Genomic DNA, 144179 nt, shown 5'->3' with positions numbered 1-144179 from the left:
GGAAATGGAGGTGGGGATGTGGTAGATATTTTTACTGCCAATTCTATTTCTTTAAAAGTTCAGATACGTGCTGTCCCAGCCTCCCTTGCAGTTAGGATATGGGCTTGTGCCTTGACTTTTAATTAGGAATGAGTGACAAAAAAGCTAAGATCTTGGAAAATCCATTCTTAGACTGGGTGATGAGGGTAATTGGAGTTGTAGCAGAGCAACTCTGAAATTCTGGGACAGAGCACACAAGCTATGGTGTTCAGTGTCCTGCAGAGGCTGGGATATTCTCACTGGGCTAGTTTGGGGCATGATTTTGGCTGTGGTTCTGACTACTGCTCAGCTTCTCCTGTACCTTCCCACTTTCCAAGCTGTTTCTTCAACCTTCGATTCTGTGAGCCAACAATATCCTTTTAATAGACTTTTCCCTGTAATTCACACAAGGTTAGTTTCTGTTACTTACCACTGAGAACTCTGATAGGTACAATTTTGTACTACTGAAAGAATAATTATGTCACAACCCAGAAGCCAGAAAATCTGACAGTTTAGGCAGAGACGGGTATTTTTGAGTGGCAGGTTGGCATGGCTTCAAATTAAAATTCACACAAAAGTAGGACTGTCTTGAAAGACTGTAGAGCACTCTGTTGGTAGCATTAAAACCTTATGATGTGATTGCATGTTTTCCTCCAAAGGCAAGGTGGGATGGTTATTGCCATGCTCTATGAGTGGCTTGAGTGGATCAGAGAATTCTTGCCCTGGAGATCAGCAATCTCTGCCTGATCCCCAGTTTTATGCTGTGCTAGTTGCTTTGATGTTTCTAACTCTCTAACCACTACTACTGGCTCCAGATGTTCCTGTAGTGGATCCCTCACATTGTTTTCAAAATGGTTGAAAAGACACTGCTTTTTCCATGATGAGGAACTGGCTTATAAGCATGTAAATTTTCAAATTGTTTCTAATGTGGCTAGATCTAGAAGGGGACAGCTAACCTCTCTTTGACAGTGACCTGATTCAGGGTACTGAAACATTTGCTTTCCAAAAAATGCCGTGCTATTCCTTGTTTCTTTATTATGAGTCAATACTATGACTTACATAGCTTATAGCAGCCATTTTGGGTCAAACTGTTCCCCAGAACCCAAAATAAGCATAGACCAAAGAAGCACAAATGACTTGTGTTGGTCAACGAGCACAACAGTGTAGAACTCAGGAGACCTCTCATTGGCTGAGAGTCTTGGCAGCATGGTATATTTCTCACCGGCTGAAACAAACAGTACAGCTGGCTTTCCAATTCTAATTGGCTGTGGCCATAGATGGCATGGAAAACATGGAGTCAGGAGGAGTGGATATGTATTTTAACTTGAGATATTAATGTCAATTTTATTTATACCTGGCTGGAGTTGATAATTTAAACAGTCCATTTACAAAGTGTCCAGTCTTTCTTAAATAGAAATGCTCAGTTTCTCCTGGAGTTCTCTTATTCCTTATTTTTCTCCTAAAATTGGTATCTTAGTGTTTTGAGGTGAGAGGGGTCTCCTGGCCTTGTGCTATATTCTGTCAATTCTGCTCATATTGGGAAGCAGACTTGGCCCAATGGATAGGGCATCCACCTACCACATGGGAGGTCCATGGTTCAAACCCCAGGCCTCCTTGACCCATGTGGAGCTGGCCCATGCACAGTGCTGATGTGCACAAGGAGGGCCCTGCCAAGCACGGGTATCCCCCACGTGGGGGAGCTCCAAGCACAAGGAGTGCCCTGTAAGGAGAGCCGCCCAGCACGAAAGAAAGTGCAGCCTGCCCAAGAATGGTGCCGCACACACGGAGAGCGGACACAACAAGATGACGCAACAAAAAGAAACACAGATTCCCAGTGCTGCTAATAAGGACAGAAGGAGTCACAGAAGAACACACAGTGAATGGACACAGAGAAGTGGGGGGGGGGGGGGAGAAATTTTTTTAAAATGAGAAGAAAAAAACCTGATATTTAAAAAAAAATTATCCTCATATCTACTGATCTCCAGGCTGGTTAATGGATACTCTGTTAGCCTCTGACACTCTAATATGGAGATAAAGCCCAATCTTCAACTGGTAGAAGATTGTTCTGAGAGCACCTTGGCTTTAGCCAAGGTTTGGGGCTCCCTGTGCATTTCTCATGCAAAAGAAAATATTTCTTTCTTAATTTCAAGTTAGGCATACACACACTCTCTCTCAAATTACTTATTCATTTACTTTGTTATTTTATGCAGCATTTCTCTGTGCTTAAAGGTAGTAGATATATTTCTCCTATATCGTTATTGACCAGAAAACAGACTCAAGTTTTCAAAATAAAATTTAATTTAAAAAAAAATACATAGAGAATTCCAGAGAAGATGGCAGAGTAGGGAACTCCAGCACTCAGTCCTTCTACCAAAACAACTATTAAATAGGCAGGAACTGTCTAAAACAACTATTTTGAAACTCCAGAAGCCAGAAGAACTTTGTACAGCATCCAGGGAAGAGCAGGAGGATGGGGCTGATAAATTAAAGAACTGTAATTACTTTCTCTGCACAGGGGCTACCAGCACCCAACCCCCACCCTCACAGCAGGTCACCATGGGGCCCCAGTCCCTGGCTACCTGCTGGTGACAGAAAGGGACATAAAAATCCTCTTCCCCAAGACAGAAGTGGGCACAGCCAATCATGGCTTTTGATTAGCAAATTTGGATTGTTGGGTCCTGGCTCTGAGGGCAGACCTTGTTTCAATTCTCCCTGCTCAAGGGAGGAGATGGTGGAGATTTAAAGATGCAGCACTTCCTCAGAGCTGCAGGCAACAGTTAGCTGAAGGGCTGCATTTGCTAGGTAGGCCAGGAAGGCTCAGCTGTGGGGAGCTGTCAGGGATGATCTCGGTGCCCTCCCTGACCTCCTCTATCGGGCACTTCAGAGCTGGTGTACACCCTCTTTGTGAGTTTCTGGCGCTGTTTTGGCTACGAAAGACCAGCTTGGGAATGTTGTCCTCAGGATGACCCTCCTCTCAGAATTTGCTCTACAGGCAAGAACAGCAGAGAAAATGAAAGGTATGTAAAAAAAAGAAAAGGAAAAAATACCACAGAGGAGGACAATGAAGGACAAAAGCCAGGGAGCTTCAAATGCCTGGGAAAGAGAGATCTGTCTCCTGAGAAACAGAGGGACTCCTGAAACAGGAGACCTCCAAAACAACTAAGAAGCATAAGCCCAGGACAAGGCAAGGGCCCAAAAATACACTACATTCACCTTGAACAGACCTTCCTACTAGCATGGCATAAGCTCAAAGAAATCTCTGTCTTATCCCAGCCAGTTACAAAAACAAAAAAATAAAACAAACAAACAAACAACAACAACAATAGACATCCAAAGGAGTAATTCCCAGAGTTAATATTTCAAAATATCCAAAGGTGCAGTGTGCGAAAAAAAAAAAAAAAAAAGAGTTTAAGGTAAAAACAAACAAACAGGAAATGCTGGCCTGTCCAAAGGAAGAGGATAAAAATACAGAAAACACCAACAAAGAAGATGAGAATGTGGACATATTGAAAAAAGCCTTTTAAAAAATGATCTTAATGCTCAAAGAAATGAAGGCAAGTATGGAGGAAGAACTAAAGAATATCAAGAAAACAATGAATGAACAATAGGAGAGTCTCAGGAAAGAGGTAGAAACTTTAAAAAGGAACCAAACAGAGCTACTAAAATTGGAGACCATAATAACTGAAATGAAAAATTCCCAGTAAGATTTCAAAAGCAAATTGGAGCTGACAGAAGAAACAATCAGTGAACTTGAAGACAAGACACTTGAAATGAGCCAGGCTGAGGAGTAGAAAGAAAAAAGAAATATTAAAAGTGAGAATAGCCAAAGAGAGCTATGGGACACCAGCAATGCATTAGGGGAATCCCAGAAGGAAAAGAGAGAAAGAGGCAGAAGGAATAGTCAAAGAAATTATGACAGAGAGCTTCCCAAACTTAGCACAAGATATGAATATGTATATCTAAGCTCAGAGAACACCAAATAGGATAAGCATGAAGAAAGAAATACCCCATGTGGCAGTTTGAAATTACTTTATGAATCCCAAAAAGAGAAAGATTATGTTTTAAAAATTAATCTAGTCCTGTGGGTGTGATACCTTTGATTGCATTAATTCAATAGAGGATCCTTTGATTAGATTATATGATAAGATCGATTTTGATTGGACTTTGTCAGAGGGGAGTGATTCCTATTGAGTCTCTGTGCTCTCGATGGGTCTGATAAAAACAGAGACACAGAGAGAGACACAGACAGGAAAAAGAAACCACTGTTTTTGATCCTGTCGTGTGAGAGAGGACTAGAGGACTGCTTAGGCACAAAGCTCCCCAGAGTCTGAGCCTATGGAGCAGCTCGAGAGGAGATGGTCAGCTCAGAGCGGAAGGCCAAGACCTCAGTTATGCCTGGACAACAGAATCAACAGCAGCTGACTTTGGTGAGAAAACACTTCTAACAGTAACTCAGTTTGGACTTTTCATGGCCCTGGAACTGTAAGCTTTTATCCCAAACAACTCCCCTTTATAAAAGCCAACCCATTTCTGGTATTTTGCATCAGCAGGCCATTTGGTAAATTAAAACATCCCATCATATATTGATTACATTATCAAATGCAAAGAACAACGAGAGAGTTCTGAGAGCTGCAAGGGAAAAGCTACATGTTACATACAAGAGTCCCAAATAGCTTGAGTACCAATTTCTCATCAGACATCATGGAGGCAAGAAGGCAGTGGGTTGAAATACTTAAAAGTGTTGAAGGAAAACAACTGCCGACCAAGAATTGTTTTAATCTCACCCTTTCCTATACAAGACTTTCTTTCAAAAATGAGGGTGAAATTAAAACAATCTCAAATAAACAAAAGCTGGGGAGTTCATCAACACTACACCTGCCCTACAAGCAATGTTAAAGGGAGTTCAGTCGACTGAAAGGAAAGGACAGTAGACAGTCGTTCAAAGCAGGATAAAGAAATAATGACCTATGGTAAAGGTAGCTATTTGGGTAATTACAAACGCCAGTGTTATTGTATTATTGTATGTATTGCTTGGTTTATAACTCCATTTCTTACTTCACATAGGTGGTAAAATGCAAATTCAGAAAAAGTATTGATAACTGTATTTTTGGATACATAATGTACAAAGACATAAGTGGTAACAAGTACAAAAACAATGGTGGGGGGTCAGAGGTGTATAGGAAAAGTATACATGCATACAATTTATGTTAATTTGGTATCAAACCAAATACACTTGATATATATAGGATGTCAAAATTTAACCCCAAGGTAACCACAAGGAAAACAGATGAAAAATATATCCAGATAGAAATACACTCAATATGGTACAACACAAGAAAGCAAAAAATATAAAAGTAGTCTTTGGGAAGCAGATGTAGTTCAGGTGGTTGAGGCCTGCTTCCCATATACAAGTTCCCAGGTTTGATCCCTGGAAAGTCCTAAAAACAAATAAAACAAATGAAAATACCAACTCTCATTGCGGAATGGAAGAAACTCAGCAGTTGAGTGCCTGCTTCCCATGTACGAAGTCCTGGGTTCAATCCCTAGTACTTCCAAAAAAAAGAAAAAGTAGTTTTTAATGGAAGTGAGGGACAAAAAATGTATAAGACTTGCAAAGGCTAAATAGCAAAATGGCAGATGAAAGTACTGTATTATCAGTAGTGACTTTTATTTTTAAAGATTTTATTTTATTTATTTCTCTCCCCTTCCCCTCTGTTGTCTGCTCTCTATGTCCATTCACTGTGTGTTCTTCTTGTCAGGCAGCACCGGGAATCTGTGTCTCTTTTTTTTAAAGATTTATTATTATTTTTATTTCTCTCCCCCTCTCCCCACTCCCCGTTGTCTGCTCTCTTGTGTCCATTTGCTGTGTGTTCTTCTGTGTCCGCTAGCAGTCTCAGCAGCACCAGGAATCTGTGTCTCTTTTTGTTGTGTCATCTTGCTACATCAGCTCTCCATGTGTGTGACTCCACTGTTAGGCAGGTTGTGCTTTTTCGCAGAGGATGGCTGTCCTTGTGGGGCTGTCCTTGTGTGTGGGGCACCCCTACATGGGGGGCATCCCTGCATGGCACAGTACTTCTTGTGCGTGGTAGCACTGCATGCGGGCAAGTTCACTACACAGGCCAGGAGGCCCTGGGTATCGAACCCTGGACCTTCCATATGGTAGGCGGGCACTCTATCAGTTGAGCCACATCTGCTTCCCAGTAGTGACTTTTAATGTAAATGTATTTCTCTCTCTCCAGTCAAAAGGCAGAGATTGGTAGAATACATTTAAACAAGCATGACCTAATTAATTATATGCTGTCTGTAAGAGACTCACCTTAAAGTCAAAGATACAAGTAGGTTGATGGTGAAAGGATGGTGTCTTAGTTTGCCAGAAGGCTGCTGATGCAAAGTGCCAGAAATGGGTTGGCTTTTATAATGGGAATTGTACTATGGGAGAATCTTGCAGTTCCAAGGTCATGAAATGTCCAAATCAAGGCACCATCAGAGATGCCTTCTCACCAAAGTCAGGGACTGGTAATCGTGGTGTCCTGACATGGTGATCAAGCATATGGCAGTAGTCATCTCCTCTTAAGGCTTCGTGCTTAAGCTTGGCTGCTAGTGATCCTCAAGTCCTCTCTCACATAGGGTCTAAACGGCAGCTTTCTTTCCCTCTGTCTTTCCCTATCTGTGTCTCTGTTTACATCAGACCTAGCAAGAAGGCAGAGACCCAAGCTGGCTCACACCTCCCTAACATATAGGCCTATAGCTTGAAGAAGAGCTAATCTTATTCGGGGTAGATTGTAAATGTCTCATTCCTTCAATAGAAATTTGCTGAGTGGCCTATTCACCATGTTGCTAAGCTCTGGGGAATACGATAAAAAAATTTTTTTAAAGCCATAGTTCTTATATTTAACCAGAGTGGAAGGTGGAGAGGGTTGTAATTGAAAGTGGTTGGAAGTTCACAGTGGGAAACCAAGCTGTTTGTGCTCAGAGGACGGGCAGTCGTCGAGTGTAAAAGTCCATGTCCTCCAGAGCCCCGTCCCGTCAGCTGAGGTTCAGGTGACAAGTGACAAGTAAAAGCACCAGGCCTTCCCAGGGGACTGGAGAACCACACAGATAAATGGACCAAGAGCTGCTGGCCATTTAGGTGCTTTCCAGTTTTTCCTATTATCGGTAATGCTGAGATAAAAATTCCCTGTACCAAAATCATGCTTACTTTCTTAGGTTAAACTCCTGCTAATGGAGTCTCTGGGTCAAAGGGCGACAGTGTTTTTGCAGCTTTTGCCAAAATGCATTCTGGACAGGCCATGCCAATTTACAGTCCCGTGACCAATGTAGGACAGTATTTGTTTTCCAGTACCCTTGGCTACATTAAATTTGGAAAGATATGAATTTATGTCTCTTTGAAAATTAAAACAAGATGTTGGCTTATTTTATATGTTAGAATTTCCATTTAATTTTTCATTTCATAACTATTTTAACCAGTTGCAAAGATCTTTCTGTTAAATTTATAGAAAAAGGAACTGACTGTATATTACATTGCAATGGTCACCTGGTGCTGTTGGTTGTTTTAATATTCCTGAGTCTAGGTAAAAGTGGTCACTGATGCTTTAACTGGTAGATTTAAGGTAGAGGTATGATGGAAGCAAAGAACAGTGATGGAAAAGGGTAGGAAAAAATAACATAATGTGGAAGGAAATGATGAAGAAAAGGAGAAGAGTGAGAAAGAAAATAATGTGGGACGGAGACAGCCCAGCCTCCCTGTCTGTGCTTGTCCGTTTTCTCATGTCGTCGTCCTGTCTGATGTTTTGGGTTCAAACATTTAGCATCAGCAGCTTCCTTTGCCATTAAAGGAGGGAATGAAAGCGCAAGCAAAATTATAGGCTGCGGAATTACTGGGACCAAAATGAGAAATCTTTTTTTTTTAAAGGGAAAACCCATGTGTTGCAACTTGCTAAGACACCAGGGCTTTAGAGCCCTGTCCTTCATAGGTTAGTCATTCCTTCCTTTTAAACAGTTACCTCCCTAGTTTTTCTAACTCATCATGCTGTTGTTAATAAACACAGCAGGGTCCTTCAAACCGTGTGAAAATTCTGAAAATGAATTCAAATTCTAATAAGCAGCATTTCAAAATGTTATAACATGAATTGCCAATGCATTTTATATCTTCTTCTCATGATCCTTCTTACTTAAGGGGATTCACTGAGTTAAAATTTAATGTTAAATACTTACAATAAAAGGTTTTGGTTTTGAGATCACCAAAGAGGAAGTTTCACTATAAATAGGCCTGGGTTTCAAAAACCAACGGTAGAAGTGGCTCCACCTAACGACCAGAAAATGACACAGTCAAGCTGTGGTTTTGTTGTCAAGCTTGGAGCTGACATCCAATTTGAAATTCTGGGTAGGTCTAAAGGTTTCATATCTCTCATCTCCTTACTTTACAAGGGTCCTTGTTGCCTTTAAGTTATTTGCAGGGATAAATCTAAATACAGCATATAACAATACAAACAAAAGTTAATAGAGTAATTTTTAAAAGTAGATTATATTCTATTTTTTGAAAGCAAACTGTAGTCCAAACCAGAGCTTTGCCCAGCACGGATGAAAACGGTCATTTAGTTCAGTGTGGAAAGATAAACAAGGGTGCCCAGTCATGTTGGGGAGGACACCACCAGTCAGCTTCCTGAATTACAACTACAAACCTCAAGGTCGGGTATTGAACTAGTTTAAGCAGGAAAATATTTAACAAATTCATTTATTGGCACAGTGCAATGTATATATAGTTGCTGCCTCTTTGGAACTTGCAGGCTGTTGAAGGAGAAAGAAAGAACACAAAGAAATCTGTAATTGCAAGTGGTGATAAGAAGCTAGAAGGAAAATACCTGGATTCTTAAAAGAGAGACTAACAGAATCAGGACACAGATCTCCATGCAGCCCCCTGAGGTCTGCATGAGGGGGCGTTGTCCAAGCAAAGGGAGAGGGGAAGCCCTTCTCAGGCTTTGGAAACTGACCGAAGCATCATGATTAGCGGGCACTCAATTCCTCAGGGAGCTGCGACATTCTGATACAGTTTGTGGTATGTTAATATTTCCTTGCCTGTACGTGTGCCATTGCATTGAAGAATTTTGTATATGGCTGTGTTCTTTGGCCTTTAGATTTGAGAGCTCTGGCATGAAAGGAACTGTCCTCTGTTTCTTTTCATTTTTCTGGGTGTAGTACAGAGTGGTACATTCAGGGGACTTGTAACTCATGCTACGGACTAAAGAAAGGACTGTTCACATCTATCGATTGGGAAAAACCCCTGGTGAGATTGCTTCACCCATGGACTTTGTATTCTTTTTTTTAAAGATTTATTTTTATTTATTTCTCTCCCCTTCTCCAGCCCCCGCTGCCCCAGTTGTCTGTTCTCTGTGTCCATTCACTGCGTGTTCTTCTCTTTTTTGTCTGCTTCTGTTGTTGTCAGCGGCACCAGGAATCTGTGTTTCTTTTTGTTGCATCATCTTGCTGTGTCAGCTCTCCATGTGTGCGGCGCCATTCTTGGGCAGGCTGCACTTTCTTTCACATTTTCTTTTGTGCTGGGCAGCTCTCCTTACGGGGCGCGCTCCTTGCGTGTGGGGCTCCCCTACGTGGCTCGGCACTCCTTGCGTGCATCAGCATGCTCCACATGGGTCAAGGAGGACCTGGGTTTGAACCTTGGACCTCCCATGTGGTAGACGGACAACCTATCCACTGGGCCAAGTCTGCTTCCCGACTTTGTATTCTTAAGATCTAATGGGGGGAACCGGATGTGGCTCAACAAATTGGGCTTCCGTCTACCATATAGAAGGTCCAGGGTTTGATGTCCAGGGCCTCCTGGTGAGGGCAAGCTGACCCACGTGGAGGGCCGGCCCACATGGGAATACGGCCCCATGCAGGAGAGTCACCCTGCTTAGGAATGCCACCTTGCACAGGAAAAGCTGCCCGGCACAGGAGTGCCAGCCAACAGGGGGCGCTGGCACAGCAAGATGATGCAATAAGAGACACAGAGGAGAGAAAATAAAAAGACATAGCAGAACAGGGGGGCTGAGGCTGCGCAAGAGAGTAATCACTTCTCTCCCACTCTGGAAGGTCCCTGGATTGGCTCACAGGCTGCCTAATAAGAATACAAGTAGACACAGAAGAACACACAGTGAATGGACACAGAGAGCGGATAATGGGGGGGACTGAAGGGAGGAAAAGTAAATAAAAATAAATCTGAAAAAAAAATAGATCTAATGGGAAGAAAATAGAAATAAAATAAAGTATAAAAAAGACCAAAAAAAAAACCAGCAAAAATAAATTTAAAAACATAAAAAAGAGAAAAGAAAAAAAGGAAAGAAAAGAAACAAAACAAAAGAAAAAAGAACAAAAAATTAAAATTAAAAAAGATCTAACAGAGTGACATGATCAATGCTCAAGAAATATTTGTGGAACAGTGAATAAAAGATCAAATGAATAAGTTTTTCTCTATACTCATATGTCTATTTTCTTGTATACAGTTTAACCACCTATTTAATCATCCAGTCATTCAACAAGTAATCACTGAACACAAGCTCGGAGTTCATTGTGCTAGATGCTGGGTGCTGGGGATACAAAAGTAAGGAGAAACAGGCAAGACCCTGCTCTCCCAGAGCTTACAGTCCAGTAAGTACTACAAAGTTAGAGGTAGAATATTGGTCAAGCGTATATCTTCTTTTTTTTTTTTTCCTTCAAAGATTTATTTATTTATTTATTTATTTATTTATTTATTTCTCTCCCTTCCCCGCCCCGCCCTGGTTGTCTGTTCTCTGTGTCTGCTTGTTGTGTCATCTTCTTTGTCCGCTTCCGTTGTTGTCAGCAGCATGGGAATCTGTGTTTCCTTTTGTTGTGTCACCTTGTGTGTCAGCTCTCCACGTGTGTGGCGCCATTCCTGGGCAGGCTGAACTTTCTTTCGTGCTGGGCGGCTCTCCTTACGGGGCACACTCCTTGCGCATGGGGCTCCCCTACGCAGGGGGCACCCCTGCATGGCACAGCACTCCTTGCGCACATCAGCACTGCACGTGGGCCAACTCCACACGGGTCAAGGAGGCCCGGGGTTTGAACCATGGACCTCCCATGTGGTAGATGGATGCCCTAACCACTGGGCCAAGTCCGCTTCCCTCTATCTTCTTTATTATCAAGAGTGATAGGAGGAGCGGGAAGCAGATTTGGCTCAATTGATAGAGCATCTGCCTACCACATGGGTAATCCAGGGCTCAAACCCAAGTCCTCCTGACCCATGTGGTGAGCTGGCCCACGCACAGTGCTGATGCGCAGAAGGAGTGTTGTGCCACGCAGGGGTGTCCCCCGTGTAAGGGAGCCTCACATGCAAAGAGTGCACCCTGTAAGGAGAGCCGCCCCGTGTGAAAAAAGTGCAGCCTACCCAGGAATGGTGCCACACACACGGAGAGCTGATGCAGCAAGATGATGCAACAAAAAGAGACACAGATTCCCAGTGCCTCTGACAAGGACATGAGCGGACACAGGAGAACACACAGCGAATGGACACAGAGAGCAGACAACTTGTGGGGGGTGGGGATGGGGAGAGAAATAAAATAATAATAATAAATAAATCTTAAAAAAAAAAAAGAGTGATAGGAGGGAGCAGATGTAGCTCAAGTGGATGAGCACCTGGCTTCCCATGTAGGAGGTCCTGGGTTCAATCTCTAGCACCTCCTAAACAACAACAAAAAAGTCAAAGGAATCGTATGTCCACATGTGTTGATTTAACCATATAATTTCCAGAAGCTCAGAGCAGGGCCCCTTGGTAAGGAGAAGCCAGTCTATTATGAAGGGTGTGGTACCTTCCTGGACTGGGTTTAGTCTCAGTTAAGGAACATGGTTCCTTGCAATGCAGATAACAGAATGCCTACAACACAGGAGTAAAACTGCCTTTATGTGACAGTGACTTTTTTTTAAATGAGGTTCCAGAGATTGAACCCAGGACCTTGTACATGGGAAGCAAGCGCTCAACCACTGAGCTACAGCCACTACTCATGAGAGGTGATTTTTTTCAATTTTGCTTGTTTGTTTTTAGGAGGTACCAGTGATTGAACTGGAACCTCATGCATGGGAAGTAGACGCTCAACCACTAGAGCTACATCTACTCCCAGATAGTGACTTTTTAAGCTAAATTAAACTGTTCATTCTGTGCTTGAGGATTAGGGCAAGGGAAGGGCTGAGAGGAAGCAAAGTGGAAAAGATTCCACAAAGATAAGATAGAAGAGATGCTACTTGCAGCATCTCAAGAATGTGACACAGTTGCTTTCTGCGTTGTTTGGTGGGAAGACTGCCTGACTCCTAGAGGCTCAGGTGAGGTTTGCTCATAAGAGGAGTTACAACCTTTGCTCCACGTAGGTTTGGCAGTAAGGCATTATGCATTTGAAATCTCGTTGGACCACCACAGAAGTTAGAAAAGTCATTCAATGACCAACGTATATGAAGGAACTGGTTAGAGTGGACTGTCCAGTTTCACAGCTCATTGCTCTTTTTCTGTATCTCATTTAGAAAAAGACAAAAAGTTTAAAAAAGTATCAGTCATCAGTTGAGAGAGAAACTTTTCAGAGGAATTATTCCAAGGAACTCCTGAGTTTATGGCCACTGTCTTTCCTTCATGTGATAGATTCCAATAAGGTGTCAGAGTGGCTTTGAGAGCTTTCACGTCTCCAGACCCAAAAGGAGAGAAAGATATATATATATCTCACACCAAAATGCTTTTATATGCACTAACAAGGACGTTTTTATCTACTGAGTGATTTTTTTTTTCCCTCAAAAAAAGGCTTTAGAGATTTTGAGTGTGGGTTCTGGGGCCAAACTGCCTTGGTGTTCTAGTTCCAATATCAGTTCACTTATTCTCCATGAGTCTTGGTTTCTCATCCTTAAATTGAAGATAATAATAAGATTGTTGCAAGGATAAAATGAACTTACACTTATTTGTTATTATCATTTTTCATGACAACATGGCCTCCCCCCTCACAGGGGTTTTAAGGGTCATAAAAAATACTTATGGGGAAGCGGACTTTGCCCAGTGGTTAGGGCGTCTGTCTACCACATGGGAGGTCCACGGTTCAAATCCTGGGCCTCCTTGACCCGTGTGGAACTGGCCCATGTGCAGTGCTGATGTGTGCAAGGAGTGCCGTGGCACACAGGGGTGTCCCCCGCGTAGGGGAGCCCCATGCGCAAGGAGTGCGCCCCATAAGGAGAGCCACCCAGCACGAAAGAAAGTGCAGCCTACCCAGGGATGGCGCCGCACACCCGGAGAGCTGACACAACAAGATGACGCAACAAAAAGAAACACAGATTCCTGTGCTGCTGACAACAACAGAAGCAGACAAAGAAGAACATGCAGCAAATGGACACAGAGAACAGACAACAGCTGGTTGGGGGTGGGGGGGGAGGGGAGAGAAAAAATAAATACTTATGTTATCCAGACCTGACTGACCTAGTTCTTGTCTCTTCCAAATGCCCATCTCTCTCCTGCCTCAGGGCTTTCCCCCTGTTGTGTCCTCTTCCTAGAAGCCTCTTCCCCAGCTTTATGCATGGGGAACTCCTTTTCATGAGTTCTTGGCTCAGATGCCACCTCTGCCAAGGGGCTTTCTCTAAAGCAGCCCCGCATCTCTAATTGCTATCATATGCCCCATGTTTATTCCCTGCCCCAGACTCATCATGCTCTGAAATCACCTCCTTTACGTCTCTACTTGGAGACTATCTCCCTTCACCAGAACTTAACCTTCCTGGGTCAGGGACCTTGTCTTGTTTGCTCTGACACTCTAAACGCCTAGGGCAGTGGTCCTCCAGGTGTCTCCACCGACACCCTGAAAAGGACTTGTGAGGTCAAAATTCTTTGTAATAATAATCAGACTCTATTCGCCTTTTTCACTGTGTTGCACTGATGGAACAAAAGGTGTGAAATTCACACCAGTCAAGGTTGTGGAACCACTGTCATTGTATCATTCTTTGCCACCATGCACTCAGTTTTTTTAAAAAGCCAATTTCACTTACTATTCACTTAAGAATGTCTTGACCCGTGTGGAGCTGGCCATGCGCAGCGCTGATGCGCGCAAGGAGTGCCGTGCCACGCAAGGGTGTCCCCCGCGTGCGGGAGCCCCACGCACAAGGAGTGTGCCCCGTAAGGAGAGCTGCCCAGTGCAAAAAGAAAGAGCAGCCTGCCCAGGAATGGCACCGCCCACACTTCCCGTGCCGCTGACGACAACAGAAGCGGACAAAGAAACAAGACGCAGCAAATAGACACCAAGAACAGACAACCAGGGGAGGGGGGGAAATTAAATAAATAAATAAATCTTTAAAAAAAAAATAACAACAACAACAAAAAAGAATGTCTTGAAGAAGCAGTAAAAATTGTTAATTGTATTCAATTTTGACCCTTGAGTGTGTGCCTTTTTAGTACTCTGTGAGGTAAAATGGGACGTGCTCACAAGCATCTCTGCTACATAGTGAAACACACTGGTTGTTTCAAGGAAAAGTATGCTTGTGAGTATGCAGTGAGCTGAAGTAACTGACACTTCCATAGGACACCGTTTTTACTCGAAAGGACAACGATAGGCTATTGTTATGCAGACTTGGGTATTTGGCAGGCATGCCAAGGGAACAGTCACCTTAAGGAATACAATAGATGGTATTTGTTGCCAATAATAAAATACAAGGTTTTAAGTAAAAATTAGAAGTTTGGAAACCTTATATTTGCCCCTATGAACTTGACACTTTTCCAATACTTAAAGACTTTTCTGATGAGATTAGTAGTGATATGTTTTTTTAATATATACTGTATAATGAAATGTGAGGAAATTTGGAAGATATGCATAATTCAGTGGACTAATAACTTCCAAATACCAAAGGCATGTCACAAAGTCATGCACAGGTAAAAGATCCATTCAAAGCATAAGATGGATTTTAATATACCAGAGTACCAAAAGTTAGTTGACAGGATTTCTGATTTCACACTACAACTAACCTTTAAGAAACTATCATTTATGGAATTTTGGTGTAGCATCAAATAAAAATATTCACACTTATCTGGAAAAGCTATTAAAATCTTCTTCCCTTCCCAACTACCTCTCTGTCTGAAACTGGATTTTCCTTATATACTTCAACCAAAACAACATATGGCAATGGAATGAATGCAGCGAGAATGATGAGAATCCAGTTGTTTATTACACCAAACATTAAAAACATTTGCGAAAATGCAAAGCAATGCTGTTTGTCTCACTAATTTCTTTTTTGGTTTTGGAATGTCATTTATCCTAACATGCAAAGGGCTAGTACCGTTCTTTTTAAATGAATTAATACAGCTTTCTAAATTTTCTGTTTTAAATTCTAATTTGGTAAATATCGGTATATGTAACCCATAAAACAAAAGCCTTCGGGGTCCTCAATAATTGTTAAGAGGGGTCCTGAGATCATTTGAAAACTGTTGCACTAGTGTAATATTTAGGGGTAGTGCAGAGCAAGACAGAGATTTAAAAGGTAAAACTAACAGACTGCTTTGACTAAGGACATCATGAATGGGGTGGCACTCAGAACAGTACTCAGCACTTATTAAATGTCTGTTTGTTGAAGTACATGCACCTGGAAGCTAAATCGAAGATGAGACTGAGGCATTAAATGTGGGCGATGGACAAATGACTACATCAACGAGACTTGAGAAATGGGAGGGAACACTGATAGATGTTCAATGTTGAACAGGCGTATTTAAGCCGGGATGACTGGATACAGATGAAAAGGAGAAATGGATAGCTAGAGATGCAGGACAGCAGCACAAAACTAAAAATGTGGTTTTGAGAGTCATCTTTGCGGTGATAGTTAAAGCCAATTAATTCATTTATTTAATGTCTAATAATGTGCCTGACCCTGTTTTAGCCACTGTGGACAGACAAGGTTATTTTTGTTCTCAAGGGGCTTCCAAGAGCTTAAGAACGGAGGACAGGATGGCGGTTTGCTGGATATTCAAAGCTGGGGCTAAGAGGAGAAAGAGAACTCAAAAGGAAACATATTAATTAAAGAAATGTTCTTGTAGTTTTGTCTATTATTAGCAAAGCAGCAAGGTTATGGGCTACAAGCCAAAGTGTAGAAACAATCCTGTTATAACTGCAACGATAACGGTTTTATTAAGTAAAATAAGAGTCTAATTACACTAATACTTTAAAGGATCTTGCTTTTCTCCTTCTGTAGAGAATCCTTGTTTACCCAATTTTCAACATGAGAACATTCAGAATTAATTGGTCAGTGGCAATATTACAGATATCCCTAATTATCAACAGTCAAATTTATGATGATTAATTTTTCATCCAAGTATCACATACATTGTAGTTACACCTAAAGTGATGTAAGTTTATATTACTATCACAAATCTTATATTTTCAAACACAGTGCCCTTAATAAGTTCAACCTGGAATTTTCTTCCCTAAAGACATTTGCTGTAACTATAGTTTAAACCAGCTCTCCTGCTTTGCCCTCTGTGTGGTGACTGCATTCCTTTCCTGCTGGCAGCTCTCAGCTTGCTCCTTCTGAATCAGTGCTCTCTCTAAACGGTGGATCCTGGAGAAGACAATCCTCCTTTTCATAGGATGTAGGGCAGCAAACCGCATTCCACTAACCCCAGGTTTGATGGAGAAAAATTCTTTAAATTAGTTTAATGAGAAAAAAAAATTAAGTCTCTCAGAAAAGCATACACTTTTAATAAAAAATGTGACTTTAGAAACTCTGTATTAGGATTTTAAAACCAATTTCAAAGCATATTTAAATAAAAAGAGCAACTAATAGAGAGTAGCCAGGTGTCCTGTGTTAGGAATTACTACTAGGAATTGCTAGGACTATTAGGAATTAGAAATCAGGGCCAGAGAAGTGGCCAAGATGCCCCTCTTTGTCCCTCCCTCTATGCTAGCAACCTGTATTTATTTAAGAATCACATTTATGTATCAACCGATATTTATTTGTTAAAGAATCACATTTATGTATGTATGTATGTTGTATGCATTTAACTTTTCTGGGAAATTTCAAACCATGCTTAAACCCTTTGTGATTCGAGCCACTTATCGGCTCAGATAGTCCAGTCCTAATACTTCTAATGTCACCTCTAGCAAATGCAGATAAACTCCCCCTTAAAGTCACAATAATACCTGGTTCAAAATTTGCACTTTGAAACCCAATCACTCAATATTCTAGTACATTTTCAGCATTAAGTATCTTAAAATAATCAAAGATGCAGAGTAGGTGTAGCTCAGCAGTTAAGCATCTACTTTACTTACTATGTACAAGGTCTCAGGTTCAATCCCCAGTAGCTTCTAAAAATAAATAAATTAATAATAAAATAATAATAAAAGATGGTTTAAATAAATTATTTTTATCATTTAGGTAAATGTACAGAAAAGAAACAAAAATTCACTAAGAACTAACAACTATTTCTAATGCAATCTTTGTTTTTCTTTACTATTATAAATGTTCCATGGGTGTCTGAAAAGAATGTGTTCTCCGCTTGTCCTTGTTTTCTTCTTTTTTTTTTTTTTAAAGATTTATTTTTATTTATTTAATTTCCCTCCCCAACCCCAGTTGTCTGTTTTCTGTGTCTTTTTGCTGCGTTTGTTTCTTTGTCCGCTTCTGTTGTCGTCAGCGGCACAGGAAGTGTGGGCGGCGCCATTCCTCGGCAGGCTGCTCCCTCCTTCGCGCTGGGGGGCTCTCCTTATGGGTGCACTCCTTGCGTGTGGGGCTCCCCTACGCCGGGGACACCCCTGTGTGGCACGGCACTCCTTGCACGCATCAGCACTGCGCATGGGCCAGCTCCACACGGGTCAAGGAGGCCCGGGGCTGGAACCGCGGGCCTCCCATGTGGTAGACGGACGCCCTAACCACTGGGCCAAAGTCCGTTTCCCCTGTCCTTGTTTTCTTTGCAGGGTCTTAGATAAACTTTCAAGCTGCTCATAAAAATTTCTATTTTTCTTTTAACTTTATTATTGTTCTGATATTATGGATGTTTGCTTATCTTCTTGGTGGGCTGTCCTTTTAATAAAATTCCTCTATGGTCCTAATACTTTTGCCTTAAATTCTAATTTGTCCAATATTGATATTATTACCCTAGATTTCTATTTTTCTATTTTACAAAAAAGTAAAGTTAGCTTTTTTGTTTATTTATTTAAAGTATTTGTCTCTAAATTGGTTAATTTAATATGAAATTAATAGAAATGCAGTTATGATTACTGATATATTTTATTGTAATTATGTCATCACATTGTGTTTTCTATTTGCTAAACCTTTTCATTGATTCTTTTTTTTTAAAGATTTGTTTTATTTCTCTCCCTGTCCCCTCGTTGTTTGCTCTCTGTGTCCATTTGCTGTGTGGTTTTCTGTGTCCACCTGCATTCTTGTCATGCAGCACCAGGAAACTGTGTCCCTTTTTTGTTGCATCATCTTGCTGCGCCAGCTTTCCGTGTGTGTGGCACCACTTCTCGGCGGGCTGCATTTTTTTCACTTGGGGCACTCCTTGCATGTGGGGCTCCCCTACACGGGGGACACCCTTGCATGGCACAGCACTCCTTGCACGTGGAAGCACTGTGTGTGGACCAACTCACCTCACAGGTCAGGAGGCCCTGGGTGTTAAACCCTGGACCCTCCATATGGTAGGGTGATGCTCTATCAGTTGAGCCACATCTGCTCCCCTCATTGATTTTTTTTAACTCCTTTTTCAACAGGGCAGAATATGGATGCTGCTTTTGTTTACGCAGCTACACAAAGCAACTCTCCTGACAGAAGAAAACCAGTAACTGCCTGCCCAAATGTGTATTTTCAAAGTGGAGAAATAGATCTGGCCACTCATGCACCCCTCCTACTTTGCCTACCTGAAATTGAGAAGCTTGTCAGTGGGTGAATTGTGATCTTACCTGTCACCAGTTGTATTTCTAGCCCATCCTAAAAGAATGAAAGAGGGGGAGACTGGGAGGGTGATGCCAGAGAAAAAGAAGTTCTTATAGTTTCTACAGGATAATCCAACCTTGAATCATTATGATGACTCTTTCATTTCTCCTTCTTTCCTCTGAAGTCACAATAAGGTTCAAGGGATTCTTCAAGGAAATTACTAAGACCAGTTGTGTGAAGAAGCATTCATTTGTCAAGTACTTTGTAAGTGCCTGGCTTTGGATATATCGATAAATTAAACAGATCTCTACCTTTGTGAGGCTTATATTCTGGTGGGGAGACAGAGTAAACAATACATATATGAGGAAATTAAAATGGTATGGTAGAAAGTTATTAGTTCTACAGTAAAAAGAAAAAGTAGAGCAGAGTAAGGCGACTCTGAAGTGTAGGGGAGTGGGGTAAAGCAAACCGTAGTCATAAAAAAGGATCAGGATTGGTCTCATTGGAAACACGAGGTTTTGAGGAAAGGCTGGAAGGAAGTGACAAGTGGCCAAAGGGACAATTGAGAGAAGACTAGAGCAGACACCCTATGTGGGAGAATGCCTGGAGTGTTCAGGGCACAGCATGAAGGCCAGTGTGGTGGGGACAGAGAGGAGGTAAGAGGAGATGGGGTGATGGGGTGAGAGGGTACACAGGCCATACACTATACGGCCCTAAGGCTGCAGTAAGGACTGTGCCTTTCTGAGTAAAATAGAGGCGCCATTGCAGAGTTTTGAGCAGAGGGGTGAAAGGACCACTCTGGCTGCTGCATTGAGAACAGACTATGGGAAGCAAGAAAAAGAACAAGGAGATCCTTTAGGAGGCTATTTCAGTAGCAGTTAAATGACAGGAAGAGGATGGAGTCTGATAGATTTTTGGAAGGAAGAGACCATCTGATTTCTTCACAGACTGGATATGAAATGTGAGAGAAAGAAAAACATCGAAACACAAGATACTGTTGTGGCAGAGGTGAGTGTGGGGTGGGGGGAAGATTCGTTCTGTCTTGGGCACATTGAGTTTGTAGTATCTGTTAGTCTTCCTAACGGAGATGCTGAGTAGGGTAGGTAAGTTATATATGAGCTGCCCCAATTGTGTTGCTCACTCTGTCCTCCTCGTCCTGCCATGAATCCCGAAGGCTCTAGCAGGCTGGAGAGGTCTGGGAATTCAGGACCTCAACATAAGATCTACCTTAAACCAAGCAACCAGAAGGGCCCAGATGAGTCAACCACAGAGATCTTCATCATCAGTTTACCTTGTGGCCACTTCCTTCCTTTCCTCCCCATGGGTGGAAGCCATTCTTCTCAAATGAGCTATGGAGGATGAGTTTTTTGTTTTTTACTTTTAATCCACTGCAGAAGTGATATTTTTGTTAAATAAAATCAAATGCTTAGCTGCCATAGTAATGTCAAACTGTTAGAAAATTTTCTCAACACTTACTCTCAAATTCTGTATTTGTTTGAACAGGAAACAAACCATTCACGGACCAGCTCTGAGTGGCACTGTTTAGAGGCCTTTTATCAAATGAAATGATCTGGGAGTGGTTCATAAACAATATGATAGCCATTCTTTGAATGAACTCCATTTCTAGCAGGTTCCAGATAAGCACCTAGACTTCCTCTGATTTCTGACTTCTTGGGGTGGAAAAATTCAGACTGTCCCACTTGAATGTGTATCTTCACACTGGGAAAGAGGGCAAGGCCAAGACTGGGTTAGAAAGGGAGATAAAGCACCAAAGGTACCATGTCACGGGACTTATCGTACTTCTCCAGAGCCACATATGCAGTGTGGGACACAGGTTGTAGTTCAGTTTCCTTGGCAAAATCCCTGAGTTTCCGAACAGCCTTGAGTTTTCAGAAGGTTTAAGGAATTCATAGGCTTGACATACCTAAGCAGTGCCATTAGAGTGCAAGCACTGGAAGTCCTCACGATGTTATTTCAGAAGCCTGCTCCTGTGTTCGGCTGCAGAGTCCTCCTCCTTCCAAACACTCCATGACAATAAGCAAATATTTCCTCCCCTACCCAGGTTCTCACCAACACCCACAATCCTGTGGCATGTGGGCCCTGGGAGGCCCCCTGGCAGCTCTATCTTCCTATGTTATTTTGTTTTGTTTTGTTTTGAGGAGGTACTAGGGATTGAACCCAGGACCTCATACATGGGAGGCAGGCACTCAACCACTGCACTACATCCACTCCCCCGATGGTTTTATGCAAGTCTGGAAAATTTGCCAGGGTGAGTTTTTTCTAGGTTTTCTAGTTAAATATCTGTAGAACTTTCACAATGATACCCAGTTCCAGAACTTAAGCATGACCCTGGTCATTGCATGACCAATGATAGAGCTTCCTTTGATCTACCAATATGACTTAGAGCAGAACAGGAAGAACTACTGGGATTGAGATGATGACTAAATATGTGTAGAGCTGTGGTTAGGACAAGGAGAATATTGAGTGATTGGTCTAGCATTGGGAGTTAGCCCAATAACCAAAGTCAGGGAGCACAAAGAGGCTGGTGGAGGGGCCGCTTGGTTGGAAAGTCCTTCCTGGTTGGAACTGGCTCACCCACCCTAACTCAGTGCCAAGTTTGGCCAGTGGACTCCACCCATCCATCCATCCATCCATCCATCCATCCATCCATCCATCCATCCAACCATCCATCCATCCATCTTTCTCTGTAATCACCAGCCTACTCCCTCTCCCCCATGCAGCCTCATCCATCCATCCATCCATCCATCCATCTTTCTCTGTAATCATCAGCCTACTCCCTCTCCCCCATGCAGCCTCAACCTCCCCAACTTCCCCAGCCCCTCAAAGGTTTGGTGGTTTATAGAATGGAAGGCTGGCTGGGGCCAGGCCAGCCACAAGTTCATTTCTGTTTTAAACCAGCTACATTTACTTGTTGCTTCCTGGGTTTTAAAGTCCAACAGATAGCATAAGGCCTCCATTCTTGTCCCTTTCCCCCCCCACCAAATGTTCACTGGCATGCTTGCAGCTGCAAGTAACAATTTAAAAAGGCTCACACAAATAGGGGTTTACTTTTCACCTATAACAAGAAGCCTGGAGGAAGGCAGCTGCTGGCACTATTTTAGTAGCTCAACAGGTTCAGGTTAAGTTCTCTTCACCTTCCCTTTATGTTCATAAGATAACTTGCACAGTTCTAGACATCACAGCCACATACAAGGCTGGTAGAAGGGAGGAATAGGTAGTACCTACTCTTTTTATTAGGAAAGCAAAAGATATCTATCCCTTTTATTAGGAAATCAAAAGCTTCCCAGAAATCCTTAGCAGACTTGCAACTATGTTTCACTGGTGAGATGTCACACTACCACCTTTAACTCTGAGACAGGCTGGCAAAGGGAGCATTTAGCATTTTTAGCCTCTAGAATGGAGATGAGCCAGAATAGGAATGGGTGTTTGACTCAGAGACCAACTGTGTCTTCCACAGGATCCTTGTCTTTTTTTTTTTTTCTGAATAACTTTTTGTTAAATTCTATAAAACATCCTAACAAATATGGCCAATAAGTCACTCCATAGTTCTCCAAGAACCAGAGTCCTAAAAGCTTAATCTTGCTTCCAAACTCTAGCCAGAGAAAGACCTGGAGAGTCTGATAATTTGGGAAACCCCAGTCTTAGAGGTCCCAGTAAATCTCTTCAATAGACTAATTGGCTTTGAGCCTTCTACCCGCCGGGTTAAGGTCCACTCACTACTCTCCTGTACCAAATTGTTGGCTCTGACTAAATCTAAATTGAAAAAAGGGGAATTGAGAAAACAGGAAACCAACTTTTTGGGGGAATGTAAGAAAAACAGGAAAAAGTGAAGACTTTTGGTTGATACAGACCATTTGATTTCAACAGAAAAAAATAATCCCTTATGGGATTATTTATGGGATTATCTAAATTCAAAATTTAGAAAGGCATAATTCTGGCTGATTAAATAAATAGGAATGCTTGTTATTGTGGCATAGATAGTATTTATAATATATTTTTAGTTAAATTTAAAAATCTGAATTTTTGTGGTTTGGGTGATGTGCTTTTTTCCAAATTAAAAAATTTAGCCAAAAAATCCTCAAATAGACATAAATAATTTGTTGAATCAGCTGCTTTACACACCTTGATACATAAAAATAAATCATATTTAACATATTGAACATTCTTTTCAAAAGCAGAATCTAAGAGCAAAGAAATGCACACGAACAAAAAAAAACAGTTCTTATTAGAGTCAAACAAAATCTTTCTGATTAATTTAATCAAATCTGCTCTTAAAATAAGTAAATGAGAAATTATAATGATTTTATTCTGGAGAAGGAGAATCAGTTGATTTTGGAGCTGAAAGGCCCCCTGAAAACCATCTGGATCAAAGACCTCATTTTATTGATGAAAAAAACTGAGTACTGAGTCAAGCAACTTGCTCAAGGTCAAAGGCTATACTAGGTATTAGTAGAATATGGACTGGAAGCTATGATTCTGATGTCCAGACTAAACTTGTTCCTCTGTGTCACACTAGTTCACAGATTGAGATTGACCACTTTATTTTCTTGACTTTAAAAAAAAACACTTTTTTTTAGCTTTAGCAGGAAAAAAACAAGTTTATGCATAACTGATCAACCCTTAGTACACTTGAAAAATTATTTTTTCAAAATATCCTGGCACTTGGCAAAAATAACTGTAGAGTTTATTAATAGGAACCCACATTTCAAGAATATATTTAAGAATGATCTTGTAATTTGTGCCAAAAATAAAACTCCTTTCAGAGCAAAAGATCATCCCTCTTACAAAAGTACCTACACTTCTTGAAGAGGTACATAGCATATTTGGTGCTTTACAATTTTAATTCTGTAATAATTAATTAAAACCATTACAATAACAATCTGACTCACACAAAAAAGGCGCGAGCTCTTACCAAGTAACATCTTATGCAAGAGAATTATCTATATTCTGGGATTCCATATCTTCATCTCTTATACACTGATTTCTCAGCACACTTCAATCTAATTTTTGCTTCCATTACTCCACTGTAGGAGCCCTTACTAAGGTCAACAATTAATCTGCCAAAAAATCCAATGGTTATTTTTCTGTCCTTGTATAACTTGACCTGTTAGCAATATTGGCACATTTGTCCACCCTCTCTCCCATTTTATCAGTGTCCTAATTTTCCTGTTTGTTCTTTCTCAGTTTTCTTTGCAGAATTATCTTCCTCTACTCAACTAGAACATACTAGAATTCCTCAGGGTTCAGTTGTAGACTGTCTTTTTGCTTTATACTATCTTCCTAGGCAAGTTCACCCTGGTCTATAATTTGATCCTTATCAGGCATACTACTCCACTCCAACTAAAAAATGTCATGAGTTCTAGACCTGTGTATTTATCATTTGATCAAAATCTCTAATTGAATGTTTCAGATTCCTCAAAACGAAGGTGGCTATATATGAACTCGCAGTCTTTCTCTTCTCCACCCCACTCCCAAACCCGTCCACTTCTTGTTTCCTGTCTTAGGGAAAAGGCACCGTTCTATCAAGCTGTGTAAATCAGACACCTAAGTGGTATTCATGACTTGACTCCCTCCCATGTCCTTCCACCTGCATCCACTTTAAGTCCAGGTGACTCTACCTACAAATATCTTCTAGCTCTATCCACTTCTGTCATCTTACCACCACCATCCCTCTAAGCTACCATCATCTCTCACTGCAATTGTCTCTCAGCTGGTCTCTGAGAATCTCTCTGGTTCTTCTTCGTTTGTTTCAGAACAAAGTTGACTGTGGCCATCCGTTGTTAGACCCTTAACAGATCTCTTTTCAACTTATTAAAATAAGGATGAAGGTTCTTAACACAGCTTATGAAGCCTACAATTGGAGACTTGCCTACCTTGCCCATTTCAGCTCACACCATATTCTGCAACCTAGCCTACCCCAAAAATCCGGCCTCTATGCTCTATCCCTTTTTGCAGTTCTTTAAATTCATCATGATCCTTCCAACCAACAAGTCTGTATGTGCTATTCCAGAATGCAATGCCCTCCGTTTGCCTAGTCAATTTCTATTTATCTTTCGGTTTTTGAGCCAGTCATCCTTTCCTCATGGACACCTTCCCCAAGTGTCAAGCCTGAGCCAGATTCCTTTGTTACATGCTTCCTCTCAGTGCTTACCTAAGTTTGTAAATATGAACTCACTTTATTTTTGTTTAATTAATGTCTATATTTCCTGCTAGCCAGAATTTTCTGATGATCATAAGGAACAAAACATAGGGATATGTCTTTGCATAAAATTGTATCTACAGTGCTTAGCTCAATATATCTTTGTTAAATGAATGAAATTATCGTTGTATTCTTGATGCTAGCAGGTATAATCCATTTGAAATTTGAACAGAAACAGAAAAATGTATTTAATAAATCTGGTCTCTATTCTTTTAATCAGAATTTCATCTTTAACTATTCCACATATTCATTCACCCAACGATTTACTAACGATGAGAATGTGAAATGCTTGATTAATGGTGTGCTTTTAAATAATAATAAGAAAATGACATCAGGCTTAAAATAGCAAGGTTTAAAATAATGGTTTTATTTGTAACAGATAAAAACTGAAGTTCAGTCATTTAATATAGACTAAAAAATAAGTCCAGTTATATCAATAACAAAAGGATGGCATGTTTTCTTCAGCAGCACTTCGTTTCTGGCTTGTCTCTGTTGTTGGTCCCGGTCATCTGTTGCATTTCCCGACCCCCGCAGGAATTTTCTTTTCAAAGGGATAATTACCTTCAGGACAACAAATGCTCACCAGACTCTAATTCCAGCAGTAGACATTTTGTTCATTTACAGGTATGTGGCTCCACCTTGTCCAGGCGCCAACCTTCCTACTGCATTCCTATTGACATTTATTTGACAGTCCTTTATTATGGACTCCCAAATGGCCCCGAGTTTTAAAATTCACAGTTAATAATTTGTACACGAGTACAGCTCCACTGTTCTCAGTCACATAATCCTCATTGTACTGAAGTACTTTTCTCCAGTTTTTGTAAGACAATTATGTTTATTTAAACATACACAGAGTATGTGCTTAGAAAAGCATAATACCCAAAGCTCACCAGGTAAAGCAAATTGCTTTTTACTTCTTATTAGCACAATAAAACCGTATCTTTGTAAACTGAGTAGAACCAAAGAGTATTTAAAACAAAAACAGAAAATCATACATACTCATACAACAGTTTGACCGATAAATTGAAATTCTGTCAAAATAGATTATCAGTGAGGTACTTCATTCAGGTAGGCCAGAAAAAAAATCCAAAAGGTATATTTTATACACATGGCTCTGTATCCTGTTAAAAATTGTCTTCTCACTTGAAGATTATAAAAAATATTTAGGAAAGACAGATTACAAGAAGGATGGTCTATCTTAGTCAATTTGTTGGGAGAGATTATCAACTCTTTTTAATGCTCAAATATCAAGACGCTGGAAAGGAGAAATGGATTTTGCAATTAAATATATGGCACTACACTTCCTTAAGTTGAAATCATGTTGTTTTAGTTTCCGTGGCTGCTGAAACAAATACCATGCAATGGGTTGGTTTAAACAATGGGAATTTATTAGCTCATGGTTTTGAGGCTAAGAGAAAGTCCAAATCAAGGGGTCATCAAGGTAATGCTTTCATCCCAAACTCTGGAGGACTGGGGTTGGCTGCCAGTGATCCTGGGTCCTGGCCTCTCTGTCGCATGCCAATGCACATGGCAGCCTGTTCTGTCTCTCCCTTCTCTTCTGGATTCAGTTGATCTTCAGCTCCATGTTCCCCCTGGCTTTCCCTGCGTGTGAATTTCATTCTGCTTATAATGGACTCCAGTAACAGGCTTAAGAACATCTTGATTGAAGTGGCACACTTCAACTGGAGTAGGCTTATCAAAAGGTCCACACCCACAGGAATGGATTAAGTTTAGGACATTCTTTTCTGGAGCACATACACTCCAGACCACCACACAATTTTTGAAAACTATCCCTATAAAAACTCATGGAACTAGTTAAATATTGGCCATCTACTTCTCTTTCAAATCTTGACTCATAATTTCACCAAGTTTCTGCTTAGTGTTTACATAGCACTTGCCCTGACTTGCTGCAAAAGATTTTTCCTCAGCCACCTTAGAAAGAAACTTCAAATCCCTAAATGCCAAAGAAAATTCTAAGGATGCGTCAAAGGAAAGAGGTGGGAAGTGATGGCAGGAGATGGTATGAAGAAATAACCAATGTGAAATGCTCAGGAATCTGGGAAAGCAGTGCCAGATAACAGGAAGCCCAATCAGTTTCATTTATAGGCTTGCCTTTGAGCCATTTAAACATGAGATTATTTTGGTTCTGAATTCCATACATAGGTTCTAGAGTTCATTGAAAGCTCAAAAACAAATATCTATAAAAACACTCTTTTTTGGTAACATATCACCTGTTACATCAATGTTCTACCAGAAAAAGAGAACTTTTAAGATGGATTTTATCTTATTTGTCATCTTCATTATACTTTACTTTCTATAAATGAAATAATTGGGAAGTTCAATGAAACCCACGAAAATAGAAATGCTAGATTTAAGTTCTGACTTGAACACTGTGGCCAAAATTATAACCATCTACTAGCAAGTAGAGGAGTTCAATGTGTCCTTCCTTAAAAGAATAGGAACATTTTAAAAACTGCAACTTTGGTAGCAGAGTAATACTAAACCCTCTGTCATTAGTACAGAATTTTAAATTTTCATGTTCTTAAATTTAGTATAACCAAACCATCCTACAGACTTCATAAAATAATCTTTGAAAAGATGTATGAAATACTTTTGTTTTGAGAATTTAAGTTTTTTTTAAAAAGGTACTCTAAAAAGGAAGGTTGTATTTATGCATAAAATTTTCTTTGTGTTACCTGCAAGTCATCGTTCAATCAGTTTTGTACTATATGCTTTTTTGCTTCTTTGAAAGTAAGTTGCACACTGAACAATATTTTTTTGTCTTCTTGGGGCAACTTCCTTTTCTCCACAAAAACCTGATTAAGGACATTGTACCAATTTACTTTTACTTCCTTCTTGTTCACTGAGTTTAAAATGGGTATAGGCAAGAATGCCAAACAAAGTACATACAATGCCAAGGCCCTGGTTAATTGATAGCGGGTCCTTTAGTAGAACATATCCTCCAAATAATGTGATGCAGAACTTCAAGTGTCCAAACATGTTGTAGCTGAGGTTTTTGGATAAGGACAGAAAGGAGTGACACGTGAAATGGTACATTCACACCCATGCGTGTACACACACACACAGAAAAATCAAAGGCTGAAAAGAACTGTGTAAAACTAGGCTGAACAGCAGCTACGTCATCTGTGAAGAACAGGAATCTCAGGGAAGTGCTGGATCCATCCCAGTTTCTTCAGGCAGGTTTTAGCAATTAAATAGTGACAGGAGACTGCCTCAACTGTTCCTTTTAAGACCACTCCGGAGAAGGGAAAGGGGGCTACGACAAAGGATGGGGAATAAATTCAGAACAAGGGTGCAAAGAAGATATTTTATACAACAATTTCTGATTTGTTTTACGCTGGCATTTCTAATACACTTATCTTGGCGAATGCGGTGCCATGTGTCAGGTATCAGAAAGCAAGCTCAATTTAAACACATCCCGTATGCTCAAGTTTAGAAGGAAAAGGGAGTGAGGAAGAGGAAGCAATACTGAGCACCGACTGCATGCCAGGCACTGTGCCAGGTACTTTCTAAAATATCATCTTATTTAAACACCACATTTACCTTTCCTGCAGTACCACTCTTCGTATTTAATAATTGTAGGGGCTCAGGGATTTTAAGGAACTTTTCCCAGATCACAACAGTTACTAAAAGGCAGACTGGGGTCCAAACAGATGGGTCTATCTAACTCCAAAGGCCATGCTCTATTCCAGTTTAGGGCCAGTAACTCCCTGCTGGGTTTCTCCAAATCACTGTTTTTTTAAAAAACTAACTAAACACACACACCCTTACACATGCACATACATGTGCATGCACATACAGGTTTCCTTTAGAAATTACTCTTTTGCCATATTTTAAATATATAATTTTTCCCATATAAATTAGTACTTTATTGTTTTTCAGGTATGTGTATCCCCATATACTCTTCCCAATAACAACTTTAGAAATAGCTACCACTCTGTGTCTCAGTTTCCTCATCTGTAAAATGGAGACAAAATAGTACCTGCCTCACAGGATAATTGTCAGGATTAATGAATTAATATCTGCAAAGTGCCCAGCATATAGTAAGCACCATATTTATTAGCTATAATAGCTATTCATAGCACTATTAAGCATAATAAACATCTATTAGGTGCTTGACACACATTGTATCAAGTCCTCACAACAACCCAACACAGTAGATATCATTTTCCCCATTTTACAAGTGATCCAAGTGAGGCCCTGAGAGCTCCCACAACTTGCTTAGGCCCACAGGTAGGGGCAGAGCTACAATTCTCACCTGAATCTGTCTGACCTCTAAGCTCAGGTTCTTTCCTCTGGTCTAAGCCAGTCAACTAAGCCATCTGGAAGCTTCTGCTGGGCATTAGTAGCACTTCAGGAGAACACTGGCTGTGTCACTGGGGAAACCTGTGCTTGTTTGACCCAACAGAGGGGATTTCCAGAAAGAAAGAGGATCTGTGGAAGGATGCTAAGTATAATCATAATAAAATATGCTTTATTTTCAGTTATCATTTATCTGCAAATATACTGGCTCCTACCACTTTAGCTTTAAATTTCTTACTCTTCAGCCTCTCTTTTTAACAAGTTAATGATCTGGGAAGTAGATGTGGCTCAAGTGATTGAGCTCCTGCCCACCACATGGGAGGTCCCAGGTTTGGTTCCTTGTGCCTCCTGGAGAAGAAGAACAAGACAGTGTGTTGGGCAGGCACAGCAACCTGATGCAACAAGGAGACACAAAGAGGAAAGACGATGAGAGGCACAACAAAGCAGGCAGGTGAGATGACTCAAGCAATTGGGCACCTCCCTCCCATATGGAAGGTCCCAGGTCAGTTCCTGGTGCCTCCCAAAGAAAAGACAAGCAGACACAGAAAGCACACAGCGAATGGACACAGAGAGCAGACAGCGAGCACAAACGACCAGGGGGGTGGGGGAGGGGGAATAAATGAAAAATAAATCTTTAAAAAAGAAGTTAATGATCATTAAAGACATGTATTTTAGAGAGAAGGTACATTAAAGAAACTGTTCAGTGAATCCTTTTTGAAATAATAATAACAAAGTGTCTTCACTTGATATTTCCAATTCCTCTCTTCCAGTTCTCCACTCCACACCAATTAGGATTTCATCCCCTACACTCAGACTGCACTTTTCAAAATCATCAACCTCCACCTTACCAAACTCCATAATTAACTACCCAGTCTTCTCATACTTGACCTGTCAGCGGCATTTGACAGTTGATTACTGTCTGCCTTGGAATACTTTCATCATTTGTTTCTACACCACTCTCCTGTTTCTGCCTCTCATTGTGCTTTCTCAGTCCTTTTGCCTACTCCCTCCTCATCTCTCTGAACTCTAAACATTGAGGGGAGCAGACGTGGCTCAAAGCAGTTGAGTGCCTGCTTCCCACAAGGGAGGTCCCGGGTTTGGTTCCCAGTGCCTCCTAAAAACAAACAAACAAAAAACAAACAGCAAACAGACCGAAAAAACAACAACTCGGGAGCCAATGCACTCTGTGGTTGAGCACTGGCTTCCCATATATGAGGTCTCGGGTTCAATCTCTAGCCCCAGTAACTAAAAAAAAAAAAAAAAAAAAAAAAAAAATTGAAATGACCCAGAACTCAGTATTTGGATGTCTTCTACTTGTTTGCTTAGTAATCTCAACCCATCTCACTGCTTTAAACCACATCTACATACCAGTGACACCCTCTGGAATGTCTTTAGCCCAGACTTCGTCCCTGAATTACCAGGCTTGTTTATCCAAATGCCTGCTCATACCTCCACCTCAATGTCAAGCAGGCCACTCATACTTAACATGTCCTACTTCAGCTGATGGAAATTCCATTCTACCAGATGCTCAGCCCAAAGACATTGTGAGTTGGGAAGAAGATGTGGCTCAAGCAGCTGGGCACCTGTCTACCACATGGGAAGTCATGGGTTCAGTTCCCACGGTCTCCTAAAGAAGACAAGCAAGTCAGCAAGCTGACATGATGGACTGGCTCAGCAAGTGTATGCAACAAGATGACACAATGAAGAGACACAACAAGGATTCACAATAAGAGGCACAACAAGCAGGAGCAGAAGTGGCTCAAGCCATTGGGCACCACCTTTCCACAAGGGAGGTCCCTGGTTCAGCTCCACATGTCTCCCAAAAAGAAGACAAGCACACAGTGAATGACATAGAGAGCAGACAGCAAATGCAAAAAAAAAAAAACAACAACGGGGGTGGGGGTGGGGCGTTAGAGAGATAAATAAATAAAATAAATCTTTAAAAAAAAAAAACCACTGTGAGTCAACCTTGTGGACTATCCTCTACATTCAACTTGTCAGCCAGTCCTGTTGGCTGCCCTTGAAAACAGATGCAGATCCCGAATCTTATCACTTCTCACTGTATCCACTGCTAGTGTCCTGATACAGACCATCCTTTATAATTTCTCATCTTAGATACAGTAGTAGCCTCCCAACTGGTCTCCTTGCTCCCTTGCCTCTTTTAGTCCCATGGGTCTCCAGCAGGGGAGATTTTGTCATAACTGGAGAAGGAGGACTGTTGGCATCTAGTGGGTAGAGGTCAGGGACACTATGAAACATCCTACGATGTACAGGACAGGCCTCCGCCACAAAGAATTACCTGGCCCAAAAGGTCAATAGTGCTGAAGTTTAGAAGCCCTGTTTTAGTCTATTCCCAGCACAGGAGCCAGAGTGATCCTATTAAGACATAAGATTATGTCCCTTCCAGACTCAAAACTGCAATGGCTTCCCATCTCACTTAGAGTATCATACTCACACAAAAGCTCTGCTCAGTCTCATTCCCTCTTACCTCTTAGGAGTCCCACTATACATGTTCTCCTCTCTGCTTATCCTGCTCCAACCACACAGCTTCCTTGTTCCCAGGGCCTCTCACCTGCTGTTCCCTCAGCCTGCAGAGCTCTTCCCCAGATCTCCGTGTAGTATCCTCACTTCCGTCAGGTCTTTCTTCAGAAGTCCATTTCCCAGTGAGGCCTTTCTGCCTACCAAACCTAAAATTTCAATCCTGCCCCAACATTTCATATCCTCCTCCCTGCTTTAATGTTTTCTCCTTGGCACTTATCACTATCTAATACTGTATGTGTCTGGGTGTACTTATTGGTTCATTTATTCATTTTTATTGGTTATAGTCTGTTATCCTCAAAAGAATTTTTTTAAGAAAGTCCAGAGGTTGAACCCAGGACTTCGTATATGGGAAGCAGGTGCTCTACCACTGAGCTACATCTGCTCCCCAATGAGAGTTGGTTGTTTCATTTGTCTAATTTATTTTGTCTTTTAGGAGGTATTGGGGATCAAATCTGGAACCTCATACACGGGAAGCAGGTGCTCAACCATTTGGGCTATATCTGCTCCCACCTCAAAAGAATTTGAGCGCCTCAAAAGATTTCTATTTGGTGCACTATTGTATCTCCAGCCCCTGACAAATAGGTGTTCAGTAAATAATCATTTATTAAATCAATGAATGGTTTACGGTGGGTAGTCAATAAATATCTGTGAATGAATGAATGTGTTCTTAAACGGAGCACATCCTTGGATGCTTTGATTTGGCAGAGTAGAGGACAAGTTCCAGGACTAGACTGCATGGGTTCAAGTCTGGATGCTAGAGTGCTGTGACCATAAGTGAGTTATTTAAACTCTCTGGGCCTATGTTTTCTCCACTGTAAAATAAAATGACAGCATTTACCTTACAAGGCTGTGAGAATTAAATGGCCTGATATATTAAAAAGTATTTAGAACAGTGCCTGGCATAAAATAAACATTAAGTTTAGGTTGCTTTTTAAAAGATACATTATCTTCATCATTGTTGTTTATTGGTAGATGGCAAATATGCCTCTTATTTACTTTGGCATTTCACCCTTCACTCAAACAACAATGGCTTGAAAATATCTTTTGTTATTTGGATTAACCACACCTTTGCTTTATTACTATAGACACTGCAACTTGATTAAAAACTCAAGCCTCCACCCCCACTATTCACCCAACAATATTTATTTAACCCATGCAAGGAATGGTGTTCCACATTAATTTTTTTTAAGGGAAAAGGTGATCTATTATGTCAGAAAATTAAAAAACACAAGCCAGAGAGCAAATGTGTGTCTCCTGTTAATATTTCTTTAAATTTCCATAGACTCTAATGTGGAAAGATAGAGTAAACAACTAAAAATAACCCACTCTACTCAATTTTGGCCATGTGGTAGTTAGTGTAGGACTCAAATAAGGTAGGAATGAGACAGAGCTTTGGAAAGTATAAAAGAGCAGAAGTTATTATGAAAAGGATACGTGACTGGTGAAGTGTTCCCAATGATCCAGTAAATTGATAAGTTCACCATGAAAGCTATCACTCCAGATAGCAGCACCATAAGCTACAAATAAACCAAAAGAATCATTAATACAAAGCAGCTGCCATCATTATAATCATCAAGCAAAAATACACTTCATTAATTATATTTAGAAACTCCTATCAATGATTAAGAACAAGATAAAAAAGGAAGAAAAATTTGGGAGGGATGACAAAAATTGAGGGTGAAAGAGCAAAATGACTAGTATTCAGAAATTAATTTTGTCTGCCAGGATCAACGGAAAACTCTGCAATATCTTGTCTCCTGATTAAAAATTTCAAGTTTCAGTCTTCTTACCCATCAGAGGCAAAAATATCATGTAAGAAATTCTTATTAGAAAAGCAATATAAATGCATTATAGAAAAATCATAAAATAAAACAAGCAAAAAAAAAAAAGGAATTCCCAACCACCACCTCTGTTAATAACCCCTCAGCATATATCCTTACAGATCTTTTTTCTATTGAATTGTTCACTATTATTCTTATTCAAATTAAACCAATACGCATTCCTTGGCTATCTACAAAACCGACCAGGCCTTGCAAGGAACACAATATGTACAAGGTTCTTACCCTCAGAGAGCTTATAAACCACTTGAGGCCACAATTAAAGTCATGATAATATTAGCTTACATTTCCATAGTGCTGGCTATGTGTCAAGAATTGCTCTAAGCACTTTCTTTACACAGACTCATTTAATCCCCACAACACCCATGAGGTAGTTAAATGTTACTATATCCCCTTTTCTCACAGATGAGAAAACAGAGCACAGAGAGGTAAAATAATCTGTCTGAGGTCACATGGCTAGTGAGCGGCAGGGCTGAGATTTAAACCCAGGCAGTCTGGTTCTGCAGACCACGTTCCTAACTGCTCTGCTCTGCTGCGTCTCGACCACATGAAAGGGAGTGCACAACGCAAACTGACAGCTCAGGCGGTGAAAGAACATGAGCTGAGTTTTACAATATTAACAGCCCAAACATATGGAACGGACCATAGGTTCTCTAGGAATCTCGAGGTAGGTCACTTTGTGCTGGAAGAGAAGGAAAAGTCTTTGGAGCTCAAAGTGCATATAGGTTAAAGACAGAGAGAGGGCAGGTTCCAAGCAGGGGAACGGCAGGGGCCAGAGCGTGGAGATATTCAAGCTCAAAGTGTGCTCATGGGAAAGCGAATAAACCACCTTGGCAGGTATGGGAGCAAAGTGGGCTGCACCACTGCGCACACACACAATGCTGTGTTCACACCTATGCCACTGTTGTAAAAGTTATGAAATTATTTTCTACTTCTGAAGAACCAGAATTTAGACAAAATAGTCATTGTGATTTGAATTATTAAGAAGTTACAGTTTCAAAGAAAATGCCTTATTTCAAAATGCTTTCCTAATCACATTGAGTCTTTATCAGTTTTAAAATCAGTGCTGCCAGCCTTAAAAGGATTAAAGGAGTTGGGTCAGTGTCCAATTTAGGTAACTACAGTAATACCTCACTTGCTTTGCAACTGTGAGGTCCATTAAATATTCAACCAAGAGAAACTTGCTCCTTAAAGTTGTTTTTGTTGTTTGTTTTTTTTAGGAGGTACCGGGGATTGAACCTAGGACCTCGTACATGGGAAGCAGGTGCTCAACCACTGAGCTACATACATCCATTCCCCAATGAAAGTTGTTTTTTTTGGTTGTTTGGTTGGTTGATTGGTTTTAGAAAGTACCCAAAGATTGAACCCAGGACCTTGTATATGGGAAACAGATGCTCAACCACTTGAGCTACATCTGCTCCCGAACTTCTTAAAGTTTTAAAGCTGTTTGCAGAAATACCAGTAAAACTTACTATTCTTAATTTTATTTTTTATTTATTTATTTAAAAAAATTTATTTCTCTCCCCTTCCCTGCCCCTCACCGCCCCCTCACCCAGTTGTCTGCTCTCTGTCCATTTGACGTGTGTTCTATGTCCGCTTGTATTCTTGTCAGCAGCCCTGGAAAGCTATGTTTTGTTGTGTCATCTTGCTGTGTCAGCTCTCCGTGTGTGCAGCACCATTCATTTCTGGGCAGGCTGCACTTTTTTTGCGCTGGGCGGCTCTCCTTACGGGGCGCACTCCTTGTGCATGGGGCTCCCCTATGCGGGGGACACCCCTGTGTGGCACAGCACTCCTTGCGCGCATCAGCACTGCACATGGGCCAGCTCCACACGGGTCAGGAGGCCCTGGGTTTGAACCTTTGACCTCCCATGTGGTAGGCAGATGTCCTATCCATTGGGCCAAGTCCGCTTCCCAACTATTCTTAATTTTATTACATAAAATATTTCCTGATGATTGGCCCATTATTTTTTTTTTAATGACATACTCTGTTTGGAAGCAGTGAAACCCTCTAGGGACACTAAGAAATGAGGGTGGCTTCCCTTACACTAAAAGTTCTCAGACTGCTATGCTCTTAGTTTCTTTGATGCTTTTAATGCCTTTCTGCTTTTTATTTAGAAATAATTTCAAACTTACAGGACAACTGAATAATACAAACCCATACAGAGATGCTTTTCTTTTTTCAAATATGCCAGAGGGCCTATTGTGAAAAGCCTCTCTCCTTCTAGTTTAAAGCATCTAAGTTGTAGTGGGTTCAAGACCAGGTAAGTAAGATGATTAGGACTTTGGTAAAATAAGAGGAAATATTTTATCTGCGTGATGGCTTAATGATTTCTACTCTGGAAAAGTCCATGGATTTGGCAACTATCAGTGTGCTCACAGGCAGCAGGGCAGGTGAGAATACAGACTTTGCAGCCAGAATGCATGGATTCAAATTCTGGCTCATCTTGGTCCAGTTACTTAACTTTCTCTCAGGTTCCCCATCAATAAAAATAGGGATAATGATAGTATCTACCTAATACGGTTGTTATGGGGATTAAATACATTAATATCTGTAAAGTGCTTAGAACAGTGCCTGAATCAGAGTAGGGGCTATATAGGTGTTGGATAAATTAATACCACCAACCTAACGGACATTCCTGTTGACTGTGTCCCAAGATTAAAGTTATGGAAAGCAGTAGGGGATTATACTTTCTAACTGAAAATGTCGCCAAAGTACACATATCATTGACCTGGCACTTCTGCTCCTGGGACCCTATTCCATTGAGAAAAAAGCCCCAGTACATGAGGACATATGTATAAGAATGTGTATTACAACACTGTTCATGAGTAGTCAAGAACCGGAAATAAAGCAAAGACACAAAGGAACTATTATTACACAGACTGAGAAGAATGATTTGGAGAGATTTTCATAATGTATTAAGTGAGGAAAGCAAGATACAGAATAGCATGTGTAATATGATCCCACTTTTTAAAAAGAAACAAATCCTTAATTTATGTACATGTACATGCATGTATGCTCATATGGGTATGTATAGCATGGAAAAAATTGGGAAGAACAAACACTAGAAAGTTAATATGACTTTATACTTCAGGAGACAGCAATTCGGTAATGGGATGTTAAAGCATGTATGGATCAGAGGGCTGGGGGAAAAGGAATCCAAGATAAAACTGGCACATATGATTCCATGTACCCAAAATCATATAAACACACACAAACATGCCCTGCGTGCACGTGTGCCAGTATGTGGGCGTGCATGTGTGCATTCAAAAGCGATCCGCAGAAAGATCATCACCAAAAGGGGAAAGGTGAGGCAGGATGCCAAGGGATCTCCTCTTTCTTTACATTTTTATGCATGTTCAAAATTCATACAATGAACATGTACCATTTATATAATTAAAACAAAACCAAGTTAGCTATATTTTCACTGTGAAAAAATAAAAACAATATCCCCAAATTATTAGTGGATGTGGTGTGGTGAGAACAGTAACCAGACATCAGAAGATCTGAATTTGAGTCCTGGTCTTGCCACTGACTAGCTGTCCCACCTTGGGCAAGTCTGTTAACCTTTCCGTGCCTCAGTTTCTTCATCTATAAAATAATCCTTACCAGGCCTTCCCCTTAAAGGGTGCATATGAAGATTAAACGTGAGAATGGATGTGAGATAATGCCTTGAAAAGTGAAAACTGGAGGCATTATTATTAAGCCATTTCTTAGACACCAAAATAATTAGAAACTTACCAAAGCAGAAACTGACCAGGGGCCAAATATTCCTCCTTCTCCAAACACTGGCTCGAAGAAGGGCACAATGACCAACAGCATGGCTGACGACATCGGTGCCTGGTAGTACAGCAGCTGCATTGAGTTTACTTGCAATTCATGCTGCTTGGCTCCTACCCACTGGAAATTAGGAGTTAAAACAAGTTAGGCAGAAAAGAATAGAAAAGAAATAGCATCACTTAAACAAAAGATGCAACTCTAAGCAAAAGATGGGAACATGGGGTAGGACTGGGAAAAGAGGAGACGGCTAATTACTCCACAAGATTTCAAAGATCTTAATAGATATTTATGCCCTTGGTTGACAGGAGCTCTATAAATTCAATTTCCGATCACCTATTTTCTTCCCAATTATAAAGAAAAGGGAAAAGTCCCCTCTTCCCTCCTGGTCCTAGTTCATGGGGAAAAGCAAATGCATATAGAGGCCCATAAACATCAGAGATTTTGGGGAAACGAGGTAGGGACAGAAATTTAGGTGTTATGTAGAATACAGATATGGCCCCAGACTTGATTTCTTTCTTTAAAAAAACGGCAAAAAAAGAAGATGATGACGATGATCACTGGGGGGTAGAGGGCAGGTTAATTAGAGACTGACAAGAACCTCAGGTATTCCAGGCTGGCAATGGGAGTGGCTAGAAAAGTATGTGAGGTGTTTTCTTCACTTCAGAAAACCCAACGAATGGTAGAAGGAATTTTTTTCTCTATGGATAACTTTTCTATGGGTAATGTCCTTACCCTACACTCAATATTCCTCTATAAATTAGGCAATCAAACCCTAAAATAGTGATATCACTCAGCAGAATCAATAGCTCAACACCTCAAATCCTGTCAGCCCTAAAAATGCTTCACAAATGGGACTGAGATGGAGGCTTTAAAGAAAGCTTAATGGATTGCATGAGTAATATCTGGCAAATACAATAAGGCTTTTGAATATCATCTCCTACATAGCTCTTTTTCCTGTAGGTCTGGGTATCCTGTTACATAGCCTCTGAGCCTGTAGAAATTCACCAAGACAAAAACAGAAAAGCAAGAAACTTAAAACACATCCCTAACGGCCTTCATGTAAGAGTTTCCTGTGGATCTAAAGGACAGAGAATCTATTCTCCGGTGCCTGCTCCTTGGGGAACAGCAGTGAGCATGAACAGAAGCGGAGAGCAGAGAGCATGTGCTCGGCTCTCCCTTTCCGCCAGCAGCCTCCCTGGACAGCTGCAGGCCCTGCCACAGATCCCGCCTGGGAGAGCTGCGAATCTCAGGGTCTCCACTGTCACTCACCGCAGTGTCGCCACCCTTCTAATCAAATTGCTCTTTCCAAGGGCACCATCACCTCCAACCGCCAGACCCAAAGGACTCTTCTCGGCCCCTTCCTGCTGGGCCTCTGCAGCACCTTGCAAATTTCTCTTGGAAGAACTTGACTTCTGGTTTGCACTCCCCACTCACTCACTCACCTCGTCCTTCACCTACTGTTTTGAAGGTAGATGTCTGGCCTTCCTCTTTTGTCTCCCTGACTAATTTCTTCTACTGTCTGCCGGCATCTCTGAAATCTCTATCACTTTCAGCTCCGGCCTGCTTCCTTAAGCATGCTTACACTCACATCTTCAACAGCCTGCTGATATCTTCACTTAGATTACCTGCAGGAACCTGTTTAAAATCAAGCTCGTTATTTCCATCACAAACAGCTCCACGTGTGACCTTCTACTAAGTAACGATGCCATCTCCCACAAGGTCACTCTCCACACTCTCACATTCAGTCAGGTCCTACAGTTTTCTCCAAAAGGTCTCGGAATCTGCTTTCACCTTCCTGTGTTCGCTATTACTCTCCTAGTTCAGGCTCTTCTTGCCTTCCCCTTGAGCCACAGAGAGCTTCCTAATGGCTCTGCTTGCTACCCTTTTCTTCCCTCTTCTATCCACCCTTCACTGCTACCAATTATTTTTCTGAAACACAGGAAATGACCAAGTTATGCTCCTACTAGACTCCCTTCCTGGTGCCTTCAAGCTAAAGAGCACACTTCCTTACCATGCGATATAACACTTCACCCTCCGTTCTCACCAACCCCTCACCCTTGTCTTTCCACAATGCTCGATACTCTTCCTCACCAAATACATCCAGTTCTCCAAAAACGCTCCATACTCTCTCACAAGAAAGACCTCAGCTCCTTCCTCTGCTAAGCAAAACCCTGTGTGTCCTCCAATTTAAATTGCCACCTTTTCCATAATGTCTTACCTCACCATCCCTCTTGTGGAACTGCCACTTCTTTCCCGGTGTTCCTCAGAACTTTCCTCACACCCTGAGGAATAATACTTGTGATTATCTGTGTACACTTGTACCTACAAGTGGATTATAGCTGCTCTTCGTCCTTCCAGCCTCAAAGGTGAGTATAAGACTTAGCACAAGAAATGTCTGCTGAATGAATGAATGAATGTGAACGCATCAACTGTGTCTCTATAACCACAGCTAATAGCTGATGACTCATCTTTTAACTCCTTTTAATGTTCTTAGCAGTATAAGAAATAACCTTAGAAATTATACCTAGAAAAAATGGGAAAATACAACTTTCTTTAAAAGGAATTTTTCAGGACCATACCCATTCTTTAACAGTATTTTACCATTTACTAATGAGAGAAAACTTTGCCCATTGAGTTAGTCACAATGATTCCTTGTGAACCTCACCTTTGATTCTAATCTACAGCAATTTTGAATCTCATGTGGACAGAAATGGTCATACTGACATGGACAGTGAGTACTCTGATTTAAGATTATATAAAGGAGTACAAGGAATTCTAATATTCAACAAATCAAATTTCTTGTTGTATTTGATAAATATTTAACCCATACTAGGCCCCAAAAAAATCATTTGGAAAAAAGGTAAGTAGGAATGTTTGCTAATATTTAGTGCGTCTGATAACAATCTGGTAAAACTGAAGCACATGCAAATAAAATGTTTGTAAAGCACAAAGCTGAATTTCCTCTGATGACTGTTGAAGCAAAAGACAGGATAGCATGGAATCAAGTGCCAAATCTGAGTGGGTACTCAAGCCTTTCATGCAGTGGTCTCTTTTAAATTTAAACTGCTTCTAAGCCACTTTATAACTACATTTATTTTTTGCAACAATGTTTCTCAAATGATCAATACCAGAAGGTTTAAGAAGCCAGGGTTGTAACTCCTAATCTTCACTACAAGAATGTCTTAATTTAAAATTATTGGATGCTTGTAAAGGGTAAAACTGGTTAAAATTTTACACATTTTGAGTCTGATTCCCCCATGCAGGCATAATCAGAATTTCCAGACCAAGGTTTTCAGTATAGAGAGAATACTGTTTCACTGTACCCTATATCAAGTTGTTTTCCCCCCCACTGTTTTAGAAAACAAAAAGCACACTTGTTGGTATTTTATGGTAATAAAGTAAGAAAATCCACAAATTTTTTATGAATGCCTGCTATAAGCAAGGCACTGTGCTTATACAAGAAGTGAAATACCCATTGTTATTTTTTAAATTCTATTAATATAGCCAAATTATTAGAAGCCAAATCACAAGTTGTAAGAGCAGCACATATTTTAAGGCAAAGATATATAAATCTGAAATTATCCTTCCCTGTTCAAATTTCTGGAAGTATACTCTTTCACAGTAATGTTATAATTAAAGAGTAAAATGATAAATATAACCAGCAAACTTAGTCTGCAAGTAAAAATCTTGCTATGCATTTTGTAAAGATTTCCCAGAAAAGTAATATAACTTTACTCCAAACTCAGACTCTTAAGCGTGGGCATTATACATTTACAAATGGGTAGGTATTTGGTGAGCATCATACACTCAAGTTTCTGTCTCTTTTCTTCCCTTCACCTTAGGTCAATTTATGCAGTTATGCTTTCTTCCCAACAGTCTATTGTCTCTATACTGTATTTTCTAAACCTTGGGATACAGCTTCAAAATTTATGATATCTGCTAAAAAGGCACATAAAGAAAAAAAAATTACCAACCACTTGATAAAGGGATGTAACTAAAACACCAAGGGCAGCAAACACCATTCCAAGGAAATTAAACTTCACATCGTAATAAGAATTTAGGATTACACCTAAAGTTATAGGAATCTGTAACGAAAAAGATGTAAATACTCAGATTAAATTCAAGAGATACAAATTTAGTATTCCTTTCACGGTGTTTCATAAGATTAAGCATAAACACATCATCGGTAAGCAACCAACCTTATTTTTTCATTTGAAAAACGGATTATTAATCCTATTGCCTTAAAGTGAAATATGATGATACTACATTGATGCCTATATTTAACTCCATTTTAAATTTAGAATAAAATAATAAATCAATGCATTGCAGTTTGCAAGAAGCAAATACCTAACGCTCACAGATGTGAGTAAATGGTTCCCAAAACCAGTGTTTCAAACAACATATAAATACAGATAAACATATAACCACAAAAGCATTAAGATGTTGAAAAATATTGTAAGTCACTAAATGCTAAATTTTAGTCCATCTTTTATTTAAAGACGCAGAAACCTCTGCAGACAGACATTCTGAGATTTATCTTTCGTGCTAAATCTTTTAACAGTTATATTATCATACATGGTTTGATTCCCTGAGGGGGGGAAGGGGCGTGTTTTTCAATTTAAGCTCAGACAGATCTTCTGACACATTGTAGTACCAACGCCCAATACAGCTCCCCCGACCACCCTCGCCGATCACAGCCTTTAAGGATTTTAATCAGTTACTAAAACTCGCCCAAGCACACCCTTCTGGGCTAATAGCCCAGCCAATCGCTAAGATCTATTTTTTCCACCTCCCCAAAATAAGAATGACGTTCACAAGCTAACGAATGACGATATGGATGTCAAGATGTTGGGAAAGAGCATGACGCAAGGTTAAAGAATGTGCATTCAAATTTCCCGGGGAGAAAGACCTTCCAGGAGATGGGCTTGGGCAACTGAAGCTACTCACCAGTGTGAGCTTTACTCTGGTGGAGAAGGTTTTCTTGTAGAAGAGAGTCTGAATAACTATGATCACCGGCGTGGTCATGGCCTTGGCTAACTGATAGGTGCCTATGGTGTTGTTCTGCAGGGAGAGGTTGGTGAAGACCACGAAGCCACAGAAGCTGAGGGCCAGCAGGAGGAGCTTGGAGGGTGGCAGACTTTTGGGAGCAAAGATGTCCAGCTTCTGGCAGATGTACAAGCCCAGCCAGGTGACCACGAAGTGCACCAGAGTAAGGCTCATGTTGGGAAAGCCATGGTGCACATAAATCCATTTGTTGAGGAACACGATGCTGATGGACACCAGCAAGTTGAGCAGGAGCCCGGCGGCGATGCGCCCGTTGCTCCGCACTCGGTCCGCGCACGATTCCATGATCCCAGCCGCCGGCCCAGGCGATCCCCGCGAGGCTGGGGTCCAGTTTGTGTCCCGCTGCCCTTCCCCTCGTCCGCCGCCTCCTCGCAGCCTCCGGCCTCACTGTCCTGCCGGGGAGAGGCTCGCACCCGTGGGCTCCGGGGCGGGCAGATGCACAGCCAGTACACACACGCCCCGCCTCCCGCAGCGCGGGTGGAGCCCCGGCGGCAAGTCCTCCGCGCTCCGCCTACCCTGCGCCCGCAGCCACGTGACTCGGGGCAGCCGCACTTCCGCCCTGTAGCAATGAGAGGCGGGTCCTCGCCCTTGCGCAGGCGCATTGGGCTCTGAGCGCAAAATCTTGTGTCCATGGTTACAAACTGGAACTGTCCGCTAACCCCTAAACCCTGGCTGGAGCCTCTGAGAAGCTCCCTTGGCTTTGACGTTCTTTCTTTGTCAGGTCTCCAGGCTTACTAGATAGACCGCTTCTCTCAAGCTTGTGGAGTGGGTTTTGCAGACATGTTTGGCTAATATTATCTGAGATAGATGATGAACAAACAGTCCTTGTCAAGAGAGGGGATAGCATTACAAAAAATATATATTTTTATTGTGGAAGCTGTGAACTTGTGTAGAATTCCCATACAACAACCCTTTACCAACACTCCACATCGTTGTGGAAGAGCTGTTACATATTATAATATCAGACTATTACCACTAACTATATGGTCCGTAGCATACATTTCACATTTTTTTTCATGACCCCTTATTAACAGCACAGTACATCTTTGGCATTGATACAAGAATATTACAGTAGCGCTGTTAACTATAGTACATAGGTTACATTAATTGTATTTTTCCCATGCTTGTCCACATTTCCACTACCCTGCAATAGTGACATACATCCGTTATAGTTCACAGAAGGACCTTCTTGCATTTGTACTATTAACCACAATTCTCGTTCACCTCTGGGTTCACTGTTATTCAGTCCCAAGATTATCTTCTAGCTTTCCTCAATTGATATTTACATCCCTAGACACCTTTTTATCCACAATCTTTTATAAAGCATCTGCTACTCACTATAATGAGTTACCATCAACTCTATACATTTCTACACATTTACAGTCAAGTTAATGAAAACTTCTACGTATATTAAGAATCAGTACTCCTTCACAGCCCTCCTCCTATGTCCTAATATCCTATGTTCTAGGTTTTAATTCCATGCGTTTATTCTGAGTATTTAGTTCATATTAGTGAGACCTTCAATATTTGTCCTTCTGTGTCTGGCTTGTTTCATTTAGTGTGATGTCTTCAGGATTCATCCATGTTATCTTTTGTGTCCCAATTTCATTTCATCTTATTGCAGCATAGTATTCCATTGTATGTACATGCCACATATTGTTTATCCATTCATTGGTTGATGGACAGAGGTTGTTTCCATCTTTTGGCAATTGGGAATAATACCACAGATGTCTGTTTGTGTCACAGTTTTCAGTTCTTCTGGATATATTTCTAGTAGAGGAATTGCTGGATCATATAGAAGTTCTATATTTAGCTTCCTAAGAAACCACCAAACTGTCTTCCACAGAGGCTGCACCATTTTACAATCCCACCAACAGTGAAGGAATATTCCTATTTTTCCACATCCTCTCCAGTACTTTCTGTTTTCTGTTTTTTAAATAATGGTCATTCTGTGTGGTGTGAGATGTCATTTTGATCTCATTGTCATTTTGATTTTCATTTCCTTCATAGCTAGTGATATTGAGCATTTTTTCTTGTGACTTTTGGTCATTTGTATTCCCTCTTTGGAGAAATGTCTATTTAATTCTTTTGCCCATCCCCCACCAAGATGGCTCCCTCGCTGTCTTCTCATTGTGTGCTCACGGTCTGCTCTTCTTCTTTAGGAGGCCCAAGGAACTGAACTTGGGACCTCCCATGTGGGAGGAGGGGGCCCAACTGCTTGAGCCACATCCACTACACTTTTGCCCATTTTTTATTGGGATTGATTGCTCTTTTATTGTTGAGTTGTATCATCTCTTTATATAGAATGGAAATCAAACCCTTATCAGATACATGGTTTCCAAATATTTTCTCCCATTCACTGGCCTGCCTTTCACCTTCTTGACAAAGTCCTTTGAATGATAAAAGTGCTCAAGGTTGAGGAGGTCCCATTTTTCCATGTTTTCTTTCATTGCTCCTGCTTTTGGTATAAGGTTTAAGAATGCACCACCTACAACCAGTCATGAAGTTGTTTTCCTACATTATCTTCTAGGAGCTTTATGGTTCTAACTTTTCCATTTAGATCTTTAATCCATTTAAGTTAATTTTTGTATAAGATGTGAGATAGGGGTCCTCTTTCTTTCCTTTGGCTATGGATATCCAGTTTCCCAGCACCGTTTGTTGAACAGATTGTTTTTACCCAGCTGGGTAGGTTGCACAGGCTTGTCAAATATCACTTGACCATAGATGTGAAAGTCTGTTTCTGAACCATTAGTTTGGTTCCATTGTTCTATATGTCTATCTTTACACTACTACCATGCTGTTTTTACCACTGTAACTAGGTAATATGATTTGAAGTCCAGAAGTAAGAGTCCTCCAATTTCACTTTTCCTTTTTTAGATGTTTCTGGCTATTCAGGGCCCCTTACCTTGCCAAATAAATTTGATAATTGTGTTTTCCATTTATTTAAAAAATGCTGGTGGAATTTTTATCAGAATTGCATTAAATATGTGTATCAATTTTGTAGAATTGACATCTAAATGATATTTAGTCATCCAATCCATGAGCATGCAATGCTCTTCAATTATTTAGGTCTTTTTTTCTTTTAGGAATGCATTGTTGTTTTCTGAATACAATTGCTTTGCATTCTTCGTTAAGGTTATTCCTAAATATTTGATTCTTTTAGTCACTATGGTAAATGGAATTTTTTTCCCTGACTTCCTCCTCAGATTGTGCATTGCTAGTGTATAGAAACACCACTAATTGTTATGTATTTATCTGATATCCTGACACTACTGAAATTGTTTATTAGCTCTAGCTGCTTCATTGTAGATTTTTTAGGACTTTCTAGGTATAGGATCATATCATCTATGACTAGTGAAAGTTTTACTTCTCCTTTTGTGATTTGGATGCCTTTTATTTCTTTTTCTTGTGTGATTGCTCTAACTAGAACCTCTAGCACTATATTGAAAAACAGTGGTGACAGTGGGCATCCATGCCTTGTCCCTGATCTTAATGGGAAAGTTTTCAGTCTTTCACCAATGAGTACAATGTTAGCTATGCGTTTTTCATATATGGTCTTTATCATGTTGTAAAAGTTTCCTTCAATTCCTATCTTTGGTAGTATTTTTTATCAGTAAAGATGTAGCAGTTTAATATAATTGATGAATTCCAAAAGAAATATTGGATTATGTTTGCAATCTGGTCTATTAATATGCATGATTGAGTTATGATTAGGGCTTTAATTGGGCCACGTCATTAGAGCATTGATTCCCTACCCCTTTGTGGTGGGGACTCACAGATAAAAGGTATGGCAAAGGACAGAGTTGGAGCTTTTGATGCAAGAGTTTCTGGTGCTGGAGTATTAATGTTAGAGTTTGATGCTGAAGACTTAAGCTGGAGCCCCAGGAAGTCAGCACACAGAGGAAGAGAAGCCAGCCCCAGGAAGAAAGGAACCTTGAACCCAGAGAAAAGCAAGAATGTAGGAACCCAGGAAGCCTGAACCCTTGCAGATGTCAGCAGCCATCTTGCTTCAAATAGACTTTGGTGAGGGAAGTAAGTTATGCTTTATGGCCTCTGTAAGCTCCTACCCCAAATAAATACCCTTTATAAAAACTAACCAATTTCTTATATTTTGCATCAGCACCCCTTTGGCTGACTAATACAAAACGATGCTGTATTTTGTCAAATGCCTTTTCTGCATCAATCAATAGGATCATGTGGTTTTTCTTCTTTGATTTATTAATGTGGTATATTATACAGATTGATTTTCTTGTGTCAAACCATCCTTGCATGCCTGGTGTAAAACCCACTTGGTGAATAATTCTTTTAATGTGTTGTTGGATTCAATTAGCAAGTATTCTATTGAGGATTTTGCATCATTAGGGAAATAGGTCTGTAATTTTCTTTTTTCATATACCTTTACCTGGCTTTGGTATTAGGGTGATATTGGCTTCATAGAATAAGTTTGGTAGTGTTTTTTCTTGTTCAATTTTTGGAAGAGCTTGAGTAAGATTGGTATTAAATCTTGATTTAATTCTTGGTAGAACTTACCTATGAAACCGTCTGGTCCTTTTCATTTTGGGGAGTTGTTTGATGACTGTTTCAATCTCTTTACTTGTGATTGGTTTGTTAAGATCTTCTATTTCTTCTAGGATCAGTGTAGCTCGTTTATATGTTCCTAGGAATTTTTCCATTTCATCTACGTTGTCTAGTTCGTTGGCAGACATTTGTACATAGTATCCTTTTATGATCTCTTCTATTTCTGTGGGATCAGTAGTAATGTCCTCATTTTCATTTTTCATTTTAAAATTAAATTTTTTTTATTAGGCCAGTAATTTATTAAGGTAGGAAGGGAATAGAAATGGGAGAAAATAACAGATCATGGGTCCCAGGTAGAAAGGAAGAGGCTGAAGAGCGATAAAAAGAGCTGATTTACAGGCAACAATTTCCCATTATCAATTATAAATGCCCAGGTTTTATGTGCATGGCCATCATGGCAGTGGAAAAATGGTGAGAGCAGGGCACAGAAGTCAGGAACAGGGCAGGAACAGTTCACTTTCCTGCTTGCCTTTTAAAATCTTAATTATTTCACCCCTTTGCTAATGGTATAGAATAAGTTCCAGCTGTTTTGATTGATTACCCCACCCATCAATCCCCCCTGGGTGTGTAGTGCCAAATGATAAGCTCCCTGGAGAATCTTCTCCTGGCTTCTGGAGGAAAGCTCATTCCAAATGGGAGTTCTCATGAGGGTCTCCCAACAGCCATCTTGAGGGTATCAGAGGACATGTGTTCAATGGTGGTGTTTTTTCTTCCAGGTTCCAGATCCATCTATTACTTCCTTATCTAGCCTCCTCCATTTCCCCCTCAGAGAGTTTACATCTTTATTCTTAAAGGGGTGCTGAAGGACGATGATCTTTCTTGTGTAATTACTTCCTGTTAGTTAAGGGCATTAGGCCTACCTGAGAAGCTGTAAAACCCTCTGGCTATTCTATCACAGTTGGAGGAAGATGGAATCTGGCATCCTGGGTGAAGCTGAATGAAGTCCCCATATGGCTAACAAGATGTTGATTCTGGAAGAATCATTTTTTTATTTTATTTGCACCTTCTCTCTTTTTTTCTTTGTCAGTCTAGGTGAGGGTTTGTCAATTTTGTTAATCTCAAATAACCAAATTTTGGTTTTTTTATTTCTCTCTACTGTTTTGTTGTTGTTGCTGCTCTCAACTTATTTCTGCTTTGATCTTTGCTATTTAATTCCTTCTACTTGCTTTGGAAATAATTTGCTGTTCTTTTTCTAGTTCCTCCAGCTGTGTAGTTAGGTCATTGATTTTAGCTTTTTCTTCTTTTTTAATGTAAGCACTGAGGGCCATAAATTTCCCTCTCAGGGAAGTGGATGTGGCTTAAGCAGTTGGGCTCCCATTTACTATATGGGAGGTCCAGGGTTTGAGTCCTGGGATCTCCTGGTGTGCTGGCCCATATGGAGTGCTGTTTTGAGTGGAGTGTTGGCCCATGCAGGTTGACTAACCCATGCAGCAAGCTGGCAGAAGCAGAGAGCTGGTGCAGCAAGATGATGCAACAAAAAGAAACAGAGAAGAGAGACAATAAGTAGTGTGGTAGACCAGGGAACTGAGGTGGCACAAGAGATTGAGCACATCTCTCCCACTCTGGAAGGTCCCAGGATTGGTTCCCAGTGCTGCCTAAAGAGAAGACAAGCAAACACAGAAGAACACACAATGAATGGACAGAGGGCAGACAATGAGAGGTTGGGGGAGAAATAAATAAATAAATCTTTTTTAAAAATTGTTTTTCCTTCTCAGCACTGCCTTCATTTCATCCCATAGATTCTGATATGTTGTGTTCACATATTTATTCATCTTGAGATATTTATTGATTTCTTTTGGAATTTCTTCTTTGGCCCACTGATTATTTAACAGTGTGTTGTTTAATCTCCCCATATTTGTGATTTTTCCCTTTTTCTGCATCTTGCTGATTTTCAACTTTATTCCATTATGATCAAAGAAAGTGCTTTGCATAATTTCAATCTTGTTGAATTTATTGAGATCTGCTTTGTGACCCAACATATGGACTATCTTGGAGAAAGATCCAAGAGCACTTGAGAAGAATGTATATCCTGCTGTTTTGGGGTGCAATGTTCTGTATATGTCTCTTAAGTTTAGTCCATTTATCATATTATTCAAGCTCTCTGTTTCTTTATTGATCCTCTGCCTTGTTGTTCTATCCATTGCTGAGAGTGGTGTATTGAGTTTTCCAACTATAATTGTAGAGATATCTATTTTTCCCTTCAGTTTGCCAGTGTTTGCCTCATGTATCTTGGGGCATCCTGGTCAGGTGCATATATATTTGTGATTGTTATTTCTTCCTGGTGAATTACCCCTTTTATTAATATATAACGTCCTTCCTTGTCTCTAATTACAGTTTTGCTTTTAAAGACTATTTCGGGGAAATGGATGTGGCTCAACCAATTGGGCTCCCATCTACTATATAGGAAGTCCAGGATTCGATGCCCAGGGCCACCTGGTAAGGGCAGGCTGGCTTGCATGGTGAGCTGGCCCATGCAGAATGCTGCCCTGTGTGGGAATGTTGCTCCATCCTGGAAAGCCACCCCATGCAGGAGTGCCAGCCAATGCAGAGAGCTGGTGCAGTAAGATGAGGCAACAAGAGACACAGAGGAGAGAAAATAAGAAGACGTAGGAGAACAGGGAATTGAGGTGGCACAAGAGAGTAGTCACCTCTCTCCCACTCTGGAAGTTTCCAGGATCAGTTTCTGGAGCCACCTATTGAGAACACAAACAGACACAGAAGAACACACAGCGAATGGACACAGAGTGCAGACAATGGGAAGAATGGCAGAGGGGAGAAATAAATAAATCTTTTTTTTTTAAAGTCTATTTCATCTGATATAATTATAGCTACTCCAACTTTTTTTTTTTTTTTTTTTTGTTACTGAATACATAGAATATCTTTTTCCAGTGTTTCACTTTCAATCTATTGGTATCTGTATTAGTCAGCTAAAGGGGTGCTGATGCAAAATACCAGAAATCTTTTGGCATTTTTTATTTTTTTTAAAAGATTTATTTTTATTTATTTAATTCCCCTCCCCTCCCCCGGTTGTCTTGTTTTATGTGTCTTTTTGCTGCGTCTTGTTTCTTTGTCCGCTTCTGTTGTCGTCAGCGGCACGGGAAGTGTGGGCGGCGCCATTCCTCGGCAGGCTGCTCCCTCCTTCGCGCTGGGCGGCTCTCCCTATGGGTGCACTCCTTGCGCGTGGGGCTCCCCTACGCGGGGGACACACCTGCGTGGCAGGGCACTCCTTGCGCGCATCAGCACTGCGCATGGGCCAACTCCACACCAATCAAGGAGGCCCGGGGCTTGAACCGCGGACCTCCCATGTGGTAGACCGACGCCCTAACCACTGGGCCAAAGTCGGTTTCCCATCTTTTGGCATTTATAAAGGGTATTTATTTGGGGGTAGAAGCTTGCAGTCACAAGGCCATAAAGGTTAAGTAACTTCCCTCACCAAAGTTTGTTGCCACCTATTGGAGCAAGATGGCTACTGATGTCTGCAAGGATTCAGGTTTCCTCTTCCTCTTAAGGCTCTCATGGTCCCAGCTTCTTCCAATATCAGCTGTAGGCTAGCATAAGTCTCGGTTTTCTCCCAGGGCTCATTTCTCTTCAGGCTCAGCTGCTCTGCTCTCTCCACAAGGTCAGCTATAAACTATCAGGTGAATGGCTTGTCTCTCTTCCCAAGGTCTCTGCTGTGTCTAATGGAGCCTTCATATATCTGCTTCTCTGTGTGTTTACTTCCTGGGGCTCCAATATCAAAACTCCAACTTAGTCCTGTGTCTTGTCATTTTCTCTGTGAGTCCCTGCCCACCAGTGGGTGGGGACTCAACATCCTACTGACATGGCCCAATGAAAGCCTAATCATAATTTAATCAAGTAAAAGTGAAATCCCCAACAGACCAGTTTACAAACATAATCCAATGTCTATTTTTGGAATTGATAAATAATACCAAACTGCTACATTATTCTTGGGTCTAAGGGGAGTGTCTTGTAGACAGCATATAGATGGCTTATACTTTCTTATCCATTCCATCAGTCTGTGTCTTTTGATTGGGAAGTTCAATCCATTAACATTCAATGTTATTACTGTAAAGGCAGTTCTTATTTCACCCATTTGACCTTTGGGCTTTATCTATCATATTTTATTTTCACCACTCTTTTTATGCTTTTAGTTACTTTTACTGATGTAATATTCATTTTTAGACTCTCTTCCAAGTCTCTCTCTCCTGTCTTTTCATTTCAGCCTGTAGTACTCCCTTTAATATTTCCTGCAAAGCTGGTCTCTTGGTTACAAACTCTCTCACTTTCTGTTTATCTGTAAATATTCTAAACTCACCATCATTTTTGAAAGACAATCTTGCCAGATATAAGATTCTAGACTGGCACCTTTTCTCTTGCATTATCTTAAGTATATCATACCACTGCCTTCTTGCTTCTATGGTTTCTGATGAGAAATTGGCACTTAATCTTATTGGTTAGCCCTTACATGTTATGCATCACTTTTCCCTTGCTGCTCTCAGAATTCTCTCTCTTTGTCATTGTCATTTTTTATTCATTTTTTAAAAGATTTATTTTTTATTTATTTCTCTCCCCTTGCCCGCCCCCCCACCACCCCGAGTTGTCTGCTCTCTGTGTCCATTGTTCTTCTGTGTCCACTGGTATTCTTGTCAGTGGCACCAGGAATCTATGTCTCTTTTTGTTGCATCATCTTGCTGCATCAGCTCTCCATGAGTGCAGCGCCACTCCTGGGCAGGCTGCACTTTTATCATGCTGGGCAGCTCTCCTTACAGGGTGCACTCCTTGTGCATGGGGCTCCCCTATACGGAGAACACCCCTGTGTGGCATGGAACTCCTTGTGCACTTCAGCACTGCTTGTGGGCCAGCTCATCATATGGGTCAGGAGGCTCTGGGTTTGAACCCTCAACCTCCCATGTGGTAGGCAGACACTCTATCCATTGAACCAAATCTGCTTCCCGGTATTTGTCATTTGACATTCTAATTAGTATGTGTTGTGGAGTTGGTCTATTCAGATTTACTCAGATGAGAGTACATTGTGCTTCCAGCACAAGGATAAACTGTCCTTTTTTAGGACATTTTCCACCATTATTTCTCCAAATTATTTCTCCAAATATTCCTTCTGCCCCTTTTCCCTTCCTTTCGCCTTCTGGGACACCTATGATGTGTATGTTTGTACATCCCTTGCCATCATTTAGATCCCTGAGATCCTGTTCAATTTTTTCCATTCTTTTTTTGATCCGTTCTTTTGTATGTTCACTTTCAGAGACCATGTTTTCAAACTCACTGATTCTTTCTTCTGCCTCCTCAAATCTGCAGTTACATGCCTCCAGTGTATTTTTTTAAACATTAGTTCTCTAATGTTTTTTTATTTTATTTTTATTTATTTCTCTCCCCTTCCCCCCCCGCCCCAGTTGTCTGCTATCTGTGTTCATTCGCTGTGTGTTCTTCTGTGACCTGTGACCACTTCTATCCTTATCAGCAGCACCAGGAATCTGTGTTTCTTTTTGTTGCATCAGCTCTTTGTGTGTGTGGTACTATTCTTGGGCAGGCTGCACTTTCTTTTGTGCTGTGCGGCTCTCCTTATGGGGTGCACTCCTTGCGTGTGGGGCTCTCCTACATGGGGACACCCCTGCATGGCACAGCACTCCTTGTGTGCATCAGCACTGTGCATGGGCCAGCTCCACATGTCAAGGAGGCCCGGGATTTGAACCGCAGACCTCCCATGTGGTAGGTGGGTGCCCTATCCATTGGGCCAAGTCTGCTTCCCACTAGTGTATTTTTTATTTCATTTATCATGCCTTTCATTTCCATAAGATCTGCTATTTTTTATAAATGCTTTAAAATTCTTCTTTGTGCTCACCCAGTGTCTTCTTAATATCTTTATCTCTTACCCTCTCATTGATTTTATTAAGGAGATTTGTTTGAACATTTATTATTAGTTGTCTCAACTCCTTTATGTCATCTGGAGGTTTATCTTGTTCCTTTGACTGGGCCATATCTTATTTCTTGGTATGGATTATAATTTTTTGTTGGTGTCTTGGCATCAGGCTTACTAGATATATTTATTCTGGGTGCAATTTCTCCCTTTAGTTTAGGGCTTTCTTGCTCTTTTCCCCTTGGGATTGTGTAGTAGGAGTCAAGAATGTAGTTGGAACTGTAAGCCATGGAGGTTGAAGCGGCCTATCTTGTCCCAGGGACCGATGAATTTTCTCCCAGTTTTTTCCTATGCCAGGAGTAAGGACAGAGATGCAGCCATGTGCAATAATCCAAGTTGTGCTATCCAATACTATCTGTGGATGCCAGGTGAGACTGATGAAATTTCATGTTCCTTATTCCCCTGCCTGGGGCAAAGATGGAATGCAGGTATGGGCAGCAATCTATGCCATGTGGGTCCAAAATGACTGCAGTTGGGTAGTCAGTAGGTAGGCTGACATAGCATTGAGCCCCCTCCACCCCTGGTAGGCAAGGGGCTGGACCTTCTGGATCGCCCAACAATCTAATCTGTATGAACTGTATGTACCTGCAGTTGCTCTGACAGACTGAGGAAGTACTGTCCATTCTGCCCTTTAGGGGGTGGGGATGGAACTACAGATGCCCAATAGTTTAGTCTGTATTGGCCAAAATGCCTGCCACTGCCTGGAGAGACTGAGGAAACACCAGTCCCTTCCTATCCTATTAGGAAATGTGGTTGGATCCACAGGCACCCAACAGTTCATTCTGTGCAGGCCAAAAGTGTGTGCTCTTGCCCAGAAAGGCTGAGGAACCAGGAGGTGAGCATGGATCCACAGGTGCCAAACAGTTCAGTCTGTGCAGGCTGAAAGTGCCTGCCATTGCCTGGAAAGGCTGAGAAAACACAGCTCCCTTCCTATCCAACTTGGGGGCTGGGATGGAGCTACTGGTGTCCAAATATTCAGTCGGTGTGGATCAAAATACCTGCAGCTACTCAGAGAGTCTGGGGAAATGCTGCTCCCCTCTTGTCCTATCATTGGTGGGGTGGAGCCACAGGTGCCCAACATTCAAGTTTGTGCAGGCCAAAAGCACTTGTAGTTGCCCTGACAGGCTGAGGAAACACAAGCCCCCTCCTATCCCTGGGGGGAGGAAGGATGGAGATGGAATCAGCAGTGCCCAACAAACCAGCATGACTGGACTGAAAGCACTTGCGGTTGTCCAGAGAGGCCGAGGAAACCCAGCTCTTCTCCTGTCCTACTGGGGTACAGGAACAGAGCCCCAAGTGTCCAACTATTCAATCTGTGTTGGTCAAAAGTGCCTGTACTTACCCCAAGAGGCTGCTGCAGGTCCTGCCAGCTTCCTCCCTATTGGAGGTGGGCCTGGAGCCTAGGCTAGAGCTGCAATATGATCTGGGTGTAAAGAAGCTGATCCCTACCAGAACTGTGATATTCAGTTTTCCCTGCTTCCCCTCATCCTGGGGATGGAGTTAAAATGGTGGCTCCAGTAGCTAAAGTCAGAGGCCAATCATCTCTTCCTCCCCTGTTCCTGGGAAATGGAACTTCCAACTCCAGTCATGGAATAGCTCCTAAGTTGGTCCACCAGGGGACGATGTGCACCAGCCTCCATGACACGGAGAGCTCTACTCATGCAACTTCACTGCAAATGGGCAGTCTCCTCCTTCCATTCTTTCAAGGATGTTTCAGTATGCTTTTCCGGTCTCCTGGTCCCCCAAACATGTGCTTTAGATAGCTCTGGGTGATTACTAACTGTCTTGTAGGACAAGCTGAGTCTTGGAGTGCCTTACTCAGTGTCCATCTTGTTCCTCCCCAATAGCATTACTTTTGAAAGCATACTTTTTAACACTTTAAAAAAGAAATCCAGAGGAGCAGATGTCATTCAAGCAGTTGAGCACCAGCTTCCCACATGGGAGGTGCCTCCTAAAAACAAAAAAGCAAACAAACAAACAAAAAATACAACTCAGGGGAGTTGATGAGGCTCAGTGGTTGAGCACTGGTTTCCCACATATGAGTCCACTCAATGCCGAGGAAGGAAGGAAGGGAGAGAGGGAAGGAGGGAGGAAGAAAGGAAGGAAGGAAAGAAGGAAGGCATCCAGTCCACTTCCAAGTCACAGTTGAGCACTGAATCTCAGCAGAGTTGCAATAGCTACCCTCCAGGACTCACCAGGAAAACTAACAAAAGGGATGATGATGGACAATGCCTATCTCAAAAAATAGAGTATCTACAACTGCAAGCAAGACAGTTCCACCCATCAGTCCCATGAGATCTAAGGCCCTTCTCAAACAGAAATAATGGGCATTGTCATTCCCAAATCCTCAAGATTGAGGAATGAGCAAACATAAGGGGAGACTGCAACTATGGACTAAAGTAGACTTATTGTTATTCTAGCAATGGAAGAACTTGTATCATTGATATAAAGGCAGTGGCCACCAGAGGTTCTGAGGGGAGGAAGAGGGAAGAATAATATGGGGCATTTTTGGGACATTGGAATTGTCCTGCATGACATTGCAATGACAGATACAAGACATAATACATTTTGTCAAAACTATAAAATTGTGCGCTGCAAAGTACAAACTATAGCATTAACTATAGTCCATGGTTAGTAGCAAAACTTCAATATGTGGTATTCAATTGCAATAAATGTATCACACTAGTGAAGGATGTTGTTAATGTGGGAAAGTGGGGCAGAGAGGGGACTAGGGTATACAGGAGTCCCCCATATGTATATTTTAAAGATTTATTTTATTTATCCCCTCCTCTTTGTTTGTGCTCACTGTCTGCTCTCTGTGTCTGTTTATTGTGTGCTTTCTGTGTCTGCTTGCCTTCTTTTTAGGAGGTACCAGAAACTGAACCCAGGACCTCCCATGTGGGAGGAAGGTGCCCAATTGCTTAAGCCACATCCACTCCCTGCTTCTGTCTGTCTCTTGTGTTTCCTTGTTGTGTCTCTTCATTGCATCATCTTGATGCTTCAGCTCACTGAACCAGTCCATCATGTCAGCTTGCTGTCTTACCTGTCTTCTTTAGGAGGCACCAGGAACTGAACCCAAGACCTTCCGTGTGGTAGGTGGGAGTTCAATTGCTTGAGCCACATATACTTCTCTTCACAGTAATACTCTAATATCATCAGATATTCAGTCCAAGTTCAAATTTTCAGAGGCGAAGTTGACTTTAGACAATAATATCAAGCTCCAGGCTTGAAGTGAGACTGCTTAGCTTCTTAGCATAGTATTCATGCTACTCAAATAATGCCTGAGGCCAAGAAACAGAGGAGTCAGATGGTTCAAGAAATGCCTTCCCTGGGCATGCTTTCCAATACCCCCTCTAGGCAGGCCTAGAGTTGATCTAAACTGTAACAATGGAAAGAGCACCCAGAGTTAGATGTAATGTCTCACTTTCATGGCAACACAAACAAATTAGTGATTTAGCCAACTATAAACAGGTTGGTGAGAATCTCCTCAACCAACTTCATATAGGAAGGAGGAAGCTTCAAAAGTCCATGAAAAAAAAAAAAGGATGATAATTTAAAATTTAAAGTACAATTAGAAATGTAAAAAGTTAGATGACGTTCTTTTTTTTTTTTTTTTAAGATTTATTTCTTTCTCTCCCCTTTCCCCCCCGCCCTGGTTTTCTGTTCTCTGTGTCTGTTTGCTGCGTGTTCTGCTTTTTGTCCACTTCTGTTGTTTTCAGCGGCACAGGAATCTGTGTGTCTTTTTGTTGCGTCATCTTGTGGCAGCTCTCCGTGTGTGCGGCGCCATTCCTGGGCAGGCTGCCCTTTCTTTCGGGCTGGGCGGCTCTCTTTACGGGGCACACTCCTTGCACGTGGGGCTCCCCTACACGGGGGACACCCCTGCGTGGCACGGCACTCCTTGCACGCGTCAGCACTGCGTGTGGGCCAGCTCTACACGGGTCAAGGAGGCCGGGGTTTGAACCGCAGACCTCCCATGTGGTAGACGGACGCCCTAACCACTGGGCTAAGTCCGCTTCCCTAGATGAAGTTCTGAGAAGCAGTTTAGTAATGGAAAATATTTGTTACATATAATTTTTAAATTAAACTTATTTGAGAGAATTATAGATTCACATGCAACTGTGAGATATAACAGATCCTTTGTGCCTTTTGCCCTGTTTCTTCCACTGCTAACATCTTGCAAAACTATGGTACAATGTCATAACCAGGATATTGTCATCGATACAGTCAAGATACAGAACATGTACATCATCACAAGGATCTCTCATGTTGCTCTTTTATAGTCACGCCCACTTCCCTCACACCCCTACTCCTCCTTAACCCTGGGCAACAACTAATACATTCTCCATTTCTATAGCATTTTTGGTGTTGTCACTGGTTTTCTTTTTTTTTTTTTTTTTTGACAGCCAGGAAGTCATTTATTGGAGGGCATGGGTCAGGCGAGGGCAGTGCTGACAAAGCCCTCACGAGGGCAGGGCCCGCCACTTGTCCAAGGGGCCATGGTTGAGGATGTATTTCACCCCACAGCCATCCGGGATAAGGTACTTCTCGGTCACCATGTCTTCGAATTTGTCAGCATTGAACTTGGTGAAGCCCTACTTCTTGGAGATGTGGATTTTCTGGTGGCCAGGGAATTTGAACTTGGCCCTGCTCAGTCCTTGATCACATGCTCCTTGTTCTGCAGCTTGGTGCGGATGGACATGATGACCTGGCCAATGTGGACCCGGGCCACTGTCCCCTGAGGTTTTCCAAAGGCACCTCACATACCTGCCTAAAGTGTAGATTGGGGATGGCATGAGGTCACAAACAGGACCAGCATCAGGCAAGGAAGGGCTGTCTCCAAGGTCCCTTAGGGCAACCTGTACAGGCAACAGGCCACATACACTACCAAGGAGGCTGCTGTCTGCAGCCACAGCACACCGGGCCCCCATGGGGAGAGGGAGCCAGTCGGCTTAATTGACTGTAGATGTCACTGGTTTTCTTGGGTGTGTAATGCTATCTCAGTGTGATTTCAATTTGCATTTCCCTAAAGACTACAGATTTGGGTATCTTTCCATGTGTTTGTTTGCCATCTGTTTATCTTCTTAAGTGAATGTTTCTTCATGTCCTTTGTCTATTACACAGTGAAAGATTTCTCTTGCCCCCAAAAAGCTTTGCCCCCTAGCTCCCGGGATGTAACCATTAAGCCCTAGGAATGTGCTGTCTGATAGGACTGTCTATGTTTACCTGGAGGCTTTTAACCACACCAGATATTCTATTCTAAAAATGTCATTTATGGTGGAGTTCTTGGGACAAGTAGTATCATCTCAGCCTCTGAATTTGTCTATTTCTCCTTCAATTCTATCAGTTTTTGCCTCAGGTACTTTGATGCTCTGTTGTTAGGTGCGTGCATATTAAGGATAATTCTTGAAGAATTAAACCCTTTACCATTATGCAATGCCCTCCTTACACCTGATAATTTTCCTTGTTCAGAAATTAATATATTTATTCAGAAAAGCATGTTTCAAAGTAATAGGTTTAATATAATGATGAGGTTTATTGTTTTTAATAACGGTGTACACTATGTTTTATAATGATTTGCATGATTGAAAGTGATTTCATCAAAATGTCTTGTAATAAAACACTTGTTTGAAGAATAAAAATTCTAGTTATCTGAAATAGGATTGAGAATACTGGGTTTATGTGACAACATATCAATTGATATCCATGTTCCACTGTAAAACATCCTGATGGGTGTTATGGCAGGTTGAGAATGTATGACTATGAATATATGACTACTAGGCTAATCTAACATCCTGAGTACTTATGTTCCCACCAATTATATTCTCTATAGTTTTCCAAAAATAATAAGAACCTAGAATGATAAAAAAAACACACACACACAACAAATTAATATACCTACTCCAGTTTTCCTTTTTTTTTTTTTTTAAGATTTATTTTATTTCTCTCCTCTTCCTCCTACCCCTGCCAGTTGTCTGCTCTCTGTGTCTATTTGTTCTGTGTTCTTCTGTGTCCACTTGTATTCTTATTAGTGGCACTGGGAAACTGTGTCTCTTTTTTGTTGCGACATCTTGCTGCATCAGTTCTCTATGTATGTGGAGCCACTCCTGGGCAGGCTGCACTTTTTTTCATGCAGTGTGGCTCTCCTTATGGGGCGCACTCCTTGTGCATGGGGCTGCCCAACATGGGGGACACTCCTGCATGGCACAGCACTCCTTGGATGCATCAGCACTGCACATGGGCCAGTTTCACACGGGTAAGGAGGCCCTGGGTTTGAACCCTGGACCTCCCATGTGGTAGATGGATGCTCTCTATCAGGTAAGCCAAATCCACTTCCCATCTGGTTTTCTTTTGATTAGTGTTAGCATGGTATATCTTTCTCCATTCCATTGCTTTTTAATTCTTGCCTTTACAAGAGATAGTTTTGTCATTAATTATTTACCCTAATAGTTTTAGAAAGAGAAACAGTTTAGCTCAGTTCAACATGATCAGCAATTGGCAAAATCTTGTGAAGTAAGTGTTCTGATTGCTAAGGATTTAATATGGGTGCTTTTAATTTTTAGCTACCTAACACTTCAAATATCATCATCCTCTCTTTGACTTTAATAACCCACCTACTTTACTTCAATATGGAAATATCTTGATTAAGTATTCCCAGAGGAATAAGTTCCCTGGCAAGAACAGCCATGAATACAATGCATAAAAACAAAACCTCAAAAGAAAACTCAGTACGATTATTTAGTCTACAAAACCTTCTATCATATTAAGAAATAAATCCAGTTACAAGTGCACTAATAGATCTAGGTGAAGAGGTTCTGTAACAGAAAATAGCTACTTACAAGATATTCCAACAGGAATGGAACACTTAACCCAGAGCTGGCCCTCAGATGCCGAAAGTGTTCTATCTGCTGTGGGCTATATAAAAGAACCCATCTTTATCCTTTTCCTTCTTGTACGGTTGCCCCATAGTTAGGCTGGGCTCTGGGACTGTCTTATCCACAAACAGGAAGATTGCCCTTCCAGACGGAAGCTGGAGCCTTGTTCTGATGACCCACATGAACTGAGCCGCAGTGAGGTCAGGTGGAACGAGGCACTTCTGTTTGTCAGTGTCAACAATTGGAGAACCTGAGAGTTTTCCCACCATCACCAGAAACTGGTTGGGATATTTTACTTGCACCTTCATGGATTCCACACATCTGTGTTCCGTGAGTGTTCCTCCTTGAATATTCACTTCAAGGTGGCAGAGAGGAAGGGATGGAACCGGCTTTTTGGGCATGGACCTCAGCTCACCAATCATGACGACAGCTGCAGTGATGGCAACTCCGCACCTAGTCTTTTACTTAAAAAAATTTTTTTTCTTAAAAATTACAGCTTTGAGGCATTTTCTTATAAAAAGTTGGTAATCATATATATAAATTTCTGTGAACTTAAAATTCATCATACATTTACTTCATTTCTTAGCTTGGTCTTCTAGTAAATCGTGAGCTTCATTGATTTTGGCTGCTAAATAAGGAGATCCTCCCGTCTGGGTGGTTTAAGAGCATACTTCGTCGATGAGCATCTCTTATTTTTCCTTTATTGGCAGGAGGGCTTACACCTACTATTAATGCTGCCTCCTGTTTGGTCATTTGGGGCTCCAACCCATCTGTAACAGCCACCACTGAAGGCAGATTTGGGGAGACGTCGAAAAACTTGTTTCATTTGAGGCTCCACGTGCTTCATGGCTTGCAAAACATAACGGCCTGCAGCATAATCCTGCAGCAGCAGCGGTCAGTCCAACAGCTACCACTGTACGAGCCATAGCTCGGGCTTCGCTCCCCTGCCTCCAGTAGGAGCTGGATCCATCCCAGCCCAGAGGCCCCAAACACTCATGCTTCTACCAAAAGCGATGCTCACTCCTTCAGCAGCTACAAACACCTAAGCATCAGTAACCCTTATTCCTTTACTTTTAATCTATCTGTCTTTAAATTTAAAGTGGGTTTCTTGTAGGCAACACATAGTTAAGGCTTTAAAAAAAAAAAATCTATCTTTTTTGTTTGTCTTTTAACTAGTGTACTTAGAACATTTACATTTAAAATGCTTATTGATATATTGGGTTAATATCTACCATATTTGTAACCATTTTCTATTTGTTGCATTTGTTCTGTTTCTTTTTATCTTCTCTTTTTCTGCCTTCTCTGGTTTTGTGAATTTTATATGATTCCATTTTCACTCTTAGCATATCAATTTTCCTTCCTTTTTAGGTTTTTGTTTTTTTTTTTTTAGTGGCTACCCTAGGGTTTTCCATATACATTTACAACTAAGTCAACTTTCAAATAACACTCTATGGCACTTTATGGTAGTGAGGTACCTTATAAGAGCATTCTCAATTCCTCCTTCCCATCTCTTTTAACATTACTGTCGTTCATTTTACTTATTTGTAAGCTATAATTACCCCAGCATTGTTGCTATTATTATTTTGAAGTCAGTCTTTGAGGTTTGTTTTTGATGTCCAGAGGACTCTTGTTAGCTGTTTCCCCTGCTAGTTCTCTCTGGTAAACTAGCTGGCCTATGGTTTAGCTTGCTGATATCATGGAGTTCTTAACTGCTTACAACCAAAAATTTCCATTGTTTTGTAGAGTGCCTTTAGGCTTGAATTTATTTTCTTCCTGTTCAGATTTACTTTTATTTTTTAATGGCCCTTTCATAAATTTGTTTTTCTCCTCCTATATGGCTGGATTAGATCTTACTCATTTTTTATTCCCCAATTTATCAAGTGCTTACCGTTGTGCCAGATACTATGTTAAATCTTTACGTGCCACAATTCATTTTATTTTTTATTTTTTTATTTATTTTTATTTATTTCCTCCCCACCACCACCTTTTCGTTTGCATTCACTATCTACTTTCTGTATCCATTTGCTGTGTGCTCTCTGTGTCTGCTTCGTCTTCTCTTTAGGAGGCACCAGGAACTGAACCTGGGGCCTCCCATATGGGAGAGAGGGGCTCAATCACTTGAGCCACCTCTGCTCCCTACTTCATTGTGTCTCTCATTGTCTTTCCTCTTTGTGACTCCTTGTTGTGTCAGCTCACTGAACCTGCCTGTTGTGCCTGCCCGTCACGCCAGCTCACTGTCTTCTCTAGGAGGGATTGGCAACTGAGCCCAGGACCTCCCTTGTGGTAAGCAGGAGCTCAATCGATTGAGCCACATCTGCTTCCCCAATTCATTTTAATAATACGTTAGATGAATGAGTTACTAGACTAGAACTATCTTCAAAATAATGGCTTAATATTATTTCAGAAAACATTCTTGCCATACTCATTTTCTTAATTGTAATTTAAGGACTTCCAGGAAGCTGATGGATTAGAAAGACACAGGACTCTCTTCTTTTCCAGAAAAATAGCTAGAGGTCAGGCAGAAATGGCCTGCAAAAAAATGTTCTAGGGTTTAGGACACCAAAGGAAGTCTGGACACCACCCAGAAGAGAGAGGGGCACAGGAAAAAAATCTCAATGAAAAGATAGGGAATGGAAGCTCAGCTGCAGCTGCTGATGTCCTTCCTCCAACCTAGGAACAAACAATTTTGAATTCTCTGGTCTTGGGCTGGTGGCTACAGTCAGAGGGAGGGATCCATCACCCAGGAAAAGGGCTGATTCAACTATTGGCCAAGAAATTTGGTCTGGTGTGTTCCATGAACCCTTCCAGACTAGGAGGTACCACACCATTGTTTGCCCTGGGAGCTAGCTCAAGACTAAAGAGAACCAACTCTCTCAATCACCTTCCCTACTGATAGGGACTGGTTGTTTAGGATGAAGAGGAGAGTGGAATTATTACCTACGTGGGAAAAGAGAGGGAGCTCTCAACAAAGGTTGGAGAATAGTCTCTATCACACTGTTGCTGTCAGTGTTGTAGTGAACACACTTTGACCAGGCTTTGAACTGAGAGGGCTGCCAGAGAGTGTCATCTGCTGATGGACCAAGGAAGTGCACATGAGGAAATTAAAAGTAAATAATAAGAGAGGCTTTTTCCAGTATTTATAGCCTCCCTTCTTAAGGCCCTTGGAAACAGGTCTGCAACCCATCACTGGGTCCATGGCCCATAGTTGAGCATAGTTGAGCAACTAAGAAAATGGAAGACATGGTCCAAGCAAAGAAATATATCAAAGCCCCAGATAAGACACAGGATTTGAGACAACTAATCAATGAATTCATACAAATTTCCAAAATCAAACTAATGAGTTGAAAGACAATATGGCTAAAGAGATAAAGGACATCAAGGAGGCACTGAGTGAGCACAAAGAAAAATTTAAATACCTGAATAGAAAAATAACAGAGCTTATGGGAATGAAAGACATTATAGGTGAGATCAAAAACACATTAGAGAGAAGAGGACATGACTCAACTGATAGAGCATCTATCTACCCTATGGAAGGTCCAGGGTTTGATCCCCAGGGCCTCCTGAACTGTGTGGTAAGCTGGCCCATGTGCAGTGCTGTTGTGCGCAAGGAGTGCCGTGCCACGCAGGGGTGCCCCCATGTAGGGGTGCCCCATGTTCAAGGTGTGTGCCCTGCAAGGAGAGCTGCCCCATGTGAAAAAAGCGCAACCCACCCAGGAATGGTACCACACACATGGAGAGCTGAAACTGCAAGACGACGCAACAAAAAAGAGACACAGTTTCCCAGTGCCACCTGATAATGCAAGGAGAAGCAGAAGAACACACAGTGAATGGACACAGAACAGATAATGGGGGGAAGGGGCCCACATGCAGGCACATGCAGGCACAAGGAGTGCCATGCCATGCAGGGGCGCCCTAGTGTAGGGTAGTCCCACGTGTAAGGAGTGCTCCCCGCAAGGAAAGCTGCCCCACGTGAAAAAAGTGCAGCTCACCCAGGAGTGGGGCTGCACACATGGAGAGCTGACTCAGGAAGATGACACAACAAAAAAGAGACAGTTTGCAGTACCGCCTGACAATGCAAGTGAACGCAGAAGAACACACAGCGAATGGACAGAGAGAGCAGACAATGGGAGGGGGGAAGGGGAGAGAAATAAATAAAAACCAAGCAGTCAACGAACAGAAACAATGAGCAAAAAGACAAGGGAGTCATCTCAGGGTGGGGGGAGTTATAAAATAAAAACCAGGGAAGTGGACTTGGCCCAGTGGATAGGGCATCCATCTACCACATGGGAGGTCTGCGGTTCAAATCCCAGGCCTCCTTGACCCATGTAGAGCTGACCCACGTGCAGTACTGATGCGTGCAAGGAGTGCCGTGCCCTGCAGGGGTGTCCCCCTGCATAGGGGAGCCCCACAAGCAAGGAGTGCGCTCCTTAAGGAGAGCTGCCCAGTGCAAAGGAAAGTGCAGCCTGCCCAGGAATGGTGCCGCACACACGGAGAGCTGACACAGAAGATGATGCAACAAAAAGAAACACAGATTCCCATGTCACTGACAACAAAAGAAGTGGACAAAAAGAAGAACACGCAGCAAATGGACACAGAGAACAGACAACTGGGGTGGGGGGGGGTGGGAATAAATGAAAAATAAATCTTTAAAAAAAACCCAATAAATCCAAACACACTGTAGCAGTTTGCTATTATTTATGAATTTCAAAAAAGATATTATGTTTGTATACTCATCTGTTTCTCTGCATGTGATAGCCTGTGATTGTATTAGATTCAGCTGAGATGTCTGGTTAAGTTAAGAGTAGGGCTTTGATTTGACTACCTCAGTAGAATGTAAGTCAGTTCGTGTCCCCGCCCTCTTCTTATGCTATGTAAATGGACACTCACTCAAAGAGAACACAGAAGTAGACACACAGAAGAAGATAACACATGGGAATTGAGAGACCTCTATAGATGCTGGAGGACAGAACTTTGTCAGCTTTGATCAGCTGCCCTGGGAAGAGAGATGAGATATTCACCTAATAGTTGCAGTTGAAGAGAACAGAGCAGCTGAGCCCTATGGCAGCCTACAGCTGAGAGACGCAGAAGAAGCTGAGCCCATAGAGCCTTAAGAGGAAGAAGGAAGGAGAGACCAGGCAGACATTTCCCACCATCTTGCTTCAACACATGGCAACTGACTTTTGGTGAGGAAGTAACCTTGAGTTGGACTCTTTAGGGCCTTGTAACTATAAGCGTTTACTCCAAATAAATACCCTTTATAAAAGCCAACAGATTCCTGGACCTTTGCATTAGCACCCCTTTTGGCTGACTAATACACAGACCTACTCTAAGACACACACTACTCAGAATGTCAAATGTCAAAAATAAAGAGAAAATCCTGAGAACAGCAAGGGAGATGCAAACCATCACACACAAGCCACGTTCAGTTAACTTTAGTGTGGATTTCTCATCAGAAAGCATGGAGGCAAGAAGACAGTGATATGATATAATTAGGATACTGAAAGAGAAAAATTGCCAGCCAAAATTCTTTATCTAGCAAAACTGCCCTTCAAATATGAAGGTGAGTTTAAAACATTCACAAATAAACAAACTAAAAGAGCTCATAAAAGAATCCACCTTTGCAGGACTTATTAAAAGGGAACCTTATAGCCCAAAAGAAAAAGACAGGAGAGAGAGACTTGTAGGAAAATGTAGAAGGTTAGAATAGAAGAAAGGATAACCAAAAAGATTAAAAAGGCAGTTGAAAATATGATGTGAAATATGAAAACCAAAGAAGAAAGTGGTGGAAGTAAACAATGAACAATGCATCTATAGTAATATCATGATTGTGAATGGATTAAACTCCCCAATCAAAATATATAGGGACATGAATGTGGCTCAAGCAGCTAGGTACCTGCCTACTACATGGGAGGTCCTGGGTTCGGTCTCAAGTGCCTCCTACAGAAGATGAGCAAGACAGCAAGACAGCAAGCTGATGTGATGGGCTGGTGTGGCAAGCTGATGCAACAAGATGGTGCAATAAAGAAACACAGCAAGGAAACACAGTAAAAGACACAACAAGCAGGGAGCAGCAGTAGCTCAAGTGATTGTGTGTCTCCCTCTCACATGGGAGGTCCCGGGTTCAGTTCCCAGTGCCTCCTAAAAAGAAGATGAACAGAGAGCAGAGAGCAAGCACAAACAACAAGGGCGGGGGGGGGGGGAATAAATAAATAATAAATCTGACAGAATGAAAAAAAAAAAGAGCCATCTATATGCTTTACAAGAGACTCACCTTAGACTGAGGGAAACAAACCGGCTGAAAGTGAAAGGCTGGAAAAAGGTATGACACATCAACAGTAACTGAAAAGAGCTGGGGTAGCTATACCAATATTGGGCAAAACAGATTGGGAATGCAAAAATGTTATAAGAGATACTGAAGGCCATTATATATTAATAAAAGGGACAATCTACCAGGAAGAAACAGTCATAAATATACCTATGCACCTAAGCAGGGTGCTCCAAAAGACATGAGGCAAATTCTGGCAAAACTGAAAGAAGAAATAGACATGTATAGAATAATAGTTGGAAACTTGAACACACCACTCACATCATTAGATAGAAAAACTAGACAGAATATCAGTAAGGAACAATATGATAAATGAGTTAGACCTAATAGATATATACAGAATATTGCATCCCAAATCAGTGGGTTATACAGCCTTCTCAAATGCTTATGGATCTTTCTCCAGGACAGAAGGCATATTAGGTCACAAGGCAGTTCTTAATAAATATGAAAAGACTGAACATGCAAAGCACCTTTTCAGATCATAATGGAATGAAACTGGAAATCAATTAAAACAGGAAAGGGGAATTTCACAAATGTATAGAGGCAAACAACACATTCCTGAGCAATCAGTAGTACAAAGAAGAAATTGTAAGTTACATTAGTAAATATATTGAGAAAAATGAAAATGAGAACACAACTTACTAAAACTTATGGGATACAGCAAATGCAGGTCAAGAGTGAAATTTATAGCCCAAAACTCCTATATTAAAAAAGAAGAGCTAAAACCAAAGATATAAACTGAAACTAGAAAAAGAACAGCAAACAATTCCCAAATGAAGCAGAAAGAAATAATAATGTTTAGAGTAGAAATAAATGAAATTCAAACAAAAAACAATAGAGAAAATAAACAAAACTAAAAGCTGGTTCTCTGAGATTAATGAAATTGACAAACCCTTAGCAAGACTAACAAAGAAAAAAAAGAGAGAAGATGCAAATAAATACAATCAGGAATGAAGAGGGGGGTGTTACAACTGACCCTGCAGATAAAAAAGGATCATAAAAGGATATTATGAGAAACTGTATGCCAACAGACTGGACAACCTAGATGAAATGGACAAATTCTTAGAAATGCACAAACCTACAATGGCTCTACAAGAAAAATAAGAACTTAACAAGCCAATCACGTTTAAAGAGATTGAAACTGTCATAAAAAAATCTTGCAACAAAAAAAAGTTCAGGGCCAAATGGTTTCACAGGTAAATTAACACCAATCCTGTTTAAACTCTTCCAAAAAATTGAAGAGAAGGGAAAATTACCCAACACATTTTATTTTATTTATTTTTTTAAAAGATTTATTTATTTATTTCTCTCCCATTCCCCCCCACCCCACCCCCACCCCCACCCCACCCCGGTTGTCTGTTCTCTGTGTCTATTTGCTGCATCTTCTTCTTTGTCTGCTTCTGTTGTCAGCGGCACGGGAATCTGTGTTTCTTTTTTTGTTGTTGTTGTTGCGTCATCTTGTTGTGTCAGCTCTCCGTGTGGGTGTGTGCGGCGCCATTCTTAGGCAGGCTGCACTTTCTTTCCTGCTGGGCGGCTCTCCTTATGGGACGCACTCCTTGCGCATGGGGCTCCCCTATGTGGGGACACCCCTGCATGGCAGCTCACTCCTTGCACGCATCAGCACTGCGCATGGGCCAGCTCCACACGGGTCAAGGAGGCCCAGGGTTTGAACCGTAGACCTCCCATGTGGTAGACAGACGCCCTAACCACTGGGCCAAGTCCGCCGCCCCCCCCAACACATTTTATGAAGCCAACTTCACCCTAATACCAAAGCCAGATAAAGATACTACAAGAAAACTATAGACCAATCTCCCTAATGAACATAGATGCAAAAATTCTCAGCAAAATAATTGCAAATTGAATACAACAGCATATCAAAAGAATTGTCCAACACGACAAAATGGGATTCATTCCTGGTATGCAAGTTTGGTTCAACATAAGAAAACCAATTAACGTAACACACCACATTAACAAATTGAAGGAAAAAAACCACATCATCATCTAAATAAACACAGAAAAAGCATTCAACAAAATCCAGGATCCTTTCTTGATAAAACACTTTGAAAGAAAGAAATAGAAGGAAAACTCCTCAATATGCTGAAGAGCATATATGAAAACCCCACAATCAACATCATACTCAATGGGCAGAGGTGGCAAACTTTCCCTCTATGATCAGGAACAAGAGAAGGATGCCCCTATCACCACTGTTATTAATCATTGTGCTAGACGTTCTAGCTAGAGCAACTAGACAAGAAAAATAAAGTCATCCAAAGAGGAAATAAAGCTCTATTCACAGATGATAGGATCTTATATTTAGAAAATTCTGAAATGTCTATGGCAATGATACTTGAGCTAATAAATGAGTTCAGCAAAGTGGTAGGATACAATATCAACCCACAAAAGTCAGATGTTTCCGTACACTGGTACTGAACAATCTAAGGAGGAAATCATAGAAAAAATTCCATTTAAAATAGCAACAGAAAGACTCAAATATACCTAGGAATCAATTTAACCAAAGAAATACAGGACCTATATTCAGAAAAGTACAAAACAATGCTAAAAGAAATCAAAGAAGATCTACACAAATGGGAAGACTTTCCATGTTCATGGACTGGAAGACTAAATTTGTGAAGATGTCAATCCTACCCAAACTGATTAATAGATTCAATGCAATACCAATAAAAAATTCCAACAGCCTATTTCACAGAAATAGAAAAGACAATTAATAAATTTATTTGAAAGGGAAAGTATACCTGAATAACTAGAAGCATTCTAAAAAAAAAAAAAAAAAGAAGAGCTATGTGGGAGGACTTTCACTGCCTGACTTTGAAACATACTACAAAATTACAGTGGTCAAAACAGCATAGTATTGGTATAAAGTAGATACATCATTCAGTGGAATAGAATTGAAAGCCCAAAAATAAACCCTCACCTATACAGTCAACTGGTTCTTGACAAACTTATCAAGTCAATGTTAACAGGACAAAACAGGCTCTTCAAAAAATGGTGTTAGAAGAACTAGATATCCATAACTAAAAGAATTAAAGAGGATCCTATCTCACTTCCTATATAGGAATCTACTCAAAATGGATCAAAGACCTAAATATAAAGCCAGGACCATAAAAGTACTTTACATTTCCCATTTTAACCGCATTCAGGGCTGTTAATTACGCTCACAGTGTTGTGCAGCCATTACCACCATTAATGCTTGCTTCTCCAAGAGAGGATTTTTAAATGCTTCTTCCAGTCCCCGAAAGTAAGAGCAGATCACATCCATTTAATCAAGGTTTCCACTTTCTCGTGGCTGGCATTTAGGGTTTGAAGATATGCATAGTTTTTGGTCCCTCTCTTATTTCTAGGTATTGCCCCCTAGGTTTTTCAATGCCTCATGACCTTTCTGAGCCCTGAACTCCAATTTTATTTTCGCAGAACTGAAGTCTTTGAGAAGTTCTGCTTAAATATTTAGCATATGAATAGCTGCTCCTTTCCTGGTTTCTCCACTGCTATGCAGCTTACAAATTGCCTAGTTGCTCCAATGGGAAAGGCAGGTGGACTGCCGGGATCACCTCTCTCCAATTCCTGCCCCCCCTCCCCGCTTTGTCTTCTTAGCCCTCATGTCTTGACTTCTTTGGCAGCTCTCTGGTGCTCCAGGTGTCCTTGCCCTTCATGGGATGACTGGTCTGCCACAACTAATGATTGAGCTATAAGCAGATGCTTGCATGTTGAATTTTATCAGACACCTTGAAATATTTCTTAAATACCATTTAGATGATACTTTGATTTTCTGCTTTTTTAAAAGATTTATTTATTTACTTTATTTTTCTTTATTCATCCCCTCCTCCCCCTCATGGTTCACTCATCTGTCTGCTCATTGTTTGCTCTCTTCCTCCAGGAGGCATCGGGAACCGAATCCAGGACCTCCCACATGAGAAGAGAGTGCCCAATGGCCTGAGCCACATCTGCTCCCTGTGGGCTGTGGCATCTACTGGCTTGTGGCATCTGCTTGTTGCAGAGGGTGTGGCATCTGGTTGTCTTCTTTTAGGAGGCACCAGAACCCGAACCTGGGACCTCCCAGGTGGAAGGGATTGCCCAACTGGAGGAGCCACATTTGCTTCCCTTTCTGCTTTATTAATGTGGACAAGAGTATTAATTTATTTTCTAATGATAAACCAACCTTGTATTCCCAAAGTAAACTTGGGCATGACAGGTCAGCATTTTGCACATTGCTGGATTTAGTTTGCTGAGAGTTTGTTCAGGATTTCCAACTATGTTCAAGAGCCAGATTGGTCTGCACTATTTCTTTCCATATTTCCCCTGCCAGGCTGGGTGCCAGGATTATGCTTATCTCTTCAAATAAATCATCAATTATTTCCTACTTTTTCAGGTTGCAATTATTAGTTTATTGAGTGCTTAATAGAACCACAGATAAAGTTGTCTGGGCCTGGGCCTGGTGTTTGTTTTGGGGGAAGATGTGAAATTATGAATTCAGTTTCTTTAATGATTATAGGATTATTTAGGTTTTCTATTTATTCCTGAGTCAGTTTTGGGAGGTTTTCTTCTAGGAGTTTTTCAATTTCATTTAAGCTTTTAAATATATTGGCTTAAAGCTTCTCTTTGCTGACATACTATTCTCTTGTGAACTGTTTGATTATGGTTGGATGTGCAATTATACTTTAATTCCTAATATTTTTATTTGTGCATTAACTTCTTTTCTCCTTGATCAGTATTTCCAAGGATTTCCAATTTTGTTATTATTATTTTCAAACCTGGCTTTGGTTTTGTTGATGCAGGAGAATGCTGATTTTCTATTTTGTCTCTTATTTAATGTCTGCTGCTTTCTTTGGTTTAGACTGTTGTTCTTTTTCTAATTTATTAGATGAATGCTTAGTTAATACATTTTTTGGCTTTTCTTCTTTTCTAAAATAAGTATTTAATGCCATAGAAAAATGGTAGGGAAACAACTTCAAGATCTTGTGGTAGGTGGTGGTTTCTTGGATCTTAGAACCAAAGCATGAGCAACAAAAGAAAAAATTAAATGGGACCTCCTCAAAATTACACACTTTTGCACCTCACAGGACTTTGTCAAAAGGGTGAAAAGACAGCACTGAATGGGAGAAAATATTTGGAAATCACATATCTGACAAGGGTTTAATATCCATGATATATAAAGATTTGCTACAACTCAACAACAAAAAGACAAAATGATCTGATTCAAAAAAGGGCAAAAATGCTGCAGAGGATAGTGATCATCCTACTCTGGCAGCACAAGCCACCTCAGGAGCTATTCTGTGGCTCGAGTTGGAAGCTCCATTTCCCAAAAACAGAAGGAGGAGATGGTTGGCCACCCACTTCAGCTATGGATTAGTAAATTTGTCTGGCTAAAGTATAACCCTAAGAACAGCTAAAATTTGAAACTGTTCAAGTCAGAAAGAGGCCAGAAGCTGCCATTTTGGCTTTGCCCCCAGCATGAGGGGAAGCCAGGCTGACTGAAAATTACACAGATGGTATGGACTGGCTTCTTTCACCTAGACTGGTCTGCAGCCCTAGTCTAGGTTTCAACCCCACCTCTAGCAGGGAGGATGTTGGTGGGACCTGCACAAGCCTCTCTGGGTAATTGCAGATGTATTCAGCTGGCACAGACTGAACAGTCAGAAGTCAACCTGGGCAACTGCGGTCATTTTGGATCCACATGGCATAGATTGCTCCCCACACCTGCAGCTCCATCCCTGCCCCAGTCAGGGGTGAAAAAGGCATGAAGCTTCATCAGTCTTTTTGGGCAACTAGAGTCTAGGCCTGCATGACTTAGCTTATTACACACAGATGTGGCTCTGTCCTTTCCCTGGGCAAAGGAGAAAGGTGGGAGAAGCTTCACTGGTCCCTTGGGCAATGAGGGCAGCTTGAGCCTCCACAGCTTACAGCACCAACTACATCTTGGCTTCTACTATACAACTAGCAAGGGAGAAAGGGTAAGAAAGCCCTAAACTAACAGAAACTGCACCCAGAATAAATATATCTAGTAATCCAGATACCAAGACACCAAAAAAAATTACAATCCACACCAAGAAACAGGAAGATATGGCCCAGTTAAAGGAACAAGATAAGCCTCCAGATGATTAAAAAAGTTGAGACAACTAATCATACATGTTTAGACAAATCTCCTTAATAAATTCAATGACATGGCTAAAGAGATTAAGGATATTAAGAAGACATTGGGGGAAGTGGACTTGGCCCAGTGATTAGGGCGTCTGTCTACCACATGGGAGGTTCGCGGTTCAAACCCCGGGCCTCCTTGACCTGTGTGGAGCTGGCTCATGCGCAGTGCTGTTGCGCACAAGGAGTGCCATGCCACGCATGGGTGTCCCCCGCGTAAGGGATCCCCACGCGCAAGGAGTGCTCCCCATAAGGAGAGCCACCCAGCATGAAAGAAAGTCCAGCCTGACCAAGAATGGCACCACACACAGGGAGAGCTGACACAACAAGATGACGCAACAAAAGAAACACAGATTCCCGTGCCCCTGACAACAACAGAAGCGGACAAAGAAGAAGATGCAGCAAATAGATACAGAGAACAGACAACCAGGGCGGGGGGAAAGGGGAGAGAAATAAATAAATAAATCTTAAAAAAAAAAAAGACATTGGATGAGCACAAAGAAGAATTCAAAAGCATACATAGAAAAATAGCAGATCTTACAGTAATGAAAGGCATAATAAATGAAACTAACAATACACTGGAATTATATAATAGCAGATTTGAGGAGGAAGAAGAAAGGATTGAAGAAATGGCCTTTGAAAGCAAATATACAAAAGACCAGATGAAAAAAAGAATGAAAAAATTGAACAGTTTCTCGGGAAAATAAATGACAGCAAAAGACATGCAAACATATGTGTCATGGGTGTCCTAGGAGGAGTAGAGAAGGGAAAAGGGGCAGAAGGAATATTTGAGAAAATAATGGTAGAAATTTCCAAACCCCATTGAAGGATATGGATATCCATGTCTAAGAAGCACAACATACTCCCACCCAAATAAATTAAAAGAAACCAACCCCAAGACACATACTAATCAGAATGTCAAATGCCAAAGACAAAGAGAATTCTCCGAGCAGCAAGAGAAAAGTAACGCATAACATAAAAGGGATACTTAATAAGAGTAAGTGCCAATTTCTTATCAGACACCAGGGAGACAAGAAGACAGTGTTATGCTATATATAAGATACTGGAAGAGAAAACCTTCCAGCCAAGAGTCTTATATCCGGCAAGACTGTCTTTCAAAAATGAGGGTGAGTTTAGAATATTAACAGAAAAACAGAAACTTAGAGAATCTGTAACCAAGAGACCTGCTTTTCAGGAAATACTACAGAGTGTGCTGAAATGAAAAGACAAGAGAGGGAGGCTTGGAACAGAGTCTAGAAATGCATATTATATCAATATAAGTAACTAAAAGTCTCAAAGGAGTGGTGCAAATAAAATATGATAAAACCCAAAGGTCAAAATGGGTGAATTATGAACTGCCTTTCCAGTAATAACACTGAATGTTAACAGATTAAACTCCACAATGGAAAGAGATAGACTGGCAGAATGGATAAGAAAATATGGGGAAACGGACTTGGCCCAGTGGTTAGGGTGTCCATCTACCACATGGGAGGTCCGCGGTTCAAAGCCCGGGCCTCCTTGACCCGTGTGGAGCTGGCCCATGCGCAGTGCTGATGTGCGCAAGGAGCGCCCTGCCACGCAAGGGTGTCCCCCGCGTAGGGGAGCCCCACACGCAAGGAGTACGCCCTGTAAGGAGAGCCGTCCAGCGCGAAATAAAGTGCAGCCTGCCCAGGAATGGCGCCGCCCACACTTCCCGTGCCGCTGACGACAACAGAAGTGGACAAAGAAACAAGATGCAGCAAATAGACACCAAGAACAGACAACCAGGGGAGGGGGGGGGGATTAAATAAATAAATAAATCTTTAAAAAAAAAAAAAAGAAAATATGAGCCACCAATACGCTGTCTGCAAGACATTCACCTTAGACCCAAGGATACCAATAGGTTGAAAGTTAAAAGCTGGAAAAAGATACTCCACACATGCAGTAAAAACAACAACAAAAAGCCAGAGTAGATATAATTATATTACATGAAATAGGCTTTATATACTTTAAAAGATACTAGTAATGCACAATCTAAGGAGGAAGTCAGGAAAAAAAATTCCATTTACAATAGTGACTAAAAGAATCAAATATTTAGGAATAAACTTAACCAATGATGTAAAGCACTTTTACTCAGAAAACTACAGCTCCTTGTTAAAAGAAATTTAAAAAGACCTAAATAATTGGAAGAACATTACATTCTCACAGATTGGAAGACTAAATGATGTCAATTCTACCCAAATTGATATTCAATGCAATCCTGATAAAAATTCCACCAGTTTTAAAAAAATAAATGGAAAACATGATTATCAAATTTATTTGAAAGGATAAGGGGTCTGAAATAGTCAGAAACATCTTGGAAAGGAAAAGTAAAGTTAAAGGACTCTCATTTCTGGACTTTAAATCCTATTACCTACAGTAGTAAAGACAGCATGGTACTGGCATAAAGACAGACACAAAGACAAATGGAACTAAACTGATGGTTTAGAAACAGACCCTCACATCTATGGTGAAATGATTTTTGATAAGCCTATCAAACACAACCAGGTTAGGCAGAACAGTCCATTCAACAAATGGTGCTGAGGGAACTTGATATCCACAGCCAAAAGAAAGAAGACCCCTATCTCACACCTTACACAAAAGTTAACTCAAAATGATTCAAAAGCCTAAATATAAAAGAACTATAATGCTTCTAGAAGAAAATATCTTCAAGATCTGGTGGTAGGTGGTATATTCTTGAAAGAGATGAGGAGGACTGAGATGGACTACTGATATTTAATGTTTGTAGAAGTTTTAAATAACACATTATAGTGAGTTAACAGTTGGTTTATAAATCAGAATGTGGCTGAAAAGGGTAGACTAGGGATGTAAATGCCAATTGAAAGAAAGCTAGAGAATAATCTAGGGACTGAATAACACAGTAAACCCAGAGGTGGATGAGAATTGTGGTTGATGGGACTGATGCAAAGTGTCCTTTGTGAGCTAGAGCAAATGAACATCACTATTGCAAGGTGATGGTAATGTGGAGAAGCATGGAAAAAATACAACTGGAGTGACCTATGGACTGTGGTTAACAGTAATAATGTAATATTCACGCATCTATTCCAAAGATGTACTGTGTTGATTATGGGGGAGTATGGAAAAAGTATGCCAAATGTATGCTATGGACCTGGTAATAATCCGAGGATATTTTCTCACAATCTGTAACAAATGTTCCACCATAGTGTGGTGTGTTGATAGAAGGGTGTTGTAAGGGAATTCTTCACATGGGCATGATTGTTTTGTAAATTTACAACTTCTGTCATAAAAATATTTTTAAAAAATAATAATAGGGTGGGTTGGAGGAAAAATACAACAAATGTAAGATAAGACTATAGTTAGTAGTAAGATTTGGATGATAATCTTTCATCACTTGTAACAAATGTCTCACAACAGTGCAAGGTATTGGTAATGGGTTGATGTTTGGGACCCCTGTATGATGTTAAGCACCTTTGCTTTTTAGTTCACAACTTTTACTATACCCAATGTTTATGTATGTTCATATGTAAATGATATAATAATAATAATAGGGTGGATTGGGGGTAAGATACACCAAATGTAAGGTTTTTAAAAACTACATTAAAAGGGGAAAAAAATTTTTTTTCAAGTGCAAAAGACCAGACAAGACATTTTTCTGAATACAGATGAAGAAACACATGAAAAAATGTTCAACATCACTAGCAATTAGGTAAATGCAAATCAAAGCTACAATGAGCTATTTCACACCTATTAATATGATTATTAAAAAGACAGTTGATTGAGACTTCCAGGAAGATGGTGGACTAGAAAGACATGAGATTCTCTTCTCCTCCAGAAAAACAGCTAGAGGACAGGCTGAAACAGCCTAGAAAAAGATCTTCTAGGGTTTAGAACACCAGGCAAAGGCTGGACACCACCCAGAGGAGAGAGCAACAAAGGAGGGAAATTGCAGTGATGGAACTCTGAGTTGAAACCAGCAGCTGCTTCTGCTGGCACCTTCCCCCACATTAAAGACACTTTAGAATTCGTGGGTCTGTGACTATAGACAAAGGGGACTCCTCCCAGCCCAGGAAAGGGGAGAGAGAGGGACACAGCCTAAGGCGGACTCAGCTTCTGACCCACAAGTTTGGTCTGCTGTGTCCCACAATCCCTTCCTGGCCGGGTGGGACCACATACTGGTTTGCCCTGGGAAGGACTGGAGAAATCTGACCCTTGCAACTTCCCTCTCTTCCAGCTAGGACTAATTGTTGAGGATGCCCTAGGAAAGGGGAGAGAGAGGGACACAGACTAAGGCTGACTCAGCTTTTGACTCAAAAATTTAGTCTGCTGCGTCCTGGGAACACTTCCAGGCCAGGTGGGGATGTGCCATTGCTTGCCTTTGAGTCTGTAAGGAGCTAAAGAGATACAACCCTCCCAATCTCCTCCTCTACTAACAGGGACTGATTGCTGAGGACTCAGAGGGGCGTGGAAATATTTCTGACCAGGGAAAAGGGAGGGGACTGCCAGAGAAGGCTGGAGAACTGTCTCAGAGAAAGCTTGAATTACAAGGCTCATACCCTCCAGACAGGAAGCTCTATCACACTGAACCCAACAAATACACTCTAACCAGGCATTGAATTGAGAGCTACCAAAGAGCACCATCTTCTGGCAGACCAAGGAATTACATGCAAGAAAATTAAAAAGTAGAAGTTTTTCAGGGCCTCTATAGCCTCCCTTCCCAAGGCCCTAGGAAGTGACTCTACAACCAATTACTGGGTCTAGTGCCGTTTTGAGCAACCAGCAGTACAATCTAACAATGCAGGTTGAGTCAATAATCAAAGAGCAGTAGTAACACAGAGACACCTGCCACTAAATCCCTACAAGAGAAAGAAATTGAGCATCTGAGTAAACTACATCCTAATCAGATGCCTAGATATCAGCAAAAAGTTACAAGCCATACTAAGAAAATAGAAGACATGGCCTAAGAAAGGAATATAGAGATGCTGAATTTGAGAGAACTAATCAGTGAGATGCACACAAATTTCCAAAATCAAATTAATGAGTTGAAAGACAATATGGTCAAAAAGATAAATGATATCAAGAAGAAATTGAGTGAGCATAAAGAAGAATTTGAAATCCTGAACAGAAAAGTAACAGAGTTCATGGGAATGAAAGACACAATAGGTGAAACCAAAAATATATTTGAGGCATACAACAGCAGACTTGAAATGATATAAGAACAAATAAGTGATACTGAAGGAGAACAGCTAAAATTGAACAGAGGAAAGAATGAAAAAAAATTGAGGAGGGGCTCAGAGAGTTGAATGACAACACAAAACACAACAACATATGTGTCATGGCAGCCTCAGGAGGAAAAGAAAATGGGGCAGAAAGAGTATCTGAGGAAATCATAGCTGAAAATTTCCCATCTCTCAATGAAGAAATGAACCTACATATCCAAGCACACCATGCCCCAATCAGAATAAATCTGAATGACCTACTCCAAAACACATAATACTCAGAATGTCAAATGTCACAGATAAAGAGAAAATTCACAGAGGGCAAGGGAGAAGCAAATAATCACGTACAAGGGATGTCTAATAAGACTAAGTCAGATTTCTCTTCAGAAACCATGGAGGTGAGAAGACAGTGGTGTGATACAATTAGGATACTGAAAGAGAAAAACTGCCACCCAGGAATTCTTCATCCAGCAAAATTGTTCCTTCAAATATGAAGGTGAGTATAAAATATTAACACACACACAAAAAAACAGAAATTAAAAGAATCCATGTTTGCAGGAAATATGAAAGGAAGCCTTAGAACCTGAAAGAATAAGACAGGAGAGAGAGGCTTGGAGGAGAGTAAAGAAGAAATAGCAGAAAGGAAAAATAAAAAAGTAAAAGACAGACAAAAATAAGATATGACATACGAAAACCAAAGAATAAAATGGAGGAAGTGAATAGTGTATTTACAGTAGTATCATTGAATGTGAATGGATTAAATTCCCCAATCAAAAGATACATGCCAACAGAATGGATTGAAAAAAAAAAAAACAAAAAACATGAGCCATCTATATTCTGCTTACAAGAGACTCACCATAGACCCAGGGATACTGTATTAGTCAGCCAAAGGGGTGCGGATGCAAAATACCAGAAGCTTGTTGGCTTTTATAAAGGGTATTTATTTGGGGTAGGAGCTTACAGATACCAGGCCATAAAGCATGGGTTACTTCTCTCACCAAAGTCTTATTTCAACATGTTGGAGCAAGATGGCTACTGATGTCTGCCAGGTTGCAGGCTTTCTGGGTTCCTCTCTTCCCAGGGCTTGCTTCTTTGCGGGCTCAGGGTTCCTCTCTTCCCAGGGTTTGCTTCTCTTTCCTCTGTGTGCTTACTTCCCAGGGCTCCAGTTTAATATTTCAGCATCAAACTCCAACATCAAAACCCCAACATTAAAAACCTCCAACTCTGTCCTTTGCCATGCCTTTTATCTGTGAGTCCCACAACCTACTGATGTGGCCCAATCAAAGCCCTAATCATAACTCAATCATGCCCAGGTACAGACCAATTTACAAACATAATCCAATATCTATTTTTGGAATTCATAACTATATCAAACTACTACAGATACAAACTGGCTGAAAGAGAAAAAGATCCTACACATGAATAGTAACCAGCAAAGAGCAGGTGTAGCTATACTAATATCAGACCAAACAGACTTTAAATGAAAAAAAAGTTATGAGATACAGAAGCCATTATATATTAATAAAAGGGACAATCTACTGGGAAGATTTAACAGTCTTTAATATCTATGTACCTGACCAGGGTGCCCCAAAATACATGAGACAAACTCTGGTAAAACTGAAGGGATAAATAGACATCTCTATAATAAACGTTGGAGACTTCAACACTCCACTCACATCATTAGATAGAACAACTAGACAGAAAGTCAACAAGAAAACAGAGAACTTGAACAATATGATAAATGAGTTAGATCTAAAAGACATATACAGAACACTGCATCCAAACTCAGCAGGTTATACATTCTTCTCAAGTGCCCATGGATCTTTCTCCAAGATAAACCACATTAGGGCAAAATGCAGCTCTCAATAAATATAAAAAGACTGAAATTATACAAAGCACCTTCTCAGATCATAATGGAATGAAACTGGAATCAATAATAGACAGGAAAAAAGTAAATGTGCAAATGTGTAGAGGCTGAACAACACATTCCTAAATAATCGTGGGTCAAAGAAGCAATTGCAAGTGAAATCAGCAAATATATTGAAACAAATGCAAATGAGAACACAACTTATCACAACTTATGGGATACAGTGAAGGCAATCTTGAGAGGGAAATTTATAGACCTAAATGCCTATATTAAAAAAGAAGAGCTAAACGCAAAGATTTAACTGAACATCTAGAAAAACTAGAAAAAGAATAGCAAACCAATCCCAAAGCAGGCAGAAGGAAAGAAATACTAAAGATTAAAGTAGAAATAAATGAAAGGGGGAAAAAAAAGAGAAAATCAACAAAACCAAAAGCTGGTTCTTTGAGATCAATAAAATTGACAAACACCTAGCTAGACTAACAAAGAAAAAAAGAGAGAAGATGCAAATAAATATAATCACAAATGAAAGGGGGGAAGTTACAACTGACCCCACAGAAATAAAAAGAATCATAAGAGGTTATTATGAGAAACTGTATGCCAACAAACTAGATAATCTCAATGAAATGGACAAATTCCTAGAAATGCACAACCAAATTACACTGATGCTACAAGAAAAACAAGCACTTAACAAATCAATCACATTTAAGGAGACTGAATCCATCATCAAAAATCTCCCAGCAAAGGAAAGTTCAGGACCAGATAGCTCCACAGGTGAATTCTACCAAGCATTTCAAAAAGAATGAACACCAATCCTGTTTAAACTCTTCCAAAAAACTGAAGAAGGGAAGTTACCCAACACATTTTATGAAGTCAACATTATTCTAATACCAAAGCCAGATAAACACACATCAAGAAAAGAAAATTACAGACCAATCTCTCTAATGAACATAGATGCAAAAATTCTCAACGAAATACTAGAAATCGAATCCAACAGCACAAAAGACTTATACACACCACGTATAAGGATTTATTCCTGGTATGCAAGGATGGTTCAACATAAGAAAACCAATCAACGTAATACACCACATTAACAAATTGAAGGAAAAGAACCATGATGCTCTCAATTGATGCAGAAAAGGCATTCAACAAAATCCAGCATCCTTTTTGATAAAAACACTTCAAAAGATAGGAATAGAAGGTAATGTCTTCAATCTGATAAAAGTCATATATGAAAAACCCACAGCCAAAACCATACTCAATGGGGAAAGGTTGAAAGCTTTCCTTCTAAGACTGGGAACAAGACAAGGATGCTGACTGTTACTACTGTTATTCAATATTGTACTAGAAGTTCTAGCTAGGGCAATTAGACAAGAAAAAAAAATTAAAGGCATCCAATTAGGAAAAGAGTAAGTAAAACTGTTTGTAGATGACATGATCCCGTACTCAGAAAATCCTGAAGTATCCACGACAAAACTACTTGAGCTAATAAATGAGTTCAGCAGAGTGGCAGGATACAAGATCAACATGCAAAAATCAGTAATGTTTTTGTACACTAGTACTGAAAAATCTGAGGAGGAAATCAGGGAAGATTCCATTTTCAATAGCAACAAAAAAACTCAAATACCTAGGAATTAATTTAACCAAAGCAGCGCAGTACCTATATGCTGAAAACTACAAAACAATGCTAAAAGAAAATTTAAAAGACCTAAACAAATGGAAAGACATTCCTTGTTCATGGATTGGAAGAATAAATATTGTAAAGATGTCAATCTTACCCAAACTGATTTATAGATTCAATGCAATACCAATCAAAATCCCAACAGCTTACTTTACAGAATTAGAAAAGGCAATTACCAAATTTGTTTGGAAGAGAAAGTACACCCGAATAACCAAAAGCATTCTAGAAAAGAAGAGTGACATGGGAGGAATTTCACTGCCTGACCTTGAAACATATTACAAAGCTACAGTGGTCAAAGCATGGTACTGGCATAAAGATGGACACATTGATCAGTGGAATAGAATTGAGAAGCCAGAAATAAATCCTCACCTATACAGTCAACTGGTTTTTGACAAACCTAACAAGTTAATGCTAATGGGTCAGTCTAGTCAACAACTGGTATTGGGACAACTGGATATCTGTAACCAAAAGAATGACAGAAGACCCCTATCTCACTTCCTATACAAGAACCAACTCAAAATGAATCAAAGACCTAAATATAAAAGCCAGGACCATAAAACTACTAAAAGAAAATGTAGGGAAACAACTTCAAGATCTTGTGGTAGGTGGTGGTTTCTTGGATCTTAGAACCAAAGCATGAGCAACAAAAGAAAAAACAGATAAATGGAATCTCAAAATTAAACACTTCTGCACTTCACGGACTTTTTCAAAAGGGTGAAAAGGTGGTCCACTCAATGGGAGAAAATATTTGGAAATCACATATCTGGTAAGGGTTTAATGTCCAGGATATATAAAGAGATACTACAGCTCAACAATAAAAGGACAAACGATTCGCTTAAAAAATGGGCAAAAGATTTGAATAGACATTTTTCAAAGAAGAAATACAAATGGCAAAAAAAAAAAACATGAAAAAATGCTCAACATCACTAATGATTAGGGGAATGCAAATCAAAACTGCGATATCATTTTACACCTATCAGAATGGTCACTATTAAAAAGACAGAGAACTACAACCAGAGAGGATGTGGAAAGATAAGAACGCTTATTCACTGTTGGTGAGAATGCAGAACGGTACAGCCACTGTGGAAGACTGTCTGACAGTTCCTAAGAAGCTGAATATAGAGTTGCCATATGACTCTGCAATACCATTACTGGGTATATATCCAGAACTGAGAGCAGTGACACAAACAGACATCTCCACATCAATGTTCATAGCGATATTCACAATTGCCAAAAGTTGGAAACAATCCAGGTGTCCATCAACAGATAAATGGATAAACAAACTGTGGTCTATTCACACAATAGAATATTATGCAGCTGTAAGAAGAAATGAAGTCATGACACATATGACAACATGGATGAACCTGGAGGACATCATGTTCAGAGAAGCAAGCCAGACACAAAAGGACAAATATTGTATGAGTGCAGTACTATGACCCAAATATATTGTGTAACATATTGTATGATTGAAAAGTTTTTTATAGGTATTCAGTACATTTGAGAAATGTTTTTATTAAAAAGAAAGCTAATATTACTATCCCAAAAACAAACAAACAAAAAAAGACAGTAAACTACAAGTATTGGAGAGGATGTGAAGAGATAGGAACACTTATTCACCGTTGGCGGGAATGTAGAATTGTATAGCCATTGGTGGAGGATGATTTGGTAGTTCCTAAGGAAGCTGAACAGAGATTTGCCTTGTGACCTGGCAATACCACGACTAGGTATATATACCCAGAAGAACTGAGAGCAGTGACATGAACACACATCAGCACGCTGATGTTCATAGCAGTGTTATTCACAATTGTCAAGAGATGGAAACAACCCAGTTGTCCATCAACGAATGAATGCATAAACAAATTGTGGTATATGCACATGATGTAATATTATGCAGCTGTTAAGACATGAAATTAAGTATATGACAACATGGATGAACTTGGAGGACATTATGTTGAGTGAAGCAAGCCAGACACAAAAGGAGAAACACTGTACGATTGAGTTATTAGGAACTAAATATACTTTCTAAACTTATGGAGTTTATAACTAGAATATAGGTTGTTTGTAAATCTTTGGAAATGAATGGAAATGGTGAGAGCACATCATAGTGTTTGTGAATAGCAGAGCTATTACATGGGTATGACAGTGAAGGGAAAAGTGTAAGGACACGTATATTGCTGAAAAGAAAGCTAAAAAATTTAACACGGGTCTGTATAACATGTGAAACTTCATGTGAACTATGAATATGGGTAATACTGCATATAAGACTTTTTCTTTGAAACTGAACAAATGTCTGTTAATGTTACAAGATGTCAATATCAAAGATAAAAAACAAAAATTATGTGAAGAAACCAGACAGAAAGTTCTAGATATTGTATGATTCCAGTGATATAAAATGTAAATATAAATGAATTTATAATAATGTAATTAGATTAGTGGTTAGGTGGAGCTGGGGGAAGATAGAGGAAAGGTGGCTCTTAAGGGAATGAAGTTTTTCTTTTTGGAGTGATAGAATTGATCTAAAATATTTTGTAATGATGAATGTATAAAATTTAAAGCCATTGATTGTATACTTTGGAAAGATTGTATGGTATGTCAATAAAACTGCTTTAAAAATTGTAATTTAAAAAAATACTAAATTTTATGAGTAATTATATGCCTGGGTGAAAAATGAATCTAGTTTCTATCCTCTTTATAATTTTAAGATACCAGAGTACTTATAATTACAGGAAAAACTTAGGATAACAGGAAATTTAATATACTTATTACATAATAGAAATCCAATCTTGGAATTTTTAAGAACAGAATTTTTTTATTCCTATAGAATTTTATTAATAAACACACTTAGGGAAATACTGATATAATACATTAAATTTTCCAAGCATCAACATAATATTCTGAAAAGTACAAAATTCAAATGTCTTAATTTTACAAACAGTTCCCCACCCCATGCTGATGTAAAAGAAAAAAAATCAATAATTACAAATATGTATATTTTACAAAGAACTCCACTCATCATGGAAATTTGTGGGATTATGAAGAATCTATGAATTATGACTGAATTTCATATCCTAATGGATCAAGTCCCTGGTCTAGTAGCATTAGAGAGGATTCTCTTAGCTTCTGTAGCAATTTTCTTAGTTCTTCCTTAGAAAATACCTGATTTTTAAAAAAGAAAAAAGAAAAAAGAATGAGAACAAAGCATGTCACCTAGTCAATCTGATGAGCTCAATACTAGAAGCAATTCCTCTTTAAGATTTATGTACCCATATGTGAATATATCTCAGCAAAACTGCTAAATAAATAAGTAATTGTGCAAGACAGCCAGAAACAGCAGCTATGTACAGTAGGGCAAACAGAGAGAGATGGCAAGGTGAAGAACTTTCTTGTTTGTCTGTTTTTTGTTTTTTATTATTATTGAAATAATGAAAATGCTCTAATAATGATTTAAGTAATGAATGCACAATCATGTGATTATACCAAATACCACTGATTGTACACTTTGGGTGAATCATATGCTTTATTAATTTTATATATCAATGCTTTATTAATATATATCAATAAAACTGATTTGCTAAAAAAAGTTATGTAGCCAAAAGCTAATAAAAGCTATTTCTCAAAGCCAGCCTATACACTTCTAACTGCATACACACACACACACACACACACACACACACATATATATACACACATTTTGAAAAAGAAGCATATTTAAACTAAGTCATTACTGAAAAAATGTGAAAAACAACTAAAAAATATAAACACATCTCATAAAATTAAATATTACTATGGTGCTTAATCAATCACTAAAATTTAAAACTACAAGTATTCCAGAACTTACCAGATACAGTTTGTGGCGCTCAGAGGATACCATATCTGCTAACTGCAGGCATTCCTGATACTGACCAGTACTATGCAAGATAGTATGAAGCAGAAAACACAACATTGGTAGACAAAGCTTCCTTAGTAAAACCATCTGATGTGCTCTTTCGTGGTCTTCTTCAGCATCCTACAAACAGACATCAAGTAGTTCATTCCAAAACCTCAAGCTAAGTACTCTCACAAACAGAAAAGTGAAGTACTGAATCAAAAACCAAAATGGAACAGGTAGAAGCTAAAGGGATTCTCTGAACGTTATTGTAGCCCATTAAAAAAACAAGGCAGGGTTTCAATCAAACTATCTGGTAGATCTTATGGCAAAAAATGCATGAAGATGAACAAAGTACACTACAGAGAGTAATGGGTATGATAAAAAATGATGAAAGAAAAAGCCTCTAAATTTGTTTTTCTAATAAACTTACTATGCCTTGGGGGAAAACATGCATAAAAGATACTGAAAACCATTAGAACATAGAACAGAAAATTAAAGAAACACTATTCCCCTGGATATACCTAGGAATAAATTTAGATATAGATATGAAGAAGTCTACAGGGACACACCAGTCTGACAGCAGTGACTGCTGCTGGGAAAGAGAAGGGTCAGGATGGGGGCAGGACACAAAGGGAGGGCCAAGTGCAACTTCACCGCATCTTTTTATGTTTAAACAAGGAGAATGAATTTGATTTTTTCTGTAAAATTAAAATTTTTCTAATTGAAAAATTGAAAAAATCTACAGATTAGAATCATAGAACTGAGAAAGAACTAACAGATACATGAGGAAAAACTTAATGTAATGAAAATGATTAGCATTTCCTTATATGTGGTGGTTTGAAGGTCTATGTACCCCAGGAAAACATGCTCTTAAATTTAATTCATTCCTGTGGGTGTGGACCCGTTTAAATAGAACCTTTTGATGAGGCTACTTCAGTTAAGGTGTGGCCCACCTCAATCAGAATGGGTCTTAATCCTATTATTGGAGTCCTGTATAAATGGAATGAAAAAAAAAATACAGAAAGAGTGAGAAAGTCAGGGATGCAAAAAGTTGAAAGCCAAGGAGACCCAGAAGAGAAGGGAGAGACCAGCAGATGCTGCCCATGTGACAAAGGAGCTAAGGATCACTGTAAGTTCGTCTTTGGAAAGAAAGCATCATCTTGATGATGCCTTGATTTGGACATTTTCCTGGCGTCAAACTGAAAGTTAATAAATTCCCATTGTTAAAGTCAACCTATTTCATGGTACTACTTGCTGGAGCAGCCTAGGAAACTAAAGCAGTATACATGGCTCTTTTAAAAAAAATTAACTTGTGGACAGTAAGAATGTTGAAAAAAATGAGATCTTTTATGCCCACTACTTTCTTTCTACAACAAATCTGGAAACTAAAATAATTGAGGAAAAAAAAGTACTCAAACCTCACTATAATTTATGAAACCATCTTAAAAATAGGAAGAAAATCCATAGAGCTCATAGTGCAAAACAAAACAAAAAACCAGAACAAGAAAAAAAACCACAGTTCCTTAAAAAGACTGTTAATAACCTCATCCCACAGGATGGATTTTGCCACCTGCTCCTCCTAAGTGTTCCTGCTGCAACATAAGGGGGGCTTGCAGGTGACCTCTTCTGCTAACTATAACGGCCTCCCATACCAGCAGACCAGCTGCCGCCAACCATCAAGAATCATGCCTTATTTGGAAACCACATATCCGATAAGGCTTAAGATCCTTGTTATATAAGTGATCATATAACTCAACAATAAAAAGATAAGTAATACAATTTTAAAAATGGGCAAAAGACTTGAATAGGCATTAAGAAAAAAAAATCATGCCTGATAAGCCCAGCTATTTGCCACAAGGTATAGGGAGTAAATGCTCTGCCACAACCTAAGATACGTTTCTCATTTCATCTCAAAAGCTTTGAAAAGTATTGTAAATATAAGCAAATTCTTTTCATCAGGGACATACAGTGCCTTATAAGTAAGAAAAAATAACATTTCTCATATTTAATACATCTTATGAGGGGACAATACTATATATAACTTAGTTGAAAATATCTTGACAGCAAGAGTTGACCTGTACGGATATTACAGGTGTCCCTAATCTGAAGATAGTGCATACACTCCAATAACATGGTACCACTCATTTACCAAATATTTACTGAAAGCCTCTAATGTGCTAAGCATTATTTTAAATGCCAGAGGCAGAGAAAGAAAACAAAGTTGCTCCTTTTGGGAAAGGTTATATTCTAGGGGTACACATAGAAAAAACCCTGATTTTTATTATATCAGATTAATTATTATGCGGAAAACTAAAGCAGGATAAGGAGGTAGAAAGTGACAGATGTGTAGTATAGATTGACAAACAGACAGACATATTTTAGATAGGGTAGTCTGGGAGCGGGGGGATAAAGAGAGATGACATTTCAGCAGACTTCCAAAGGAAGTGAGAGGGCCAACTATACTGATATGGTGGGTAAAAGAGCATTCTAGGCAGAGGGGAGGGCAAAGAGGCCCGGAAGACTGTAGTGAGCCAAGGAGAGAGCATTAAACATAAGGAAGGTTTTCAAGGTTTGATTTATGTATGGACTTGCAATTTAAGAAAAGAACTCTGGGTTTTATTCTCAGCATACTGACAAGCCATTGGAAAGTTCTGAGTAGGACACTAACATTTTATAAAGGATTCCAGGCTGCTATATGCAGAAGGGACTGTGAGGAAGAGTGGGAAGGCAGGATTAGGATGTAGTGGAAGTAGAGAGAAGTAGATAAAGATGGGCTGTCTACTACATCCTGCCACCACTCCTCTGGACCACCAGCCCCCAACAATAATGGAACTATTCTACAATTATTTAAAAACGTGAGTGTAGATTAAAGAGACAGTGAATGTATAACAACAGGGCAATTATGTATGGTATGTCTTGCACAAGGGTGGCTGGCCAAGCAGGTGAGTAAAGGCTCAAATCCAGCCTGTGCTCCATTCTACAGGTCATGCACATTGGCATGGAACATACCTGGGTAAGGCAAGGGACACCATTTTCTAAGTTGTATACAGATTACAGGTATATAATCTGTATACAAGTGATCAGCAGGCATCCTGAAAAATTCCTACTTTTTTGACTCTATGTAAGGGCTTTAAGCTAAACTCAGAGATGATTCAAAATATCATTATTTATTTGACTGCTCAAGAAATCTTTTCTCTTTTGGGTTAGTTTTGAAGAAGAAATTGAGATTATTGATTTAAAAGTGTTTGATGAAACAAGACAGTATCATTCATTGCCTTTCATCCGACTCCATTTTATTTTATAAGACTCCATACTTGCTTGCTATTTTGTGGCTTTCATTATCTAATCTACTAAGATTGATAATTAGAATAACAAAGATTTATAAATAAGGCATATTAGTCTTCAAAGTTTATGTGACATTTAATTAGTATTTGGCAACACTTCAATTTCACCATCATGAGCACCAACATTAATTATTAGAGAAAGGTTTAGCCTGAGGAACGAGCTTAAGGTTCAAGACTATTTATGAAGTTAGCAGGGTTCTCTTAGGAACTTTAGGTTGAGAAGTGGAGACTTTTTAAGATAATTACTATTGGAGGAATAACAGTAAAAAGGGACTTAAATGTAGTTTCTCTCTACTTGCTTATTGCTTCAGGTCAGAAAGGGGAATCCAGAGGAGCTAGAAAAATAAAGTAGAGGGAAAAAAAAAAAAGGGAAAATAACAAAAGAAAAGATACCAAGAATACTCCTGTGGGTTTCTCTGCTCAAAATAATGTATCAAATATCCAAGAATCCAGCATTTTTAGTTCTCCTTAGATCCTCAGATCTGCCATTCTGTTTCTGTCATGCCCCAGGATCAGGCCTCAATGGCTTTCCTCAGACATGATTATCTGTAATATCCTTCCTTTCCCCATCCAAATTCTACCCATTCATTCAAAATTCAGTCAAATCTGATACCTTTCAAACATGCTGTCCAAATCCTTCCAATCAGAAGCAATCTTTCATTTTCTGAAAGTTCTTTGAGCTTTTCTTATAGCTTTTAATACTTCTTTAAAAAGGTGGTTCTCAACCCAGGCTACACATTAAAGCTTTCCAGGTAATTAAAAAAGAAAAAGCCCAGCCCTATTTCTAACCAATTAAACCAGAACCTCTAGGGGTAGACCCCAGTACTTTCTAAAAGCTCCCTAGGTTATTTAAATGGACAGCTCAGAAGTGAGAGCCATTACTTTTCATATGACTTACAGACACTACTAGACTTACTATCTTTATATCCTTTAACTGAGATAAATACATGTATAATTAAATTTTTAAATTCAGATTTTTAACAAATTAGATTTTAGTATCCTGAGCGAACATATCCAATGTGAGGAAACAGCTTAACAAAGAATCAAATATTACTATTCTCTAGTTAGTATTTTCAGCTTAAGCTTAAAGTATGGGATGTTCAGTTATAATATAAACATATGTACAATCTGTAAGTGCTCCTATTCAGAGACAGAACTTTCTAAGCCAGTATTTTCTTGTTTTTAAAAATAGTTTTAGTGTAAATGGTTCACACAGCTTACCTCTCTAACATCTACCATCCACCCTCCATCAACAAACAATAAGACGTTATACATTTTCTCCTTCACATCAGCAGTTAGGGCATCCAAATGTCCTTTCCAAATACCATAATCCATCTGCAAAAAAAACATAAAACAGGGAGGTGGACTTGGCTCAAAGGATAGGGCTTCCGCCGACCACATGGGAGGTCCACAATTCAAACCGCGGGCTTCCTTGACCCGTGTGGAGCTGGCCCATGTGCAGTGCTGATGCACGCAAGGTGTGTCGTGCCATGCAGCAGTGTCATAGGGAGAGCCCCATGCGCAAGGAGTACGCCCCATAAGGAGAGCCGCCCAGCGCAAAAGAAAGTGCAGCCTGCCCAAGAATGGCGCTGCACACATGGAGAGCTGACACAACAAGATGATGCAACAAAAAGAAAAAACACAGATTCCCGGTGCCGCTGATAAGGATAGAAGCGGTCACAGAAGAATACACAGCGAATGGACACAGAGAGCAGACAACTGGGGGCAGGGGGAAGGAAGGGGAAATTTTTAAAAAATGGTCATAACAGTTTCCATAAAAAATAAAAACATAAAACAGACATACAATGGGACAAAAAAACAAAAAACACTGTAATTTGTAAAGTACAGACAAGAATGTATATGGAAAATCATTCTAAAGAGTTGACATTAGGGTCAAATACAAAAATAAATATCAACAGATTGCAGTTAAGTAAAATACTGAAATGTTAACTTTGTAAATGAATGGTAATATGCCCTGAAGATATTTTTCATGTTTGTTAATTATCTACAGAAAAGTAATCAGATGCTTTTTTTCAAAGTAGAACATTAACAGGAAGATAACCAGTTATAATAGGAATAGAGGTGCTGAAGAAATGATCTCTTTAAATACAAAACATGTATTTTTAAGAGGCAATAGACAGATCTCACATCCATATTTAACTTACTTCATATTTCTTCTCTTTGTGTTCATGAGCCACTTTCTCAGTAAATGTTGCCTGAGGTATCAAAGTAGGTTTTTGTGGAGCTGAATTCATATGCTTAAACCACTCGTTAAAGGTTTCATGGGCTTCCTAAAATGTAAAATCAAAAGACAAAACACACAAGAGAAAAGTTCTCAGATATGTTCAACAAAGCTTTTGAGATTTGGTTCTGAGAAAGTCTTTTAGTATCAAGACATGAAACTGTTCAATATTTATTTTTAGGGGGAAAAAAGTGAATAAATGTTTTGGCACGTGACAAGCACCCTCGAAGTATATATTGTGTTTTCTGGCATCTGCCCCTATCTCAGCCCCCTGAAAACTCAGCTATCACTCTGTGATGTATGACTTTTTACTTGTCTGTCTTCTTGACTAGCCTATTTGCTTCTGGAGAGCAAGGATAGATTCAGCCCTAGTATTTAGCCCAGGATAATCATTTAATTATTTGTTGAATGAATTTTGAATGTGTGTATGTTGTTTTAGTTATAAAAAATCTAGAATATCTTACTTTCCTCAGTTATTGCTAAAAGCAGAAATATTAAAGTTGAGACAAGCATTCAAAGAACCTTAAGAAAACGTAAGTTCCAGAAACCATACAATCTACCATGTAAAATGTTTCTGGTTGGTTGACATGGATTAGAAAGGATCATGCTAAAGAAGACACGGACATGATTTCAATCTCCCTGTGGGTCAGTCAGTAGTACTAAAGTCACAGGGAACATAAGATCATGAGTTAAATGCCACTTCTAGAGAAACAGTTTAAAGTCCGAGAGTGACTTTGAAAAATCTTCATGAAGATAGGCACATCTAGAGTTTTCTTTACATTCTCACCAAATAAGCTCTAATGCACAAATGTTCTCTGATAGCATTATCATCTTCAGCAGGAAGTGGACTGTCCATTCCTTGTTCTTCCCATTGATTATAGATTTCTGCTATTGAATCCTGAGGAATTTTCACAAATACTTCTTTTGCAGCTTCATGCTTTTTTGATGCTGTGATACAAAGATGTACAATTCTTAAAAACATATATACACTTTTGGGTCGGGTCATTGGTTTGACTTTGACAATGACCTATAACCATTTCAAGGCCCAAGGTACCACTGTTAAAGGTCCGGGTGATCTTTCTACCTAATGGCCTGGCCTTTTCTTTATCTTCATGTGATAAGTAACACAAAAGGATACTTTAAATGCAATTACGTTTATATACTTTTTTGTTTTAAAAAAAAAAAAAAGCAATTACATTTTTCAAAGTCTGGTAGCCAGACTATCAGAATGAAAATTCACTGCTAAAATTTTTTTGTTTCAACATACCAGGTTTGATATGTAAGAGTGGCTGTTTGTCCCCACCTTCTACAAGTAGAAGGATTAAAAAACACAAAAAACAAAACTCAAGAGTAGATCTGAACAAAAAAAAAAAAAAGATAGATAGATAGCACGTACCCAAGAATTTTCTCATTATTGCATTGCCTTGTTTTAGTGCTTCTGCCCTCTGTGCTGGATCAAATACCAACCAGTCAATTACATCAATCTTTAAGCGGTCCTCCTATTCATTTAAGGGGGAAAAAATAGAAAATAAATTTTGTTTTCTAAGATGTTCTGCAAATTAGAACAAACTGATGCCTGCATTTCTAGTGAACATCATTTTACCTCAAGTTATACAAAATTATGAAAGAGGGAGGGAGGAATGAAGGAAGGAATCAATGTATTTTAAGGTAGAAATAAATTCACCAGGAACAACTACATGAAAGATTACTAGGAGTTACATGACAACCTCCCCCCCCCCCCCAATTACCTCAGTAGTACCAGTATCTAGGGCTGGTGCCAGGTCATGATGACTAAATTCACCATCATCTTTCTTTCGAATATTTTCAACTACAGTTTTTGTTATTGTTGCAACATCCAAATCTAAAGAAGTTTTTGAAAAGACAAAAAACCCGACAAAAAACAAAGATTAATCTTTGACACTAATATTCTTTAAATAGTTACAATGTCTTGGTAAATTTGGAGTAACAATTCTTTTAAAATATATAGAATACAAAAGATTTTATAAAAGAAAATGTAAAAATTAGGAGATACTTTATGTGAGCTACAGTATAAGTTATGTTATTCCTAAAATAGAACTGCATTGAAATTTTTATTCTTTTTTTTCTCAAGAGAAAAATATTTAAAACTAGAAGGACAAATGTTACTAAAATAAAAATTATAATTTACCTAGAAAGCCCAATAGAGTACAATCATTTTTACCTGCTTCTTTAGCCAGTTCCAGACAATGGTGGCGCTGTTCAAATTCTGTAATACCTTCCAAAAACAAGGCATACTGGGCCACTGCTAGGTCTTGAGGCAAATGACAGGTATAAAAAGCTATGAGATTTGTATGTTTCTCACTTATTAAAAGCTGAAATATAGAAAAAGACCAAATAACATCAATAATAGAACAAGTTCTAGGATCAGCAGTGCTTTTTAAAATGTTTACTTCAAAAATTCAAACATATTTAGACATACAAAGTGGAGAGACTCATACAGACATGGACTTGTGCTGCTAAACAGAATTTCAAATTCCAAAAAAATGTACTTAAGATAACTGAACGATCTCTTATGGACTCTGGTGACTATCCTGCCACTGGATATTAAAATAGTCACTATGATTTCTGTTTGCATTAAAATATGAAAAGAAGAATCAAGTGTGGGTTTTCAAAGTTTACCTGTATGTATGTCTTTAAAACTTCAACAGAAACTTCTTCCTTCACAGGAAAAAAAAAGAAGTAATCCAATAATAAACACAACTTTTATATACCAATAATATGTCTAATAAAAATTCTGCTACTGAATGATTTTGTAATGACAATTACACAATAACTATATGCCAGGTTAAGTGCTTATCAAAGTTCATACATTGCCTGATTTAACTTTATTATAACTCACTGAAGGTAGTAACTATTATCATCCATGTTCTACAGATGAAGAACTAAGACTTATAGAGGCTTTATTTACCTGGAATTACACAGCTAGAAATTGCTGGAGTAATGTGAACCTAGGGTATCTTATACCAAATCCAAATTTAAAACTACTGTATCATTTGGTCTTCTATAGATACCCAGACAAAAAAGTTATCAAGCATTTAAGAAAAAAATAAACAAAAAGAAAATGAAGATTTTAAACTCACATAGAACTTAGTATGGTTCAGTTAGCTTAGCTGGTTTAGAGTTGCTTATTTATTATGAATTTATTGAAATAACCACCCCCATTCCCTAGCCAAAGACTGAAAAGAACCACACATAATAAATTATCATTCGCCATATGAGACTATATAGAAAACTTCTGCCCTCTTATCACCATTTCTAGAAAACAATAATGACAACAAAGTGTGTTTTCCTAGTGATAGATATACACATCAGTTTTGCAGAAAAGGGCAGATTTTTCATTTCTATTTACTTTGGTCTGTAGTCCCAGAGTGCGGAAAAACAAAATGAGATGAGTCATGAAGCGAAGAAGGTGTCCAGGTAGCCCATTTCTGCCTTTGGAAAGCCATTTGCTAAATTCATCCATCAAACCTATAAGCCATCAAAGCAAAGACTCAGCAACTGAGATAAAATCTAAAGGAGAGAAATAAACACTACCAAGAACATTTACTTCATTCCTATAGTGCTGTTAAGTCACTGTCCCGTTGTTAAAAGTCATCACATAACTCTCCATATCCTCTTAAACAGACTCTGGGACTGAATTGAAACAATTAATGAATAGTTGCTTTCAAAAGCAGCTGATATTTATAAAGATGAAAAGAAGTGGTTAGTAATGTTCACCATTTTGATAACTTTCCACAGAAATTACAATAAGAAAATGAAGAATTCATACAGAGTAAAATAAAATAATATCTTACCATCAATGTCTCCCAGGATAAGGAATTTTTGAACTACATGATAATGTTCTTGATTTTCTTCCAGAACTCTCTGAAAAAATGTTTACATTTTCCATGAATCTTCTAGTGGTCATTCAGTAGTATGTACTCATTATAAAACTACGTCAAACTTTTGATGGAAAATGTACAAAGAAACAGTAGGGAACGAAGGGCATTAGGAAGATGAAACAAAATAAAATATGGGAAAGATACTGCCTTTGGAATGTACTAAAGGCTTACAAATCCAGAGCTGGATGACATCTTTGAAAGTAGAAAACTAGGATGTAACAATTTAATCTCTATGAATGCTTATTAAACTTTGGTTCTTTACATTTGAGTACTATTTACCTCAGCACTCCAGGGTGGACCAGAAAAGAACACACGTAACCTAGGCATAATAAAACTACAAGAATTCTTTCAAAATGAGCAGTAGTGCTTGAAAGCACTCTTTGGTATCCTCTTCTGCATATGGCACCAAGAAGAGCAAAAATGATCAAAATAGTGACTAGACACATTTATAAGTAAACTGCAGCTTGATTTTTGAAGCAAATAGTTCATTTATTCTTCGTCAAATACATTTTAATTTTTTATTTGTTCAATTGTCTAAATTTTTTTATAGTATTTGTTCTTGTTTACTTTCAAACCTTTGTTCCATCAGGAATTCTTTTTATTACAGGACATGAGGTGTAGTGATCTAGCTTTGTTTTCTTCTAGTCAATTATGCTAGCACCATGTATCTCAATAAACCACTTTTTCCTCTGAAATTCGACATTTCAGACTGGTGAGAATGCAGGGAAATGGCCACTTTAATAAATTACTTGTGAGAATATGAATTAAATGCTATACCCTGTGATATACATACATAAATATATACAGTCTTTACCTCAGGAACCCTGCTTTCAGAAAATCCATCATTAAGAAACAGAAGGACTAGCAGATAAGCATATATGTATATAAGCATGCTTATTACAGCACTAAAAACTTAAATACCATCAAAAAGGGAATGATTTCAAAAATTGTACATCATTCTGTAAAACATTATGTATCTACTAAAAATAAGTTATGTTAAATTTACTCTGTAACCATTAATTTGCAGAGATTATAGTTACATGAAAAATATATCAAGTTGTAGAATAGCATAGAACAACAAAAACCAAAATCCTATACTGGAGTATTTACATTATTTATGCATACAACTATATGGAAGAATAAGTATCGGGATGTTTTATCACCTTAGAGAAATGAGACTAGCCGTAAAGAGGCTGGGGGGGATGTTATTTATCTATCTTTGGATTATTAAGTTACAAGTACCCAGAGTATTTAAAAATTTTTTTAAGATATTACATTTAAAAATATTACATTACTTTGGGATCTAGGGAAAGGAGTTCTTGTTCATTTTCCATTAAGTATTATATTTTAAATCTTCAAAAGGAAAGGAATAAATTAGCTGACATGTATACCACATATTTATATGAAACAAATTCTGAACCAAAGAAACACAGAAATGATAAATCATTTAAATATTTCTTTCAAAAGAATGTTTCTCATTTGGATAATGGTAAGGAAAAAAGCAGAGAAGAAGGGTTACACATACTGTCTTTCAGTATAGTACATAAAAGCATAACATTTATTATTTCCTATTCCAGACATCCTAAAAAGTTCCTACTAATATTTACCTTTTTATCTGTGGCTTGAAGCTCTTCAAAAACCTTTTCTAAGGTCCAACTTCAAAAGAAAGAACAGGAAAGGGACAGAAGAATATTAAAAACATGAGCATGGGCTATAATATAAATATAACTTCAAAGAGCAAACTACAAATCACCATGACTAAATAAAACCAACAAACTCACTTTGCTTCCAAATATTCTCTTGGGAGTTCTTCAGTTTCCTCCATTGTCATTACTGATGTCCGGATCTCCTGTTCTACCAGACTATCCACCATCACCCGGAAGTAGGCCCACACTGTGTCTTCCCAGGTGTCACAGACAGGAAGAAGCTATTTCCCCATTCCAAAACAGAAACATATACATATTCAACAAAACAAAAAGTTTAAAGTCACTTACATTGACATAAACATTTTGGATTTCTAAAAATCATACAAAACAACCATTTTCCCCCAAACCAAATCTTATAGTTAGAAATACTATGATTTTTTTCCATACTGAGTTCACAGTAGAATCAATTTCCCAAGCTGACATAAGATGGAGTTTCAACTGATTATTACAATATCCCTCGAAATAGCTGTAAAATATGTTTGAGGACCAGGGGAGAGGGTGTAGGGGACTATGAGAAATATACATATATATGTTAAGACAAATCAAGCAGTTACTGTGCTTTGGTACATTTTTGAGTATAGCTGTGGGAACTAAAAAGTCAGTAATAAATCTGTTGACAAATTCATAATTCTTAGAAATTCAAGTCTGATTTCTTACTATTAAAACATGAATGTATAGGATATATCGAATTAAGCAGCAGAACTCACTATTCTGTTTCATCATTACCTCTATCATTTACTCTTAAAAGTATTCTGTTTATAAGATTATTTATGATTATTAGAATATTTTGAGGATCTGATTTCAATCCACAGAAAAATATGAACTATTAAATAGCTTGCATACCTGCTTGAGATTCCCACTTAAAGCTGCATAAATTGCTCTCTCATATCTGTTAAAAAGTTCCTGAAATACAATGAATATAAACAAATATGAAATATAGTTTTTTTATTAGTATGCCAATTTTCATTATAATCATCTGGAATTTTGTAATCTCTTCTAAACTGAACTTATTCATTTGACAGTTCCTAAACTTTAGTGAAAGATCTAGTGGGATAATAAGAATTAAGGACTCCTTAGTTTGATGAAAGAATCAATGTTGAAATCTTTAGGAAAAAGCCAAACACCTAAATTTCGATTATAGGGTGAAAGCAAGTCCAGCTCTAATGGATGCTTTAATTATTTATAATGGTCAAATTTTATTTCAGAAAGAATCTGTAGTGTTTTCTCCTAGAAAATTTCTAAATACCTGATACCACCTGACACTGACCTAAGTACAATATCAAAACTAAGTACTTGCAATCTGTCATGTATCAGTGTGTACCAAATTCTTAAGCAGAATTAACTATATCCATCAAATTACTCTTTTAACTTCTGGATTTCTATTAATGGCATTTCCAGCTTTCTTGTCACCTAAATAAGAGACCTCAAAGACGAGTGATTCCTCCTCTGCCTTCTGTATCTAATCACTGGCCCTGACCATTCCTGCCCCCTTCTTTTCCTTCCCATTCATATTATCCAAGGACAGATCCTTGACACGTTGTGTCAGAACACTTCTGACAGGCTCCTAACTACCTTCTCAGTCCTTTCAATTTTAAGCCATGTCCATTGCCATGCTAACATTCTTAAAAGAATACTGTCATGAGCCCTTAAGGTTTTGATGGTTCATTATTACTAAATACTGGATAAAGTTTGAACTCCTCAGAGCAGCATCCGAGGACCATCATTGCCTGTCACCAATTTACCTTTTATAGTGATATTTTCAATTTTAGTCAGTTTGGCTATAATACTCATTTTGAAAATGTGAATTTGTTCCAACATGACTGATAAACAGGGAATAAGAGCATAATGCAATTTCCCAATAGCTTGTACATGATTTCATCCACAAGAATCACAGAATTGTACCCAGCTGAATCAAGCAAGCCCTTTAGAAATACAGGAACCTGGTAGACCTCAAATATCTATCAGCTACTTCAGCTCACCAGGTATGTGAAAAGTCATACCATCTACATCTGTTAAATTTCAAGTAACCTTCCTTCCAACACTTCACAATAACTCACAAGCTGCAACCCTTTGGAAAGCAAACTTCAGTCTTTTTCCAGGTAAAGTGCTATATTTACTGCAGTACTTATGTATTTCCTAGCCATTTAACATGGGTAAAACTGTGCTACCATTTTTTAGTAAGTTTTTATCTTTTTATGTATCACTCAAAGCTTTTGAGTATTGTACCTTTAATCTCATCTCCCCTGTAAGCCTTGTGGGATTTTTGGTGCAGTTTTGCAGTGTGATTTTTAGGAATGCTTATGTTGGGTTTTAACAGAATTGACTGTTAAGTGTTCTGTTCCACCCTGGTGGACCTACATTCTCTTGAGTTCACCATCTATGTATTGTTTTACCTTCACCCTACCTAAAATTCTTTCCTCTTTTTTCACACCTAACAATCTGAATTCTACTAATTTTTAAAAGTTCAACTCAGTTCTCTCTCCTGGGAAGCCAGCTTTAGCCCAGTGCTTTTTTTCTGAACTCATTTGGTACCTTCTTTGCATTTTTGCCTCTAAGTGTCTATTAATGAATGAATAATTCTGATTAGCAGGTAAGCATGTCTACCCCAATTCCTCAATTTGATTGGAAGTTCTTTAAAAACAGGAACTTTAGGATTACACTAATCTGAACATTTCACAGCACCTGAGCAGCTTTTCAATAAGAGTAAAAAGTCAGTATGAGAAAATATTCTATTATTATATCTTACATCTTCTGCCATTCTCCAACAACATATTTTCCAAATGCATCTATATGGATTTCCTTCCACAGGTTCTAATTCTGTTCCTACAAAACAGTAAAAGAAATAAAATCTATAATTATTAAAATGAGACCTTACCTCAACCATTTCTGAAAAGATAAGGTATACTTCAAAAAGAGTGGCATTGAGACCTAAAAATCTTTTATCCCCATCTCTTGGAATAAAACCTACTAACACACCTCCATTCACATTAGGGTCATGATACAGTTTCCAGCCTTCAAGTGTTGCAGCTCTCCATGCCTGACCACAACGTTTACACAGTCGCTGTGCCTTTTTAAACAAGAAAGAAGAGTTAGTCAATAAAGAATAACCATAAACAAATAACCATATTTAACAGGATTAAGTAAGTCATGGCACATAAATCACAAAGGATGACATAGGCAACTAGCAGTGGCATTCTACTTTACCAACATATGTATGTCTTTCTGTGGTCTCTGCATTCTTCTTTTCTTTTTTAAGTAATTCCTTTCCTCTTTGATTTTGGGCTTACCAACAGGATCCCACGGTGCCCACTGTCATTTAATTCTTCTAGAGACAAATAGGGCTATAAAGGTTGATAACCCCTGATTTTACGTAAAAGTATTACAAAGACATTGCTAGTCTTTATAATAACAATGGTGCTTTTGTCCATATCGTGCAGTAATATTTCTTTATGTTCGATATGACCAATAAGATGGGCTTGCTATACCAGGGAGAAAGATATATGTTTGTTTTCCCAGCATCTCTTTAGGGAACTACCTCTTCCCCATTCTTAGTTTATATGGCTTGGATGAACTCCAGGGAAATCTAGGGTTAGGCAATTCATACACCAAGAATCACCCCCAGAACTCCTGTTGGAGGACACACAATCCATTTGCTGGCACATCAGGAGTGGCTTTCTGAGAAGCCACAGGTCAGAGCCCAAGGTCTGGGAAAGAGACAGTATCTAAGTGACGTCTTTCGAGTCCCTATATCCTGCTGTGTCTAAAGTCATATATAGGGAAGCAGATTTGGCCCAATGGATAGGGTTTCCGCCTACCACATGGGAGGTCCGCGGTTCAAACCCCGGGCCTCCTGATCCATGTGATGAGCTGGCCCATGCGCAGTGCTGATGAACGCAAGGAGTGCCATGTCACACAGGGGTGTCCCCCGCGTAGGGGAGCCCCACACTCAAGGAGTGCGACCTGTAAGGAAAGCTGCCCAGTGCGAAAAAAGTGCAGCCTGCCCAGGAATGGTGCTGCACACATGGAGAGCTGACACAGCAAGGTGACACAACAAAATGAGACACAGATTCTGGATGCCGCTGACAACAATACAAGTGGACACAGAAGGACACACAGCAAATGGACACAGAGAGCAGACAACTGGGGGGGGGAGGGGAGAGAGAAATAAATAAAAAATAAATCTTTAATAAATAAATAAAGTCAGATATAACCCTTTGCTTTTTCCATTTCCACGAACCAATCAATTCTCCCCTTGTAAGCTTAAATATTTTGAGTTGGGTCATTTGAACCTAAGGAGAGCTATGTGGTAACAGGAAAATTATTTTGATACGTTGTCCAAGAGAGGCATGATAAAAACTGAATATATACTACGATTATAACTACATTTTTACAAAAAGCATGTACAAAAGAAAAACGGCCGTAAGTAAATACAACAATACACTATCTGTTGGAATGTAATTACAGTGGGACCTTTAGAGTTTCCATTTTCCAAGCCTCTAGTAATGTGAGCATATCTTTGTTTTCTCTTTTTAAAAACAATCCCTTTTTTCAACCATAGTGATTCCTAGTATCTTGCACATTACCTGGAAAAATAGCTGGGACTTAAAAAATTTTCTGAATAATGAATGGTGTTAAGTTTTCTTAATTAAAAAATAAGAATGATGATAGACTTCCTACTATTGGAAATTACTTAATATATGCTAATTATTTATAATAGAGAAACAATAACAAATAACACTTTAAACTAACATACATCAATCTAAAGAACATCACCAAGAGTACTGCAAAATAACTACAATATGATACCCAAAGCTTGAAGCTCCTACATATCAGTCTCATGTGAAGAGTCAAAAAAGCCATCCAGTAAACTAACTAGATACTTAATTTTCTACATACAAGGTCTTAACTATCTAAGGGAGATTACTTTTTAAAGAAGTAAGGTTAAAAGGGAGATGTCTGAAGGGTACCATAGCTTTCAAGTGCCTAAGAAGTGTCACCTGTAAGAGCAATTAGGATTAGGCTTATTCCCAATCTTGAATATCAGAACTAGAAATAACAAGGATATGCCTAGGGTATACAGTACAATATAGGGAGGAAAGCTTGACTTCCTATAAATAATTTTCTAATTAGAGTTGTGCCAAATTAAAGTGGACGGCTTTCTAAGAAAACATGTTTCTTATCACTGAAAATGTTCAAACACAGAAATACTGTGAAAAGGATTCTCGCATTGAGGCACATAAGTGGCCATAGAGATCCTTTCCAACTTAAAGAGTCTATGATTTTTAAAATTAGACAAGCAGGTATATATGATTCACCTCTTCAGTCATCCCAGCACGGATTAGAGTGAAAAGGTATTTGAGTAATCTGACTTCATCTTCTCTGTCCAGATCATCAAGGTGCATTTTCTGTCGTATAGGAGCATCAGGGTCCTATTTAAAAAAAAAAAAAGCAGCCAACTATAAATCCACTGTGCCCACATACGTTTTAAACATCATTATGAGGAGATAAATCTATTTTTAGTTTATATACTGAAATAAAATCATCTATAATTTAATGAAGTAATGAATGAAAGTGTCACAAGTATTCCAAAAAGCAATGTAACTACATGCTGGCCCACTCAAAAGACTCCACTGGCCCTTAAAAATACATGTTTAGTTCAGGCAATGTGGAAGCACTCCTAGCCCAACCCAGCCAGGTAACTCTTGCAATACTAGCCATTATACAAGATGACTTGAACTTTACTCTGTTAGAGCAGCTACACGGCCAAGTTAATTCCAAATAGAATTAGACACAAATGGATATGAACACAGAGGAGAAACTGAAGGAATCCCTATATATCCTGTGCCTACAAAGTATTCAGCAAATACTTCTGAGAACATATGAGAAAAGAACCTGTTAAGTAACCACTATGAGATTAATGCCACATAAAAGATATCAATGACCAATAAAAAATTTTAAAAACGGATTTCTTCTAAAGAGTTGCCCAAAAAAACCCCAAAAACCCTCAAAACACTTAAAACAGTTATTTCTACTTACTACCTTTCAAGGTAGAAAGAAATGTAATTTCAAACACCCAAGATCATATAGTGTCCTCCATTCACTTGTAAATAGTGCACATGATCTACATGAATTTCAAATGAAAAACTATTTTAATGTGACCAAAGAAATTGAAGATAAAATATTTAAAAATATGAATATCAATCCAGAAAATGGAATGCATAATAGGTCAAGTGGCTATTTTCACATAAAATTTTGCAGACAATGAGTTTAAGAAGTTTTCAAAATAAATGAGCAACTTTTTTATCATTTCATTTTGGAACACAGCCTCCTCTTGGCAAAAGGAAATCACTTTCTAGATGTTAAGAGTAAATGATTTTCAGCTGTTGCTTTGCTAGAGGGTAATTTAGCTATGTTTATTTCATGCTCTTCTAGTGGTTCCTCAACAATTTTCATCAAAAACCGTCTTTGTTTCCAAATGAAATTTAATGGATTTTTCAACTTCTACTTATTTCTCCCAATTCTCCACTATAAATATTTAATTTATATGCCCCATTCCATCACAAAGTTCTATTCCTTCATGTTTACAATAGATTCTTATTCTTTTCAAATCCACCAACTGTTATTCCTGCAAACTTTCTAACCTGAAGCTATTTCACAAGGCTTCATCCTACCCCCCTGCATTCTATATAAAAGAGCTTTCATAGTTCACTACCTTATAGTTGAAGAGCTCAAACATTGCTTAAGACCAAAATTAACTAGTATATAATTTCTATACTTTATAATTACAACTCACAGGCCATGCACATGTTCAAATATATCCCATCAAATTCAAATGCAATTTAATTGTTTAGAGTTAAATTCAATGTGTACAAACCTTTGGGAAACTAAAACAAAGAACCAAGGAAAGAACACTCTCAGCCTTTAAAAAACAATCACGTAAGTTTGAAGACAACTTTCATTTTACAGAACACTTACCAGTTCAGTGACAAGAGGACGGACAGTTCCTATATAAGAAGTTAGTTTTCGCTGTTTCAAGGTATGCAGAGTATTTTCCCTGGGAGAAAAAGCAAGTACCATATTTTTTAAAAGGAGCAATTTTAATAGATCCACTAAAATCAAATCAAGTCAAAGAAAAAAAGACTACAAACTCAAGAAACCATGCAAAAATCCTTAATACAAAAGGGCAGCTTAGCTATTTTAGAATGACAATTCCCCCCAACATTTATTACAAAACTTTTAAAGCATATAGCAAGGTTGAAAGAATTTTACAGCTACCACCTAGATTCTATTAATATTTTACTATACTTGCTTATTACATTACCTATCTAGTCCTCCATCTATCTATTCATTCATTTTAATTTTTTGATGCACTGCCTAAAAATTTCAGCATGCATACTGTGTACATATTGATAGAAAATTCACATGCAAATAGACATCTCTACGACTGGAGACTTCAACACACAACTCACATCACTAGATAAAAAAACTAATCAGAAGATAAACAAGGAAATAGAGAACTTGAACAATATGATAAACGAGTTAGACCTAGCAGACACATAGAAAGTTACACCCAAAGTCAGTGGGTTATATGTTTTACTCAAGTACCCATGGATCTTTCTCCAGAATAAACCACGTTAGGTCACAATGCAACTCCAAATAAATATAAAAAGACTGATATATTATACAAAGCACCTTCTCAGATCAGAATGGAATGAAACTGGAAATTAATAATAGACAGGAAAGAAGTAAATTCGTAAATGTGTGGAGGCTGAACAACACTCCTAAATAATCAGTGGGTCAAAGAACTAACTGCAAATGAAATCAGTAAATATATTGCAACAAATGAAAAGGAGAACACAATTTATCAACACTTATGAATACAGCGAAGGCAGGCTTGAGAGAAAAATTTATAGTCCTAAAATGCCTATATTAAAAAAGAAGAGCTAAAATCAAAGATCTAACTGAACAACTGGAGAAAATACAAAATGAACAGCAAACCAATCCAGCAAGCAGAAGGAAAGAAATAATAAAGATTAAAGTAAAAATAAATGAAATTGAGAACAAAAAAAGGCAATAAAGAAAAATCAACAAAACCAAAAGCTGGGTCTTTGAGAAGATGAATAAAATTGACAAACCCCTAGAGAGAAGACGCAAATAAGCACAATCAGGAATGAAAGGGGGAAAGTTACAACTGACCCCACAGAAATAAAAAGGATTACTAAGAGGATATTATGAGAAACTGTATGCCAACAAACTAGACAATCTAGATGAACTGGACAAATTGCTAGAAATATACAAACAACTCACATTGACTGTACAAGAAATACAAGCACTTAACAAACAAATCACATGTAAAGAGATTGAATCCGTCATAAAAAATCTCCCAACAAAGAAAAGTTCAGGACCACATGGCTTCACAGGTGAATTCTACCATGCATTCAGAAAAGAATTAACACCAATCCTATTTAAATTCTTCCAAAAAATTAAGAGGAGGGGAAATCACCCAAGACATTTTATGCGGCCAACATCACCCTAATACCAAAGCCACATAAAGACACTACAAAAAAAGAAAATTACAGATAAATTTCTCTAATGAATATAGATGCAAAAATTCTCAACAAAATATCTGAAACTTGAATACAACAGCCTATCAACAGACTTGTACATCACAACCAAGTGGGATTTATTCCAGGTATGCAAGGATGGTTCAACATAAGAAAATCAATCAACATAATATATCACATTAATAAACTGAAGGAAAAAAAACCAGATGACTATCTTGATCGATTCAGAAAAGGCATCTGACAAAATCCAGCATCTTTTCCAGATAAAAATACCTCAAAAATAAGAATAGAAGGAAAATCCCTCAATATGATCAAAAGGCATATATAAAAACCTACAGTCAACATCATACTCAATTGGGAAAGGTTGAAAGCTTTCCCTCTAAGATCAGGAACAAGATAAGGATGTCCACTACCACCATCGTTATTCAACATTGTACTAGAAGTTCTGGCTGGAGCAATTAGACAGGGATCCAAATAGGAAAGGAGGAATAAAACTCTTACTGTTTGTGTAGAACATGATCTTATATTAGAAAATTCCAAAATGTCTACAACAATGATACTTGAGTTAATAAGTGAGTTCAGTAAAGTGGCAGACGACAGGATCAACATGCAAAAATCAGTTATGTTTTTGTACACGAGATTTGAAAAATATAAGTAGAAATCAGGGGGGAAAATTCCATTTACAATAGCAAGAAAAAGACTCAAATATACCCACGAATCAATTTAACCAAAGAAGTATAGGACTTATATGCAGAAAACTACAAAACAATGCTAAAAGAAATCAAAGAATAACTAAACTGAAAGACATTTCATGTTCATGGATTAGAAGACTAAATATCATGAAGATGTCTACCCTGCCCAAACTGACTTATGGATTCAATACAATACCGATCAAAATTCCAACAGCCTACTTTACAGAAAAAGAAAAGGCAATTATCGAATTATTTAGAAGGTAAAGTGCACCCAAATGGTGAAAAGCGTTCTAAAAAAGAAGAGTGACATGGGAGGAATTTCACTGCCTGATCTTGAAACTTTACAAAACTAAAGTAGTCAAAACAGCATGGTACTGGCATAAAGAGAGACACATTGATCAGTGGAATAGAACAGAGAGTCCAGAAATAAATGTTTACCTCTATAATCAACTAGTTTTTGACAAACCTACCAAGTCCATGTTAACAGAAAAAAACAGTCTCTTCAACAAATGGTGTTGGGAGAACTGGATATCTATAACCAAAAGAACAAAAGAGGTACCCTATCTCACTCCCTATACATGAATCAACTCAAAATGGATCAAAGACCTAAACATAAAAGCCAGGACCATAAAACCACTAGAAGTAAATGTAGGGAAACATCTTAAAGACCTTGTGGAATGTGGTGGTTTCTTGGACCTTATACCCAAAGCACATGCAACGAAAGAAAAAAATAGATAAATGGGACCTCCTCAAAATCAAACACTTTTGCACCACACAAGACTTTGACAAAAGGGTGAAAAGGCAGCAAATGCAATGCAAGAAAATATTTGGAAATCACATGTCAGATAAGGGTTTAATATCCATGATATATATAAAGAAATGTTACAACTCAACAATATAAACACAAACAACCTGTATTAGTCAGCCAAAGGGGTGCTGATGCAAAACACCAGAACTGGTTGGTTTTTATAAAGGGTATTTAACAGGCCATAAAGCATAAGTTACTTCCCTCTCACTAAAGTCTACTTTTATGTGTTGGAACAAGATGGCTGCTGATGTCTGTGAGGGTTCAGGCTTCCTAGGTTCCTCCCTCCCAAGGTCTTACTTCTCTCTGGGTTCAAGGTTCCTTTCTTCCTGGGCTTGCTTCTCTTTCCTCTGTGTGCCTACTTCCCAGGGCACCAGGGTAAGACTTTAGCATCAAACTCCAACATTAAGAACCCTCGCATCAAAAGCTCCTACTCTGCCTTTGCCATGCCTTTTATCTGTGAGTTCCCACCCATCAAGGGATGAGCACTCAAGGCCTTAATGATGTGGCCCAATCAAAGCCCTAATCATAACTTAATTATGCCCAGTAATAGACCAGATTACAAACATAGTCCAGTATCTATTTTTGGAATTCATAACTATATCAAACTGCTACACACCATAATTAAAAAATGGGCAAAAGACTTGAATAGACATTTGTCCAAAGAAAAAACACAAATGGCACAAAAACACATGAAATATGTTCAACATCACAAATGATGAGGAAAATGCAAATCAAAATTACAATAAAATATCATTTCACACCTACCAGAATGGCCACTATTAAAAAGACAGAGAACTGTAAGTAAGGAGAGGATGTGGAGAGATAGGAACCCTTATTCACTGTTGGTGGGAAAGCAGAATGGTATAGCCACTGTGGAGGACTGTTTGACAGTTCCTAAAGAATTTGAATACAGATACACCACATGACTCTGTAATATCACTAGTGGGTATATACCAAGAACTGAGAGCAGAGACACAAACAGACATGTGCACAACGACATTCACAGCGGCATTATTCATAATTGCTAAAAGCTGGAAACAATTCAGGTGTCCATCAACTGATGAATGGATAAACTGTGGTGTATTCACATGACAGGTTATGCAGCTGTAAGAAGAAATGAAGTCATAAATCACATGACAACATGGATGAACCTGAAGGACATTATGTTGAGTAAAGCAAGCCAGACACAAAAGGAAAAACACTATATGATATGGCCTACTATGAACTATTGTTGTAATATATTGTGTAACATATTATATGATTCCATGTATATAAAATGTAAACACAAATCAATTTGTAAAGATGAAATAAGATTAGTGGTTATGTTGTGCTAGGGAAGGCATGCTAAGTGGTACAGTTTTTTTTGGAGTAATGAAAATTCTAAAGTTCTTTGTGGTGGTGAATGCACAACTTTGGCTTAAAAGCCATTGATTATTTGGCACAACAATGGCTTAAAAGCCATTGATTATACACTTTGGATAGATAACATGGTATATGAATATATCTCAATAAAACTGCTTAATTAGTAAATAAGTAATTGTGCAAGAATAGCAGCCATGTACAATAGGGGAAACAGACTGAAAGGTGAAGAATTTTTTTTTTTTTAATTAACCTACATTTTAATTTAGGTGATTGTATTTTTTTTCCTTCCCCTCCCCCTCTCCTACCCTGGTGTTTTGGCTGTGTCCATTCACTGTGTGATCTTCTGTATCTATTTCTCTTTTTTGTCTTCTCTTTTCATCTTTCTCCTCTAGGATTCACCAGGATTCGATCCTGGAGACCTCTGACGTGGAGAGAGGTTCCCTATCAATTTTATCACCTCGGTTCCTGGTCTCTGCTACACTTCACCTTGACTCTCCCTTTCATCTCTTTTTTGTTGCATCATCATCTTGCTGCGTGACTCACTTGTGTGGGCACTGGCTCACTGCGCAGGCATTTGGCTTGCGCCATGCAGGCACGGGCTCACCATGTGGGCACTCACATAGGCACTCGACTCATCACGAAGGCTTGGCTCACCGCGTGGGCACTGGCTCACCATGCAGGCACTAATGTCGGAACTTGGCTCAGCATGCAGGCACTCAGCTCACCACGCAGGCACTCGGTACGCTGCATAGGCACTCACGTGGGCACTTGACCCACCACATGGGCACTCGGCTTGCTGCGCAGGCACCCACATGGACACTTGTCTTGCTGTGAGGGCTCTCGGCTAAACACACAGACGTTTAGCTTGCCATGCAGGCACTGGCTTGCCACATAGGCACACTTTCTCTTCTTTTTTACCAGGAGGCCCCAGGGATTGAACTTGGGTTCTCCCATATGGTAGGTGGAGGCCTTATCACTTGAGCCACATCTGCTTCCCTTGTTTTTATTATTTTTATTATTGTTGAAATAGTGAAAATACTCTAATCATGACTGAAGTGATGAATGAACAACTATGTGATTATACCAAATACCATTCATTATACACTTTGGAGGAACTGTATGCTTTATTATGTGTCAACAGAATTGATCTGTTTAGAAAAAATTTAAAAAATTATGTACAATGAAATGCACAAACTTCATATGTACATATGCTGAGTTTTGTCAAATACTACTCCTGTGTAACTAAAATCCCTATCATGATATAGAAAATTACCATTACTCTGGAAAGTTCTTCTAAATTCCTTTCCAGTCAATCCCCATTTCTATTCCCTATAAGGCAACCACTGTTCTGATTATCTGTCTTTGAGTATTTCATGTAAACAGAATCATATAGTTTGTATTGTTTTGTGTAAGGCTTATTTAATTCAAAATATAGTTTTTCACATTTACCTATGTTGCTATGTATGCAATAATTCATTTCTTTCCATCACTGAGAAGTATTTCATTATTCAACTATCTTCCAACCACGGTCTACATTATAGTTTCATTTTGCACTGCACAATTTTATAGGTTTTGATAAAATGTATAATGGCCTGTATCCATCATTACAATGTCATACAGGACAATTCTAATGTCCCCAAAATGCCCATGTTAGAACTATTTTCCCTTCTCCCTCCCCTGAAAACCTCTGGTGACCACTGTTTATATATCTACTTTATAAGTTCTTCCATTACTAGAATAATAATAAGTCTACTTTGGTCCACAGTTGCATTCCCCACTTATGTTTGTTCATTCCTCAATCTTGAGAATTAGGGATGGTGATGCCCACTCTGCTTTTGATTGATTTCCAAATATTTTCTCCCATTGAGTAGGAAGCCTTCTCCAGCCCTAAAATGGCTCCCTTGTCTTTATGCTCACTATGCCTGCTCATTGTCTCTGCTTGTGTCTGTTCAACCTCCATGTGGGAGGTGGTTGCCCAACTGCTTAAACCACATCTGCTCCTGCTCTTTTTGTCTGCTCATTTTATCACCTCATTGCATCTGCTTATCATCTTTAGGAGGCACTGGGAACCAAACCTGGTACCTCCCATGTGGGAGGTAGGTGGGTGCCCAACTGCTTGAGCCACACTGGCTCCCAAGTAGACTGCCTTTTTACCCTCTTCACAAAGCCCTTTGATGTGAAGTGTTTAATTTTGAGGAGGTCCCATTTATTAATATCTACTTTTTCTTTTGTTGCTCATGCTTTGGGTATAAAGTTTAAGAGTCCCCCACCTACTACAAAGTCTTGTAGATGTTGCCCTTCATTATCTTCTAGTTATTTCATGGTCCTGGCTTTTATGTTTAGATCTTTGATCCATTTGAACTTGATTCCTGTATAGGGAGGGAGACATAGGTCCTCTTTCATTCTTTTGGTTATGGATATCCAGTTCTCCCAGCACCATTCAGTGATGTGACTGTTCTGTCCCAGAAAATCGCTAGACCCTTTCCCAAAATGGTTGTACCATTTTGCATTCCCTCTTATAAGGTATGAGATTTCCAGTTGCTCTATAACCTTGTCAACATTTGGTGGTGTCAGTCTTTAATTTCTGCCATTCTGGTGAATGTATAGTGGTACATTATTGTGGTTTTACTTTTACTTGGTATTTCTCAGATGCCTAATGATGTTATGTGCTTTTTAAAAGCCTTTATTGTCTATTTGCATTCGTCATGTGTCTCTTCAGAGCTGTAGGGTTTTATGACTCCTGGATTTAAGTTTTTTTTTCATGCATATGTTGTGAGAATATTTTCTTCCAGTCTGTAACTGCCACCTATTCATTTTCTTAATGGTGTCTTTTAACAAGACGTTTCTTATTTTGTTGAGGTCAAGTCAGTCCGAAACGTACTTTTCTGATTATTGCTTTTTATCACCAAAGAAAAATTTGCCTACCCCCAAGTTACAAAGATATCCTACTATGTTTTTTCCTAAAAGCTTTAGGTTTTAGTTTTAACATTTACGATTATAATCCACCTTGAATTTATTGTTGAGTATGGTCTGAATAAGGTTTAAGGTTATCTTCTTCCACATAGATATGCAGTTTTTTTTTAGCACAATTTGTTGGAAAGACATTCCCTTTCCCATTGGATCATTTTGTTGGCTTTCTTGAAAACCAAATTTTTCAAACTTTGAAATCAATTGTTTTCTGACTTCTAGGTCCTACAATAATTTAGAAGTATTTAAGGATGTAGGGAAAAGCAATTAAAACATGGAAGGAGTATGTTCTTAATGACCAAATTACAATTATTCAGAAAAAGAAGGTGATTGAAAATATCAAATAGACTATAACACTTTTTATTCTCAAAGTTTCCCATCATACTTAGAATCCAAAATCTAGCTCTCTCCAATCTCATTTCCTATCATTCTTTTTCTTGCTGTATTCACAGGTCTACTTGAGCAAGTACTTTCTCAGTACTTGTTCCTACCTAGAACACTTGTCCCCCCCCCCAGATTTTTTCATGACTTGCTTTTTATTTCTTAAAAGCCTCTTAATACCTGTTACTTCCTCAGAGAGGCCTTTCCTGACTACTTCTTCTATTTAAAGTAATACCCATTGTCATCCTTTGCTCCCTTTTTTTTTCCTAAAGCTGTTTTCACCTGACAGGATATATATTTCTTTATTTGTGCCTAACTCTCTTAAACAATTTAAAATTCCTTAAAGGTAGGGTTTTTATCTATTTTACTCACTGATTGAATAGTACCTGGCAAATAGTAAGAACTGAATAAATATATGTTGAATGATGAATGAACAAAACCAAGGTTAAGTGGCTTCAAGAATAAAGGTTTAATTTTCACTTACCAATATACTGATTTTGCATAAAACTCAATATTATCAGAAAAATCTCCAATTTCATCTTTGGCAATGCTCTCCAACCAATCTACCACCAGCTAGGAAAGAAATAAATGGTTTAAGTATTAACTACAAGATCTATTAGGGTTTTACCTAAAGTGGTACCTACTACCCTTAATTCAAAAAAATCATTCTGATTTAAAAAATATCAAGCAACAATTTTTAAATTACTACCTTTATTTTTAAAAATAAACATTAAGGCACAAGATAGACATTTTCTTAGGAATGGTAGTCTTGAATAGGTTATTTCTGGAAATATGAGAGCTATTATTTTAAAACCAAAGAACAAGATTCTCAATTCCTTTTAATTATATGCAAAAAAGTATGACAGAAAAAATTAAGGAAAAAATGTTAAAAAAAAAAACACGACTTCTCTTCTATGTATGCCATTTACTCTTCCTTCACATTTCATTAAAAATATTTAAAAATTCTAATCATACCTGAGTTTGTCGGACAAGTGACTCTCTCTGAAATAATGCTTCCACAACTGTCTTTTCACTGGCATTAAAAGCCTGTTTAAAAAAATACATAGACACTTAAAGGACAGAAGAATGGAAGGAAAAGAGGATACTCTAAGAATATCATTTCATGTCCACAGAGAAAATGTGGAATGGGTGTGGGAACGGTAGCCATAGGGGCTGCTGGGTGTGGGGAACGGGAGGAAGAGATGAGATGTGGAGGCGTTTTCGGGACGTGGAGTCGTCCTGGATAGTGCTTCACGGACAATTACGGGACACTGTAGATCCCCCCAGGGCCCACTGGATGGAACGTGAGAGAGTCTGGGCTATGATGTGGACCATTGACTATGGGGTGCAGTGATGCTCAGAGATGAACTTACCAGGTGCAATGGATGTATCACGATGATGGGAGAGAGTGTTGCTGTGGCGGGAGTGGGGGGCGGGGGCGGTGGGGTTGAATGGGACCTCATATATTTTTTTAATTGTAATTAAAAATAATAATAATAAATAAATATTAAAAAAATAAAAAATAAATAAAAAAAAAAAAAAAAAAAAAAAAGAATATCATTTCAAAAGAAAGTGTGTAAAAGTGAATTTGAACTATATATTTAACTACTAAAACAGGAACACTTCCCTACATAGCAAATCTGAATATATAACTTGAAACAATATTTATAGAAAAAAATTTAAATTGCCAGATCAATTTACAACTTCTACTACCTAATATAATTATTTTACTATACTTGGAATTTAAACACTATTTCCAAAAATCCATTTATAATAGAAACTAAAAGAATCAAATATTTAGGAATAAACTTAAAGATATAAAGGACTTGTCCACAGAAAACTACAGAACATTGCTAAAAGCAATCAAAGCAAATCTAAATAAATGGAAGGTCATTCTGTTCTCCTGGATTGGAAGACTTAAAACTAACATTGTTAAGATGTCAATTCTACCCAAATTGATTTACAGATTCAAAAACAATCCCAATAAAAATTCCATTAGCCTTTTTTGCAGAAATGGAAAAGCTAATTAGCAAATTTATTTGGAAGGGCAAGGGGCCCTGGCTAGTCAAAACATCTTGAAAAAGAAAAACAAAGTTGGAAGACTCATACTATCCAACTTTAAAGAACACTACAAAGCTACAACGGTCAATATAGCATGGCAATGGCACAAGCAGAGTCATACTGACCAATGGAATCTAAGAATTCAGAAATAGACCCACACATCTACAGCCAACTGATATTTGACAAGGCTGCAAAGTCCACCCAACTAGGACAGAACAGTCTCTTCAACAATGGTCCTGGGTGAAAGAATGAAAGAGGACTCTCACCTTATACCATATACAAAAATCAACTCAAAAATGAAAAAAAAAAAAAAAATCAACTTGCAATGGATCAAGGACCTAAATATAAGAACCTGGACCAGAAAACTCTTAGAAGAAAATGTAGGAAAGCACCTTCAAGGTCCTGTGGTAGGCAATGGTTTCATAAACTTTACACTCAAAGCACGAGCAACAAAAGAAAAATGAGATAAATGGAACTTCCTCAAAATTAAAAATCTATGTTCTTCAAAGGAGTTTGTCAAGAAAGTAAAAAGGCAACCTACTCAATGGGAGAAAATATTTGGAAATCATATATCTGATAAGGGTCTAATATTCACTATATATAAAGAAAAGTCTTACAACTCAATAGTAAAAAGATAAGCAACCCAATTTAAAAATAGGCAAAGGATTTGAATAGACATTTTTTCCAGAGGAAATACAATGGCTAAGAAGCACATGAAAAGATGCTCAATATCACTGGCTATTACAGAAATGCAAATCAAAACCACAATGAGATTATCATTTCAAACCTACTAGACTGGCCCCCTTTAAAAAAAACCAAAACTACAAGTGTAAGAGAGGATGTGGAGAAATAGGCATATTCATTCACTTCTGGTGCAGCCACTGCAGAAGACAATGTGGCGGTTCCTCAGGTAGCTAAATATAGAATTGCCATTTGCACCAGCAATCTCACTACTAGGTATATACCCAGAAGAATTGAAAGCAGGGACATGAACATATATATGCACATCAGTGTTCATAGTGGCACTATGCACAATTCCTGAAAGATGGAATTAACCCAAATGCTCATCAACAGACGAATGGATAAACAAAATGTATATGCATATGATGAAATATTATTCAGTTGTAAGAAGAAATGAAATATTGACACATGCAACATTGTAGATGGGCCTCGCAGACCTTATGTTGAGAGAGAGAAGTCAGGCCCAGAAGGAAAAATATTGTATGATCTCACTAATATGAACTAATTACAATAAGCAAACTCACAGAGATAGAATCTAGAAGATAGGTGACCAGGAGATAGAATGTGAATAGAGAACAGGGAGCTGATGCTTAATCTGTACAGAACTTATAATCAGGTTGATTGTATTGGTTTGGGGGTGAACAGAGATGATGGTAGTGCGATATTGTGAATGTAGGTGGCGGTGCTGATGTATGCATGTGAGCATGGTCAAAGGGGGAGGTTTTGGGTCATATATGTTACTAGGAGGAAAGTCGGAGGATAAAACTTGGGTTGCAGTGAAACCTGTGGTGAGCAAGGATTGGGGCTAATTATAATAGAAATATAAGAACTTTTTTTAGGATCTAAAACAAAAGTACGTCACTAGTACCGTGTGTTAATAATAGGGTGTTATTTGAGGAAAAATGCACTTAAAGCAAAATATGGGCCATAGTTAGCAGTAACATCTTAACATTCTTACATCAAATGTAAGAGGTACTGCACTAATGTTTAAAGTGTCAATAACAGGGAGGGTTTGGGAAGGTTGCATATTTTATTATTAGAAAAATGTCATATGTCACAGAAACAACCAAATTTCCCTTTAAGTTATACTGTTTTACACAGTCCAGTTGTCTAGATAGACAGGGCCTTTTAAACAGCCTGAATGTAATATAGCTACATACTTCTATGGGATATAAATGTAGCCTGGTGGCCATAGGTATGTTTTCTGGGTAAAGGCCTGCATAGTAGCTAACAATATATTAAACTTCCCTCATGGGGAAGTCCTACTACTTTCCCAAAGAAGATGGCCAGAAGCTCTTCTTGCCTAATAAAGGGAAACAGACTAATAAGCCAAAGACCTTAATGATTACACTTATGAACGTTATTCCTGTAATAATGACACTAAGCTTAATTCTAATGAATGCCTAAGAGTCGCCTCCTAAAAACCTCCCTTTCCTCAAACGTGGCCTTTCTTTAAGCCAAACACTGCAAATAAACTCACTACCTTTCCCCTGCCCCCAATATGGGATCTGTCTCCCAGGTATAAGCCTCCATGGCACCAAGGAATTATTACCAAGTGTTAATCAGTGATACATTTAAATAAAGACCTGGATTAAAGGGAGAAATATTAGTTTTTACGGTCAAGGGATTTCAGAGTCAAGAGGTCATTCCAGAACCGGACATTGTAAATCCTCACAGGGCCTACATGATGGAATAGAGGAGAGTATGGGCCATGATGTGAACCAATGTATATGAGGTGCAGAGGTGCCCAAAGATGTACTTACCAAATCCAATGGATGTGTCATGATGATGGGAACGAGTGTTGTTGGGGGGGCGGAGAGGGGGGGTGGGGGGGGTGGGGTTGAATGGGACCTCACATATATATTTTTAATGTAATATTATTACAAAGTCAATAAAAAATAAAAAAATTAAAAAAAAAAAAAAAAAAAAAAAAAAAAAAGAGGTCATTCCAGAGGTTATGCTTATGCAGTTTTCAGCCAGACACCACAAAATGTCACAGTAAACAAAGCCACAAACGAAAGTGCTCCTGAGAGCCCTAGGGACATCCAGACACCATAGGCAAGCCACATGGCAACATGAATCAACATCCTCTCAGCAGGCTCTATCTGGGAATATATGAAAGCTATTTCCCCAATGTAACATACTTATACTTATATATGAATCCCCTAATCATGATTCTTCTATTTTTTTTTTATTTGAACCTATAATTTTCAATTTACTTGTTAAGTATATTTCTCAGAGACTTAAAGTCTTAGGATTGTTCCTATGCTGGTGGATCCCTGAAACCCAGCAGATATGTAGCCAACTCCTACTCTCTATCTTTACGCTGTCCTGGTCAAATATCAAAACTATGATGATGGACCAGCCCCAGTCCAAAGGAAGGAGTATCTTTAATTATAAGCAAAAGAATTCTATTCTTCTACCCCATAATATCTACCTCTCTTCTTGGCCTGAAGTAATCCAGGGTGGACATCATCCCAAATCTCACAAGATTGAGAAATGATGAAAACAGAAGGAGTGTAACTAAAGCAGATTTAATGTTATTACAGTTAGTGTAGTCTGTTAACTGACATGTAACATTGATGTAAAAAATAAAATTTAAAAAGAAAAAAAATCGATTTCCCCCAAGATGTTGTTTTAAGGATAAAATAAATAATAAACCCCAAAAATATCATAATTTAAGAATGGGAATGGCGACTAGAAAGACACAGGACTCTCCTTTCCCAGAAAAAGAGCTAGAAGACATGCCAAAATGGCCTGGAAAAAAGTCTTCTAGGGTTTAGGACACCAGATGAAGGTTGCACATTGCTCAGAAGAGAGAGGGACAAAGGAAAAGAATCACAACAGTAAAACTATGACTGAAAATCAGCAGCTGCTACTGTGGGCATACCATGCTCCCCCACACTCACTTTAGAATTCTCAGGTCTCTGGGCCAGCTACAAAGGGGGTGCCAAGGATCCACCCACCCAGGAAAGGTGAGAGATTGGGACCCAGCCTAAGACTAACTCAGCTTTTGACCCACAAATTTGGTCAGCCTTCAAGGTGGGGTGGGGCTGCACCACTCTTTACCCTGGGAGACTAAAGAGATCCAGCCCTCTCTACCTCCCTCTCTTCTATTCTAATTGGGACTGATTGTTGAGGATGGACCTCCCCAGGAAAGGGGAGAGGGACACAGCCTAAGGCTGGCTCAGCTTTTGACCCACAATTTTGGTCTGTTATGTCCCAGGAGCCCTTCCAGGCTCGGTGGGACCACACCATTGTTTGCCTTGGGAGCAAGCTCCAGACTAAAGAGATCCAGGACTAAAGAGATCTGACCCTCCCAATCTCCCTCTCTACTAACCGGGACTGATTGTTGAGGACATAGGTGAGTGGAATTATTTCCTTCAAGGAAAAAGGAAGGGGGTTGCCAAGGAAGGCTGGAGAACCCCCTCTGAGAAAGTTTGAATTACAAGGCTCTTAGCCTCCAGACAGGATCCTCTATCACACTATTGCAACAAACACTCAGACCAAGCTTTGAGCTAAGAGGGCTGCCAAAAAGCACCATCTGCCAGCAGACCAAGGAAGTGCACATGAGAAAAGTAAAAGAAAATAAGTATGAGGTGCTTTTTCCAGCCTTAATAGCCTCCCTTTCTAAGGTGCTAGGAAGTGGGTCTGGAAGCCATTACTGGGTCTAGAGCCCAGTTTTGAGCAACCAACACGGATAATACTAATGATCCAAGTTGAACTAAGTATCACAGAATAGCAGTAACTAACAGCCTCCTAAACTAAATCCCCATGAAAGAAAGAGAAATTGAACATCTGAGTAAACTACCATCCTAATCAGATGCCTAGACATCAGCAAAAAATTAACAGCCATACTAAGAAAATGGAAGACATGGCCCAAGAAAGGGAATATATGAAAGCCACAGAAGAGATTCAGGATTTGAGAAAAATAAATAAAGAGGCATACAAATTTCTAAAGTCAAATTAATGACTTGAAAGACAATATGGCTAAAGAGATAAGTGACTTCAAGAAAACACTTATTGAGCACAAAAAAGAATTTGAAATCTTGAATAGAAAAGTAACAGAGCTCATGGGAATGAAAGACACAATAGGTGAGATATAAAATACATCAGAGGCAAACAACAGCAGACTCGAAATGACGGAAGAAAATAAGTGATACCGAAGACAGAACAGCTGAAGTTGAAGAGGGAAAAGAACAGAGAGAGAAAAGAATGGAAAAACTTGAGCAGCAGCTCAGGGAGTTGAATGATAATATGAAACACAACAATATACATGTCATGGGAGTTACAGAAGGAGATGAGAGAGCAAAAGGGGCAGAAAGAGTATTTGAGGAAATAATAGCTGAACATTTCCCAACACTCACGGAAGAAATGGAAGCAAAGCATACCACAATAAGAATAAATGTGAACAGACACACTCCAAGACATATACTACTTAGAATGTCAAAGATAAAGAGAAAATTTTAGGAGCAATAAGGGAGAAGCAAACCATCATATACAAGGGATGCCCTGTATGACTGAGTGTAAATTTCACATCAGAAACTATGGAGGCAAGACGACAGTGGGATAATAAATACAATTAGGATAATGAAAAACTGCCACACAAGAATTATCTAGGAAAACTGTCCTTCAAATATGAAGACAAGTATAAGATATACACAAACAGAAACTCAAGAGAGTTGTTAAAAAAAAATCTACCTTGCAGGAAATATTAAAGTCTTACAGCCTGAAAGAAAATGACAGGACAGAGAGGCTTTGAGCAGAGTGTAGAAGAAAGAATAGAAGGGAAAACCAAAAGAGTGAGACAGAAGAAAATAAGATATGACATATAGAAACTAAAAAATAAAATGGAAGTAAACAATGCATTTACAGTGATATCATTGAATGTGAATGGACTAAACTCTCCAGTCAAAACACAGGCTGACAGAATGGATAAAAAACATGAGCCATTCATATGCTACTTACAAGAGACTCACCTTAGACTCAGGGATACAAACCAGCTGAAAGTGAAATGATGGAAAAAGATACTCTAAGCAAATAGTAACCAAAAGAAGAGCAGGGGTAGTGGTAATAATATCAGACAAAACAGATTTGAAATGCAAAAAGGTTGAGATACAGAAGGCCATTACATATTAGTAAAAGGGAAAATCTGTCAGGAAGAAATAACATAAATATCTAGGCACCTAACTAGGATGCTCCAAAATATGTGAAGCATGAAGCCAAACTCAGCATGTACATGTGTTGCCTTCCCCCTAGCATGGGACATGACTCCTGGGGATGAGCTTCCCCTGGCACTGAGGGATTACTACCAAGTACCAGCTGATGATGTAACTAGAAAATGACCTTGAATAAAAGGGTCAACTCAGACCAGCAGAATATCTCAGTCTACATATAACACCAGGAGTTAAAAATGCTTTTTGACCTGAATAAAAGGGGGAAATGGAAAGGACAAATGAGTTTATATGGCAATGAGTCTCCAAAAAGAGCTGGGAGGTTATCAGAGGGGTTGTCCTTATGCACACCTCAGCAGAGTCCCAGAGACAGATAAAGTAGATACAACCTCAGGTATTGGTTCTTCTGAGGGCGACAGAGACCCATAGGTTCTATGGTCATGGCAGATGGAGTTCAGTGCCATCTCAGTTGGCCCTACTTTGGAGTTTGTGTTTCTGTGTGATGGAGCTGGACTCAGATGTGATCTTTGTTCACAAGCCTCTCCTGTTACTTTTACCAGATCTGTAGTTGGCGCTGGGATTTAGTGTATACCCAGGGGACTTGAATCTCTGAATTGACCATGTGATTGCCAGGCCCTGAGCCTCAACAGACTTGCAACTCCTACACTCTGGTTTATTGGACTTACACCACTCATCTAACAAGGAGGTGAAGAAGGTCAACCACCACACCAGGGAGCCAAGACTGCCTACAACTGAAAGCAGGAGAATTGCATTCAGCATCCATGGAATCTAAGCCCCCTCTTGATATACATGTGGAGTGGACACAACCATTCCACAGACCACAGGATGGAGGAACAGAGTATGGATTAGAGTGGACTTACTGATATTCTATTCATGAACTATTGTGATTAGTAATCGAAGAAAATGTGGCATTGGTGTGGAGAAAGTGGCCATGGTGGCTTCTGGGGGTAGGGAGTGGGAGGAAGAGATGTAATGTGGGGGTGTTTTCAGGATTTGGAATCGTCCTGGGTGGTGCTGCGGGGACAGTTACCGGACATTGTATATCCTCCCATGGCCCACTGGGTGGAATATGAGAGTATGGGCTATGGTGTGGACCAATGACCATGAGGTGCAGCAGTGCTCAGAGAAGTATTCACCAAGTGCAATGAATGTCTTGTGATGATGGAGAAGGTTGTTGTTATGGGGGGAGGAGTGGGGTGAAGGTGGTGGGGGGTACATGGGGACCTCATATTTTTTTTTAATGTAACATTAAAAAAATAAATAAAGACAAAAAAGATTAAAAAAAAAAAAAACAAAATATGTGAGGCAGACTTTGGCAAAACTGAAGGGAGAAATAGACATCTCTACAATAATCGTTGAAGACTTCATACACATTCACATCATTAGATAGAACTAGACAGAAAGCCAACAAGGAAACAGAGAACCTGAACAATATTTAGATAAACAAGATACCTAACAGACATATACAGAACGTTGTATCCAAACTCTGTGGGTTATACATTCTTTTCAAGTACCCATGGATCTTTCTCCAGGATAGACCACATATTAGGTCACAATGCTGGTCTCAATAAATATAAAAAGACTGAAATTATACAAAGTACCTTCTTGGATCATAAAGGAATGAAACTGGACATCAATAATAGACAGTAAAGAGGTAAATTCACAAATGTGTGGAGGCTAAACAGTAAACTCTTAAATAATCAGTGGGTCAAAGGAGATATTGCAAGTGAACAGTAAATATATTGAGAAAATGAAAACAAGAACACAACTTATCAAAAGTTATGGGATATAGCAAAGGCAGTCTTGAGTGGAAAATTTATAGCCCAAAGCCCCTATATTAAAAAAGAAGAACAAGGTAACCTCAAAGATTTAACTGAACTAGAGAAACTAGAAGAAGAACAGCAAACCAATCCCAAGGCAAGCAGAATAAAAGAAATAATAAAGATTAAAGCAGAAATAATTGAAATTAAGAACAAATAAACAAAAGAGAGAGAAAATCAACAAAGCGAAAAGCTGGTTCTTTGAGAATATCAATAAAATTGACAAACCCCTAGCTAGACTAAAAAGAAAAAAAGGAGAAGATACAAATAAATACAATCAAGAATGAAAGGGGTAAAGTTACAACTGACCCGACAGAAATAAAAAGGATCATAAGAGCATATTATGAGAAACTGTATGCCAACAAACTAGACAACTTAGATGAAGCGGACAATTCTTAGAAATGCACAACTACCTACACTGACGTTACAAGAAATACAAAAACTTAACAAACCAATCACATGTAAAGAGATTGAATACGTCATAAAAAAAATCTCCCAAAGAAAAGTTCAGGACCAGATGGCTTCACAGGTGAATTCTACTACACATTTCAAAAAGAATTAACACCAATCTTGTTTAAACTCTTCCAAAAAAAATTGAAGAGGGGCAGCGGACTTGGCCCAGCGGTTAGGGCATCCATCTACCACATGGGAGGTCTGCGGTTCAAACCCCAGGCCTCCTTGACCTGTGTGGAGCTGGCCCATGCACAGTGCTGATGCGTGCAAGGAATGCCGTGCGATGCCGGGGTGTCCTCCGCGTAGGGGAGCCCCATGTGCAAGGAGTGCACCCCATAAGGAGAGCCGCCCAGCGCAAAAGAAAGTGCAGCCTGCCCAGGAATGGCACCACCCACATGGAGAACTGACGCAACAAGATGACGCAACAAAAAGAAACACAGATTCCTGTGCCACTGACAACAACAGAAGCGGACAAAGACGACGCAGCAAAAAAGACACAGAGAATAGACAACTGGGGTGGGGGGGGAAGGGGAGAGAAATAAATAAATCTTAAAAATAAAAAAATTGAAGAGGATGGAAAATTACCCAATACATTTTATGAAGCCACCATCACTCTAATACCAAAGCCACATAAAGACACTACAAGAAAAGAAAATTATAGACCAACCTCTCTAATGACTATAGATGAAAAAGTTCTCAACAAAATACTTGCAAACTGAAAACAACAGCATATAACAGACTTGTATATCACAACCAAGCAGAATTTATTCCTTGACTGCATGGCTGGTTCAACATAAGAAAATCAATCAAAGTAACAAAACACATTAACAAATTGAAGGAAAAAACTAGATGATCATCTCAATCAATGCAGAAAAGGCATTTGACAAAAATCTAGCATAAAAACACTTCGAAAGATAAGAATACAGAAAAAATTCCTCATTATGATAAAGGGCATTTCTGAAAAACCCACAGCCAACATTGTACTCAATGGGAAGGGCTGAAATCTTTCCCTCTAAGATCAGGAACAAGACAAGGATCCCCACAGTCACCACAGTTATTCAACATTGTACTGGAGGGAAGCGGACATGGCTCAACTGATAAGAGTCCACCTACCATATGGAGGGTCCAGGGTTCAATCCCCAGGGCCTCCTGACCCATACGGTAAGCTGGCCCAGGTGCAGTGCTGCTGCACCTAAGAGTGCCATGTCATGCAAGGGTGCCCCTGCGTGTGGGTGCTCCATGCGAAAGGAGTGCGCCCCATAAGGAGAGCTGCCCCACATGTAAAAAGCGCAGCCCAGGCAGCGGACTTGGCCCAGTGGTTGGGGCGTCCGTCTACCACATGGGAGGTCTGTAGTTCAAATCCTGGGCCTCCTTGAGCCATGTGGAGCTGGCCCATGCGCAGTGCTGATGTGCGCAAGGAGTGCCATGCCATGCAGGGGTGTCCCCCGCGTAGGGGAGCCCCACGCACAAGGAGTGTGCCCCGTAAGGAGAGCCGCCCAGCGCAAAAGAAAGTGCAGTCTGCCCAGGAATGGTGCTGCGCACACAGAGAACTGACACAAGATGATGCAACCAAAAGAAACACAGATTCCCATGCTGCTGACAAAAACAGAAGCGGACAAAGACGCAGCAAATAGACACAGAGAACAGACAATCGGGGTGGGGGAGGGGGAGGGGAGAGAAATAAATAAATAAATAAATCTTTTTAAAAAAAAAAAAAGCGCAGTCCACCCAGGCATGGTGCCGCACACACAGAAAGCTGACGCAGCAAGATGACGCAACAAATAAGAGAGACACGGTTTCACAGTGCCGCTGGATGATGCAAGTGGATGCAGAAGAACACACAGCGAATGGACACAGAGAGCAGACAACAAGGGGAAGGGGAGAGAAATAAAAAAAAATAAATCTTAAAAAAAAACAAAACAAAAATCATCGTACTAAGTTCTAGCTACAGCAATTAGACAAGAAAAAACCTAAAGGCATGCAAATAGGAAAAGAGAAGTAAAACTCTCACTATTTGCGGATGACATGATTCTACAACAAAGCTTCTTGAGCTAATAAACGAGTTCATCAAAGTGGCAGAATACAAGATCAACATGCAGAAATTGGTAAAGTTTTTGTACACTAGTGTTAAACAATCTGAGGAGAAATCAGGGAAAAAATTCCATTTAAAATAGCAACAACCAGGAGTGGCACCACACACACAGAGAGCTGACGCAGCAAGATAACACAATAAAGAGAGACACAGATTCCTGGTGCCACTGACAAGAATACAAGTGGATACAGAAGAACACACAGCAAATGAACAGAGTGAGCAGACAATTGGGGGAGGGGGGAAGGGGTGGGCAGGGGAAATAAAAATAAATAAATCTTAAAAAAAAATAAAATAGTAATAAAAAGACTCAAATACCTAGGAATCAATTTAATCAAAGAAGTACAGAACCTATATGCAGAAAACTACAAAATAATGCTAAAAGAAATAAAAAAAGAATGAAATAAATGGAAAGACATTCCATGTTCATGGATTGCAAGACTAAATATCGTGAGATGTCAATCCTACCCAAACTGTTTTATGGATTCAATGCAAAACCAATAAAAATCCAACAGCCTACTTTACAGAAAAAGAAAAGGCTATTACCAAATATTTGGAAGGGAACATGCACCCAAATAGATAAAAGCATTCTAAAAAAGAAGAGTGACTTTGGAGGAATTTCACTGCCTGACCTTGAAACAAATTACAAAGCTACAGTTGTCAAAACAGCATGGTACTGGCATTAAGATAGATACATCAATCAGGAAAATAAAATTGAGAGTCCAGAAATAAACTCTCACCTCTATGATCAACTGGTTTCTGATAAACCTACCAAGTCCATGTTAATGGGACAAAACAGTCTCTTCAACCAATAGTGCTGAGAAAACTGGATATCTAAACCAAAAGAATGAAAGATTCCCTATCTCATTTCCTATACAACTCAAAATGGATCAAAGACCTAAAAATAAAAGGCAGGACCATAAAAGTACTAGAAAAAAATGTAGGGAAACATCTTAAGGAACTTGTGGTATGTGGTGGTTTCCTGGACCTTACACCCAAGCACATTCAACAAAAGAAAACAAAGATAAATGGGACCCCCTCAAAATTAAACACTTTTGCACCTCACAGGACTTTCTTAAACAGGTGAAAAGGCAGATAACTCAATGGGAGAAGATGTTTGGAAATTACAGGGTTTAATATCTATGATACATAGAGATGTTACAACTCAACAATAAAAAGACAAATGACCCAATTAAAAAATGAATAAAAAATCTTAATAGGCATGTGTCCAAAGAAACATGAATGGCAAAAAAAAAAAAAAAAAAGTTCAGCATCACTCATGATTTAGGAAACTCAAATCAAAACTATAATAAGGTATCATTTCACATCTATCCGAATGGCCACTATTAAAAAGACAGGGAAGTACAAGTGTTGGAGAGAATGTGGAAAGACAGGAACACTTATTCACTATTGGTGGGAATTCAGAATGGTACAACCACTGTGGAGGACTATTTGGCAGTTCCTAAAGAAGTTGAATATAGATTTGTCACGTGACCCTGCAATATCACTATTGTGTATATACCCAGAAGAACTGAGAGCAGTGACATGAATAGATATCTGCAGTCCTATGTTCACAGAGGCATTAGTCACAATTGTCCAAAGTTGGAAACAACACAGGTGTCCATCAATTGATGAATGGATAAACAAACTGTAGTATGTATGGAAAATTATGGAAAATTTCCATAATGATGGAAAATTATATAGCAGTAAGAAGAAATGAAGTTGAAAGCATATGACAACATGGATGAACCTGGAGGACATTGTTGAGTGAAGCAAGCCAGACACAAAAGGACAAATAGTGTATCACTGCGTTACTATGAACTAAATATACTGTGTAATATATTGCATGATTCCATTTATATAAAATATAAACATAAATCAATTTATAAAGATGAAATTAGATTAGTGGTTATGCAGAGCTAGGGATGGCATGCTAAGGGGTGTGAAATTTTTCTTTCTGGAATAATGAAATTATTTTAAAATTTTTTGTGATGATGAAAGCACAACATTGTGATATTAAGAACCACTGATTATTCAGTTTAGATAAATCATAGGGTATATGAATATATCTCAATAATACTGCTTAATAAAGAAATAAATAATTGGGCAGGCATAGCCAAAAATAGCAGCAATGTACAGTAGGGGAAACAAAGAGAATGAGAGGTTAAGAATTTTCTCAATTGTATCATTTATTTACTGGTTTACTTCTAAGCATTTATAAGGGAAAGAAAATAACACAAAACTTACAGTCATTGCAAACATATTTTCATCTTCTAACGCAGATTGTATTCTATCTCTGGGGAAAAAAATAACAAAAATGAGAAAGCTTTATTTCACATGAATATATGAAAGCACCTTTTAAGCTACATGTACACATAAACCTGCAGTCTATCCAATGTAAACAATTTTCCAATTAACTTGATCATCATACTTTAAATATAAGATACAAGTATAAATTCCTGTTAAATCTGACCAAACTTGACCCCTGGAAAAGACTATATACACTGCAACAAGTCTTTAGTGACTACAATAAAAAGATGAATTCAGTTCTTCTTATTAATGCACATCCCTAACTTTTTAATATAGTTTTCACTTTCAGGATTTTATTAGGATGAGAAAGCAATAAAATGTAGGCAGAAACAAAGCATCTGAGAGAAAGCAAATATGTTTAACTTCTTTCAAACCTCCATGTCAGTACCTGTTAAGTTTACCTTATAGTTCTTCTTCTTAATCTATTCTCTTCTAAATATTATAGTATTTTTAGTAGTTCTTTAAATCTTTTTTTCTTTTCTTTATATATATATATATATATATATATATATATATATATATATAAAACTTTTTGGTAGCTACCCAATTTGTGACCTGATATCCTCTAATTTCCTCAAAACTCACTCCTAAAAACTAAGGTAATAGAATGAGAGATAACAAGGATCCAAAAAAGCAAACCCTATTTCCAATAACATTTGCATTAAATTGACTATTGGTTTGTCACCTTTCAGATATGTGTGCTCCTCAAATTTACCTATACAAAGAAGCCAGCAGCCTCCAAGTGACCATTTCCTGTTGAAGAAGCCAGAGCATACTGGCTGTCTTTGAAAATTTTTGAAGTCCTGGTGTTGCTCTGCTCACTATTTTACTGAGTATATTCACCTGAATTAAAAACACAGATGTAAAGATGTTAATTTTCTGTAACTTTTTTAGTCACTAATAATTTTGTATTCTTCAAGTTTATAGCGCTAACACCATATAATTATAAACTTTTACCGCCTATCTCTTCTGTCGGAGTTAAATTTAACCTAACATTACCATTAGAAATTATTTTGGATAAAGTGTGTTTGTGTGAGTATAATATATATGTACAAGTTTAATGTACATATAAATGGTTACTTTTTTTCCCTCACTATCTACCCAGGAGATAAGCTGTATTTAACCTATATCTGGCAAAATCATAACATGAACATAAGGGCAGTAAAAATTAAAAGTGAGATATCAATATTACACTTGAAAAATTTAGACCATGTAACAAGTCAAGAAAAAATGTTTTCCTAAGATTGGTACAGAAACATTCTCATTTCTAAACAAAATTCACCCAAGTCCCTTGTTCCAAAACAGTAGTTCTTAATCCTTTCTGGGACTGAAACACATGTGAAAGTCTAATGACGGGTATGGACATACTCCACAGAAAAACAAAATATTGTATATACAATTTCAGGAGGCTTAAGAACCCTTGGTAAAGGAAATCTTTCTCAAAGATTATGACTTACACATCCTTGTCTTAACAAGGGAAATTTAAGAACAGGATCATTCTCATTCAGACGTAAAAAACAATACCCATCAAGTTTTCTAATCCTTTAAAGTGTTCACAAAGTAGTGTTACTAGTGTTTTAAGACTTGCTTAGTGTTTAATAATTGCTTTATCTGTACTTCTTATTCTTCAATAATTTTTATTTATTTTTAGTATTTTTTTTCTCTTCCCTTCCCCCACCCCATTGTCTGCTTTCTGTGTCCATTTGCTATGTGTGTTCTTCAGTGTCTGCTTGGCTTCTTGTCAGCGGCACCATGAATCTGTGTCTCTTTTTGTTGCGTCACCTTGCTGCGTCAGCTTTCTGTGTGTGGTGCCACACCTGGGCAGGCTGTGCTTTTTCGCTCAGAGTGGCTCTCCTTACAGGGTGCACTCCTTGCATGTGGAGCTCCCCTATGCAGGGGACACCCCTGCATGGCACGGCACTCCTTGTGCACATATGCACTGCATGTGGGTCAGTTCACCACACGGGTCAGGAGGCCCTGGGTTTGAACCTTGGACCTCCCATGTGGTAGGTGGATGCTCTATCAGTTGAGCCAAATCCACTTCCCATAAAGAAGGAGCTTTGGAAAAAGGGACCGGTTTCGAACCAAGGACCTTTCCCATGTTAGGAGAACGTGATAACCACTACACTACTAATAATTTTTAAATTCTCAATTGGAATCCTAACTCCAGGATTGCTATTGCTACTTTCCTTCTTTAATTAGATGACTGCTTTTATTGAGAGATCAACTATTGAACATTAAATGCTTAAAATATGCTGGCTACACTGTTATTTTTCTTTTTTTAAAGATTTATTTATTCTTCTCCACAACCTTGTGGTTTGTGCTTGCTATCTGTTCGTTGTGTGCTTGTCTTCTTTGTAGGAGGCACTGGGAACTGAACCCAGTACTTCCCATGTAGGACGGAGGCACCTAAGAGCTTCAGCCACCTCGACACCCTGCTTGTTGTGTCTCTCATTGTGTTTCCTCATTGCGTCATGTTGCATCAGCTCACTGTGCCAGCTTGCTGTATTGCTCTTCTTCTTAGGTGGCACCGGGAACCGAAAGCAGGACCTTCTGTGTGGTAGGCAGGTGCCCAACTTCTTGAGCCACATCTGCTTCCTGTTACTATTTCAATTATATTTGAATGCAGTATTTCTCAAAATTTTTCTTTTTAAAGCCCATTTCCTTTTCTAAAGTAGCAAGATCCTTTGTCTCTAAAAAGAAATCTTGGATAGACTCCCAATCTGGGTGACCTCCCTCTTCCCTACTACCTCTGCCACTCACCCCTTAAACACAGTCTGGAAATTTAGCAGTCTATTGCTGTACAGAAAAACTAAAAGCACCAAAAAGTAAGCAATAATGGGAGTGAAATTAGCTTACTTGACTGCCACAAATGTTTTCATATTCTTCTATAAGGTCAAAAACTGTAGCTGAAGAGTGCTTCAAAAAAGACTGCAGGAAATCAGAAAACATACTCATGGATGCTAGAATACATTAAAAAAGAAAGAGAACAGAACAAAGTTGATTGATATACTTCGATGTAATTCTGTTTGATTGAAACTTAAAAACATAAGTACAAGTCTTTTAAGATCCCAAATGTGTTCACTTATGATGATGATAAAACAATGAAGAACATGAAATAATGTTTGGTACTCGGTCAGACACTAAAAGCAAGTGATTTTTTCCAAAAGGGAATGGTAACAATTAATCTGAAACTAGCAAAGTCACAATTCTACTGAAAAAAAAAAAAAAACAAAAAACGACCAGCATTACAATGAACTACTACTTCACATCCACAAGGATGTCTATTATTTTAAAAAAACAGAAAATACTAAGAGTTGGAGAGGATGAGGAGAAATTGAAAACTTTGTGCATTGTTGGTAGGAACGTAAAATGGTTATAGCCACTATGGAAAAGTATTTGGTGGTTCCTCAAAAAGTTTAAGTATGATCAGGTAATTCCACAATGTTCACAATAGCCAGAAAGTGGAAACGATCCAAGTTTCCATCAACAGATGAATGCATAAACAAAATGTGGTATATACATACAATGAAATACTATTCAGTCTTAAAAAGGACATAAAAAGGAATGAAGTTCTTTTTGATTCATGATATAACATGGATGAACCTTGAAAACATGTTGAGTGAAATAAGTCAAACATACAAAGATAAATACTATATGGTTCTAATTAAATGAAATACCTAGAATAAGCAAATATATAGAGACAGAAATTAGACTAGAAATTACAAGAGGCCAGGAGAGGGGGAAATAAGAAATTATAGTTTAATGGGTAAAGAGTTTGTTTGGGGTGATGAAAAATTTTGGTAACAATTGGTAGTAATGTTGGCACAGCATTGTAAATATTAATTAATACCACTCAAGTGTACACTTAAAGATGTTAAAATGGCAAAACATTTGTTTTATATATTTCCACAATTTAAAAAAAAGCAAACCAAATATCCCAGCATTACTGTCTAGGCCAAAACAAAACAAAAATATATCAACAATGTTAGAAAGAGAAAAACTAACCCTAAAGAAAAAGAGAAGCTATTTTAATAGCACAAATAAAGGAATAAATATACTGGAAACTTACCCAATAACTTAACAGGGTGCTATTTACACTGAAAGATAAAATGATGATGCTCCAACTGAAAACTAAGGTGAGATTCTCAATCTTCTAGAGCTACTGCATCAAAAGACTTACTTAGCCATTACCACAACTAATTAGCTTAGTGAAATACATATTACAGTGAAATTCAGGAATAGAGGAGAATTTTCTTGATCTAAGAAAAACCAACAAGTTATTCTTTCACAAAGCTCCAACTCATTTACCAGCTTCTCCCGGATCATCTTCACGTAGCATAACAGCACTGAGAGTTATATCCTCTGTTATACTGTGAGGTTCTAGGTTTGTGAAGGGTCCTGAACGTTGTGATGAAAACGCAGCTGCCCAATTACTGTCATCAAGATTAGTCACCTGAAAGGAAAAAGGAAGATTTAGAAAAGTAATGGAGCTATTGCCATTGAATGAATAAAGACAAAAGAAACAGATATATATACACATATATTATTCTTTTCCTTGAAAAAATCACAAGAAACTGTTAATAGTGGAGAGGGAAGTGGGGGTGAATGTGGGAGGTTTTACTTTCGATTTACATACTTTTATGCCATTAAAATTTTTTTAAACCTTACATATTTTTTCTTCATTTTTAAAAGTCACAGCAATTCCATTCCTAGGTACATACCTCCCAAAATTGACAACAGATACATAAATATCTGTTCACGAATACTTAAAACATCACTATCCACAGTAGCCAAAAGGCAGAAACAAACCAAATGTCCATCAACAGATGGATAGCCAAAATGTACAATATCCATACAATTGAATATAATTCAATCATAAAAAGGATTGAAGTACTGCTACATGCTACAACAGGGGTGAACCTTAAAAACATTACACTAAGTGAAAGAAGCCCAAAACAAAGGATCACATATTGCTATCATTCCATTTATATAAATACCCAGGAAAGGTAAATTCATAAAGGCACAAAGCAACTGAGTGGTTGCTGGGGGAGGGGGAAATGAGGAATAACTGCTTAATGGATATGGGGTTTTATTTTAGGGGTGATAAAATGTTTTAGAACTAGAGATAGGCAGTGGTTGCATGACACTATGACTGTTACAAGTGCCACTGAACTTTCATTTAAAAGTAGTGGTTAATTTCATGTTACATGAATTTCACCTCAAAAAAAAAAAAAAAAAAGATAACCATAGGGACATAGGGGTTACTTTCTTAAGGGAATTAAGGCTTTTTTGGATTGTTTCCTTCTTTGTACTACTCTATGCTTTTAAAAAAAAAAGCCAGTTAAAATGTTATTTTTGAAAAAATGTAAGCTGATATTAATAGGTAAAATAAGAAAGTTCTATTGCTCTAAGTTCATCTTAATTTTTCACTTTTGGGAAACTGTACAGGCCAAACCATCCAGTTCTTTCAACAAATAAAAGGTAATGAAATCAAAGGATGAGGGAGGAACTTACATATTTTTAAAAAAATTAAACATATCAAAGAAATGCAATGTATTGACCTTGTCTGGATCCTGATTTTCAGCCCCATTATTCTACATACCATGGACAGGTTTCCTAAGAACCCTGAAGACTGGGTAAGCCGTGGAGATCTTCCTCCTGTTCCAAGAATGCAGGAAATATCTGGCTGCCTTAGTAAGCTTCGGTTCGGGGGAGTAACTACAAAGAAGCGGTTAGTAAAAAGAACCCAAGGTGCATGAGCAGTGATTACAGCAAAACAAGTTAACAAACAATAAAGTTTCCAGTTTTCAATTATTTAGATTCTAACCAAATAAAAACTTTAAATGTTAACATTTTCATAACTGGAAGATTTAACTTCTTTTCCTAAATAAGAGTTTTTGGTACTATCAAGCCTATCAGGAAAATTTTTACTGCAAATAGAGAGGCTTTCATTATAAAATTACTGAGCAGTAAAATAAAAGTACAACAGTGAGCTAATGGGTTCTTAATATTCTAATTTTATAAGGTACACTGAGGAACCAGTGTAGTATAGAGGGCATGAATTTTGGAGTAAGAACACCATTGTTTGAATCTGTTTACATTACTTATATACTTACCCACATTGTTTAACTTCTCTAAATTTCACTTTTAATTTTGGTAAAATGGAGATAAAAATATCTACATCATAGCTATTGTGTGTTTATATAAAGTACAGTGACTTGCACATGGTAAGAACTCAAAAGTAGCTGCAATCATTACTGTTATTATTGATATTGCAACCAAATATATTATTACATGTATAATAAATGTTAGTTCTATTATTAGTGTTATTATTAGATGTTTTAAAAGCCAAAAAGTCTTACAAGGTGGTCGAAATGAGCTGGGAGTTCGAGGGATAACCTGGTTTCTTGGTGTGGTGTTAGCCAAATTTTCTTCTTGGGATGCTCGAACTGTTAGAATAGTTAAGGAAAGTTTTCCATGCAGAAAAGAGATCATTAAATTAGAATTAATCAAATTTATACTACACAAATTATGTGAATACATTTTTCAGGAACAGCATAGTTCATGACTACCACTTTTTTTTACACAAAGAGTAAATAAATAACTAATTCCCTCTGTCAGTGAAATTCTAAATTGTCAGTCTTAGATTACAATACACTGAACTTAAAAGTTCTTAGTCTAATTTCAAATAAAAAAAAAAACAAAACTCTACTGTTAACAGAACCTAACCACAAAATGACACCAGTAAAATGTAACGTCCTTATTTTCAGAGAAATATAAATTTTAATCTCATATTTCAGCACTATAGGCTATATTTTATTTTTATAACTAGCGTTAATATCTCTCATAAAAAGAAAATTCTATAACCTAGATTTTAAACATGTTGCAATTTTATAATAATGCCTAAAATGCAAAGGATACTTAAAACTCTTTTTTGAGCACTCTGCTTTCGTGCAGTCCGTGTCACTTCTGCCTCCCGGATTACAGGGGATGACATTTCTCCAAAGCCACTCCTAAAATTGTATAATCAATTGAAATGAGAATATAGCATTTGAAAAGAACTTTATCATCATGACTGTAATAAAGCACTCCAAGTCAGTCAAGGAAGGTTATTCCAATAGCCAAGTCTTTGATCTTTGTGCTTCGAATGCTCACTCTCCCCACTCTAAATCCTGTCCCACTCAAATGCTATCAAATCTTACCTGAATAAAGGCTTCTCTGACTTTCTAGCATTCCTACGTTGACGTTTTTTCTATGGAGTTACTTCAACACTTGGACTATATATTATAACACTGTTTTAGCTAACTGTTTCATGAAGGAAAATGTTCTTTCCCTTATTGGATTGAGGAGTTCCCTTTTGCAGGGACTCCTGAATTAGAGAACTTTCTGTAGTCTCCAAAATACTTCAAACAATGAGTACTATAGAAAAATCTGTTCTCTGAGACATTTGAGCTGGTGAGATGGGAGGTTAAGCAAAAAGAATGCTAGTAAATTGGAGGGAAACAACCCTTCAGGTGATTTTTCCTCAGGATACACTAAGGATGTCTCCTGTCTCACCACTGTTACATTCATAATGCTCCAGTTCTCCTGTTATTCTCACCCAAAGGTCTAGAAATTAAACTGCATGGATTATAAGTTGTGTTTTTAAAACACAAATCTAATATACCTTTCTTCCACTTAAAACACTCAAAATCAAGTCTAAATTCTTGGCATGGTATTCACAACCTGATCCCAGTTTACGGGTTCAGCCTTACATTCAGTCACAAACATCACCCCCACACACATATATTGAATGTGACCATTCACTGACACAAAGCATGCACTTTCATTGGCTCACGACTTCACACATGCTGTTCTTTTTACGTAAGTATACACCTGCCGCCTTGTCCAAGTGGTGAACATCTATCCATTCATCAAGTAACCTACAGGTGAAGAACTCCAGTTCCGAAGACACACAGATGCAGGCTGGGAACTTGGTTCTTCTACTTATTAGCATTCTAACCTTGACTCAAGTTCCCTGACTTCTTTTAACCTCAGTGTTCTCATCTATGAAAAGAGGATAAGAGTGCCTATTCTTCACTGTTATAAAGATTAAACTAGCTAATGATATACCTAAGTGTATTTAGCACAGTGGCAGTCACACTCAATGTTGGCTGCTGTTAATATTCTAAGAACAGTTTGAAAGTTACCTCCTTTGAGAGGAGTTCCAGATACCTCCTCTTACGGCGAAATTTAATCGCTCTTTTTTCTTCCCACAGTGGATTACAAAATACTTATCACTTTATACTGCGCTTAGCTGTCTCCTGCACTAGACAACGAATTCCCCGAAGCCAAGGACCTTGAGTAAGTCTCTCCGTTGCAAGCAGCTAGCACAGTGCCCGCTTCACAGGAGCAGCTCAATAACTACCTGCTGCTAGGAACCAAAAGTCTGAAATGAGACTGGCTTTGTGATTTCGACCTGGTCACTTACCATCTCTAATCCAGGGCCACCACTAGCCCGCCCACTAGGCGCGAAAAATGTTAAGGGAAAGCTCCGAAGAGATAGATCGCAAAGCCACCTCAGGAACACGGGAGATTATCATTATCTGTATTCCCCATCCCTAACCCCTGCCTAGCAGCCTTTCCTCTATCGGCTGCAGAGTCTCCCAGCCCGTGAAAGGAGTCCCAGGAGCAGCACACCGGAACCTTGGGCTTCCTCTATAAGTATGGTTTCACCTATTCCGTTCCACTATTGGACAAGTTCACGGGCTAAGCTGTCACCATCAGAACTGACCTGTCCATAGCTACGCCTTCTCAGCCAAGAATCTTGCAAGCCTGGATTGAATTTAGCCACCGCGCTTCAGCGTTCCCGCTCCCCGGAAGCACACCCTTTGTCCCGGAAGCATCCCCTGCTAAACCAGCTTTAGGCAAAAGGGGTGGGGGAGAAGAGGCAAAAAAAACCCACAAAACTTTCCCATCTGGCGCATGCGCGCCTGTTTTTAGCCTATAGGCGCAGGCCCGACTGTCGCCTGCGCTAAAGTTTGGCGACGTGTGACCCCTCCGGGCCGGGCCGGTACGTCCGGGGTGGGGTCCGGGCTCGGGGCGGGGCGGGGCGGGGCGGGGGCAGGAGGCGAGGCCTGGCTGGGCTCGTGAAGGTTGCCTGACAGTCACTCTTGACCGGCATTTGTGGGAGTGGTCCAGGCGCTGGGCTAAAGTACCGGGAAGCCTGAAGACAAATACTGCTAGAAAAATATGAAGTCATTTTCTTGTATTCTTGGCCAAAAGGAGCCTGGAGTTGGAATTCCTACATGCGGGCTGTGCCCTACACCTGGAGGGTCCCTTTCACTGCACTCAACTTGTTTGAATTGGTGGTGTAACCCCCCACAAATTTTGAAATTGCCTTCCATAATTGCTATTCGTCCTTTTCTTGGTATTTGTTTCCTGTTATGGAGAAGAGGATCGCCTGTTCTAAAAAGTCGAATGGCAGCATAAAAGACGATGGTGTGGTATTGCCCTCTATTTCAAACTGCCGTCTAGGCAAAGAGTGGTTTATATTCTGGCCCTGAAGGGACCAGTTGAAGTTTTCCCTTAGGCATTTACATTTTGCTCCAATTCTGGGAAACTTTATTCCCAGGGAAGCCTCTTCCTGTCCACCAAGAGACAACATGGTTTGAGAAAATGTGGCTTTGGCATCCCCTGATCTAGGCTCAATTCTCTCTCCGCTGAGATTTCCTGTAGGATTCTGTAGGATGCAGATAACAACACCTCTATCACAAACTTGTGAGGACTAAAAACGAGATCACAAATATACACGGCACATGATAGATCATCAAAATATTAATTTTCTTCTTAAATAACCTATGTGATGAATCACACCCTGGTATTCTCTCATGCTCTCCACTTCCTAATTTTCCTGGTACAAAAGATACTTGTTCTCTTACGAAAAGTGAAAGGTGGTCCTAAATGACTTTTGTTAGCAAGGTCATTCAAAGTGTGAACAAGTGGCTCAGGTTTTTGCCATACATGCCTTCTACAATTGAATTTTCCAGTGTTTTATTCATATAAAATATTCTTTGCTGTTTTGTGCTTGGGTTGCAATGACCCCCTACTGATTTCCACTTTAGGTGTACTGGAAGTGATTGACTTTAAGGCACATTAGATTAGATAAAGAAGGAACAGCTTTGGGCAAAGAATTAAACATGTTTGATTCATTTCAAAAAGTAAATTTATTGAAAAATGCACTGAGGTTTTTCACACATTTCATTAGTAGGCAGGAACATCGTGATGCCCCCAAACATTTCAAAATATATTCATTTGACTGCCTTAAAACTAAGTAGAATAAACTTGTGTGTTGTATATTGTATATATGCCTATTTTATGTTTACAGTTCTTGGTTGCAATGACAAAAAATCACTATGGCTAATTTAAGTAAAAGGAAATTTAATGGAAACCTAGCAGAAGCTCATAGATTTTGTCAAGAAGCTAGAGAAAGGACTTTGGAAAGCTCAGATCTACAGGAAGCTACAGAGGCCTGAATGCAGCCATCCCACAGCAACTCAAGCCAGAACCTTCTGATCTGAAGCGCACACACACGTGCAGAGGAGAGAATGCATTACTCTTTCCCTGCCCATACTTTTTATTTTGAAAAGTTCCAAACCTACAGATCATTCCCCACATTTACTCTATATCTCTTTTTTATCTCAACCATTTGAGAATTAGTTGCAGATATCATAACACTTCACCCCTAAATATTTTAGCAGGCGTCTCCTAAAAATAAGGACAAGATATTCTCCTACATAGTCACTAAAAATGTTAAACATTGATTTAACATAACTAGCATATTCAAATTTCCCTATTTGTCCCAATAATGTTCTTTATACCTGTCCTTCCCCCAATCCTGGATCCAATATAGGATCATACATTTGGTTGTCATGTCTGAGGTCAGATCAGTATTGTAGAATGTCCTTCAGTTTGGATTTGTCTGTTTCCTCATAATAAGTACATTTGAAGACACTGGGGGTATGTGTGCAGGAATACTACACAGTAGACAAGCATTTCAGCTGGCATGTAAGAGCAGTTTGTCTCAGCCTCAAAATCTGCCCAAGCCATTGGAACTAATGTGGCTCAAGCAGTTGAGCTCCTGCCTCCCACATGGTGGTCCTGGGTTTGGTTCTGATGCCTCCTGAAAAAAACAAAAATGAACAACAAGCAAAAGAAATGAAAAAACCAACTCAGGGAAGCTGATGTGGCTCAGTGGTCAAGTCCCGGCTTCCCACATGACAAGGTCCCAGATTCAATCCCCAGCCCTGGGTACCTCAAAAAAAAAAAAAGAAAGAAAGAAAAAATCCACCCAAACCCCATCCTCGACCTCCAAAAGAAAACATCCTTTTACCTTGTGCTCTTTTCTAGTTGCTGTCTTTTCTCTCTTCTTCCCTTCCCAGCTAAACTTCTATTTTGGTAAATTTTAAATGGCTGTTATTGAATTTCTTACTGTAAATCCAATAAATGTGTCTGTTATAGAAAGAAACTAGACAATAAGCAAAGGGGCAAATTAACGAATTCCCATGGTCCTATCAGCTCTATCTGACTACAACTCTGTGAGACACCATGTCAAGAATTGCCCAGCTGAGTCCAGTTAACCCCTAGAACTAAAAGAAATAATAATATATTGTTTTAAGCCACTAAATTTAGAGTGGCTTGTTATGCAGCAATAGATAATTTGAACAAGTGGAATTATACTATTACACTGTTTTATAATCTGCTTTTTCACCAAACAATATAACATCTTTTATGTCAGAAATTATTCATCTATACCCACACCATACTTAATTTAGTCAAACATTTAAGAGAGAGAGAGAGAAAGAGAAAAAGAGTAGCATTCTTTTTGTCTCCACTTACATTTACAATAAAACCTAATGCAATCTGACTTCCACCCCCAATGCTAAAGCTCTAAACAGGTCAACAATGATATCTTTGGTAGAAAAAGTTTATTTTTCAATTCTCATCATCTCTGGAGCATTTGACAACATTGCCCTCTCTCTTCTCTGTCATTTTCCTATCCCTTGGCATCGTGACTTTGCTCATGGACTTCTCGGAGTCTTCTTTGGTTTCTTTTGGCTAATCTACTCAGTGGGCTCTTGAAATCAACCTTTTCCTTGAATATTAATCTTCTCCAGGTTTTTGACCTAAGCCCTTTTTTCTACAACTCTATAAATTATTATCAGGTTTCAAAGTACCAGCTATTTCCTAATAGATCCCTAATCTATAGTTATAGCCCATACCTTGCTTTTTAAAAATTCAAACCCATACATCCAATTTTTTTACCTTTTTACTTTGAAATAATTTCAACTTATAGGACAGTTACATTCCTATAGTAAGTCGTTCCCCATGCAGAGAACTACAACATACCATCTCCTCCAGATACCCAGATCTATCAAATCTAACATTTTCCCTTTGCCATATCATTCTATCTTTATCAATCATCTCTCTATCAGTTTTCTAAACATTTGAAAGCAGGTTTTACACATCATACTCCTTGAATACATATTACTTCCGTGTACATTTCCTATTTTATTTATATATATATATATATATATACACCACCTTAAGTACAATTATCAAGTTCAATAAATTTAACATTGATGTAAAGCTTGCATTCTAAGTCCCAGTGTATTAGTCAGCCAAAGGGGTGCTGATGCAAAATACCAGAAATCTGTTGGCTTTTATAAAGGATATTTATTTGAGGTGGAAAGTTACAGTTATTAGGCCATAAAGCATAAGTTACTTCCCGCACCAAAGTCTGTTGCCACATGTTGGAGCAAGATGTCTGCCGATGTCTGCAAGGGTCCAGCCTTCCTCTCCCTCTTATAGCTCCATGGTCTCAGCTTCTTCCAATATCAACTATAAACTGGAATAAACTGGAATAAACCTCATCTATAAACTGGAATAAAACCTCATCTCTCTCCTGGGGCTTGTTTCTCTCTAGGCTCAGCTGGTCTGGTGTCTCCACAAGGACAGCTGTAAGCTATTAGGTGAATGGCTCATCTCTCTTCCAGGGGCCTCTGCCATGTCTAATGCAGTCTTCCTCACATATCTGTTTCTGTGTGTATTTACTTACTGGGGCTGCAGCATTAAAACTCATACTTTCTCCTCTGCCACATTGTTTTCTCTGAGTCCTACTTCTCAAAGTCCTACTGACATGGCCCAATCAAAGCCTTAATCATTACTTAATCAAGTAAAAGGAAACCTCTGAATCCAATCCAATCTAATATGCCCAGAGGAACAGACCAGTTCACAAACATAATCCAATATCTACTTTTGGAATTCATAAATAATACCAAACTTCTACAGTCTTAATTCCTCCCTCATTTTTGAAAGACAGTTTTGCCAGATACAGAATTCTTAGTTGCTTTTTTTTTTTTTCCTTTCAGCACTTTAAATATATCTTCCCACTGCCTTCTTGGCTTGATGGTTTCCTATGAGAAATCAGCATTTAATCTTATTGAGGCTCCTTGTATGTGATATGCTACTTCTGTCTTGTGGCTTTCAGAATTTTCTCTTTGTTTTTGGCATTTTACAGATTAAATATAATATGGCACAATATGGGACTATATGGGTTTATACCTGTTTGGAGTTTGTTGAGCATCTTGAGTGTATATGTATATGTCTTTTATTAAATTTGGAAAGGTTTCAGCCACTATTTCTTTGAATATTCTCTCTGCTCTTTTCTCTCTTTCTTCTTCTGGGACTCCCACAATGTATATATTATATGCCTGATGGTGTCTGTGGCAGTTTGGCATTGTTTATGAATTCCAAAAATAGATACTGGATTGTATTTATAAACTGGTCTGTTCCTCTGCACATATTCAGAAGTTGTGATTTTACTTGATTAAATTATGATTAGGCTTTGATTCTGCCATGTCAGTAAGATGTTGAGTCCCCACTCCCTTGCTGAGCTGGGACTCACAGAGAAAATGACACAGCAGAGGAGAGAGCAATGTAGCTGAGCCCGGAAAGAAATGAGCCCTGGGGAGAGAGATGAGCCTCATGTCAGCCTACAATTGAGATTGGAAGAAGCTAGGCCCGTGGAGCCTTAACAGGGAAGAAGGAAGCCTGAACCCTCACAGACATCTCCTGCCACCTTGTTTCAATATGTGACAACAGGCTTTTGGTAAGGAAGTAACTTTGAATTGGACTCTTTAGGGCCTTGTGACTATAAGCTTCTACCCTCAAATAAATATCCTTCATAAAAGTCAACAGATTTCTGGTATTTTGTATCAGCACCCCTTTGGCTGACTAATACAGTGTCCCACAGGCTCTGTTCACTTTTCTTCATTCTTTCCTCTTTCTGCTTCTCAGACTAGATAATTTCAATTATCTTATGATCAAGTTCACTGACTTTTCTTCTGCCAGCTCTAATCTGCTATTGAACCCATCTAGGGAATTTTAAATTTCTGTATTGTGGTCTTCACTCTGGTTCTTTTTCATAATTTCCATCTGTCAGTTGATAAGTCTCTGTGTAGTCATCTATTGTTTTCCTGATTTCCTTTAGTTCTTTGTCCATATTTTCCTTTAGTACTTTGAGAACATTTACGACATTTTTTAAAAAGTCTTTTTCTGGTATGTCCCGCATCTGGTCCTCCTCATTGATGGTTTCTAATGCTTCAATCTTCTCCTTTGCATGGGCAATTACTTCCTCTCCTTTTGTGTGTTTTGTAGGCTTTTGTTGAAACCTGAAAATTTTGATATTTTAGTGTGTTATTACTGGAATTTAGACAGAGATGCATCCATTTTTTAAGCTCGCATACAGCTAGTGTTATGACAGGTCCTTCCTTGAATGCCAGGAGCTAACCAAAAAAAGAAAAAAGAAACAAAGAAACAAAAGAAGATACCTTTTTAATCTTCGAATATTGGCCAATGTAAGTGCTGTCCTTCAGGGCTTATACATACAATGAATTTGGAGAATAGCTCAGTACAGAGGCCTCCCTGCTCTTTCTGCAATGCCTGTTTTCTTGTGTATGTGCCTGCGGTTCAAAGAATTTGTCTCTTTATACAGATACAAATGTCCTTTCTTCTTTAGAAAATAGTTTCCTCATTGTCCCAGGCACTCCACTGTACTTCTTGCAGCCAGCCATCTCTTGCCCCAGGCAGCACAACTTTACTGCTCTCCCACAGTGTTCTGTAGGAGAGTTTGGTGAGCCATTTTCTACATGCAAAGCAAGTTGTGGGATATGGAGTTCCTCAGGCCACCACCAGACAGACTGGACCAGACCTATACACTCTGGTCTGTGTAGGATGGTTATTCTGCTCCCTTTTGAGCCAAAACAAGGGATCTGCATTGGGAGTATAGGCCAGTGAGGAGTGAGGGAGTGTTCAGCCAGGGCAACAGGACACCCTACTATGACTCTTTAAGCATTTTTTTTTAAATGAGAAAAGTTGTGCATTTACAGAAGAATCATGGATAAATACAGGATTCCCATATACCACCCTATTAACACCTTGCATTGTTGTGGAATATTTGTTACAATTGATGCTAGAACATTTTTATAATTGCACTATTAACTATAGTCCATAGTTTAACTTAGGATTCAGTTTGTATAGTGTAGTTCCATGGATTTTCAGTTTAAAAATTTTTTGTTCTGTTACCATATATACAATCTAACATTTCCGCCCTTTTTTCTTGTATGTACAGTGATATTTTATTCTGTATAGTCACCCAGTGCCTTATTAACATTTCCCCTTTTAATCACATTCAGGTATATATTTCAGTCCCATTAATTATGTTCACAATGTTATTTTACCATCACTACCAACCATTACCAAAACATTTCCATCATTCAAATAGGAATCCTATACCTGGCAGAAGAAAGAATTAGGGAAGACACTTGAAATGAGTCAAGATACAGGACATCTGAAATTGAACATACCTATAGTCGAAATCTGAACTCAACATGTCACTCTCCACCAAAAGAAAAACACAATAGCTCTATCTTTTCTCTTCTATTTTGGGCAATTGCCATATCTATTTACCCAAGCCCAAAATTTGGAATTTAATCTCAGTCGGACTGATATTCCATGAAGGCAGAGGTATTTATCTGTTTTATTTAGTGTTTCTCTAAACATTTGCTTATTGGATGATTCCTTTCTCTTTCCTGTACTCCTTTTGTCACCAAATGTTAAATATGACTTTTCATTTTCATTGCTACCTTCTTAGTCCTAACTCATCATCTCTTGCTTCTAACTGAATTCCTTTCTTTATATTGCTAAGAGTTATCTTCTAAAAATGTAAATCTGATCTTGTTACTCACCTCTCAGTATCCTCAGGATTTCAATTTCAACTCCAAACTACTTGACAAAGCCTTCAGAATTTGATTTGTCAGGTATCATGTTGCTCTTCTCTCCACCTAAAACTCTATATTCCGGCCATTCTCAAGTTCAGTTCCCCAAACATTTTGTGGCCACATTTCAAGTGTTCTTCACTCCTGCTAAACAGAGGCAGAAAGACAATAAACTGGCTTAAGTGATTGAGCTCCTACCTACCACATGGGAGGTCCTGGGTTCGGTTCCTGGTGCCTCCTGGAGAAGATGAGCAAGACAGCGAGTTGGCACAATAGGCTGGTGCAGCAAGCTGATGCAACAAGATGTTGCAACAAGGAGACACAGAGGAAACACAACTAGAGACACAACAAAGCAGGGAGTGGAGGTGGCTCAAGTGATTGAGTGCCTCTTTCCCACATGGGAGATCCCAGGTTCAGTTCCTGGTGTCTCCTAAAAGAGAGGATGAGCAGACACAGAGAGCACATAGCAAATGGGCACAGAGAGCAGACAGAGAATGCAAAACAACAAGGAGGGGGGGAATAAATAAGTAAAAAAATTTAAAAATGTAAAAAAAAAAAAAGACAATATACCAATGCTCACGTCATACTGCAATGCAGCCATAAAAAGGATATTTAAAGAGAGACTGCAATAGTTTGGAAATAGGGAAACGGACTTGGCCCAGTGGTTAGGGCGTCCATCTACCACATGGGAGGTCCGCGGTTCAAACCCCGGGCCTCCTTGACCCTTGGAGCTGGCCCATGCGCACAAGGAGTGCCCTGCCACGCAGGGGTGTCCCCCACATAGGGGAGCCCCCCGCGCAAGGAGTGCACCCGTAAGGAGAGCCGCCCAGCACGAAAGAAAAGTGCAGCCTGCCCAGGAATGGCGCCGCCCACACTTCCCGTGCTGCTGACAACAACAGAAGTGGACAAAGAAAACAAGACGCAGCAAATAGACACAGAGAACAGAAAACTGGGGGGGGGGGGGGGGGGAAATTAAATAAATAAATAAATCTTTAAAAAAAAAATAGTTTGGAAATATTCATGTTTTGCTTTAAATGATGGAAGCAAGTTGATAAATTATATATATTGGTATGCTCAAAAACAATGTAAAGGAGGGCAAAATAGAATAGATGGAACATGGGGCATTTTGGGGGTGATGGAATTGTTTTATATGATCTTGCAATGATGAATACAGGCCATGTTAAATCTCATCAATATTTATACAAGTATATGGTCCAAAATGTAAACCATAATGTAAATCATTGACCATGGTTAGTAGCAATGTTTCAATATTTGTACATCAATTGTAACAAATGTACCATCCACATGTCAAATGTTATTAATAGGGGAAAGGGGGAAATGGGAAGTATGTTGGGTATATGGGAATACTCTGTATTCTGTATGTGACTTTTCTGTAACCTAAAGTTTCTTTGAAGACAAAATGAAAAAAGACACTGAGGGAATAAATAGAAGAAAATGTCAATATGCATACAAGACAGCAAAAAACGGGAAATGGACTTTGGCCCAGTGGTTAGGGCGTCCCTCTACCACATGGGAGGTCCGCAGTTCAAGCCCCGGGCCTCCTTGACTCGTGTGGAGCTGGCCCATGCGCAGTGCTGATGCGCGCAAGGAGTGCCCTGCTACACAGGGGTGTCCCCCGCGCACGCGCAGGGAGTGCACCCATAAGGAGAGCCGCCCAGCGCGAATGACGACAACAGAAGCGGACAAAGAAACAAGACACAGAAAACAGACAACCGGGGGAGGGGAATTAAATAAATAAAAAAATAAATCTTTAAAAAAAAAAAAAAAGACAGCAAAAAACTTTTAAAATTTTATTTTTTTTATTATTTCAAATTTTAAAAAATTGTATTTTGTTATTTTTCAAACTACCATTATCATTTCATTTTCTTACTAATTGTATTTGGTTATTCACAGAAGGGTTACAGCTGTGACAGGGGAGGATCATTGGTGTGGGTGTCAGTGATGGGGTATGCATGGGAGGAGGTTCACCTGGGGCATACCTCTAAGGCATATGAATGTGCGTTCATGAGGCATTGCCATAGTGGGTGGAGATTCACA

At 39.0% G+C, this 144179-nt stretch overlaps 2 protein-coding genes and 1 non-coding gene across 5 annotated transcripts; all 3 read right to left on the bottom strand.

The window, feature by feature from the left end:
* Positions 1-25464: 25464 nt before the first annotated feature.
* On the bottom strand, positions 25465-43191 carry SLC35E3 (solute carrier family 35 member E3). Of its 2 annotated transcripts, XM_004479194.3 has the most exons (5): positions 42545-43191; positions 41572-41682; positions 37559-37717; positions 33416-33498; positions 25465-28124 (listed from the first exon to the last, which is right to left on the bottom strand). In XM_004479194.3, the coding sequence occupies exons 1-5, from the start codon at positions 42944-42946 to the stop codon at positions 27938-27940; spliced, it is 942 nt and encodes a 313-aa protein (XP_004479251.1). In that variant the 5' UTR covers positions 42947-43191; the 3' UTR covers positions 25465-27937. The 2 variants fall into 2 exon arrangements, with proteins under 2 accessions (XP_004479251.1, XP_004479252.1); XM_004479195.3 differs by lacking the exon at positions 41572-41682 and having other exon boundaries at positions 42545-43163.
* A 14808-nt stretch (positions 43192-57999) lies between these two features.
* On the bottom strand, positions 58000-58134 carry LOC111760756 (small nucleolar RNA SNORA70). Its single transcript, XR_002794359.1, has one exon. It is a non-coding gene; the product is annotated as a small nucleolar RNA SNORA70 (small nucleolar RNA).
* Positions 58135-84068: 25934 nt separating this feature from the next.
* NUP107 (nucleoporin 107) lies at positions 84069-134843 on the bottom strand. 2 transcript variants are annotated; one of them, XM_058308407.2, is made up of 28 exons: positions 134579-134843; positions 132727-132818; positions 132168-132254; positions 131408-131523; positions 130114-130258; positions 128662-128765; positions 126518-126645; positions 125740-125788; positions 112109-112180; positions 111618-111706; positions 103335-103413; positions 101675-101788; positions 99336-99426; positions 99106-99182; positions 97203-97262; positions 96435-96580; positions 96261-96309; positions 94567-94636; positions 94122-94240; positions 93392-93430; positions 92934-93084; positions 92482-92594; positions 92130-92232; positions 91521-91681; positions 90657-90782; positions 89713-89826; positions 85118-85285; positions 84069-84435 (listed from the first exon to the last, which is right to left on the bottom strand). In XM_058308407.2, the coding sequence occupies exons 1-28, from the start codon at positions 134584-134586 to the stop codon at positions 84328-84330; spliced, it is 2778 nt and encodes a 925-aa protein (XP_058164390.1). In that variant the 5' UTR covers positions 134587-134843; the 3' UTR covers positions 84069-84327. The 2 variants fall into 2 exon arrangements, with proteins under 2 accessions (XP_058164390.1, XP_058164391.1); XM_058308408.2 differs by having other exon boundaries at positions 131408-131463; positions 134579-134670.
* Positions 134844-144179: the final 9336 nt, after the last annotated feature.

The sequence above is a fragment of the Dasypus novemcinctus genome, chromosome 12 (genome assembly GCF_030445035.2).
Source record: "Dasypus novemcinctus isolate mDasNov1 chromosome 12, mDasNov1.1.hap2, whole genome shotgun sequence".
Classification (NCBI taxonomy): Eukaryota; Metazoa; Chordata; class Mammalia; order Cingulata; family Dasypodidae; genus Dasypus; species Dasypus novemcinctus.
This window is presented reverse-complemented; position numbering and strand designations above follow the sequence as displayed.

Excerpts from the sequence above, each read along its gene's own strand:
- NUP107 (XM_058308407.2), bottom strand. Across the intron at positions 130,259-131,407 it reads TCTTAGGAAACCTGTCCATG|GTGACTAATCTTGATGACAG; the intron begins GTATGTAGAATA and ends TTTTCCTTTCAG. Across the intron at positions 85,286-89,712 it reads GGATGGTAGATGTTAGAGAG|GATGCTGAAGAAGACCACGA; the intron begins GTAAGCTGTGTG and ends GTCTGTTTGTAG.
- SLC35E3 (XM_004479194.3), bottom strand. The coding sequence starts at position 42,946 with ATGGAATCGTGCGCGGACCGAGTGCGGAGCAACGGGCGCATCGCCGCC. Across the intron at positions 41,683-42,544 it reads CCAGAGTAAAGCTCACACTG|ATTCCTATAACTTTAGGTGT; the intron begins GTGAGTAGCTTC and ends TTTTCGTTACAG. Across the intron at positions 33,499-37,558 it reads CCTGGTCAGTTTCTGCTTTG|CTTATGGTGCTGCTATCTGG; the intron begins GTAAGTTTCTAA and ends GTTTATTTGTAG.